At 37.9% G+C, this 144,179-nt stretch overlaps 2 protein-coding genes across 3 annotated transcripts; both read right to left on the bottom strand.

Annotated features, from left to right (window-relative positions):
- Positions 1-13,211: 13,211 nt before the first annotated feature.
- SYTL5 (synaptotagmin like 5) lies at positions 13,212-111,861 on the bottom strand. Of its 2 annotated transcripts, XM_023202656.1 has the most exons (17): positions 111,743-111,861; positions 85,267-85,476; positions 66,573-66,688; positions 65,041-65,149; positions 62,059-62,193; positions 50,210-50,351; positions 45,358-45,487; positions 43,544-43,644; positions 37,311-37,403; positions 36,651-36,716; positions 32,952-33,130; positions 31,037-31,136; positions 29,261-29,422; positions 19,524-19,632; positions 17,775-17,910; positions 14,434-14,642; positions 13,212-13,354 (listed from the first exon to the last, which is right to left on the bottom strand). In XM_023202656.1, the coding sequence occupies exons 1-17, from the start codon at positions 111,859-111,861 to the stop codon at positions 13,212-13,214; spliced, it is 2,259 nt and encodes a 752-aa protein (XP_023058424.1). The 2 variants fall into 2 exon arrangements, with proteins under 2 accessions (XP_023058424.1, XP_023058425.1); XM_023202657.1 differs by lacking the exon at positions 36,651-36,716.
- Positions 70,809-71,354, bottom strand: LOC111536316 (ankyrin repeat and death domain-containing protein 1A-like). The gene has a single exon (XM_023202658.1). The coding sequence runs from the start codon at positions 71,352-71,354 to the stop codon at positions 70,809-70,811; it is 546 nt and encodes a 181-aa protein (XP_023058426.1).
- Positions 111,862-144,179: the final 32,318 nt, after the last annotated feature.

Raw genomic sequence — 144,179 nt, forward strand, 5'->3', positions numbered from 1 at the left:
TAATACTAGTTCTGTTATACTCCCACATGAAACCTAAAACCTTAGCTGCCATCAGTTCCCTTCACATAAGAGAGCTGGGGAAGATAGAGGTTGGAAGAAACAGTTAATCAACATAAAGACATTTCAGTCCCTCTTTGGTGGCTGGTCATGGTATCTGAGTTGATAATCATTTTAAATTATCCTTTATTCTCTGCCAGCACTTCAACTAGTTGGATTTCTTTATCTGGGGGATTGTCCCAAATCTTCATTCCTGTAGAATATGATTCCTTAATGTTCCTGTTTTTATTGATTGTTGTAGTTTCCCATTGGCCAGGATTATTGATCAAAGGAGTAGTAGGAGATAACTCAGTAAATCCCCTGACCTCTAGGCATAGTTCTTGTAACCATTGTGCATGAATAAACCAATTACTTACCCAGCAGCAAATACAAATAACTCTTTCTCTACCTATAGATTCAGTGGCATGGAGAGCCTGAAATGGTTAAGAGGCATTCTCAGATTCCAATGAAATGGAGTCATGTCAGTTTCCTATGTAAGCATTCCTTCCTTAGACGGTAGAACACTTAGACTCGTGGAACCCAAGTTTATGAAGATAGGTAGGAAAAATGCCTTAAATAACCTGTTTATATAATCACAATAGGGGCCAATTCAAGCTCTAGATCTTAGTTCCTGAACCAATGCCTTTTGGCTACCAGGGAGACAACACCATATGTTGGCTGCTGGTTTAAAGCATATACTATACCATGTAAGTTAACACCCCAGCCTCACTAAATATTGTCTGTCAGCTAATTCGATAACTGAACTTTGATCAAGTCATTCCATTTTTCCATGAAACCAGCTATTTTGGGGTCATAAGGCATGTGGTAAGACTAATAAATTCCATGGCATGAGCCCACAGATGGGCTTTCTTTAGTGCAAAATGAATTTCTTGGTCAGAGGTAACATTGTGTAAGATATTCTTTGAGTCTTAAGTATAGTGGTGGAGTCACATAATAAGTAGAACAGTATATCTTTATTATCTAAAGGCTACATCATCTATCTTAATCTCTATTATAATGTACTCTAGAGAGACCCTGATTGCCATTATATACAAAGTAGCATTCTGATCCATTATAGTGACGACATTTTGCAGTTCCAGATGTGGTATCTTTACTAGAGCAAAACGGTAAAGTCGCTAGTAGCTGGTATCCAGCTATTGACTGGGGAAATGCTTTCTTTTTAATTACCATCAACAAACATAATCAGAAGCAGGGCATCTGCTGAGAGAGCACAGAAAATCTTTTCAAGGGAACATGTATCTTAAAATGACCGTCTTTATTTGTTTTGTTTTTCTTGTTTTTGTTTCTTTATTTTTGTTTTTTGTCTTGCTAAATGACCATCTTTACACATTCTAGGAAACCTACAAGAGAATCCATCTTGATTTTTGGCTACTTTCTATTTCTTCCAGTGAACAGAGGCACAGCGATTGGAAGACGTTATTTTGGTTTGTTTTTTATTCAAAGACATTAACATGTACTATGCACATATTAATGTGCCAAGTGCTGGGAATGCTTCTCAAATATGTGAGCAATACAATCTTGACATTCTATTTTGAGAGCCTGCTTCCTAAAGAACAGGCCTAATGTCAATTACTGCGTCAATTAGGGTCTCAGCAGGAAACAAATGGAACACTGAAACTGTGGCTGCAACACTGAGGAAAGATTAGTAGAGGGATTATTTATAAAGGTGCAGTCAGGGTCAAGGGAAAACAACAAGGGATGGTTATACTAACAACAACTAGGAGCCTTTACCACTAGCAGGCCTAAAGGATTGGAGGGCAGGAGTGGCTCTGTAGCTCTAGCTGCAGGAGAAGGTAACCTAACAAGAACGATAGCCCTGAGTAGAGGAATGTAGTCACTATCACTTGGTGACCCAGCAGGAGCGAGCCAGGCTGATAACTATACCAGTCTCACTTTCCTCACACCATTCAATCTCCTACTTCTGGCTTTCTTTGTCCAAACCCAACCAAAATCCAGAAGTTAAGAGAGTCACATTGAAGTAAATCATTAAGGTTCACCTCTTAGGGCATAAAACAGCGTGAAAACAGCAAAGAGAAAATATGCAGGAACAGATGTAGAATCTTAAAACATTATGATTGACAACATTCATTTCTTCCTTTGTGGTATGTAAAGTAGGGCTACCTCTTACAATCAATGGTGTCAAAGAGTAAATTAATTCTAGCGCATGTAAGTTGTCATAGGACTTTAGAGCTTGAGCAGACTTTGAATATCACTTAGTTCAAGTCTCCCATTTTACAGATGAGAAACTGAGGTTCAGTGAGAGAATCTGTCTTGCTTAAAAGCCACAGCAAGTAGCATAGCCTGGAGAAAGAGCTAGGTTTCTTAACTATCAACTCAGTGTTCTTTATAACACATCATCCTCTTTCAAGTTTGGGTTAAACAAAATGTACTTTTGAGTTAAACTTCACATTTATCACTGACTTAAGCCAACTTGGTATCCAAATGCTTTTCTCTGCAGTTTATCATCAGCAGCAACACAAATATTGAGTCTTGATTGAAAATAGAAGATACCAGCTAGAAGATGTGTGATTAGTCCTATGGAATAAAGCTTTCAGGGACTATCTCCTCAGGTTTAGGGGAGATTGTATCCAAAGTCAGTTGGTCCTCATTCTATTTAGCAGGTTATCAGAATCATCTAGAATAAAAAATATTTAGGCCTTTCATTTCAAGGACTCTGAAATAAAGTCAGATTGCCTGACTGAGGGATGTCTTTAGGATAGCGACAGTAGAACACACACACACACACACACACACACACACACACACACACACAGGATGTTAGTAATCAAGCATGTGTGTATGCCAAGAAATAAAAATCAAGGAGTAAAAGGGGCTCGAAGAAAAGACTGGCGAATGGGAGTATCTTAGGACAATGTCGGCATCAACTACAACTAACAGGCCATAGTTTCAAATGTCGGCATCAACTACAACTAACAGGCCATAGTCTCAAGTGTCAATATCAATTCTGCCATTTTCTCTACACCAATGCATTCCACAGTTCATTGTTCTTGCAAATCAACTAAGGATCTTAATAATGAGCATTGTGATTCAGTGGGTATGGGCTGGGGCCCCACATTCTGCATTGCCAACAAGCTCCCAGATTCTGGTAATGCTGTTGGTTCATGAATCCCACTTTAAGAGGCACGTCTCCAGCTCATGACAAACACAAGGTTTCTATTTGGATTGCAGTTTAGTGTAGTGCAAAGAAATTGGGCTTTGGAATCTGAACTGGGAAGTTCCATGTTGGGTGAGGCTGTATTACATACTATCTTTCAACTTGGGCAAGTTACTTAACCTCTATGAGCCTCTTAGTTCTTTTTCAAAAACAGCCTTAAATTAGGTAACAATTTGTAAAGTACTTGACACATAGTAGATGCTCGATAAATGTCATTTCTGATCCCTTCCCTTGATTTATCGAGGGGAGGGCAAAGGGAGTAATTGTGTCAGAGTTTAGACGTACAGGAAGATAAATGAGCCAAAACCGAAATGGGAAGGCAGATTCAATAGCTGAGCACCAAGAAGGGTTGTTTAACATCATTCTATTTTTAAAACAGCAACCAGGCACCAATCCAATCTGTGTGTCAATTCAGCAAATGTGCTTTCCTCCAAAGACAAATAAGTATAAAGACACGAGGAATAGGTGACATGTAACCCATCTTCAAGAACTCAGGAATAAGAAAACCAAATACCGTATGTTCTCACTTATAAATGAGAGCTAAGCATTGAGTGCACATGGACACAAAGAAAGGAACAACAGACACCAGGCCCTACTCGAGGGTGGAGGGTGGGAGAAGAGAGAGGATCGAAAACTGCCTATCAAATGCTATGCTTATTACTGGGATGACAAAATAATCTGTATACCAACCCTGTGGCATGCAATTTACGTATATAACAAACCTTCACATGTACCCCTGAATGTCAAATAAAAGTTAAAAAAAAACTCAGAAATAACTCAGAACGTGTTAGAGATATTAGGAAAGTGAATTTAAAGAAAAAAATTCCAATTTGCAGCAAGTTCAGGGTGGTACAAAGCTTTTGTCTGGGATGCATGTTACATACAGAAGCTTAGAAGTAGGCATGTTAGGTATTTAAGTATTGCTACTAATTTTGCAATTAGTAGCATGGTAAGACAAGCAATTAGTAAATGTGGCAAGACAAGCACACAGAAACAGTTATTTGTGGCCAATAATAACAAAAAAATCTAGTAGAATAAATAAATAAATAAATAAAAACAGAAAAATTAACAATTAAAAAATTGTTACTGTTTCCTCAGAGTTCTTTTGTCCTTTTCTCTATTTAAAAACAAATAAAAATACTACATTTTACACGTAAAATTTAAGAGGGTAGATTTCACGTTAAGTCTTCTTACCACAATAAAAAGAAATGAACTATCAAGTCACAACAAGAGATGGAGGAACTTTAAATGCCATATTGAAAAGTAAAAGAAGCAAATCCAAAAAGGCTACACATTGCATAATTCTAACTATATGATATTCTGAAAAAAGGCAAAACTATGGAGACAGTTAAAAGACTAGTGGTTCCCATGGTTTAAATCACAGGAGATGTTTTGGGCAGTGAAACTATTCTGTATTACACTCTAATTGTGTATACATGATATTATAAATTTGTCAAAACTAATAGAACTAAAATACAAAGAGTGAATCCTAATGTAAAGTATGGTCTTCAGTTAATAATAATGAATCAATATGGCTCATCAGTTGTAACAAATGTACCACATCAATGCAATATGTTAATAGTAGGAGAAACTCAGGGGGAAGGCAGTATATGGAAACTCTTGTACTTTCTGCTCAGCATTTCTCTAAACCTAAACTGCTCTGAGAAATTAAGTCTACTACCTAAAAGCAAACAAACAAAAGAGACCAACTTCCTCTTAGAACAAGCGTGTAGGAGAGTACATTGGCAGCGGAAGCAAGTGAATGCCATGACAAAGCAGAAATGAACATACTCACGTGTAGGTGACCCACTCTATGGCAGAGTTTGGAAATTATCCCTTATTCCTTTCAAAGAAGAGCCCCCATTCCAATGTTTAGCGACCCAGTGGTTTTAGATGTTCTTAGATATTGAAAATGCGTCTTCCTTCTCCAGCCCACTAAACCCCTGAACTTATCTTCAGGTCCCAGAGAGAAACTCTCCTCATGACTACTACGTTCAATCCAGGAAGGGAGACCTAGTGCATTCAAAGAGCTGGGCCAATACTTGGGCTGATTACGTGGTGCAGTTCTCAGATACTCTTTAAGAATTTGTACAACACATATTTTCAGGTGGACCTGCCTGGTGGAAGGGATTTGAAAGAAGTCCCCAGTGAAGGCAAATATTCCTTTTCCCAATGTCCTTCGCAATTCCTGTGCCGCCCAAGGTTACATGCACCATTCAGCAAAACAAAAGCCCCACATCTAAACAGATCTGTCTTAGGAGGCAATTTATCAGCCATAAATTGCTCTTCACGCATGAGCTCCTCACCCCATCTATCTATTCAAGCAGACATTATTTCTTCCTGCTAATACTATATTCTTCCTGAGAGGAGCTCTCCACCTCATTACATTTTCAGGGATGTTTAGCACCCTTTATAATTTGGCACCCTGGGAAGCTCCCCAGAAGCCCCCTCCTCAGCCTGGCTCTGTGCATTCAGATGTCTTGCAAGCAAGTGACTCTAACAGAACTGGGCTCTGAGGTGACAGGAAAGAGCTGAAAATGAAGAATAATATTTCCGTAAGCCCATGTGGATAAAAGCATGAAGGGCATCTCTTAAGATTCTGGTGTGCACGCCATCAGCCAGAGGGACAATGTAAGAAGATATTTAGGTATTAGGGAAGCCAAATTAATGGAGGTGGCGGGGAAGCTCAAAAGTCAAGACTAAGGAAAAGTCCAGATATCTCTTTCTTCAAATCAACTGAAAGCCAATGATCTCTCTTTAAAAATGTCCATTTATGAATAATAAATACTAAGAAAGGATGGAAACAAATATACATACCCAATCCCCAATCATTTCCACTACGGGTTCAATCTTGAATGATTGCCATGACTGCTTTGTGATGGAATGGCTTCCTTCCTTGTTTCCAAAGGAGAAAGGTTGAAAAATAAGTCTACTTATTGGGACTTACCGATTCCTGTGGATTTGCACAAATGAGCTTCAAGTTGCTACAGACAAAATGAACTATTGACTAAGTAGAAAAAATGTTTGGAAGGAGAAATCAGAATCCTTCCCCAAAGTAAATGTATCTCACAATAAAGAGGAAAAATAAAATATTTAGATTTAAATATCTATCTGGTTCTCTGCCCTCCTATAAGAAGACATTTTTCAGAAAATTCTAATTATTTAAACTTTTGCTTTAATTACTATAATGAAATATTTGATTTATGTGCTGTATTAATTTCTGTCTCCTTCAGAGAAAAAGGAAATCAGAGACACATCTTTACTTGTGCTGAAATACTTGAGAGAAAAGTATGATCTATTACCCCATATGAGTGTTTTGGCATTTATAGGCAATACTAACCATATACTCGACTTTAGTTTTCCAAGTATAAAAGAAACCTCCCCCAGAAAATTTTGATAAATTCTGGTGAACTAAATGAGGAACAATTGTTAATCTTTGAAACACTATGCATTACTCATAGCGACAATAGCAGTTTACGTTTCTAAGGAAATTGTTTTGACAGCATGGTAAATTTCCTTCTGTAGATAAAGAACATGACTCCACACAACATTATTGTGAAGCTGGCAGGTTTTATGATATCCTGACATGGGGGATAGGGAATGAGACATAGAAAGAGATGGTCATTACACTGGAAGAGAGTGTTGAAGAAAGGGGAGGAAAGATGGTTTGCTTGCAGGTTCCGTAATCTGTGGACCAAGAAACTGACCAATTTTTCTTCCCATGAAATTAAATGTTTTTTGTAATATTTATTATCTAATCCAATGAAGTATGAAATTTCAGCCTAAAACAAATATATTACCCACAAGGGGTAACCTAGCACAAAATACAGATTTTTTTTATGTTTGCTGCACCTAAACACTGAAGATCACTTAATTGTACATAGAATGCTTAAGACCTAACCCAGCATCTAGGAAAAGAGGGACATAAGAAATTATGAACCACAGAGTAATAGAACTACCTCACCAATAATGACCTTTTTAAAACAATGGATTAGAATCTGCAAAGCATATTTACATATATTACCTTGTTTGATATCTTCAGTTACTCCAAAGTAACCTATTTATTTGAATTTTACAGGCAGATAGACATGGCCTATACTGAATAATTAACTTGATTGAAGTCGCATGATTGGTAAGCACTCAATTCAAGACTTGAACTAGTATTCTCTGAGTTGAAGATTAGACTCTTTCCACCCCTTCATGGTTGCCTTGCAATTAATGATCTCTGGGTATGCAAAAGATAGACTACTTCAAGATCAAATTCAAGCAGCCATCATGATGTAGAGTTGGTTTGAAGAATAGAGTTGATATAATTTGTCCTCAAATGCAGTGTTTCTCAAACTGTGATCCATTTGTATTAGATTCACTCAAGAAGCTTGATTAAAATGATTGGGATTGCTGGAGATTTTGTTTAGTAGGCTTGGAGCAATGCTCTGGAATAAACGTATTCAGTTCATACTCCAGATGATTCAGATAGTCCTTTGGAATCCTTGATGTAGTACAATTTTCCTGGCTATTGTTCAAACCTTTCCAGATCTAATTTTTGTTGTACTTTTGCCTGTATGAACATTCCCCTCCTATTTTTCTTCAATTTCAGAGGTCATACATGACACTATTGTAAGAGTAAAACCCTTCTGGCAACTTCTAGAGACAATTTTCACTTTAATGTGAAATGTATACATGGGAGAAAAACAAACATTGATCACAGCCCAAAATGCTACTAGTTCTCACTTTCAGATGCTTCTAGGACTTGATATTTCATTACACTTTACTTCTAAAGGTGGGGTTTACTCTAACTACTTCTATGGTTTTCTCCTCCTTCACCAAAGGCAAACCTTGGAGCAGTAGGTAACGATGAGACTAATATGACTGTGAATCAGGTGGGCTCAATTCATTCGTTAATTACCTAAGTACTTAATGATTATTAGCTATACATTTGTGAACATTTCTTAAGGAAAAAGAGGCCAAGAGTATGAGGCTACTTCAAAATACATTTCTTTATGGTGTTTTCATGGCCTGGAAAATCTACATCCTGATGAGTCCAGCGACAATAACAACATAAATGAAAGGATAGCTGATTAACAGAATGAATCTACCACATCCTGGATGTGTTATTTATGTGTGCATGGATAAAATCAGGGTTTTAGACTTGTCCATGTCCCTTTTCAACTTGATTTATCTGAGGGAAAAAAGACAGTTGAGATCTTCAAAGAAGGAGTAGGACGTCCCATGCAAGGCTGTGGTCTCTTCTTCTGATAAGCTGACATGCGGGGCTGGAAGCATACTTTGTGCTTTGATCTATGCTGAGACAAGCTGGGCCCAACAGTCTAGGGTTGTAACTATAGTACTTGTTGGAAGGTTGCTTTTATAAAAATTAATTTTATTTTTAGTTGATAAATAATAATTGTATATATTTATGGAGTACAATGTGGTGTTTTGATAACACATTTACACTGTGGAATGAGTAAACCAAGCTAATTGGTATATCCATCACCTCAAATATTTATCATTTCTTTGTGGTGAGAACATTTGAAATCCTCTCTTTTAGCTTTTTTGAAATATACATTATTTTTAAGTGTAGTCATTATGCTGTGTCATTGCACAGCATGGCAACTATAGTAAGGTGGCTTTTAAAAGACCAATCAGTAAACGAAATCAGAGATTTTTCTTGATCTAATTGGGCCCCAGTTTCCTTATCTGTTAATTGGGAGTTAGAAGTGGTGGTTTCTAAAGATGCCTACGTCTAATATTCTATGGTGTTACATTAGTTTGTTTTCACTTATTCCACAAATATTTTTTGGTTACCTACTGTGAGCTAAGGACCAGGACATAGCTGTAAAAAATATAAATATTGTCTCCGCCCTTCCAAATCTTACATTGTAGGGATGTGGCAGGGAGGAAACAGACACAGATATTAAAGGACTCATTGCATTCATAATTTATTATAATTGTGATGTGTGCACTGAAGGGGAAATAGAGGCAGGCTGCTGTGACCTGGTTCAGTAGAGAGTCATCAGGGAAGGTTTCTCTGAGGAGGTAACATTATAGACCTGGATGACTAATGGGAATCAGGCTGAAGAAAAGATGGACCAAGAAGATTCCTGGCAAAGGCCATGAGGTGGGATAGAGCCTGGCACAACTGAGAAGAAGAAAAATGAATTCTGTGACTGAAGAGAAGGGGAGGGGCGGCATGGCCTGGGAGAAACTGGCAGTGACCATCTTATGCAGGGCCATGAGCAGGAATTTATATTTTATTCTCAAGACAATGGGAAGCCATGGAGGGTTTTACAGATCACTCTGGGGATGGACAGATAGCTCAATAATGGTAAGCAAGTATAGTCAAATGCGAATGGCAGAGCTGAATTTGGGTGGTGGACATAAGAGTGTTCACTATAAAGTTCTTTCAACTTTTCTGTATATTTGAACATTTTAAAATAACATGCTGAGACAAATCACTCTGGTCACAGTAAGAGGAATGGATTAAGGGAGGATAAAATTGGTGGTATAGATGGCAGTTAGGAGACTGCTGCAATAATCTTGGAGACGGGTGATGGTGGCTTGGACTAGGGTGGTGCCGTGCAGACAGTGAGAATTGGACAGGCTCTACAGATATTTAGGAGGGAGAATCAATACGATATCCTGATTGATTTTTACCTCAGGATAAGAAAGAGGCAGAAACCAAAGATCAATACCAGGTGTTTGGTTACTGTTACTGGGTGGATGATGGTACCAGGTACTGAGACAGGGCAGGCTGGTGCAGGAATACATGATGGGAGGCAGATGGTGGAATGAAGAGTACAGTTTTTAATCTGTTGAAAACATGAAGTATCCTGGTGGAGATATCATATGGGCGGTTAGATCTGGGTCTGAGGCTGACAGGAAGGATCTGGGTTAGAGATGTGAGTTGGAAGTGAAAAGCATATGAAACCTTGAGAGTACGGTACACAATAATGCCTGGAAGGCTCTATAAAGTGAGGAGAAAAGAACTGAGCACTGAGGAATCCAATTTTTAATAGTTTTGTAGAGAATGAGTAAAGACAAAGATGAAGCAGTGACTTGTGAAGCAGAAAATCAGGGTCATGTGATATTATACAAGGCCTCTATTGATGGGCTTTTGGGTTGTTTCCAATCTCTTTCAATAAACATCCTTGTATGTACTCTTTTCTCATATATGCATCTATCTCTGTAAGAAAAATACTCAGAAGTGGAATGGTTGGGTAAGATCTATAGCTCATTTTGAATTTCAAAGTGTTTATTTTTTGAAGGAAAAGATTGCTTAGAAAAGCCATTAAATATAGATAACTTGGTTAACCATATTTAACGTGGTAGTGGGTAGGACTGGTTAAATAAATTTGATACATCCCTATAATTTAATATCTTGTAGCCATAAAGAAGAATGAGACTGTAGTATTTTCTGATATGGAAGAGGAGAGAAGAAGACTTAACTTTTCACAATTTTGAACTATTTGAATTCTGTGCCATTCACATGCATTACCTATATTTAAAAATGCTATTTGTAGTTCTAGACCATACTTTTGACTTTTATTTCCAAGAGCAACACCAATAGGTTTCTGATATATTTTTGCATACTTGAGTTTTGCATTATGGGAATACCTAGTTAGATGTTGGATTTTATGAAATCATGATACAGAGAGTTGCTTTATGTGTGGCAAAGATCTGAACACATAAAGTTCATGCTCTTCTTGAGTTCAAGTTATAAATTTTAAAATGTATTATTTTTCATATTTATTATTAATGAATAAATCCACTTTGTTGTGTCTATTCCAGATATGCTTCCAGATTTCACCATCACCACCCTCTTACCTCCCCTAAAAATGTAATTGAAGACAGAATGAGTCATATCAAGTCTGAAGACATTTTATTTTTCCTATGTGGGAAGCAATGATGATCTTACACTTTTTGTTTTCTGTTTTTAAGAAGGGCAACACAGGGATATGCACAGTTTTTCTTTTAAGTACCTTGCTAAGCGACACTAGACTAATAACCATTTTCTAGAATTAGGTGACCTATTTCTGAATAAAATTGAAATTGGATTGCTTATTCCCTTACTAATAATAATACTAAATATATTCTTAAATCAGTTTTCAAAATTCAAGAGGAAATCTAGAAATACGGAACAACTAGCAGGAATAAGCCTGAAGATGATTCTAGCTCTTTTACTACTAAAACTCATTTCTAAACTTTTGAGGATTTTTTATGAATTCATATGAAAAAATGAGCTCAGAGGCTAGAATATGACTCCAGAACATACCTTGGTCAGGTATGTTCATGCTCAAGTAATCGGACTCTGCTCCAAATTTCTTGACATATGCCCTCTTATCCACCTTAATAAGCATAGCATTATGCCAAGGACTGCAGTGAAAAAAGACCACTGGCCTAAGATCGATAGCCTGGATTTAAGTCCAGATTTAGTCACAGCCTCTATATGGCCTTGGGCAAGATATCTCAGCCCTCTGAAATTCACGTTTGGAATCTGCAAAATGAGGAACTGGGCCTGAGGTTCCTTCTAGCTTTAACTTTCTTTGCATCTAAGTTTCGTGGCTCAAGCATCTGGAATTCCAAGTGAGAGAAGATATGGTAGATTGAACTGTTGGCCCCAATTCTTCATCCCTTCCTGCATCCTCACTCTTGTCATGGCTTCATTGTGGGCAGTGCATATTTCCCTGCCTCTTCATCTTGGCCATCTGACTTCCTTTGACCAATGAGATATCAGTAGACATGACACAACCAGGGGCTGAAAATGTACCTGAGCAGTGGGGCTCATCCTATTGCACTTCTGCCATCCAGATGCTCTGGCTAGCCCTTGGGCTCAAAGAGGATGAGGCATAAGAAGCCAACCTAGAACCTCAGGCCTGTAGCAGGAAGCAGAGGTGCCATAGTCAGTGTTCAGAACTATGAGAAAAAGGATTGTCATTTTAAGCCACTGACATTTGGTGTATTTTTTTCATTCAGCATTATTGTGACAATAGTTAACCACTGCAAAAGGAAATAAGAAAAACTCAGTGAAGGAGAAAACAAGGGGGCAGAGAGCAGATGGAGTCTTTGATTCTTTCCCATAACAGGGCAGAAGAGAAACAGAAGTAAAATAGCAGGTAGAGTACCTCCTTTTTCATTAAACTAGTCTCATCAATGAACACAATTGAAAAGGTACATCAATTGACCATTATTTCTCATTTCCTTTTAGTTAATGGCTTAGAACATTTTATAAAATAAATGTTTACAACAGAGCTAACTCTTAGGTCATCAGTAGGGTGACCCCACATCCCAATTTTCCCAGGTCAATTCTAATCGACATCAATCGTTCTGATGTAGTTATTTAGCTCTCTTTGTTCTCAAAAATAAACTGATTTAGATGATAAATTCTATAGTAATCATAGAAAGCCCTGTCAGTCCATCTTGAAATACTACTTGGTTAATCCACAAGTTTGCTGCAATAACAGGACAACCCCCTTGCTCAAGCAACCATCCCCACAATGCCTTCTTGAGAGCATGTGGATTCCTAGGGTGAGTAAAAGTTGGCCAGTATCATTTCTTCTAACTTTTCAAGTGATCTGCCTTCTCAGTGGTCCCCTTTCTCTTCAAAGGACTTGAGGAAATCTAAAGTAACTTATAATTAGCAAATGGATGACCCCAATCTCAACTGTAGTTTCAAATGAGCTTGTGCCATTTCTTTTATGGTATAAACCCTATAAACCTTTGCACAATTTGCTCGTTGACAGGACAGAGTAGTACATTTTCTATCATCCAATGAAGAAGGCCCTGACTGGATGAAAATATATGTTTTTTAGGCACTCAACAAGGCCCTAAATGTTCATACTACTGACATCTCTCCCTTCATGTCCCAATACTGTCAGATGAGAAATGGCAGGGAAGCAGAATCCCAGGTCTCAGTTTGCTACTGGTAGGAAAAGACAGCCAGATAGGCCCTGGTGGCCTCATTCTTGGAGAACTGGTCCCTTTAGAGTCTACACTTTCCCATGCTGGAACGAAGCATGAGTACACCCTCAAAAGGAGTTCCAGGGTTGTTGGCCATCTTCTGCCAAAGGCGCTGCTCTTCCCCCTGAGAGTCCATCCAATCCACGTTCTTCCCATGGCTCACACCTGAAGAAACGAAATGGGAACATTATATGTCACACACGAAATGTTTTTCTCTCCTGCAAGGCATCTATCAACTTCTGAGGGGGCCTTTTGACCAGAGTACCTTTTACTGGCTTGTTCTCACTTAGTATATATAGTGAGTGGTGTTAGAATTGAATCAATCATTTGCAGCCTGCACTATTCTCTAATGCCTAGGCCATGTGAGGCAAATCAGGGTGGCCCTGGTGACTCACTTGCTCCCTACTTTAGCAGAGAGCTGGTTCATCTGGACTGTGCTAACATGACAGAAGAACGGGATGAATTTGGCTCTCTTTTTCTAACAAGGACACTTTTCTGACCTGGGGAGTTTTCCTTTTAGTGGTATAGATATTCTTGGCTCCCCTTAATCTATAAATAAGTAATTATCATAGTGATAAGAACTTCCTCAACAGAAATATTTACCATGGTGTATGCAGATGGTCTCATCTATGTCTGGCTTAGGCTATGGGATAATGAGAGTTAGGGGGACTGCATGTGCTCTACTACTGCAATCCCTCTTCCAATTCACCCTGTTACAGTTGTGTCTTGTGGCACCAGTGGTGGGTTTCCTTGATCTGTTTTTAACAACATTGGTGTTATTTTTATGAAAAAATGATTTCTTTTCAATTCAACTGGTATGAATAATAGCTGCAAGTGCTGGACAGAATTGAGAAGATGATGAAGTAATGTTGGTCTTGAAAGTCGCTCTCCTCCTATTAGGAGGCTGTGCTGTCTTGGTAATCATCTTCTGAGTAAAATCTGAAGCAAGGTCCAAGAAAGTACTTAAAATTCACTTAGACTAAAGTGTAAATGTTAGTCTACGAAAGGACTGAATATAAACATTATATCTTCCAATCTTCTAGCCTAAGGATACAAAGGTACTGTAGTTATATTTGTATTTTAACAATGAACAGATCCTTAGCTAAAGGAATGAAGCATTTGTGGTAATTTCAGGATTTAGCTGAAACTACATATGTATATCCACTGCACATCACACCTGCAAGAATAGTGCCCCCAAATGGGCCCAGTCACAGACCATCCCTGTGGGTCCCCAAATCCCTCACCACTTCCAGAATTCAAACGAACTCCTCCCAGAAAAATGTTGCTGGAAAAGGCCTCCTTGTCCCAGATGGTAAGTTCTAGGCAAACATTCTTTATATCCCGGGGATGGATGCCACTGAACATGAATGTATGATTCCACTGAGGGTTAACACTCTTTTTTACTACTAGAGTTTTGTGCTTGGTGGCTTTGCTATCATCAGGGAGCAGGTAGCTGCAGGAGGAAAAACAATCAAACCATCAGTAAGATAGCAGACAGAAAATGTCAACGTGCACGCAAGTGTGAGGTGTCTATCTGATTTTCCTTTCCAGGCTTCTATATGCTTAAATCTGGATTTATATAGTGGGATGACTTATTATTTTTTGCAAGTGGGACAATAGTAAAATGCCCTCACTCTCCTTTCTAATCCTATTTTCGTGCTTCCTTCCATCTTGAAAAGAAAATACCTCCTGCAGTAGACACTATTGTATGCCCTGTTTCACATCTTTTTGGCCCTCCTTGGAGCTGACTTGCAGCCAGGATGGGAAGTTCCTGATATGCTTTCAGCTTCCTACCTCAAGTGCCTGTGTCTTTTGACACAAGGAATAAATTCCTCTAATTAAGGAATTTATCTGATGTTGTGTTAGCTGGCTCAGCTTATGTGCAGGAAACTCTGGGATTACTTGGAATTTAATGCCCCTGGGGCAACCTTTAATTGATGAGTTTGAGAAATTGGTGGATAATTCCCCAGCTTCCCTGTCCCTCGAAGTGACAATCCTAAGGTATATTCCACAGAGTTCCTCACTGCTTCCCCAATGGAATCAAGCTCCAGTTGCCCACAGTGGTAACCTGCCCATTATTACATGTTTTAATCAACTTCTCTTTCTTCCTTGTCTCATTTTCTCCACTTCCTCACTGGTGTTTCCTGAAATCTCTTCAAATAAAACACCTGTATCTTAGGTTTTCTCGACCATGGTCAAAACACTGTATGAGGCTCTAGGTATGTGATAAAAATGGCTGTTTTCCCCCTTCGGGGAGCATACTTTAGAAAAGAAGACATACGTACATATGGAATTAGTACATGGAACAAAAATGAAAAGTGCTACAAGCAAATGACTTTACAATAAAGAAGGTACATTAAGTCACTTAAGATTTCATTTCATGTACCAAGCAGAGACTGATTATCTCCTAATATCCATTCTCTCCTTGTATTCCTCTAAAAAACTCTGTGTTTTTATTTGAGCGCAGTGTTGCCCAGAATAAAGATTACATTCCCCAGCCTTCCTTGCAGCTAGAATAGCCATGTGACTGAGTTCTGGCCAATGGGATATAAGAAGTAGTGCTTATGAAACTACTTCTTACATCTGGAAAGTGTCCTGTCAGCTGGAATTTGTATGCGATAGCTGAAACATGAGCAGCTATCCTAACCCATTAGGTGGATACCATAATGAGATGGAAAAATCCTGGGTCCCTGATAATCATGATGCTTCCATACCTGCCCTGGAGACCTTACCTTCAGTCTTTGTTTACATGTAAGAGAGAAAAAAAAGCTTGTCTTATTTAAGCCACTGTTCTTTTGGCTCACAGCCAGACATATTGTTAATGGATATATTTTATATTATTAAACTTTACAGAGGGTCTACTCTTGCTCCCTCACTGTCTTTAAAAAAAACTCATGTCTTTAGAATCAGCCTAATGTTTAAGTAGTGTTATAGACAGAATTTACCGCTTTTGTTTTTCTTTCTAGAACAAAAATAGTCTTTTATTATTTCTGCTTTATAAAGTTTCCACAAGATAAAGTGAATACTGCTCCAGAAGATGTCAAGTAGCACCGCAAGGTCACAATGTGGCCACAGGTTGGGAGCCATCTCCTCATTCCACCCCAGACAGTGAGCAGCACAGGCTTAAACTGGATGGTGGGGCTAATGGCACAAATTGTAACTGCAGTATCCAAAGAAAGCATTTCTTCTATGCTCAAATCTACCGCAAGAAAGAGTGAAGGGCAGATGTGCCAGGATTCAGGCACACACACTCACCCATGGGGAGGCCCCAGAACTGCTTCTCCCCACTACTGGCTTTACCAAAGTTAGAACATGTGGCCAGGCACGGTGGCTCATGCCTGTAATCCCAGCACTTTGGGAGGCTGAGGCAGGCAGATTACTTGAGGTCAGGAGTTCGAGACCAGCCTGGCCAATGTAGTGAAACCCCACCTCTACTAAAAATACAAAAAAAAAAAAAAAAAAAAAATAGCTGGGCATGGTGGCACGCACCTGTAATCCCAGCTACTCAGGAGGCTGAGACATAAGAATCACTTGGACCTGGGAAGCGGAGGTTGCAGTGAGCTGAGATGGTGCCACTGCACTCCAGCCTGGGTGACAGAGCAAAACTCTGTCTCAAAACAAAAACAAAAACAAAAAAACAACGTAACAAAAAAACAACAAAAAGGCAAAGTTAGAACATGTGAGAGTGAACCCAAACCATTTCCTTGTAGCAAAAAATACACTTTTCTAATACAGCATGAGAAGAGGAACAATATTGTCATCTGACTCAAAGAATGAACCTCATGGTCTGGCATCATGGGAATTTGTTTTACCTTATGTGCTTTATGGAGTTCCATGAAGGCAGGGATAATATGTTATTTATTTTTGAAAGCATAGCACCTGGTGCTTAGCACATGTGCATTTTTGTGTGTGTTCGAATGAATGAAAAATAACCTTGCAGTCTTAGTTCCTCAATTTCCAAGATAAAAATATCCAATAGTCAGAAATCAAAAGCGATTTGATGTTTGAGTTGCCTAGAGTTGGGTAAGAGCATCTATTTTAAGGGCTGCATTCCCTCAAGAAGCTGCCCTTTGCTCCACAACTTGGGCACAAATGTCTGGCAGGTGGTCTTGGAGCCTCTCCAAAGCACTCGACAATGGATAAATTCAGCAAGGATGCTCTGACATCTCTACTTTTTACAATTTCCCCCAAGAAAGAAAAATATCAAGGATCTGATATTTTGGTTATCGTTGCACATTGCCAGTACAAAATGATAATAACGAACAATAAAAATACATTACACCTAGAAAATCATATTTTTTCCACTTTTTCAACAAATGAATCTTATAGAAAAAAGTTGACTGTCTTGAGAGTAAGAGTGATGGGAATTCCTGAAATATGTTGGAAAGAGAGTGACCGCTAGAATCAGCAGTTCCCTCAACATTTGTGTTGTTTTAGATGTAAGAGCCAGCATTCAAGGGTAGTTCTCACCCATACACTTCAAGTAAACAGAACACGGAAGGCTCACAGCCACCACTGGCTTGTGGATCACAGATCCTTTCATCTCTTATTAAGTATCATCCAGAAAGAGCTAAAACAAAGTTACCCCTTCACAAAGCTATCAGATGTGCCTCCTGACTTCACTGCTGTCAAATTCTTTGCCTCTTTGATGAACACTTCTAGTATTCCTCCAGAGATTACAGGTGACTCCTTCTTCTTTCCCTTTTTAAAAGTCTTATTTCCTGTGTCAGCCACCAAAATGAGGGAATGGTGGGGAGAGAGAGAAAAAAATAGATAAATCATGGGTTCCATTTCAAAATTTACAAAGATCATATACAAAGATATATTTCATTTGCTGACTGAATTGGGCCTTTACATTATTGTATATTTTTATTCATTTAAACATGTTTGCCGCCATTGGATTCCTTCCAGATAGGTCTTTCATTTGTGTTTGTTGAAACAAATGAACAAATAAGTTTAAAACTTTAAACACTCCCTTACAAAGCGTATCTTTTCACAGGGTATAAAGGCATGGAATGCCTAAGAGTTTTCCGGAGCACCATTCCTGCTCGTAGTGAGAAATAACTATGATGAAAGCAATATACACACACCACAACTCCGAAAGAGAAAATTCCATAACTCCCTTTGATAGTTTAGTCTTACAAATAGTCAGTTTTAGTCAGAGTCAGTTCTAGAGGCTACAGCCCAAGCAGTTACATTTTAGGGTGAGAGAAATCTCTTTTCCACCTCACTTTTCTATTCTATGAAATACGTTCAACATGAATGATACACACCAGTACCACAACCAGCACGTTTATTTAGTACCGTTTTAAGCACTTTACATATATGAACCTATTTATTCTTCACAACAACCCTTTGAAGTAAGGAAATTGAAGTCAGGAGATAGTGAGTTACTTGCACAAGCTCACACTGAAAAGAGTTATAGTGAATGGGAGGACACAGGAGGCTGCCTGCAAGAGTTGATGGTAAAAGAAGGGCAAGATAGTTTGGATGCGTATCCTCACCCAAATCTCATGTTGAAATGTAATCTCCACTATCGGAGGTGGGGCCTGGTGGGAGCTGATTGGATCATGGAGTGGATTTCTCATGAGTTGTTTTGCACCGTCCCCTTGGTGCTGTCCTCACGATAGTGAGTGAATTCCTGTAAGATCTGGTTGTTTAAAAGTATGTGGCACCTTCTCTCTTTCTCTTGCTCCTGCTCCTGTCATGTGAGACCCCTGCTCTACCTTCACCTTCTGCCATAATTGTAAGTTTCCTGAGGCCTCCTCAGACGCATATGCCTGTTTTATGCTTCCTACATAGTCTGCAGAACCATGAGCAAATTAAACTTCTTTTATTTATACATTACCTAGTCTTGAGTATTTCTTATAGCAATGCAATAACAGCTTAATACAAAGGGGAAGAGAGATTTATAAATTGACTCCATCTGATTTTTTCCTTTAAATCCTGTGTTCTAGAATAACTTCTTCATCAAGACTCCCTGAATAGTTGTGAATGTCATAAATCCATGGAGCAGTTTCCTATGCTTGCCTCCCAGCAGCCTGCCTTTCCCCAACCCTGGGGGAAGATCCTATATCTTTGGGACTAACAGAAAACAAATCTGACCACCAAGGCTGGTTTCTAAGTATGAATTTTGTCCTTTCCTTGTAAGAATCCTGCATTCTTCCATATACGGTATACACATCTCAACTCTCCCCAAAAGACAGTGACACCTAACCATCTATGTTTTGTTTGTGTAATATGAAAGACATAGAATGCAACCAATCCCTGATTCCCACTATCACACTTCTAGAAACAGAATGTCATTGATCAAAGTCACTGATTTTTACTCTACCTTGGAGTTGTTCTGGTGGAAGCATCAGATTCTCTTCCGGGGGAATGTAACGTAAAACCACTGTCAGCTCTCCTTTGTATTGAAGGCCAATATCAGGAGCAAACTCCACCTGGCCAAGGAGAAACAAGTAAATTGAAAGAGTATGAATGATTTGCTTAGTATTGTAGTCCACATTTGAATGTGCAATATTTACTTGGTGGCATAAATGTGACAATCCATTCTCATTTCAACTCTGTTGGCTCTCATTGGTTTAAGAGATGCCTTAGGTAAGAGAAAAGAGAAAAGAAAGGCTGGAAAACTCTATGAAGGCATTTGCATATAACCTTTAACATTTAAGTAAAAGGAATTTTAAAGAAGACATATAACTTATATTTGGCCAGTCAATAGACATTGAGCACCTGTGATGCACTGATGACTGGACCTATTACTGAGTTTACATATAGTTTGGGATGTGAAGAAGCAGGAATAAAAATGCCACTGAAAGTACCTCCAGAAATTACTTCTCCGTGTCATCTTTGATGTCTTTTAAGGCTTTCCCAAGTGATCAAGAAGGGAAAAGTAGGCAATAATGCTTGATTCACGTGGGGCTGCCAGTCATCAACTGTTAAAAGCAATATTGGTAATTCATATAATCAAAATTCAACATGGAGAAAGTGGTTCACTCAAACATTGTTGGTGGGAATGTAAAATGGTGGAGTCACTCTGGAAAACAGTTTGGCAGCTGCTCGAAAGACTAAACATGCAACTACCATCTAACCAGAAATTGCACACTTGGTCATTTATCCTGGAGAAATGAAAAAATTATATCCACACAAAACTTGTATACTAATATTTGTATCAGCTCTATCTGTAATAGTAAAAAACTGGAAACCACATAGATTTCCTTCAACAGGTGAATGGTCAAACAAACTGTGGTACATCCATACCGTGGAATACTATTCATTAATAAAAATGGAATACACTATTGATAAATGCAACAAGTTGAATCTCTAGAGAATTCTACTGAGTGAAAAAAAGCCAGTCTTAAAATGACATATACTTTATGATTTCATTTATTTAAGTAACATTCTTGAAATGACAAAATTATAGAGATGGAGAACAGATTAGTGGTTGCTAGAAGTTAGGGATGTGAGTAGTGGGAGGGAGTTAGATGTGGTTATAAAAGGTCAACCTGAGGGACACGTGGTATTAGAGCTGTTCTGTACCTTGACTGTGGTAGTAGATACACAAACCTATAAAGGTGATAAAATTGCTAGAACTAAATATACACACACGTGTGCACACACACACACACACACACAAATGAGTACAAAACTGGGAATTCTGAATAAAATTGGTGGATCATATCAATGTCAATATCTTGGTTGTGGCTGGGTGTAGTGGCTCATGCCTGCAATCCCAGCACTTTGGGAGGCCTAGGTGGGAGGATCGCTTGAGCCCAGGAGTTTGAGACCAGCCTGGGCAACACAGTGAGACCCCAAGTAGCTAAGCATGGTGTCATGCACCTGTAGTCCCAGCTACTTGGGAGGCTGAGGTGGGAGGATAGCTTGAGCCCAGAAATTTGAGATTATAATGAGCTATGATTTTGACACTGTACTCCAGCCTGGATGCCAGAGTGAGGCCCTGCCTTTAAAAATTTAAGCAAAACCTGGTTTGATATTATAGTACAGCTTTGCTATAGGTTACCATTGGGAAAAATCAAGTAATGAGTGCATGGGATCTCTCTGTATTATTTCTTATAACTGCATGTAGATTTACAATCATCTCAAAATATGAAGTTCAAATTAAAGAAAATCAATGTGCACATGCACCCAGAACCTCTGCTCTATAGGTCTCCCACTTGCCATTGAGTCAACTGAACTTTGAGTTCTTTCACAGGCAGAGCAGGAAAGGAAACTTTTGTCCAGGTTTTCCTTTAGAGATCTGACTTCTGAGTCAAGAGCAGAGAACTGCTCTCTCAGAGAGGGCAGAATGAGAGTTCAGAAACCTAGCCCACTCATAGCTAGAGACTCATAAGCCAGAGACTGTTCAAGACTTGGCATAAATAAACAAATAAATAGTAAAAAAAAAATTAAAAATTACTGAGACTATTAAAAAGAAAAGGAATCCTTGCCTGACTCTCCCTTTTCTTTCCTGCTGGTGATAGTAAAACTTACTAGTAAGGGTGGGAAAAATGCTTGAAATATTTTATTCAACCTTCTTACCCGGGGCAAAAATGAGAATATATGGTAAAATAGACTATCCATCTAATATTTATCTGATTATTTTAGACCAAGTTCCTTGTAAATGGACTCTTCTCTTTGTTTTGACAATCTCAGTAAATTTTAATTTAGGTGAATATCATAAGTAGAAAATAATAATGGATGTTATGACAGATTAAAGATGGTTACCACTTTTTTGGTACTGTCATCAATGAGAGATGGGGTATTTGTGACCTCTCCTTGGGTCTGAGTGGGCTCTGTGATTGCTTTGACTAGTATTGACTAGTATTATAGAATATGGCAGAAGTGACAATGTGCCAGTTTTGGGGTCCAGGTCTTAAGAGTGACAGCTTCTACTTTCTTTCTTGGAATGGGTATTTCTGAACGCTTCCTCTGGGAACCCATGCTAAGAGAGGCCCAAGCCACAGAGACAAGCCGCATGTAGGTGCTCCAGCTGGCAGGCCTAGCTGAGTTTCCAGCCAGCAGCCAACATCATGTGTAAGACATGGAAGTGAGCCAATTCGAACAATCAATACAGTTGAGATTTTCGATGACATCAGCCTCAGTCAACCATCTGGCTGCAGTGGCATGAAAAACCCTAAGTCAGAACTACCTAGATGAGCCTAGTTAACCCACATAATCATGAGAGAGAATACATTCTTGCTGTAAGCCACGAAGGTTTAAGGTAGTTCGGTATACAGCAATAGTTAACCAGAGCAGGCTGTGTTTGCTTTTTGAGTGAGATCTTCGGGTAGGAAAAAGTGATATGTGTAGGAATCACATACTAATATACAGTGTACTACTAGAGATCAAAAACATGCATTATTGGGATTTACCAATGTTCCATTGGTTTTTAGCTTAAAATATACTGTTGACCCCGTATAAGTATAGACCTCAAGTCTTATGAAAGGAGAACACAATAATGATGAAGCTTGTAGCATTATAATCACATATAAAAAATTAAAGTGGAGAGTCATATTGCAGCCTGCACATGTCTAATGTCTTAGGGTATTTTTGATACTTATACCTTGTCAGGAAATTCCTAAGCAACACCCTCTCCTGGCATAACACCATTGTAATTATCCAACCAACTATTACTCAGAAAAAGTTAGCAGAATCCAATCATATTCAATTCAAGTCCACCAACACATATGGAATGCTTACATTTTTATAAGGCATTTTGCTAAGTGCTGTGGGGACACATGAGACAGACCCTGCTTTCAATGAGTTTTCAGTCTATCTAGTAGACATATTTGCAGTAGCAGGATCTATTAATTCACACTTAGTTAACTGACTCATCAGTTTAATTAGTGTTCTTCATCCCTAGTGAATAGCAGAATCTTTCCTGCAAAGAACATGCATCTGCTCCCATCAGTTGAATTGTATGCACACTGAGAGTCAGCTGCCTTAGTTAGTCCCCCAAACTCTTTAGGCCAGGCATATTTGTGATTGTAATTATATAGTTTAATGTCACATAAATTTATGAGTGCAAAAGACAGCTGCTACTGTAACAATTCTGTTGAATACTTTAGAACTAAAGATTTGAAAACAAAGTTGCTATTGGATTATATGTGGGCTTGAATCTATGAAAGGTTAGAAAAAATCATAAATTTTTGAGAAGAATTTGCATTTGATTTACTTTGAATGTATTCTTATGTTCTTGTTTCATTCGAGAAAAACTCAAATTAGAATCTGCTGATGATGATGCATTAGGAGGATAATTTATGCAAGGAATATATGGCAGAATTTTACTTACTGAATGAAATTCAAACAAAATTAATTGTCTCTGTATCAGAAGACTTGCAAATGAATGTACATTTATTTGGTTTAAGTTAAAAATAAATGTTTAAGAAATGCATTGGGAAGCTATAGTAATCAAAACAGCATGGTACTGGCAAAAGAACAGATACATAACACCAATGGAACAGAATAGAGAATCCAGAAATAAATTGATGGTCAATTGATTATCAACAAAAGTGCCAAAAATACACAATGGGGAAAGGACAGTCTCTTTAGTAAACAGTGTTGAGACAACTGAACATCCACATGCAGAAGACTGAAATTGGACCCTTATCTCACACCATATACAAAAATCAACTCAAAGTGGATTAAAGACTTATGCATGAGACCTGAAACTGTAAAACCACTAGGAAAAACATAGGGGAAAAGCTCCATAACATAGGTCTGGGAAATTTTTTTTATATGACCCTTAAAGCACAAGAAACAAAAGCAAAAATAGGCAAATAGGACTGCCTCAAACTGAACTTCTGCACAGCAAAGAAAACAATCGACAGAGTGAAGAGACAATCTGCAGAATGAGAGAAAATAGTTGCAAATCATACATCTGATATAGTTTAAGTTAAATAATTTAATATCCAAAATACATAAAGAACTCAAGCAATTCAATAGTAAGAAAACAAATAATCCAATTAAATAATGGGCAAAGGATCTTAATAGATATCTCTCAAAAGAAGACATACAAATTGCCAACAGGTGTATGACAAAATGCTCAACACTGCTAATCACCAGGGAAATGCAAATTAAAATCGCAATGAGCTATTACCTTATACCTGTTAGAATGGCTACTATCAAAAAGACTAAATACAGTGAGTGTTATAGAACCACCGTATATATGATCTAGCAATCCTACTACAGGGTATATAGCCAAATAAAATGAAATAAGTATCTTAAAGAGATCTCTGCACTTTCCTGCTCATTGCAGCATGATTCACAATAGCCAACATATAGAAACAACCTAATTGTCTATCAATGGATGAAGTGATAAAGAAAATATGATATATATACACAATGAAATACTATTCAGCCTTAAAAAATAAAATCTTGTCAGTTGCATTTGCAACAACGTGGATAAATCTGGAGGACATTATGTTAATTAAAATAAGCCAGGCACAGAAAGATGAACACTGCGTGATCTCACTTATATCTAAAATAGATATAAATCTAAAATAGTGGAATCTAAAATAGTTGAATTAATAGAAGCAGAGAGTAGAGTGGTGGTTATCAGGGGCTGGGGGTGGGGAGAACTGGGGGAGATGTTGGCCAAACAAAATAAAATGTCAGCTAGATAGGAGAAATAAATTTGAGGAATCTCTTTTACAACATGGTGACCATAGTTATTAATAATAACAATGCTTTGTATTCTTGAAAATTGCTAAGAGAGTAAATTTTATGTGTTCTGACCACAAAAAAGTATGCTATGTGAAGTAATGTATATGTTAACTAGATTGATGTAGCCATTCCATAATATATGTGGTTTGTTTTTTCTAAGACCAGCCCAGAGGGCACAAAAGAACCATCGAGTAGGCAAGTGTAGGAGCAAAACTGCAAATTTATTCTTTGGTCATCTAGCTTCAGGGACCGGAGCTGGCGGGGGGGGGGGTGAAGTTTCTAATACAGTCCCGACAAGAGTGGGGGCTGAGAAAGCCCGCCCCAGGCGCATCTGCTGGGAGCGACTTTTCTAGGAGTGGAAGGGCAATAGGCGGGGCACGGGCATGTCGGGGGAGGGGGGCTGCTCCGCAGGTGCCACCAGGTAAATCTTGGTCTCCTCGGATTGACATCACCTGGTGCATGCCTGATTAATCTGCACCTTCCCGGGCGTCAGCTGCATTCTCGCACACACGGGAAGAGTTGGTGGTGAAGAAGAACCCGGAAGTGCACCATCCGGCCTCCGTTAGTCCAAACAATATGCATATTTAAAAACCACATTTTACATGATAACTATACACAATTTTTATGTGTTAATTCAAAATAATTAAAAATAAAAGAAAGGCATTGAGTATGTGTGTTTGTATGTGGGTGATTTCTGTGATGTTGTCTATTAACTGACCTACTATTGGTGGTAATTTCTAGGGGAAAAGGGTTTCTACTATACAGAAAGTTCAATGTAAGATAAATGGTGACAGTTATTCCAACACAAGTAAAAAGAAACTATTATGGGAAGGGAGAGATTAATCCAGATTGGGAAAAACAGGTAGCTCTTGCCTGGTCCTTGAAGGATGGGAGACACGATGACAGATAAAGATGGATTGGGAAGGTTAGTCCACGTTGAGAAAGCAGTATGAGCAAAATATGATGGGGTTTGTGTAGAATATGTTTAGGGACTGACAGAAAGTCACATGTGATCAGGGGAGTGTGTACAGGGAGGTAGTAGCAAGGAGGATGGAAATAAGGTGTCAACTCAGGGTTTCCCAGAAGATGCTAAGGCACTAATTTAAGTTACAGTATTTTATTAGGAAGGGTACTGGGGAAGGGGGAGTGAAAGTGAAGGAGGTTTAAGGATGTGATTTCAGGCAAAGTTCCATGGAGAGTAACTTTTGTTAAGTCCCATAGGGGTACTCTGGAGATGTGACAGATCACGCTTCAGAGCTGTTCTAATCAGATGCAAGAACGTGGGAGTATTGATGCTCCTTAATCCACCAGTCATTGATCAAGACTCTGCTCACCCCCAGGAGACTTAAATACCCAGGCTATGTTGGCTTTTCTGGCCTGCAAACCAAGCCCTCTCTAGCAGCCTGAGGGTTCTCCTCCTACAATGATTGGCAGGGGTTGGTTGGTGGGAGTGAAAGCAATGGGGAGCCCTGTTTGCAAGAAAATGGGTATGGGTAGAGAACTAACATCTTTTGCTGCTACAGTAGGCTGGGCCATTCAACAGAACACTGAGTGCCAGGGTGAGGGTTAGTATTTATTCAAGCCATATCCAAAAGCAGTAGGGAACCACTGAGACTATCTGAGCAGGGATGTGAAATAAGCAGATGACACCCACCACCTTCTGCTTTCTAAAAAAAAGAGAGGTCCACTTTCCGTCGGAGTAAGGAAGAGACTCCCAGTGCATTTACAGGTGTAACATGGAGTAAGGAATTACAGACAAAAGTCTGCCAAAAAAGAGAGAGAGCCTTTAATCTAGGTATAATTCCGAAGGAACATACATTTACTCTCTGCCTGAAGGCAGAATAAGAGAATGTTTCCTTGGAAAACCACGTAAGCTTGCTGTTGATTTTCAGATGTCCTTGGTTTATAATAGCACACTCTGGGAAGGCTTGAAAGGCAATTCATACCGATAAAACCTTCTTGTCTAACTACCTGACATGCCTTTCAGAAAGATAATGATTTATAGCTAATAAATAACCCCATGCCATGAAGTAAAATGGAAGTTATACTGTGAAACTACAGTATGTTTGGCATCTTGAGTTCTTTCTCTGCACCAGCCTCCTCACTGGCTTAGCACTGTAGGACCTAGCCCATACAAAGATAGATATTGAGGAAACTTCACTAACAGAGTCAATAAGCAATAAGGCACCATGCCTTTCTGGCACTCCTAGTGCAGAAGTATGTCAGTACTTCTGAATTATTAAGGACTATTAATTCTGATCCCCTATTACTAGGGAAATCAGTCCCTATAACTCACGTTTCACCTTCTCGACTGCATAATCTACAAGAAACGTCAAGTCTCCAAGGCTGCTCATACTACATCTGCAGCTGCTGGAGTGACAATTGCATTGAAATGACCGAGGCAGGAAACTGAAACTGAAGTGCCACTTTACATAGCTGGCTGATAACCAACCACACAGAGCCCAGCTCAGCCTGAGGATGAGCCACTAATGAAGCACAAGGCAGCATATAGAGCATGCCTTTGTGCCTGTCCTCCGCGTTTTCATTTCTATACAGAACAGAGGAAGCTTCTAACCTCTGCCATCTTCCTCTGCCCAGCTTCCTCTGTTCTGTATAGAAAAAAAGCTGAAGACTCAGACGTGCTTAGATATCATGTCTTCTGAAAAAGGCGGAGGACAGGCACAAAGGCATGCTCTCAGGTGGAGGCTGTTGCGGCGAACCTCCTAACAGACATGGTTAGGAACCTAAGAGGATCTGGCAGAGGACCCATGGTATTCCACAGTGAATGCAATCCGAACTTTTTTACCTTCAGTAAGCTCAGAAACACTCAGAGATGCTTCCCTCTTATGATAGGCTGTGAACCACTCATTGACAATGTGGAAGTGATTACTGTGGAAAATGCTGATTTCTAAGCACAAAGGATGCCTGGGAGAGATCTAGGAGAGCTTACATATCCTTCCAGCAAAGTCCTTCAACTATTTCCAGGAAATTGACTGGCAGGATGCTATTGTTCCCTCCTTTAGAACCAGGGTATATTCTGATTGTCTTAAGCCACCTAATGCATCTTACCTCCCTGGCCACAGTCATTAGCTTAGAAGAGACAAATGATAGAATTACAATTAGGAGAACCAGACCCAATGCATTGATTTGGCTGTTGGAGGAGGAGGAACTCTCTCCTCTTCTGAACAGTGTGGTGCAAAGATGAAAGGCTTTCAGCCACTGTAGTCATTAGAGAGGCATGCTTGGAGCTAGTCGGGGAGGACAACACTGCATGGAATCTGAAAATGAAGCCAATGAAGTTAAGAAGAGAGACCAAGAAATTCCAAGACCTTGATAAGATTTGAACATCTGGATCAAGCCATGCCTAATCACTGCTGGCCAATAATCTCCCTTTATTTTTTGAGCAGTATGAGCTGGAGTTTCTGTCAATTGCAATACAAGGACTCCCAAGTCATGTGTATACCATTTAACATTTACTGAGAGCTTACAATGTTCCAGATAAAATGCTGACAGCCATGTATACAATGTTTATTCAAGCCTCACCACAGACCTATAAGCTACATCCAATGATTATATTACAACTGAGGACACTAAGGCATAAAATGTTAAATAATTTGCCCAAGGTCACATGGGCAGTCATGAAGCCAGGATTGAACCAAGTAAGTTTGATTTGAGTCCACTGTCTTCATCATAATGTGTTTTTGCCTTTCTGTATATAAAGAATAATCTTTGACTGCATAAATGTGACCTTTACTCACCTCCATTTTGGCTTAAAAGGTACTGTAAATGCATAGAGACTCCAGTCACTTAAAGTGAATCCAAGGCACTGTTGGTCTAGATTAGAACATGCTATACAATATTGGCATTTAATTATCAGCTCTAAGATTTTTTTTCTGAATGTAACTCAAGGCCTGGGTCATGAATCCCAAAAGTAGGAACATAAGAAAATCAGATACTTTAGCTACTGGTTATTCCCTTGTATAAGCAAAGGCAAGATCACTCCTGCTTATGGTCTGAATTGTGGAGAATGAGAAATAAAGGTCATGTTTTGAGATTGTTCATGCGTATGAATTTGGTTTTGCCTATGTGAAAATGAAGACTCTCTAATAAGATCATATAATGTGTTGCTTTCGGTTATCCAATGAGACTGTCAAATAATACAAGTTTTTAGCAAAAAATATATATGGTTATGTGGCTTTCATTATACAGAAGACCTATATTGACAAAGAATTTCCAAAGTGGTGGATTTACAACATTTTTATAATATTATTCCAAAATTTGCTGTACAAATTTTTTGCAGATTATCACTTGAAATTTGAAAGTCTTTGAGTTCTTTAGGCCTATGACATCAATTTCGTTCATAACTTGCATCATTGCATAACTGACTAATCTAAGAGCATTTCCTACCTTGGGTTGAAGCACAAACCACTCATCAGTTGGATTTTCAAAGTTCCACGAGTCAAAAGGAATCTCTACTTCCCCAAGGAAGCTATTACGTCCAAATCGATCATAGTGCCAGACTGACAGCTGCAGCGTTCTTGTTTCCAGCTGGGTATGGCTGATGGTGTACTGCAAACATTTACAACATTACATTCCACAAGGAGAGCTCTATCCAATTCCACAACAGGTTGAAATTTACTTCCAACATCTTTCAGATCATATACATCAGTAATATGAACAAAACAAACCCAAAGAAAACTCTTTGTTTTTCTTTGTTTCTGCTACAATTGAAGTTCTATGCCATAAACTCATTTTGTGCCAGACTTAGCATTGGAAGATATTTGAGGTAGTATTTGAGGTAGAGGTAAACTCCAGATACTGTATACAAAGTATTAGGTGATGAAGCTTATCCTCTTTCCAGTTTTATTGGTTTTTCATTTTCCTTAATTATTTTTTCACACCTACTTTGTAAACTCAAGGTGTAATATATAAATTCTCCAACTTCTTTCTTATTTTATTCATATGAGAATCCCCAAATCCAGAAAAGAATTGACAACGAGAAACTCACAAACACCAAATTTTATAGAGTCCAGCCTAAGTGCAGAGGTGAAAAGGTGTACATGTATATTAAACAGAAAGAAGATGTTGCTAGGCTAGCATTTTTTTTTTTTGGTAACAACACTATCCAGGGCCACATGCTCACACACCCTCCAACCTTCTGCTTGTTCTATGCAACCACCATCTGGGACACACTTCAGACTGACTGACTCCTGATCTTGGATTAGTATCTATTCTTGTTCTTGCTGTTATTGTCATAATTAACCTTGGCTCCCTGCTTCCTAAATTTACCCTCTCCCTGTATTTGGGCTCATCTTTTCAATCCTGTTATGGCCATTGAATATACCCTCTGCCTGTATTTATTCATTTTTCAGTTTGTTTTGCCTTAATATTAGCTCCTGCTTCCACACATGCTCCCACTGACACATGCAGGCTCATGGCTTTCTGCCCTTACCAATTTCCTCCTAAAATGGACTCTGACTCCATCATTCTTGGGCACAAGCCCATAAATTTCCATAGAATTGGCAATAACTTCTTCATTCCATTCTCCCTGGATGTTTCTTACCAGGCCAGATTGGTCCATAGCAAGAGAAGGGGTTAATTATGTGAAAGCTCATTGGAAAGAGATTCCAATTTTCTGGATCATTGAGTTGGATTGGGCTATATTTTATCTAGGCCACTTTTGTTGAGATTTCTCAAATCTGGCTCTTCATTTCAACTATTCATTAACCACATACTTATATTTAGTCAAATTCTGAAATCCTAGCAACAAACAGTATAGATCTATGCTATGTTAGCAGAATAATGAATGTGTGCAAAATGACTGTTAAGTAGTGTCAAAACTGTGACAAACTTCTTTTAAGGAAGTCAGAAAAAGCACTGTTTGCCCAAGGGTAAAACCGATTTTTTTGGCAAGATGCATCAGCACAGATGCAGTTTGACTGGATCATCTCTATTCAAGGTTCAAATTCAGTAGCAGCAGAGACATAAACAGAATAAGAGTGTTTTCGTTTCCTCAAAAGATGTTAGAAAAGTCAAGGGTATTATGTTAATTTATTCAAATTCTAATTTTCTAAAACATATACAAGCCTTGACATGCAAATAAAATATTCTCTGTAGTTACTTCTAAACCATTGAAGTTGTAAACAGTATCACATGAGCTACTATGAGACCATACTTAATTACCTTTAGTGTTTCATTGAATTCTGGATTGGTGCCTGTTCTGATTTTGGTCTTACGCTTATTGTTCCGGGACTTGTCAGGAAGAAGGTATGACTTGACATAACTATAGGTAAGAAAATATAAATGTAATTATTGTGAAACATCTGTTTGCAAGAAATGTTCAAAGACTTCACTGTGAATAAAAGGGGCAAAGGGCCAGTGTGCATGAGAGGAAATACCAAAGAGAATTTTGTCTATATAAGAGGATACCTTAAAATGAGAACCCTGGGCCTTCCATAAGAGAGAAGTGGTAAAATATAATGATAAAAGAGTGTGGGTTCTGGAGTCAAGCCACCTGGTTTTGAATCACTCCATGCCTCAGAGGTTTTGGTGACCTCAAGAATTTACTAAATAACCACTCTGTGCCTCAGTTTCTTCATCTGTAAAACTGGGAAAATAACAGTGTCTAACTGATGGCCTTGTGAGGATTAAATTAGTTGACACATCCAAGGAGCTACCATATTGTACTACTCAATAAATGTAGTACATTATTAATGTTAACGGTCTCACAAACTTTTCTGGGATTAGATGCTTCTCTATTCCTAGTCTTGCCTTCTGATGTCACAAAGTGGGGTCAATGGTAATGGGTGAGTGAAAGAAAATAGTGAAAAAGACAAAATAAACAACGGCAACCTGAAGTAGTGATAGCAATTCTACCCAACACGTTAGCTTGAGCTATCTCAAGAACCTCTTGAAGCAGGGTATCACAGTAGACTCAGAAATGTACAAGATGTGTACGAGGTTGAAATGTGTAAGATGCTACCAGAGTTCTACAGAATATCTGTTGAGTTTTAGAACACCCCTTTCCAAGCTAGTCAAAATAATTACATGGGTCCTGTAGCCTTTGGAAATTTAGTTGAGGAGGCAGGTGGACCAATTTGTAGTCAGAATCCACTCATTTGTCTATCTCAGGGTATTTGGAACCAGGTTCACTGAGTTATTTATTGGACCTAGGTCATCTACTGTGCAGAAAAGGGTTAACATAGTGGGCCTGAGAATATCATTCTTCTAAATGCCTGCTTGCAAATTTGGTCCTTGGGTGGCACCTGGCAACTTGGATTTCAGGAGGATTCCCACCATTCCCAGAATGGATAAAAGTGGCTTGTTGTTCCTAAATTGTTTGTACAAAGAAAATGGCTTATGCTGAACAGGTTCTTTCCTTCTGAGAGACTGGAAATTGGTATGTGACCAGCTAAATTTCCAGCAAGCTTCCTTGGTAGAAAACATTTCACAAGTGTTGTCAGAACTCATCGCCAGAGGAATTAAATGCATCCTATGTGACTCCACTGGGAAAGGACCCTTGCAAAGCTTGAGCCTGATCTCCCCTGGACTTTGCCCCATGTGCCTCTTTGCTGATTATAACTGCGTGCAAAGTCCTGAGTCCTCCTAATGAATCACTGAACCTGGCAGTGGTCTTGAGGACCCCTTAGCTTCTCTCCAATGTGCTATGGTCCATACCTGCCCTCCCGGGCTGATCTCTAGAATCCTGAGAGCCTCATAATTGCCTTTTTGAGTTGTTTAATTGGGTAACAGCTTGGTAATTTTCTCTGGAGGATTTCCCAGAACAAAAATTGACAAGATGCTTTTGTATATCCTGGGTGTGCCAACATGTCAGCATTCTACTTCAAAGAGCTGCCTCTGTGTAAATTTCAAATATGTCAATCCGGAATTATGTTTTAAAAATCAGTTAATCAAGGACACAACCAGCATACATGTGCTTCAGAGAATATTTGGAAGTGTGGTATAGGAGGAACGTGACAATCAACTCTCTGAGAAGACTGAATCAAGAAGAATGCTAAGACTCTTTTGAAAAGGAAACACACATACAGACAAAAAAGGCAGTGATTGAAATAGTCTGGGGAACAAGCTATGTGCTTACGCATCTGTCCTCTGTTTCTTTTCATCTCCTATGGCCAGATTTCTGCAATTCTTGATGAAAATGTAGAGCCCACCAGTTTTGTAGCAGTAGCTGATATGGAGAAGGATTTCACCACTGACTTTCACGTTGCCATAGTCTCCAGTTTCACTGTAAACACTCATCATGCTGTTAAGACTGGTCTGAAATAAATAAGATGGAAGAAGGCATCTAGTGTCATTCTAATGATCTCTTTCACAGAATCAACCGACTTCATTCAATTATAGTTCCTGTTCTTTATAATGAGCATGGAAGTCTAGGGTGAGGAAAGAAAACAAGAGTCACTTGTTTGGCTGGTATTATATAAAATCCCAGCTGGAGAAAAGACAACAGAGCTAGTACCCTCAGGAGAAAAGGCAGAAAACTTGCTTAGAGGGGAAGCATTTCCTTCTTGGGTTAGAGAATACCCTTTGCTTACTCACTTCTACTAATGAATACATTAGTAGAAGTAATGGTAATTGAGGCATTTCAAATCTCACTTCTCTTCCATCCCTGCAGCTTTCTCCATTTTCACTGGTAGACTCAAGTTCAATCTACTACAAGGTGTAGAATACATTGATTGGGACAAAGAATAGCTTATCTCATATTCTATGCTACCAGGAGCCACATACTGCTTTCTTTGACACCTACATGGAGCATCCCATCAGTCTCTGGGGAGCCATAACTGCAGCTTTAACAAGGACATGCCAGAAGAACATCACATACGCACAGCTTCCGTGATTTCCCTCAACTGAGTAGCTAGCTGTGTGATTACATGAGTACTATAAGACCATGGCTTTGTAAATCTGTATAAAGTGGCAGCCCACAAAATATACCACTACACAATAAAATCACACACCAACCAATCAGGAAAAAAGTTTTTTAAAAAAGTCCAAATCTACCAGAATCAATGAGGCTTTCGACCAGACACTAATGACATGAGACAGCTTTTAATTTATAGTAGTCCCCCTTACCCACAGTTTCACTTTCCGTAGTTTCAGCTACCCATGGTCAACTGCGGTTCAAAAATATTAAATGGAAAACTCCAGAAACAAACAATTCATAAGTTTTAAATTGTATGCTGTTTTGAATATGTGAAAGGAAAATATCCTGGGCACCCAAAATCACCAAGCTAAAGGAAAAAGTCAAGCTGGGAACTGCTTAGAGCAAACCTGCCTCCCATACTATTCAAAGTCACCCCTCTGCTCACTGAGATAAATGCATATCTAAGTGCCTCCTTTGGAAAGGCTAATAAGAAACTCAAAATAATGCAACCATTTGTCTCTTATCTACCTATGATCTGGAAGTCCCCTCCCCACTTGGAGTTGTCACGCCTTTCCGGACCCAACCAGTGTTCATCTTACATATGTTGATTGATGTCTTATGTCTCCCTAAAATGTATAAAACCAAACTGTGCTCTGAACACCTTGGGCACATGTTGTCAGGACCTCCTGAGGCTGTGTCGGGGTGCTGGTCCTCAACCTTGGCAAAATAAACTTTCTAAATTAACTGAGACCTGCCTCAGATTTTCAGGGTTCACAAGCAGCATGATGAACTCTCACATCATACTGCTGCCTCCCACCCTGGATGTGAAGCCTCTCTTTGCCCAGTTGGAGCCACACTGTAGATGATACTTGCCCATTAGTCACTTAGCTGTCTCAGTTATCAGATTGACTGTCCCGCTATCACAGAGCTTGTGTTCAACTCATTCTTATTTTACTTAATAATGACTCCAAAGTGTAAGAGTAATGATGGTAGTAATTTATATACGTCAAAGAGAAGCCAAAAGTGCTTTCTTTAAGTGAAGATGTGACCTTGGTGCTTCTTGGCTAGGGTTTGGTACTATGCGAGGTTTCAGGCATCCACTGGGGTGGGTGGAATGTATCATTTGTGGATAAAGGTGACTACTGTAAATGTAATAAAATTGTGCTTTGGCACTAGAAGTGAAAACTGTGTATCTTAGTAACTGTCACAAAAGACCACCTGGAGGTATTTCATGGCTGACCCAATAGTTTCAAAACCACTTTTCTGTGAACCACTGGGAAGTCAAGACTACAGTAAGTACACAGGGACCTTAGACTGTCCTCTTTTTTGTACTTTGCTTTTGGTAAAAGCCATTATGTTCCACCAATTTCTGGGAGTAGAGACTGACCAAAGAACAGGATGTGGGTGATATGGTCACATGTCTTCTAAGCTTCTTCACGGGCAAGAGCAGACCAATAATTCCATAATTATTTGGAAATTACAGCTTAAAAAAAGTCAGTGAGTGACCTAATCTGTCTTTCTTATTCCTAAAACAAAGCAACAGAATTTTCATGTTTAGCAGGTGGCTTTGAGCAGTGCTTTTCAAACTTTAATTGCATAGAAATCACCCAGATACCTTTTTAAACTGAAAATGCTTATCTCTTCAGTCTGTGGTGAGGTCTGAGATTTGGCTGTTCTAACAAACTCTTAGGCCTGCAGTTCCCAAACTGTGTATCGAGGTACCACAGAGCACCACAGCAAACTCACAGGGGAATCACAGAAAGATTTTAAATTCTCAAGGGAAACACAAAAACTCCTATCAGACACCATGTAAGCTACTAACTAGTAATTCACAGTGTCAACATTAAAACACACTTTATTCTTTTCAATGAACTCCCAGTTGTTTGAAGCTGAGTTTTCGGCAGTTGCTGCAACAAAAAGCAAGTATTGCATAAAAATGAATATGAAATGGGAAATGAAAGTAGTGATGTCCAATCAGATTCCAAGATTTGGTAACTGTGTAGTGCTCAATAGGCACACATATCCTATTAGTGGTAAGTAATAGGTACTATTTAAGGATGAAATAAAAATACTATTTTTCTTTCCATTTACTTGTAGCATTTTTTTCAAATGGCTAGTTAGTTGTTAGAATACAGTGCTTATTAAATTGCTTGGGTCTAACTACTTAATAAATGGACTAGTCAGGTGCTACTTTTAGTGTAGGAGTGCCAGGAAAGAATTACTGAGACACTAGGGGCTTTTTGAACTGAGAAAGTTTTGGGGTATCTGTTCCAAGTGATGCAATGGGCTGGTCCATGGAGATTTGAGTAGCAAAGGTTTCAAGAATAAGCCCCAACCTCCTCATGTTACAAATGAGAAAATTCTGGCTCACAAAAATTGTTGGTAGGGCCAAGAAATAAAGCAAGATCTCCAGGTTTCTAGTCTGAGGACTACCCCACCATACCTGATTACCTCCCTATATCACTGATTTGTGTCTATACCACATCTCTGTAGCCACATTTTCAAAGAAAATCCTCGGTAAGCAGAGGGCCCCTATGGATAGAAGGAAATTTAGGAGCCCACAAATACAGAGGCTTGTGAGAAATTAAGACAGCTATGGCAATTTTACTACTAACTAAACTATATGCTCTTAACCAAGCTAAGGCTGTGATTTAAAATAGATGTTTACTTCAAAGGTTTTGTTGACAATACATCATTTTAGACCATGTGTCTTTGAGTGGTGTTTGGATTCCAATGTTTAATGAATTGGAATACTTGGGTTCTGATAACCTCATCAATCTTTTGAAAGCTAACCTCTGGTTAATTGTATATAAGTCCGAAAAAGATAAATACAGGACAAATTGCTTAATCATAGTTCCCAGGCCATGAAATTTGTGAAGTATGGTTGGAAAGAACAAAAAGGAAAGGTTGAAAACTCACAGTGTCTGAGTCAGCATCAGGCACATTTAGGTAGGTCCACTTCCTGTCAGAACCTGCTTGAGAATTCTTTAGAGAAGTCATCCAAAGATCAAAAGAAAAAGAGCGTCAGAGCAACAGAAATCAGAGAGGCCAAGAAAAAGACTTACAGACACACAGTTAGATACAAGGACACAGGGCCTTCCTCTCAGAAAAGGCCTTGAACACTAACATAAGAAAGGACTTTATTTTGTAGGCAGTGGGAAGCTATTGACGGGTTTTGAGCAGTGGACAGACCTGACTGGGCATGTGTTTTAGGAAAATGACTGGCAACAGTCTGGAGGACAGTTGGGGAGTTTAGAGAATGGTGTCAGGGAAATGTGTCAGCAGATACTTGAAAAACAATTTATAGGCTTGAGCTGACTGAGTCTGAACTAGGGAGTGAGGAGATTTTAAAACTTGGGTGAGGACTGTGGAAGAAGGAAGAAATCAGGAGCCTGAGAAAAAACTCATACCAAATTAGACTGAAAGGTACTCTGTGGGCAAAGGGCAAGCAGGATATTACAATGACTTTTAACTCATTATCACATATTGTTCTAAGAACATTTATATCTCCTTTGGAAATGCACAGAAAATCAAAAAGAGAGAAGAGAAACTTTCCGCATGTCCTAGTGAACTGCTTACAGTCGACAGGCCACTTGCCAGACTGTGGGTGTTTGTAGATAACTGCGAGGACACTAAGGCATCAATGCTTTCTTCAGACTCTTCCAAGGAGTCCTAAAAAAGAAAGGGAAAAATCAGTGGGTTGGTTTATTTGTTTTTCTAGAATGTCGTTTCACTTGAAAAACCACTTTCTTTCATAAATATTTGAGAATCAGATAAAAATATCTAGAAATCCCTCCGTTCCTAGGTTTTTCTCTTTTTCTTTTCAGTCAATCTGAATTATACCATCAGAGAAGTGGGCAGGGATAGTGGGTGGAGAGTGGGATCTCCTTTCTAATGGTGCTTACTTTATGGAAAGAACATGAAATTTGGAATCATACAGACCTGGGTTCAATTCCTACCTCTAAGGTGATTCATGTTGGGCAATGTACTTACGTTACTTTAAAATTAAAAAAACAAAATTGTGTGCATGTGCGCACACACACACACACACACACTGCCAAGGTGGTGGTAAAGTATATCTCAAAAATCTCTCCACTAGGATGAACTAGATATTGGACTCTCATCTCAAATCCCAGATTCTACTTTTCCTTTCCCGTTTCTTTTTCTCCTTCATGATAAAGTGGCTTTTTTTTTTTTTTTGCCTAGTTATTTAAGTGATATATTTTCCTAGTAAAAACACTTCAAGCAATATAAATAAATGGAAATTAAAAACTTAGGTCTCTCATTAACATATTAATGATCAAATTCCAATATTTTTTATTATATGATCACATATATATATACACACATACACATATACACATAGATAGATTATATCATGCATACTGCTTTTTATTATGGGCACTTTTTTTTTGCTTCTCCTCTCCTCCTTCCCCTCCTTTCACACCAGGCAAAATTAATATTTGGCATCCTGCTGCACATATTACATTCCATGTCTTTCTCCTTGTTTACGTGAAAAATCATATAAAAACATACACACACAAATCTAAGTATACATTCATGGGAATTTTTTTAACTGTTGTTTTACAAATCAGGATTATGATGTATACTTCTGGGCTTGCTTTAAAAAAGTGTTTATTATAAGATCCAGCATATTAAAAAGTACATAAAATGTAGATGTATAGTATAATAACAACATCAAATGATCAAGCAGAAGCTCCCTGTGTATCCTGTCCATATCACAAGCCCCTTCTCCCCCAGGGAATAATTAGTATTTTAACTCTTACGGTTAACCACATCCTTGCTTTTATTTATAGTTTAACTGCATAAGCATATACTCTGAAACAAAAAGATTTTGTTTTGCCTGTTTTTGAATTTCGTGTAAATGCATTTAAATGCTACACATTCCTTTGCATTTCGCTTTTTTTGCTTAATATTGCCTTAAAATTCATCAAAATTGTGGCATATTTTTGTAGCCCATTCATTTTCATTGTCATTTAATATTCCATTGTATGATATCCAAAACTTTATCCATTCTCTTGTTGCTGAATATTTGGGTTATTTTCAGATTTTTTTCTATCATGACCAACACTGATATGTATATTCTGTGAATATGTATCCTGGTGCATATACACACACCACAGTATACACACAACACAGTATATATATTCACACACTTGAATATATACCAGTGAGAGGAATTGTCAAGTCATGGGGTGAGCATATCTCCACATGCTTATCTACATCATTTTAAAGATAATGTCAAATTTTCAGAAGTAGTTATATCAATTTACAGTCTAATCAGTAGCGTATGAGAGTTCCTGTTGCTCCACATCCTTGCCTGCAAACAGATGGTATTGTTAGATTTTTTTCATTTTTGCCAATGCAGTAGATGTTTACAGTCTTCATGATTTTAATTTCCATTTCTCTTTTACTAAGTTGAATACTATTTTGTGATAGTCGGCCAACTGGATTTCCTGTTTTGTGAAATACTTGTTCAAAAATTGCTTATTTTTATGTTGGTTTATGGTAAGTTGTCACTTAACGTCATCCATAGGTTCTTGAAAACTGCAACTTTAAGTGAAAGGATGTGCAGCAGGTCCTCAAATAATGTCATTTCATTAAAACATTGATGAGGGGAAAAAAGGTTTTATTATAAGTTGTTTTGCTGAAAGTGGAAGTTTCCAAGAATCTGTTGATGACGTTAAATGAGAACTTATTGTAGTTGCCTTTTTCTCACTGATGATCCCACAAGATGAGTTGGAATATCCTGTAGAATAGCATCTTGTAAGAAAGGGCTGGCTTCATGGATGAATTCTTCTGAATTTTTTGAACATTTGAGGAAGAATTAATGCCAATTCCTGTCAAATTCTTCCAAAAATTGAAGAGGAGGGAACACTTCCAAACTAATTTTATGAAACCAGCACTACCCTGATAGCAAAGTCAGACAAGGATACTACAAAAAAAAAAAAAAAAAAAGGGGGACAATTGCAGGCCAATATCCCTGATAAACCACAGATGCAAAAGTCCTCATCAAAATGTTAGCAAACTGAATTCAGCAGCACATGAAGAAGCTCATTCAACCTGACTAATAAGTGGGATTTATCCTTGGAATGCAATGATGGCTTAACATAAACAAATCAATAGTTGTGATAAACTGCATTAACAGAATGAAGGATAAATCCCATATGATCATCTCAATAGATGCAGAAAAGGCACTTGACAAAATCAACATCTCTTCGTACTAAAAACTCAACAAATTAGATAAAGAAAAAATTTACCTCAACATAAAATCATACAGGGCAAGCTCTTAGCTAGCATTATACCCAACGTTGAAAAGCTAAAAACATTTCCTCTAAGATCAGAAAAAATACAGTATGCCCACTCTTACCAACTCTACTCCATATAGTGCTGGATGTCCTAGCTAGAGCAATCAAACAGGGAAAAGAAATAAAAGGCATCTAAATTGGAAAGGAAGAAGTAAAATTGTCTGTTTGCAGATGACATGATTTTATATATAGAACACCCTAAAAACTTCAGCAAAAAGCTGGCAAAACTAATAAGCTCTTTAATTCTGAAAAAAATGCATCCCTATTATTTTTTCAAATTGTCCCTTTTCTATATTTTTATGTTTTGCTCTTTCTCGGTATACAATTACCCAGTGATCATCACATAAAGTACCAGTCTTCGTATTTCTTTACTTTCTTTTTAAAAGTGGATATTAAAACATTCAAACGTTCACAAAATAGAAAGAATAGCATAATGAACCCTTATAACTGATTACCCAGTTTTAACAATGATCACTTTTCCAGCTATTTTCCTTGCTGCTTATTTTTTCTCCCACAACTTTATTGAGGTATGACTTACATACCATAAAATTTACCTATTGTATGTATGCAATTCAGTGATTTTTAGCAAATTTAGAGTTGAGCAAACATCAACATAATCCAGTTTTAGTATATCGTCAATCCAATAAGTTACCCCATGCCTGTTTGCAGTCAGTCCCTACTTCTTCAGTCCCTGGCAACCATTACACTGCTTTAATCTCCCTATCAATTTTCCTTTAATTGACATTTCATATAAATATAATTATATGATATATAGTTTCACCTGGTTTCTTTCACTTAGCATAATACTTTCAAGGTTCATCCATGTTGTAGTATGTGTCAGTACTTCATTTCTTTTTACTTCTGAATAATATATCATTGTATTCCATCTGTTCACCAGGCATTATTATTTTCACTTTTTGGTTATTACGAATAACGCTGCTATAACCACTCGTGTGTAAGTCTTTATGTGGACATATGTTTTCATTTCTCTTGGGTAGATACCTAGGATCAGAATTACTATGTCATGTAGTAAATTTATGTTTAACTTTTAAAGAAATTGCGAAACTCTTTTACGGAATGGCTGTAGGTAGCATTTTGCATTACCACTAGCAACGTAGGGGGGTTCCAATTTCTCTGCATCCTCATTGACACTTATTATTATGTCTTTTTAATCACACCCATTCAAGGGGGTGAGAAGTGGTATCTCATTGCGATTTTAATTTTTGTTTCTCTGATAACTAATGATGCTGAACATATTTTAATGCGGCTATTAGGCATTTGAAAATCTTCTTTGATTAAATGTCTATCCAAATATTTTCCCCATTATCTAATATGATTATTTGTCTTTTTGATATTGAATGTAAGGGTTTTAAGAAATATATTCTAGATACAAGTCCTTTAACAAATATATAATTTGAAAATATGTTTCCAGTCTGTGGCTTGACTTTTCATGTCTGTAATGGTGCCTTTTGAAGTGTAAACATTTTTCATTTTGATGAAATTCAATTTATCAGTTTTTTTTTTCTTGAACACATGCATCATGCTTTTGGTGCCATATCTAAGAATTACTTGCCTAACTCAAAGTCATGGAGATTTTCTCCTAGGTTTTCTTTTAGAATTTTATGGTTTCACTTCTTACATTTAGGTTTATAATCCATTTTGCGTTACTTAGTTTCTGTATGGTATATGTTAAGAGTCAAAGTTCTTTTATGTTTTGTGGTATTTGGATATCCAGTTGTCCCAGTATGATTTGTCGAAAAGGTTATTCTTTCCCCCACTGAAGTACCAAAAATCAATTGGCCATAAAGTTTTTTTTTTTTCCTGAAATCTCAATTCTATTCCATTGATTGCCAATACTTATGTTAATACTGTGTTGTACTGATAACTATAACTGTAGGGTAAGTTTTTAAATCTAGTAGTATAAATCTTCCAACTTTGCTCTTTAAAATTGATTTAGTTATTCTGGGTCCCATATATTTTCATATAAATGGTAGAATCATATTTTCTATTTCTACAAAATTATCCTGCTTGTATTTTGATGGGTTTGCATTGTCTATAAATTTATTTGGAGAGAATTTCCATCGTAAAAATATTGAATCTTCTAATCCATTAACACAGAATATGTTTCTACTAATTTAGGTCTCCTTTAATTCAGAAATATTTTTGTTAATTTCAATGCACATGTCTTAACTTTTAAAAATGAATTTATTTCTTACTTTTGAAAATTATTTTTCATGCTATTATGAATGGACTTATATTCTTAATTTCATTTTCCAATTGATTATTGCTAGTATATATAAATACAGTTGATTTTTGTGTATTGATCTTATCTCCTGCAACCTTGCTGAACTTATCAGTTCTAGTCATATTTTTGTAGATCCTTTAATATCTTCTACATACAGAATCATGTCATTTTCTTCTTTAGTATATTGATATAAATTATGCTGACAAATATATAGATTCATTCTTCCACCCATACTTAGCATAAAACTTACTTATTGCTATTTTTATTCACTGCTAGATTTTAATTGATACTATATTTAAAGTTTTGCATATATATTCATAAACTAGTTTGACTTGTAGTTTTATTTTTTAAACTAGTCTGAGTGTCAAGACTAGTCTGAGTTTTTAAACTAGTTTTTAAGCTAGTCTGAGTGTCAAGATTATACTGGCTGCATATAATGAATGTAAAGATTTTAATGGTTTTCTAAGATCAGGAATAGTTTAATAGTTTAATAATGTTGGAATTAGTAATTCTCTAAAGGTTGAACGTGAGTAAGCTTTGAAATAATTTGATCTCACTGCCTACCTCTCTTTTGGAGGTAGATTTTAAAGTATTTTCCCAGTTTTTTGTACTACAGAAAATGTTATTTCATTTTATAACTCTAAATTTCCTAGTTTGCTTTGGAAAAACTATCAATACCATTTTACATTTGTGTTCTATTTCTTCCAAGGAGTCCAAATTTTATTATAGCAATTACAGAAATCTGAATATTAGAATATTAGACTGGGAAATAACCTTTACAATGATCTAATTTAACCTTCTCATTCTAGAAATGAGTTCACTGAAACATTAATTTTCACATAATTTTGTCTTAGTTTAGAAGTGAATTTATTGGTGGTAACTTGAGATATAGCAATGTTCATGTAAATATGTAATCAGATATGTCTAATAATATTTGGCTTAGGAAAATGCTAGGATCCCTTATTTCCCAGGTTTAGATTAAGTGATAAGCCAGAAACTGAAATCCCCAACATGTGTTTTCTTAGCAATAACCTTCACTCATTAACATGATTAACCATTATGTTTTCTAAGTTATTCTTTCTGTGTTTATGTGTTGACTGTGAAGACTAACAGGAAGAGATGATTGTATATCCTCTCTTTACTCTCAACTCATCATCACCTAAAAGTGTAACCATTTGCAGCAAGATTATGCCCTTATTTCCTCCTCATCATTATATTTTCTTCCACATCCAACTTACCTTGTCTAAAGCCCCAGGGACAGACTTGCTTCTTATGCTTACAGTATCCTCTAAGTCTTCTGTAAATGACTCACTCAAATCTAACTCAGATCGACTCTGATCTGGAAGGTGGAAAGGAAAAAGAAAGATGTGAGTCATCCTATTTTGTGAGAAGATTTCATTTTTTATTGAGAGTGTTTCACCTTTATTTCAGTTCTTTTTAGTCACAGATCATAAATAGTGCCATGAAAGCAACAGTCGGAGTCAGTAACTTCATACTGTTTATGACAACATACTTCCATTTTTAATAATATTTTGGTAATTGCCTTGGACCAAATTACACTTATGTGTTCATGTTTCCTTCTATCACAGGAGGTTAAATGTTTTACTGTAAAATGCTATGTTTTAAGCTGTTTAAGGCAACTGCTTTGCTCCTAGACTTTAAAAACCTCTCTTAGAATAGGCCCTTAAATTTAGAAAAAAATAAAACCTTAACAATTCTTGCTTGCAATATTTAGAGAATTCACTGTGTTTTCAGATTTGACATAAAATTCAATGCAACTGATTCTAAACTGCCACTTTGAAGTGATATAATAAGTTCCTTTCACACAAAAAGGAGAGGCTATAGATGCAACGAGAGGAAGTTCTATTTCTTAAGGGACCAAAACATTCTTTCATCAGAAGACCATCTTGTTTTCAGTTTTGAAAATATAAGTTACAGAGCAATACACCTCTTAGTAATGCTGTAGACAGCTTACCAAGTCAGCACAGCTTATTTCCACAAAACAGTTCTATACCAAAGCACTACTGAGATTGATATAGTTAATTATAAATGAGAAAGATTGGAGAGAGTAATCAAGTACTTAAGTTTGAATTGATGAAAAAAATAATGCAGAAGTGCTTAGCACAGGCCTGACGCAGAGTATGTACTCAATTAACAGGAGTTGTTGAGTCGAAGTAGTAATGGAAGTAGACCCTATGATGTTGGTTTCTAAATTAGTTTAAAAATTTAATTAACAGGTGATCAGCTTCTTTACTCCTGAGCAAAATGTAGCAATAACCACACACATTTAGAAAACCCTTTGGGAGCTGGCTGGCTAGAACAGACACCTCAATTCAGCATACAGAATCCTGTCTTAGGCTTTATGCATATATCATCATTAGGTAACAGGTAGCTTTTTAATGTTGAAGACTTCATCATGATTTTTATTCCATGCATGGGACATAAGCTTCATAATTTTGACAAATTTCTCTAAAGAATTTTCTTAGTCATAGGTATTAACATTTCAAAATGAATAATAGCTGCTTCAGAGAACTGTTGTGGTAATGAAGTAAAATGACGTATTTGAGTGTATCATGCAAATGAAAGGGGTACTTATTAATATCTTAGTGCTGTTTGCAAATAACTTCTTATTTAAACCACAGAATGATTTTCTTTTGTCTTTATGTAGGAAACTTCTGACCACTATATCAACTGAACTACCATTTCCTTGAACTCTGAGCTAGTGTTCTTATCTGTCATATCAAATGTATCCTGGAACTGTTTATATTCCCTACATTCAAATATTGATATTCTGATGTAGCACTGAAACTCAGTGATGATGCCTGGCAAGAGTATATACTAAATAAATGGAATTTTCACAAATGTAAGGTGCCCAAAGCATTATCTGGGTCTACCTTCAAGCAGTTCTTATGGAGTGGCCTACCACCATAGGTCAAAGAAGGGATGCTTACTTTTTAAAGCTTGAGACATCCATTTAATACCATACATAGCAGTCAATTCCATTTGTTTTAGTCATTTTAGACAACAGAGTAGGCATGTTGTAAATACCCACCTGAGGAGAGAGAGGTTCCAGACACTGCTATGGAAGGTGTGCCAGAAGTGTTTCTGCAGTGACTCTTTGTGAACTCCTGAGAGGTACCTTCAATAGCAGCCAAATCTGTGGAATTTTCAAAACCATACTCCTTCCCACAAAGTAAAAATGAGAAAAACAAATTATACTGACTGTAATTTACTACAAAATTCATCTATATAAAATATACTCCAGTATAAACACCTTTATACGTATTACTATTTAGGAGGACCTAATTGACATTTGAAGGACCCTCACCAAGAGTGCATGTAACTCCAAAATTTACCATCAATAATTGCTATCCAAAATCTATTCCAAGAGGTTTGTTAATTAGTGCAAAACGTATCTGGACAATTTCTCATTCCCCAAATCAATGAGTGTTCTAATATACGATTGATAAGAAAGATTATACAGGTACCCTCAATCTTATATGAACTATGTATAATAATCTGGCAAGATTCAGGCTTAAAACTCTGTTTGGTCCTATTTTGTTCCCTCTTTCAACATACCCTTTCTTCAACCATCCCTTACCTCTTCCACTCCCATTTAACAGAACACCATGTACCTTTTCCATCTAGAAGGCTGGCTGGTCAGAATAGGGATGGTTACATCTATTTTGGAATGACTTTCATGCATGGTACTTATCAATGTTCATAAAAAGATAAAGAGAGAAAACTTCCCAAGCTCACAGGAATAGTATTATTTTGTGTGGTGTCTGCTTGTTAATAAATGCTTGTACATGTGGCGGAATTCATTCTGGGACTTGCTTTTATTGTAACACATGTTAAAGAAAATTCTGTCCCAACTTTGCCCATGACCATAGACCCAACTTTGTCTGTGACCTTTGCCCTGCCATAGACCAAGGCAGGGCTTGACTGCTGCCTCATCTGAAGCTTGCTTGAGTGTTAAAACAACAACTACAACAAATTTTGGACCTTTCCAGAACTGGGCTGAAGTTAAGTGTCCATTCAAATTACATCATGGTATGATAATGATCAAATCTAAAACAGATTTTTCACTTCTCCCTTCTATAAACAATCAAAAAGTGCCTTTTGAAACCCTAGAGGAAGAATTTCCTCCCTGTTTCCCATATCTTAGACATTCAGGAACACTTTGGTGAACTCACTACAGTGAAATGTGGCTTTCACTTCCTTACCATGCTAATTGATTCAGTTTCAATTTAGACTGTTTTTAGTATCTTATTATTCTCCAACACATAATACCTGTAGCAGGAGGTATATAGCTCCTAACTTCCTCTAATTGCCATAGACAAGCAAAGTTTATCAAGAGTGCGACAGAGGTCAATTTGATAAATTAGTTTAGGTCAATTTTCAGCACCTCTTCAAAAAGTTGTTCACACATGGAGTTCTCTAATGAAGCAAGACCAAGTTCCTTGGAGGCAACTACATTAATGGCAAGTTTTCTCACAGGTGATCTGTGAGTATCACTAGTATTGTGCAATAATAGGCCAATTAATATTGCAGTGTCATTAACAAGCAATACATACCCCAGAGGTTCAGGATGTCAAGCCTAAAATTAATAGGTTACATCATAGTAGAGGACACGTTAGAGACTTTCATGCTCTAAAAGTTTTCTGTGATGGTTAATATTAGGTATCTACTTGATTGGATTGAGGGATGCCTAGATGGCTGATAAAGTATTATTCTGGGTGCGTCTGTGAGGGTGTTGCCAGAGGAGATTGACATTGGAGTCAGTGGACTGAGAGAGGAAGACCTACTCCCAGTGTGGAGTGGGCACCATCCAATCAGCTGCCAGTGTGGCTAGAACAAAGCACATGAAATAACAGGGATAAGCAGCTTGTTTGCTGAGTCTGCTCACTCTTTCTCTTCCCAAGCTGCACCAGACACTTGGCTTCCTCTCCTCCTGTCCTTGGACATCAGACTCCAGGTTCTTCAGCCTTTAGACTCTGGGACTTACATGAGCAGCCTCCCAGGGGCTCTTGGGCTTTCAGCTTCAGACTAGGGTTACATTGTCAGCGTCCCTGGTTTTGAGGCATTTGGACTTGGATTGAGCCATCCTACTGTCTTCTCTCTTTCCACAACTTGCAGACAGCCTATCGTGGGACGTTGTCTTGTAATTGTGTGAACAAATTCTCCCTAATAAACTCACTTATATATATCTGCATATATCTTATCAGTTCTATCCCTGGGGAGATCCCTGACTAATATATTTTCTTTCATGCTAAAGCAGAAAAGAACATTGAAACAAAGAGATGCTAAGAAATGGGAGAAATTGAGAAGTCGTTACCTTGCTCATCATCTAATGCTATATACTTCCCATCTAAGGCTATATACTTCCCTTTATAATGAAAGAGCAAATGTACTTCATAAACTACTGTGCTGTCTTATTTTTATTCAATAGAAAGTACTTCTCTTTGTTTCTCTTTTTTTCTCTTAGAAAAGACCAACTTAGACCACATAGATTGCAAGAATGAGCTCAACATAGGCACTGTCTACGTATATGTACATATAGTCTACTAAATTGCAGGGAATTTCTGTTGGGGAAATCTGGGCGCTGTTAAACAAAGAAATACACAAGTAGGGGCTGTTAGTTTTGAGGGTATTAGCACATGAAAAGGGTGATTTCCCCACTAATAATCTCAAATTGTATGTAGGAAGATAAACTTTGTTGTGAGAATAAACTTGATTAACTTATTGGTCACTGGACTGATTGTCAGCTGCTACCCACTGGGACAAGGTGTTAAATTTTCAAAAAAATACTAGGTGTTAAATTTTTAAAAACATTTCTGTGTCAGTTGATAAACAGCACTACTCCCAGTCCACCCCCCACTTCCCTGTGCTCACCCTCATCCATAAGCCCAGGTCTCCCCATAATTCAGATCTAGTGCATGACATGGAAGGGTCCCCAGGATACTGTCCCAGCCTTGTGCCAGTGTCTGTTGTGATTTCTCAACGTCCCTGCCAGACTGGTCACTAAGTAGTTTGAATATCATTCCTCTTTAGATTCCAAGAGTTGAGTGTATTCATCAACTATCCATGCACCTTTCTAGCTATTGAACAGAAATGGCTTGCTGACCTTAGCATAAATATTTATGAAATTTTAAATATGCCTTTTACCTTAGCAACTACAAGTTAGACTATAAATGTTTAAATAAATCTATTATTGTTATTCAGTCCGTCTGAATGCCTTAACGGAATTTGACTACTCACCACCTCCACTATCTCTTTGTTTCAAAACCCATTCTCTCACATGGGGTATGACAATGGCTTACTGATTGCTTTTCTGGCTTTCACTGTTGTTCTCCTACAGCTGGTTCTCAGCACAACCCCCAAACCCTGCTTAAAGAGAAGGCAGATTATGTTACTCTTCTGCTCTAAAACCTCCAGTTTCCCCCATCTTAATCAGTGTGAATGTTGACTGCACACATCACTCTTCAAGGCTCTCTCCAGCCCTATGACCTCTTTGGATTCATTTCCTAGTTCACTTTGCCTCATTCACTCACCACAGCTGCATTGGCCTCCTTCCTCTTCCTTGAACATACCAGGTGTGCTCCCACCTCAGGGGCTCCACACTGGCTGTTCTTCTAGAGGCATTAAAAATATTTTAGAAACTGGCTGAGCAAGGGCACTGACCAATCAAGATGGAGGCCAGCTACAAGGAAGTGGAGCAGCCTTCCCTGCATGTACCTGCTGAATATCAGTGCTGTCTCTGCCTGGTGGAACACCGTGCCCCAGAAAACTACATTGCTAATTCTTTCACTTCCTTCAAGTCTTTGCTTGACTAGAGTCTGTTATATAGCAGGTTCTCATTAAATGTTGGTTGAGTCAAAAATTGTTTGTATTGTATGAACTCACTGCTCATAAAAAGATTTATCAAATATAGATACCAGCAATGTGGATGGAGCTTCCTGCTAAATAAAAAAATCTAGTATATGCTAATTCATTCCAAATACAACTTCCAACGGAATATTGAATAAGAGAGAACATTTTTCCCAAAATAGTTTTTTCATATTCTCTTTTAAAAGAGAAAACCAATAGAAAATATAATTGATCACACATATATATATAATGCAATTTAAGCCTTCATTATGTGTTGACCCCCTATTTTAACAGATGTATAGAAAAGAAAACTATAAAAATTTCTATTTTAAAAATTAGATAAAAGTTCTACTTTTCCAGATTTAAAACAGTTTGGAAAAATTTGTGCACTCAACCTATGAATACTTTCTCTGAAGAGTAACAGAGAGGATGAAAATCAGAGCCTTCTAAAATGTTTTATATTTATTTAAACCATATAGCAATTTAAACCTCCATCATACAAGTGCTACCTTTGAACCTGGTCTTTCCCTTCCCTTTTTCACTTTGGGTTTTCTTCCAGGAGCTAAGATGCAGGAGGTTCAGTCCTGATGAAGCTTCTACCTTTAAAGAGCATAAAGAACATGCTCTGATATATAGAGAGTTTAAACCTAGCCACGATGCAGTGGTGAGGTTGAATTTCAGAGACTCCGTGTCTGATATGGTTTGGCTCTGTGCCCCTACCCAATGTCATCTCGAACTGTAATCCCCACAATCTCCACGTATGGAGGGAGGGACCTGGTGGTGGATGACTGAGTCATTGGGGAGGCTTCCCCTGTGCTGTTCTGGTGATAGTGAGTTCTCACGAGATTTGATAGTTTTACAAGTGTTTGACAGACTCTTTCTGCCATGATTGTAAGTTTCCTGAGGCCTCTGCAGCCATGCGGAACTGTGGGTCCATTAAACCTCTTTTGTTTATAAATTACCCGATCTCTGGCGGTTCTTTATAGCAGTGCGAGAACGAACTAATACAGTGTTCATCAGGTTTGTATACTTACTCTACTGATGACTGAGGTCACACTTTGTGTGCTTGGGGCTAGAGACCTCTGAGTGACTGGGGTCACACCATTGCTCCGACTGCTTTTTGGGGTCCTAGAACCAGCTTCCTGGTCATTGAGATCTGATGAGCCAGTGCTTCCCCTAGATGAGAAAGCATATTCTGACTTTAACATAGAAGCAGAGCAGCAACCAAATACACAGGCAGAGTAAAGTTGACGAGGAAACTGCTAAGAACATATGAACCACACTGAGTTCACAAAAGTCACACTGGAACTGCTTGGAAACTATCATGTCACCTTCCTCCTCAAAGACCCTGAGGGTATCACCAGGTTTGTCCCCATTTGCCTGACTCCAGGGTCACTGTAATTAAACTTCACCCCATCTTTCAGATTTTGTTTCCTTCTGCTTACCAGCATTCTCCCAGCCAGTTTGGGTTCCTTACCATTTTCTCAACTCGCCATCTTGACTTCCACCTCCTGAGACCTTTGCTTACCTTCTCTCCACCTGTTATGCCCTCTTAACCACTCTCCGTCTATGCAAATCTTTCTCAGTCTTCAAGGGCAAATGAAGTCCAGCCTTCCCTATTAGGTCTTTCCTGTCAAGCAGAAGCCTTGTCAACCTCTGTTCCACTCAGTTCCTATTGACTTATGGTCTTTGCCTGACTACTGTATTTAGTACTTGACTGCACAATGTCTTGTTTGGCTCCCTAGTGGATCCACATATGAGAGCTTGGGTGTTTCATTAAACTATGAACTCCTTGGAACAGAGTCTATGCCATAATTATCATGTATCTCCAGCAGCTTTGTAGTGTCTTAGTACAAAGAAGCCACTCAATACATATTTAATCAAAGATTAGAAGCTATATTTCATTTCTCTGTGTTGTTTTAGTGTCTAATTCATGGTGGACATTTAATAAATATGGTACAAAAATAATGACATTTGGTAAATGAGCTTGAATCACTTTCATGTGTGCTAAAACAATTCAATTCAATCCAATAATAATAAATGAAAAAGCAGTTCCTGCCCTTGAGGTGTTCACAATTTTCTTATTAAATGAGCTTCATAACTAAACATAAATTTTGACAAATTGGAGTTTAAGAGAAGTGTTTGTTCCCATTTTATTCTTTTTCCTCAGTGGGCACAAAATACGCTAAGTGGTAAAACAGAAGTCCTTATGAGTTTTACTCTCTCAGTTACTGTCTTAATAAGTTACAAATGCACATATAATAGTACACATCTTATTGGTAAAGCATACCAGCAGTGGTTAATAGTGATGAGGACTTACAGTTGATCCAATAAGAGGAAAGACTAAGTAAAAGAGAGTAAAATTTTGTGATTAAGTAAATTGATACACTTTGGAATTCTAATTTCCTTGGTGATTTTCCTGAACCCTTCTACCTGGAGCATGACATTTCTACATTTGACAACAGTTAGCCACATTTGTACCCTTTCAAGTATTTCCACTCATCTCAGAGGTCCTAGGCATAGAGACTCTCCCGTTGATGCTGTACTGTGACCATAGGTTCTCTAGAACAATGTTAACACAAAAATATGTCTCCCTACTGTTTCAGGTAAAATCTTCTTAAAAAGAAAGGGCAGGGGTGAATCTTGCAGAAATGAGCCAAGAAGTTATGAACTAAAGGGACTCATGTGGGTATTTCTGCCTGTGTGTGTGTGGAAGGTCCTCCCAGAGCCAGGTGGTTTTAAGAAAGGCCTCATCATGGATTAGCCTTGCTGAAACCAAAAGTGCTACTTATGTAGAAGCTCTGGCAGAAGTTGATTAATTGTGGTGGTGACATTCAAGAGGTTATCCTATAACAAGGAAAAAATTCTTGTGATTGTAAGTCAGCTACTGCAAATTATCATTGCCAGCAGCATTATCTCAAAAATGACATGGACTTTCACATTTGTCCCTGACATTTACTGTGAGCTTCTCAAAAATTTTTTTTCCAGTTGATTAAACTCGGAAAAGGTTTAGTCTAATAAGGCATATTGTCATAAATATTTGGGTGCCAACTCATTTAGAAGTTATGTAAAACATGACATAAAATACATGAATCTTTGCCACTTAAATTGGAAAAGGATAAAAGCTATGTCAAGTCAAAATTAAAGTTGTGAAGTTTAAAGGTCAACTAAGAAAAAGCAATTTTTTTATTCAGCTGTCATGTTACTTAGATTTAAATAAAAAGTATGATAAATCAGTGCCAACAAACCTTCAAGCTAAAATGTGGTTAAGTAAAAACCGGCAAGAAAAAGATACATTTATCTCATTCTAAAGGCCCAAATGTGGGGATATGTCACTGTCTAGGAGTTTGGATATTCTGAGTTGCTGAAAGACACATTTTTCCAGATTAGGAAAGAGTTTCATTTACTTTACCTTATGAAATATACTTTAAAAGCCTTCTGTTTTGCTATCTCTAATTCCGTGGGTAGGGTAAACACATCCAACAGCAATAATTTCAGTATACTCTTACAATGACCCTGTATGGCAGATGCATATGAATGTTTGTTCCAAGCTAGGGAACTCAGGAGTGGCCAGCCCTGAGATTTGTTTCTTACCTATGAAAAACATCTGAGCCCCTGGCCCTTCTCATGGAACACAGGCCATACCAGGGACTGAGGCCCCGAGTTTTGGGTTAAATGAAGGTTTCCAAGTGGAGGTTGTTTAGGGGGAAGGTTTTAAGTGAAAATGCTATATAAACTACATTGTTATTTGCAAGCGGTTGTGGTTTTCCTGCCCAGCCCACCACCGCTGGACTCTCCCCTGTGTGTAAGATGCTAATAAAATCGTATGTCTCGTTTGCTGGCTCTGAGTTTTTTGAACCTGGCAGCTTCCCTATTGAAGTTAATAGGGGTTCAGCACGGCACCATGTTGCTCAAAAATCTTGATAACAGCTTCCCAGATATATCCATTTCTAGACAGAGGATCCAAGGGTAGGGGACAGAGATTATAATTTAATGAGTTGCCTTTCTGCTTTACATAAAGGTCTCCTAGGAGTTGTAGCCAGGAAATAATTTCCCAGGATCCAACCTTCCCAGGGTGACTGACAGTGTTAAGCCTGTTCCCATATGGTTAAATGTGTGCTCTCCTAAGGCAGCACGAACCTGAGAGATCCTAAAACTCACTGGGACGATGAGACTAATGTGCAACACAACACAGAGACAATGCACAATATTCTTTCTGAGGTTTATGAGCTTTCCTAACTTCTTATAGTTATTTTGGATCTACAATGAATATGCGGGAAAGACGGCCAATGGAGACTGCAATTAGAAAGTGAGATGAACCTGCTAACTGGGAAAGAGATAAATAAAAATGAATGTAGCTCAATCTTCTAGTCTTTGGTGATCCCCAAGTGCTGTGTCTTTATTAATAGTCTTATGTGAGATGAGTGGCCCTCATCCTCAGATGCACATTAGAAACTCCTGGGGAGCTATTAAAACTCCCATATCCAGACTATACTGAGGCTAGTCACATGGGACTCTCTGGGTGTGGGATCTAGGTGCTAGCATGTTTTAAAACTCCCCAGGTGATTCCAATATGTAGCCAAGGCTGAAAACCACTGTGCTAAGCTGTGGATAAAAGTCCATTGATTTCAGACATCTCTCCACCTGCATTGTTCCCTCCCCTTCTACCACTATTTTTTTTTTTTTTTTTAATTCAGCAGTACTGACATGAAAAGAGCTAAGTTGTCCTTGTGATTCAGACTGTGATACATGGAAGGACACTTTGTCTTAGTGAGTGAATATGTTGCACTAGGAATCAGCAAACTATGGCCTGTGGATATATTTGGGCCCACCAAATGTTTCTATATAGTCATGTGCTTAGAGTAGTTTTTACATTTTTAAATAGTTGAAAAAAATCAAAAGAAGAATAGTATTTTGTGACACATGAACATTATATGAAATTCAAATTTCAGAGCCCATAAATAAAATTTGATTGCAATTCAGGCAGCCCATTCATTCATGTATTGTCTATACTTCTTCCATGTTCTGACAGTAAAGTTGAGTAGTTGAGACAGAGATCATATGGCCCACAAAGTCAAAAATATTATCTGTACCTTTACAGAAAAGGTTTGTTGATCTCTGTGTGTATGCCAGTTTGGGGGAAAAACTCTAAGCATGTTTTTCCTCTGCTCTCACAGTACTACAACAATCATCAATCATCACAGAAGACTTCTGTGAACAAAGGTGTGGGGTTTTTCCCCACACACCAAGCAGCAGACACCAGCTGTGTGTCCTCTAATTATATTCTGACACTATCTATTAAAAGAGAGTGTCAGATCCCACAGGGTGAGGACTCAGTCCCCAAGACTGTCCTCCCCCAGACACCAGTCACAAGTCTGGGCATTTAGAACTTCTGACCAACTGTCTTCAATTTGGGGTTCCCATGACCCCCTCTTTGTGTTTGATTAGCTGGAGTGGCTCACAGAACTCAGGGAAACACTTACTTCGACCAGTTTATTATAAAGGATATTATAAAAGATACAGATAAAGAGATGCGTAGGGTGAGGTATGGGGATAGGACTGCAGAGCTTCCACTCCCTCCCTGTGCGTACCACCCTTCTGGCACCTCCACATTTGTGGCTATCCAGAAGTTCTCTGAACTCTGTCCTCTTGGATTTTTTCACACTTTTTAATTATTTTTTTTTATTATACTTTATGGTCTGGTCTAGGGTAGTTGTATGGAGGCTTCATTACATAGGCATGATTGACAACTGTGTAAAAATGTGATTGGACAGAAAGTGCATGATCTAAACCCAGCAAGGCCTGTCTGTTCAGGCTTTTCTTGGTTTCTCTGTGTAGCATTCCTTCCTCTAGGTTATGAGGCAGGCTTCTCCGGAATGAGGGTCTTTTGAACCACAATCAGGTTAGAGTCCTATTTTGGCAGGTGAAAGAAGGACAGTAGAAGGTCCGAGAGATTATGTTTTCTGAGGCCTAAAGTGGCCCAACAGTATAACAAGGACTATGGAAGTTAGGAGGCAGGAACTATAGATGAGAATATATATATATATAAACACCACAGTGCCTATGCACACAGACGTGCGCGCACACACACACACACACACACACAGATGAGTCTATTTAAAAACAAAACTCTTTGGAGAAGCCAATACACCTAAAAGAAGTAAATTTCAGGTATTGGGTGTTTGTGTGTTAAACTTAGGCCCAAGTGAGCCATCATAGGATCCCTTGAAAACAGAATTAGGGAAGCAGAGAGATGAGAAAGACATGGAAATTCCTCACGCAGCTTCTATAGCTGCAATGTCCCCTGAAGCCACTGGCCTTATATGGCTTACTCACACATATCTTCCTTTTCCTTTTTGGAAAGAGGACAAGAGTAGTATAATGTAGTAGGCACTCAATGATATTGTGCCAAATGAATCCTAGTGTTAATTATATAAATAGCTTTATAATTCAACTTAATAAAACAAAAGCTGCTTTGTTTGGTGGTTTTAAAACGTTTAGTGTTTCCTTAATGGATTGGTTTCCTTTAGGAAAACTCCCTCTAAAACGGAGGAGACAGTTACCATGAGGAAGGGACTCCAGCTGGGTATGAAGAAATAGATCTTAAGAACAGGTGGTACTCTCCATGTGATAATATTTTTGTTTTTTAGCATCCCATTAAAATCCTGATCTAATTTCTTATTTCTAAATAATGACCAGAAGCTGTTTTGAGGAGAGAGGCCAGCAGCCATGAAAAGCCTTGGGTCAATTAGAAGTCGGGGGCAAGAAGAAAGCCCCCGTGTGTCTTTCCCCATAGACACACAAAAAAGGAAGTGCTTAACAGAACTTCACTTTTCAGCAACTAAATGGAACAAATACTTACTCCATACATAGTAGTTCAGAATTGCCAATCGCTTGTTCTCAGTAGGATGTTATATTGCATATAAGAAGATAGGTATTAAGGCATCCAAAGACATCTATATCCTGGTCCAAATTACCTCTCCATCTCCTCATCTCTCGTACACCATACTTCAATTTTTATACTCTAGAAACTCTGAACAGTTTCTTTTCAGCACACGCAGTCTGCTTTATGTCTATTTTCCTTTGTACTTTTTATTTCCTCTGCATAGAATGCTCTTCCTATCTTTCTTTACCTGGCCGAGTCCTCCTCATTTCTTAAAAGCTGCTTAGGGATCATCTCAACGAAGCTTACCTGAATCCTTTGGAAGGATAAATGCTTATCTTTAGTTTTCCCATAACACGTAGAACATATTTTTAAAATTGTATTACTATATTGTATTTAAATTATTTGTTTAGTTATCCCAGCCTTCCTGCTAAATTGGAAGCTCATAAAAGGGTGGAACAGTATTACTAAGAACTTCCACATTTACCATCTGGCATATATAGTACTACGTCAATAATGTTGGCAGAGCTGTGTGTTGAATTCATTTGTATGAATAGAATGCATAGATGACCAAGTCATATATCTCTGCTCCTCAATGATTTGTAGAAGAAAGGCCATCTATTGTATCTTAGCTACTCTGAGAAAGGTAACATGTCACATAATACATATTTAGATAGCAGTGAGTAAAAGGGCAATTTACTAATTTGGAGGAGGGGAACGTGTTAGATTTAGTTCACAGAAATAGAGCATGCCAAGACAGTGCATCCATGGGAAACAACTGGAGAAACAGACAAAACAGCAAGGAGGAGGCTTCAGGCTTACAATCATTTGATCACAGGAATTAAGCATAGGTGTGGCTGAAATACTGAGCCTCCATACCTTCTCACATTATTCACATTATAGTGAGGAAAGTCACACGTAATATAAAGCAAACAGAAATCAGGGGCTGAACAATGGTCTGACAAACTGCATCTTTGAAGGAGGTCTGAGAGGAGTTTGGGAGGGAGGTTGCAGCAGACTCTGTCAGTGTCCCTGCCCATTTGCCCTCAGCACTCACCTCTACCCACAGAATCTTGGTTATTGGGAATACCCAGAACTCCCTGCCTGAGTAGTTTTTTGAATCATGGGAGCATGGAGCCCCTGTGAACAGGGCAAGTCAGAAGTGCCAGAGAGTTAGTGCCCTAGAAGCAGCCCTCAATAAATTTTGAACAGCTGCTGTAAAAATACTCCAGATTCCCTACCTCTTGATTGGATAACTCTGATGTATGTTCAGCACTGTTTTCTAGAATTGGCCAGTGAGATGGAGCTCTAGTTGCCCACAATAACAACTGGCTTAATTAATGATACATCCTTTTTGCCTTCTTCCCTTCCCTGGCTCATTTCCCTACTCTCCTATCTCTGTTTCCCTAGACCACATCCTGAACATATTACTTACTCTTGAATCCTTATTTCAGGATTTTCTTCCAAAGGAACCCAAATCAAGTGTATATTGGTGCATATGGTGGGCAAAGGATGAGTTTAGAAAAGGATGGCTTTGAGTTCTAAATAGAAGTTTCTAGCTAAAGTCCTTTTTTTTTTTTTTTTGCAACTTCAGACTGTGTATCTCCCACTGATATGGTCACAGTATAACAAAATACTCTGGTGAATTCATGTTTCCCCTCCTGTTTTATCATGTGTCAGTTGCTCCCTGGAATTAAAATTCACTTTTCTCGGGCCACCATGGTTTTGCAAATTGCTTTTGGCTGTTAGCATTTGCTACAGCTTGTGGGTTTGATTGCCTACCCCTCGATACCCCTAAGGAGGGCTGAGCTTACCCAAAGGAGATTAAAATGGTAAAAAAGGAATTAGCAGTGACAAAGGAGGGAAAGGCACAGGAAAGAGGTGAAAGTAATTTTCCTTTGGAGGACAATGCTCACAGCCTTTATCCTGTTGAGTCACCAAACGATCATTATAGAATAAAATGTACACACTTTCAGAGATATGCTGTACATTTGAACATTTTTTAAGCCTGGTAAGGAATGGAGTTTGCTATTAGCATTAGCAACTAGGTATGTAGTGTTTTATCTAATACACAAAACAGACCATTGCTGACTTTGTGGATGTGGTCCTGACTCAGAGTTAAACACTCCCACCTTGCTATATTCAAATTTCTAGTAAGAGGTTGCCACCTAATTGGCACCTTAATTGCAAAGATGTCAATGAAAATTACATTCAGAACAGGAGAATAATTTTATTTCTGATGAAAAAGAGGGTATCATTTAGTGATAGAATGGGTTTAATAAACTCACTTTACCAAAATAATAGATATGAGGAATGGATGATTCTTCAAATTCATGATAATACCAGAAGTGTCATATTTCCTGGACAGAGAGAGAAAGAGAGAGGGGCAGTGCTTGAAATGAGGATGAGAACTAGTTAAGGGCTGGTTTGAATGGTGTGGTCTCTGCTTTTGGTGGATCACAGCCAAAGCAAAGCCGTTTATGAAGCTTCACAGAGACTGACCATCAGTCCCAGACTCCCTGGAGACCAAGTGGGAATAACTGGATGAAACTGGTGTGCGTGGGGCAAAGGAGTGGGAGGGCAGAAAGATGAGAACCTAGTTGGTTACGAGACCGAACAAGGTCCCACCATCTGTTCACAGTCCATGTAAATATTGCCATATTCTCCAGTGACATGATAGAAAGGCTACTGAGAAACAGCATCATTCTTCCTCCATTTTTACTGAACAAAATATATTTCAGGCTCAAAGTTCTACTTTTCCTTTGTTTTTTTAAGATAACATTGTTGGTATCTCCCTCAGATTCCTTTCACCAGCTATGCATGCTCCTCCCTAGCTCCTGAGTTCTTTTCTACTAATGGATGTCACTTGCCACCTTCAGAGACATTCCCTTTAGCACTGGAGCTGGACACCAACAAATGCCCTGGAGTTTGCCTCCCCCTCACCCCTACAGAAGAGTAGTCAGATAAAATACAGAACTCACAGTTAAACTTGAATTTCAGATAAAAAATAATTTTTAAGTACAAGGATGTCCCAAATATTGCATAAAACATACTTATACTAAAAAACAGTTGTTCGTCTCAACTATATATACCTGGGCATCCTGTATCTTCATTTGCTAAGTCTAGAGACTCTATTCAAGGGAGGCCATGGTCAGTGACTGACTGGTATAGGAGTGCAATGGTCCAGCTCCTCAATGTGGAAAAAGCTCAGGGATATAGTTTATGCTCTAGAGTCTCCTACAGGATCAGGCTGAGTCCTCAGACCTCATTGGAGCTAGCACTATTGTTTAGCTTCTTCCTCTTCTCTATTCTGTCTCTCCTACTCCCTTCCTGGTTTCTCTTGGAATCACTCGATTAATAATAAATCACTTGCTTATAAATTCTTGCCTAGGCATCTGTTTCCGGGAGAGCATGACTTAAGTTAGAGATCTTGTAAATCATACCACAGTGACAGCTCATCACAACTTTGTAGGGATTAAAAATCACTACCTTGAATAATATTCTGTTTATTAACTAGAGCTTACATTTATTTTCCTAAAAATATTCTTTGTCTCATGTGTCAAGTCCCTAGCAACTGGTGAACATCCATTTGACAAGCTCTTCTGAGAGGCTGCTAGGGCTTCTTTAATCTATTCATTCTTTCCTCTGCTTTGAAACTACTGAAAAGAAATAAAGCCAACTGGACATCTGATAAAACATCATTTACACTGTTATATGATGTGAGCTTTAAAAAGGAATGCCAAAGCCCAGCTGCTCCAGGAAAAGATCAATGATCCATGAAAAAATATGCATTGTAAAGGAGAAAGGGGAATTATTAGCAAGCTGGGTCAGGCAACAGACCAAAGAGACTGGGATCTTACAGTGTCTTTAGATGATGGGAGTTAAGAAAAGATGGGCTACCTCTTGCCTCAATTTTCTAAGGACTCATTTTGAAATAATGGAACTCATCTCACTGTGGCAGTTCATTAATGAGTCATCATTGTGATAAATGCACCTTCAAGGGAAAGGACATTTTGCTATTGATCTCCCAAGCATCTTTACTCACTTTCTTAATGGGAAAACATTGTTCTTAACATGCTTAAGCCAAAGCACACCTGACTACAATGTTCTGACTATGTGTAAGCCATTTCAGGTATTTACAATTTAAGATAAATTCTACTTAGGGAATTCCTTTCAGTTTACAACAAGAACAAGATGCTCCTGGGTCAATATACCAGTATTTGGTGATGCATGTCCACATGGCTTTATAGTTTTGGTTATTTGTACCTACCAGTAGGTAAGACACAAAAAGTAAACCCAGGCAGACAAATTCCAATACGGTATAAGCACTGATACTGGAGAGCATGCCCCTTATTATTCTTGTTGAGTAACTGTAAGACATATAACTTAAAATAGCACGATCTAATTTTGTTAGGGTGGCAGCCTTTTTTTTCTTTAACAAGGAACGTTGTCTTTCGTCTTTTCGTGTATATTGTTTTTCTTAAATGCTAGCCTCAAGTGTTAGCCAAGGTGGCTCATCCATGGAGTCCCAGGAGGCTGAGCAAAAAGAACACCAAATTAGTTGCTTACTGTCTCTAAATAATTTTGACCACTACTATCTCAGAGTCAGGAGTCCAACTATGAAAAACAAAAATGAGATTTATTTATTACTATTTTTTAGAGACAAGATCTTGCTCAGTCACCCATGCTGGAGTACAGTGGCATTATCATAGCTCACTGTAACCTCAAACTCCTAGGCTCAAGCAATCTTCCTGCCTTAGCCTTCTAAAGCATTGGGATTATAGACGTAAGCCACTGTGCCCAGCCAAAATGAGATTTTTATAGAAAGTTTTTGTGGGACACAACATGAAGCTACCCCAAGGGAAGACAAATGAAACTATTTCAAGGATAAAGGCAACCATAGCTTAACAGTTTGTAATCATAAAAGGGAATATATCAGCATTCTTGAAAGTTTGGGAAATACTGAATACAGTACCAATATTTTGATAATGGGTGACAAATGACTTTATGCTTCCTTGTAATTTTTTTTCTGTATAGTTTTACATAAAGTAACGCTTGCTTAAAGGACTGTTACAGGGACAAAAGAAACAACTATGGAGAGTCACCAAGAAAAAATAACCCAATAGTCAAAATAGTGTCCCCTCTAAGGAAATTTTTTGGTCTGCATTCTAAAATGGATTACAGGGAAGAAGGCAATTCTGCTTGCATTCTTCCTAACCTAAGGAGAAAAGAAAAATCTGCCAGTTGTACTATCTGGCTTAGCCGAATTACCCCAGATCCAAGCAAATGAAAGGGAGTTAACAGTTGGACAAACCAGTGAAATATGAGGGTGGATATTTTTTTCTCATTGTTAGTTTTGATAATACACTAATCATGAAAATAGGTCTTGACTATGCTCCAATAGGACACAGAAAATCATGCTTGATATAAAATGACTATGCTCTTGGCTATCCTTTGTGTTTCTCATTATTTTTCTTGACAAGTGATAGATCTGTGGATAAGATGTTCTCACTTGGCTCCACTGACAACCTCCTCCAGTCAGAAGAGGTGGAACTCGAAAGGAAGTGAAATTTATGAAAAAGTCTCTGATGCAATTCAAATGTAAAGTTATTAATAATTTTTTAAAAGCTGCAAGGAATGTATTTGACACTCAGAGGTTTCTTTTTTTCAGAAGCTTAAATAGAAAAAGCTCAAGAATTCAATGAAAAACATTTACTTGCCCTGTACATTTCCATTTGAACTGCAGCCCCAAGCGCCAGAACATAAAGTTTCATCCCTGCAGGTGACATAAGCAATTCCAATAGCTGTAATTCTAGAAGTAGGGTGCGTGCTTTCCATATCAACTAAAACATATCTTCCTGAATTTTCATATTATGTGTTAGGAGTTCTCCAAGTGGTAATATTTCACAGACACCTAAAATCCCCCTATGAATGGGAGTATATCAACCTTATCTTCAGGTTGCTCAATCTGCTTCATTGCTCAATCTGTATGACTCTTACCTGTCTGAACCAGGAGCTGACTTTAAACTCCTAAAATGTTGACCGTCTAAGTCCAAGCTATAGCTCCGCCCACTTTCAGTTTTGGGAGTTATGATTTCTCCTCTGGTTGCTGATCTGAACTTGCTAAGAAGAAATCTGAAATTATATATATGTATTTAAAATTAGATAAGAAAGAAAGCATTTAAAAATATCATTTCAAGAATACAATTTCTAGGACTTTTAATAATAAAGGATTCTTCAATAAAGCAGCCTTAGGGCTGAGAGGATCGGGAGAGTTCCCAGTGCCTCTGCAATATAGTATCAAGGGTGATAATGGAGAAGGTTACACCATTCTCTCAAGACCATACCACTTGCTGGTCGGTCACTACTAAGCAAAAGACTGCCTACTCTGAGAACTCAGCACTGTCACCTGAGAAAGGAGATGCATTCCTTGAGCTGGGTCTGTTTGTAGGAACAGTGAGAATAGAGAGCTTGAACTCGCTTTGCTCAGAGAGGGGAACCAGGATGATTCTCTTGGACAAACTGATGTAACTACTTATTAGACTGCAGCTCCATGAGAGCAGTGACTCTGCCTTTCTTGTTCCTTGACAGATTTCCTGAGTCTAGAATGATGCCTGGTACATACTAGAATCCAACCAACTCTTGTGGAACGAGTGACTAAACTCATGTGGTGGAAAACACCTTTATTATCTTCCATGACATTTATTCTTGTGCCTCATGTTGGATAAAATCCGATTAGATTCCCATTTCACTAAATTATTTGGGATTTAAGCAAAAACAGGGTTTTAGGAACTTAAAGTCCTGATCCAGGATACCGTGTGCCCAAAACATGGGTGTTTCCAAATGTACTTTAATAACAAAATCAAAGCTGTATTCCTTTTTGTAATCGCATTGGGAGATACACTTCATTTACATTCTACAGTTTTCTAGAGAAAAAACTGGATTCCAAAGGCACTGGCACAATCTTAATAGAATCTGCCATGTTGTCTCTGTTTCAAAGACTCCTGGAATAGTGTCATTGTCAAAGCATCTGAAGCTTCAACCTACTGGAAAATTACATTTTTCTTTGGTGAGAATAGCACTTAATATAATGTCAAGGTATGCTGCTCTGAGAACCACCTCATGCATGTCCTCTACTTAAGGTATCTCCTCTGCCTGGAGTCACTCTTCCTCCGTTTTGCGATCCTGAACCCCATTTATCTCCTCCTCAAGTCTCATGTACAATTTGATGTCTTTCTGGATGGCTCCTATACTCAGCTGGCATTTGTTACCTACCCATTTATTTATATGTACTCAGTAATTTATTGCCTTAGGATATGTCTGTGGTGAACACCCTCCTCTGCTTTAGAAAGGCTTTTAGGAAGCTCACATTGCCATCTTAAATTTTCCTGCAATTCTTTTATACTTAGTAACTTTTCAGGTGTGTACCTTTTCTCCCCAACTAGCTGTTATATTCCTTGATGACTGAGAACAATCAGAACCTAAGGCTCAACCCAGTGCTATAATGGTTTGAATGATTCAGAATTTGCATAATTGATTGTGCTGGTGAGTTAGTTACTGTCTCCCATCTCCAAGTCCACTATTCTGTAACCTACTCTATGATGCCTGAGCTGGGGTCTGCAAATGACAACTCCTAGAGGCATTTGTGGGCTGTGAGTTACTTATTCAATCAAGCCATTGATTGTTTTTGATGAGTCAGGTGCCATGCTAGATACTGCAACACAGAAGCAAAGAAACCACTGGTCTACCACTAAAGGAGCTTACAATGAAGTGTGTGTATGTGTGTGTGTGTTGAGGGGGTGTCAGAGTGCAATATGATTGGTGGTGCAAAGGCACAAAGCATTGTGGGTGACCCAAAGAGTGATAAATGAACTCAAGATGGTAGGAAGGGTCAATACATAGGATACTCTAGGCTATCTTTCCAACTCATCTCTGCTCATCAATGAAAACATGGTTTGTCATGAGTGCTTGAGTTACATGAAATTTAGATTGTATTCCCACTGACAGCCCAAGATTCTAAAAGAACCCTAGACATTTTGTACAGCCAGATAAAGCTTCTAACACCAGCGCCATCTCACTTTGTATTCTATTGAGAGAATGAAACAATGTTGTCTGGAAAGGACCATAAAGTTAGCCAGGCATGGTGGCACACGACTTGTAGTACCAGCTACTTGGGAGGCCAAGGCAAGAGGATTGCTTGAGCCCAGGAGTTCAAGGCCAGCTCAGGCAACATAATAAGACCCCATCTCAGTAATAATAAAAAAACAGAAAGGACCATACAATGACTTGGTGCATATTAGAACTCTCACTACTTCAGTCACAAAAACTGGCCAATAGCTGCCTGAGAAACAAAACTGAAAAATGCAGTTTCCTTTTTGTCCTTATAGCCTATATTTTGGGATCCACTTTTCTCCCTTGAAAGAACCTTCTTGCTCCCTTATGTACCTCCCATTCCTATTCTCAGTACTTGACATCTGTATTCTGTATTCATTTACTGAACTAAGTTACTGTGATGGCCAAATGTGACTTTTTTTCTTAAGGAAGCCTGAATTTTAAATAGGGAATATGATGCTTTAAGCTCAGTTAATAAATCTTTATTTTGGATAAAATTATATATCAGCACACAGGTTGGAGGGGACAAGTGTTGACATTGTACAACAGAAACTGTTGTCACCTCTTTATAGACTGGCCCTGGCAGGAAACTTTCTACTTATAAGTAATGGAAACCATATAGTGCAAGACTGGATATGTCAAATGAAAGGAAAACTCCTGTGCTTAGGTCAGACAGGACTTTTATTTACTTGTTGAAAAGTATTAAAACTGCATTTCCTGAGGAGAATGATAAGAAAGTGTTACTTTGTTTGAGTCTCTGACCTCCTCTGGGTCACTGAAGTGACATCAAACTTGAAAAATTAAGGAGTCTTCATTTCAGAGGCGTCTGGAATAAAGATCAAAAATTCCCTCAGAAAGACCATGTCTTACCCTTTTCTCTTGGGTCCATCATGGCTGGCCTTCTTCCCAGCAACAGGTGAAGTGTCTGACTTTTCTGCATCGTGGCAGGTTTGCTCTTGGCTCTGTACTTCTTCAGCTCCTCATTAACAATCAGAAGAGAAATTTACATACAAAATAGCCAGAAATGAGAGCAAATTTATATTCTGCTTTCACTTTCCCAGATTAGCTCAAGGCAAGGAAGTCTATAATAATTGGCAATGCCATTCCCATCCCAAGTTTTTCTGTCACACAGTTATTTCTAATTTGTTGAGTGTTCTAGAGTTAACTGAAGACAAAGATCCTGGACTCATCTGTGGGAGGTTTACTGAGATAACCTTTCTAGGGATGACTGCATCAGCCTTCTGCTGATATTTTTAGAGCAGGGGAACATGGTCTCCTAAGATGTCCAAATCCCTGGAGACTGAGTTCTAGCATGAGGTTATAGAAATGATGTCCTAATTTCTGGGCATATAAGCCACACTTCCTGGGAGGGTGGGCATCTGTGCAATACATTGTGACTTTAGGAACTGCCTACATTCTGGAAGGTACTGAAGTTTGAGTGGAAGAAGAGGCCATGGCTGACTGCCTAATTTTAACTGTAGTCCACACTATCTCTCTGTAGTATCTTCTCTGTGTGACTCATGTGCAAAAGCCTTTCCTTGCTAGTGCCACACCCAGAAGTAACACTGGAATCAATTCCAAGCCTCCTTGCCATATGTGCCAGACTTAAATACAAGGGCACTTGTCTCCTCTGTGTGAAAGATGAGATAAGCCTAGAAACAGGCTGAAAGATGTTTGTTCTGCTTTTACTACACCACATATGAGAAACACGCTCCCAATCACAAGGTTTACTCCATCTTTACCTGAATTGTAGTTTGAATGCACTAAAAAGCACTGTCAAGGTAGAGTGTTATTTTCATTTGAAGCCAGTATTCATTCAGTAAGACTATGCATTTCAAGCCATTTAGCATCTCTGGCTCCTTCCCACCAAATGCCATTGACTCACCAGTCATTGTGACAACCAGAAATGTCCCCCTTGCCTTTCCAAATGCTCCCATTTTGAGGGACGGAGACAAGGTACACATTATCAATCCTTGGTTGAGAACCACTGGATTTAAAAAGTAACATTTAAAAGAAATCGGAAATAAATATTGTTGAAAAATCAAGGATTATTTTCACAATGTGAATCATTTAATTCATCTGTTTTATGTTACTTTCTTAAGTGTTCAGTAAAACATTGGATGTGCATTCAGAAAGAGAACTGTCTATGATGGAGACAAATGGTTTCTTTGAAAATCTTGGTGGGTGACATATATGGAAAATCACTGTGAATTTTGTTTTCTACTGACTTCCTCTTGTCCTATATGAATTACGTATTTAGATTTCATGCTACCAAGTTGTGAAATGACCTAAGGGATTCAGGAAACTCATTTGTGCTGATTAACTGCATAACATAGAGAAGTTATCTAGTTAGCCAAATGAAGATGAAAATAGTTGTGAAACCACATATTTGCTTTAATTACCTGGACTTCTTCTTAAAATGGACTGTCGGACAACATCAGTGCCGAGAACATTGACTTGCTTGAAACGTTTTGCCTTTTCTTCAAAAAACCACTCACCAGTTATAATCCTTAGCTGCCTACTCAAGGGAAAAGGGAAGAGCATTGAAATTCAATTATTTAGCCACATAATTAACTCTCAAAAATCCCTAATAAACTGAAAACAGCTAATTATTTACAAAGTTTATCTCAATCTCTGGAGTATTTTATGGTGATAATAATAGCCAGTATTAATTGAATATTTACTATCTGCTAGGTACTTGCTAATTGCAGTTCATACTTCATATATTTTTATCCACATAGCAACCTTATGTAAACACTATTATCCTAATTTTATAGATGAGGAAATTGGGACTTAGAGCAATAAAATAATGTGCCTCATATCACACAGCTGGTAAGTAGCAGAGCCAGGATACCATCCCAGTAAGTCTGACCTGGGGCTCAAGTTCTTAACCACTGCATTAGTGGATAAATTATCTTCAATGCAAACAACAGAGATCAAGGTTCTGAATGAAAAAGAGGTCATGATCAGATTCTGTTTTGGAAAGATTCTTTGATATAACATGTACAGTGGGTTAGACTGATGAGAGAGTAGGATAAAGAGACAGATTGGCCATTGTAATAGTCCAGGGGACAGATGATGGCACCCATGCTAGGGCAATGGTAAGACTAAGAGAGGAGTAATAAGTTCAAATGGTAAGTGATGGAATTGCTTGCCTGGATTTGGTAATAAATTCAGCGTTAAAGATGGGAAAGAAGGATCCTTGAAGAGCCACATCCATCTTTTAAGCCCTACCCGCAATGGCTACATGAAATCACCCCCATCTTCCCTCCTGAAATGCTTATAATCCTCTTCTTTGTCTGTACTTCTCCCACTACTTATAGCATCCTTCAGTATTATTTCTATCCTCTCATGTCTACTGGGCTGTAAATGCTCTGAGAACTGATTTCTGTCTGCTTCATCTTTTTTTTCCATAGTACCTACAAGAAAGTATTTCACAGACTATGATCTCAATTAATGTTTTTCAAATGAATGGCTGACTATTCTCCCATAATTTTAACACATTACCCTTCTTCCCATATCCTCATAGTTCTCATTATTATCAGTGAAATGAGGGCAGGGACCTTGGCTGTGTTGTTCACCACTTCTAGGAGAGGTAACTGGCACTCAGGAAATATTTGTGGAATGAATTAGAATACCTGGAATTCAACCTATAGTAGTTATGTTGCTATAAAAGTCATTTTCAGGCATATCACAATGATTTGAACAGCTGTAGAAGTCATTCGGTAGACTAAACATTTTTTTAATTAAAAATTAAGAAACGGCTTTAGCTGATTAGGTGAGCATTACTGTCCCAAAACCTCTATGGGGCATGTTCTGAAAATAGTAAATAGGACTATATAACTAGGGTAAAGGATTTGTGGAGAATTCTATTGAAAAGTGGAGTTAAAAGGTAGGATTTGGGGCCAAATCTTTGAATGTTGAGGTAAAGAACTGGAGTGTCATTCTAGCAGTTTTTCTAAAGTTCAGATTGAATCACATAATCTCTGGATAAATATATGAAGAGAGAAACCAGAGGTAGGCAGGCAAATTAGAAAGTTAAACAATTAAGAGGATAGAAAATGATGAAGATGCAAATCAGGGTATCATGGAGGTGAGGAGTAAAGGGAAAGACACAGACACTTGGGCCACTGAGAATGAGAATCAGTAAGAATTGGTGACATGTCTGATATGGTGGCTGAGGAAAAGCAACTGAGAGTCAAATAGACATTTCAAGTCCCAGAGTATTATACCCATTTGATTCAGCAACTTATTGGACCTGAAAATCAATAGCTAGATCCCAAATAGAAAAGTCACTCCAGAAAAATATGTCAACCTTGTTCCCCACAGCAATTATCCTGAAATCTGCTTCGGAATCTATGAGGCAAAGGTAAATTCTATATGAAACACCATTCCACTACTGAGAAAAGTAAAAATGTTGACCTTGGAGAAAGGTATTCATTGAAAGGTCAGACCATAGTTTGTCTATCATAGATTTACTCCCAAGTGGCTATATTACCTATTGAGAAGCCCAGACTATTGGATAAGCTCCATAACAGTAACTACATAAAATATGCTTATGGAATATGTTCAAATCTAAGATATAACCTACCAAAACCAAAAGCTTGAATAGGTTAAGTTATTTCTGGATACATTTCAAATGATCTATATACTTATGTATCACAATGTTGGAAATCCAGGTGACAACTGTGGTATTCTAAACTTGAAAGATGTCTCCTGTTTCTTGGCTATTCAATCAAACACTAATCCAGGTGCTGATATGATCAGACATTACAGATGGAATTAGGTAATTAGCTAACCTTAAATAGTGAGATTATCCTAGATTATCCATATGTCATGTGAGTGTATTGTGTGAGGCTGAGGGTTGGGGTATGAATGATCCCGTCACCTAGGTACTGAACATAGCATCCAATGGGTAGTTTTTCAACCCTTGCCCCCACCACCAGGAGTCTGCAGTGTCTATTGTTGCCATCTTTATCTCCATATGTACCCAGTGGTTAGCTCCTACTTATAAGTGAGGACATGCAGTATTTGGTTTTCTATTAATTAATTTCTCTGCATTAATTCGCTTAGGATAATGGCCTCCTTTCATTATTTTTTATGGCTGCATAGTATTCCATGTTGTATATGTATCACAATTTCTTGATCCAATCTGCTGTTGATGGGCACCTAGGTTAAGTCTATGTCTTTGCTTTTGTGAATAGTGTAGCTGTGAATATATAAGTACATGTGTTTTTTTTGTAGAATGACTTTTTTTCTCCTGTGGGTATATACCCAGTAATGGGATTGCTGGGTTGAATGGTGTAATAGTTTTGTTTTAGTTCTTTGAGAAATCTCCAAACTGTTTTCCACAGTGGCTGAACAAATTTACATTCCCACCAGCAATGTATAAGCATTTTCTTTTCTCCACAATCTCACCAGCATCCGTAATTTTTTGACTTTTTAATAATAACCATCTGACTCGTGTGAGATGGCATTTCACTGTGCTTCTGATTTACATTTCTCTGATGATTAGTGATGAACTTTTTTTTTTTAGCATAACATTTTAATTCTCTGTTTTTGAACTGCCTGTGTATTTTTGCTATTATTTATGTTGTATTATTTATTATTAATATTTTTGCTATACTATTGACATTTAGAACAAAGCAAGAATTCCAGAACCTGAAGCCATTCAACCAGCCAAAAAGGTTATTTGTCACTGATACAAAAATAAAAAGCAAAGCAAAAACACCAACTCACTACCTAAAGAAAGGCCACAACCCTGCTTTCCAGGTCATAGAGGAGAATTTCTACTGGCAGAACTGATGAGTACAATGGGAAGAAAGAGAAGAGGTTCATCCAGGGCCACACCCCAAGCCCCAGCTCTGTCAGGGGAAAGCTTCGTCAGTGGGTGGGAGCTCTGGAGTCAGGGGAACAGGCTTTTGAGACTCATCTTTGCCTCGTACTAGCTTGTGACCCTGCGAAAGTGCCCTCAAAGCTCCAGTTTTCTCATCTGCAAAATGGGTCGAATTTTTCTGAGGTAACAGTTATGAAGGGGCTTTGTGAACTATCAAGAGCTTAACAAATAGAAGACACTAACAGGGCCAGGTGCAATGGCTTCCGCCTATAATCCCAGCACTTTGGGAGGCTGAGGCGGGTGGATCACTTGAGGTCAGGAGTTCAAGATCAGCCTGGCCAACATGGTGAAACCCTGTCTCTACCAAAAAAATACAAAAATTAGCCGGGCGTGGTGGTACACACCTGTAATCCCAGCTACTTGGGAGGCTGAGGCAGGAAAACTGCTTGAACCCAGGAGGCGGAGGTTGCAGTGAGCCAAGATCGCACCACTGCACTCCAGCCTGGGCGACAGAGTAAGACCCATCTCAAAAGAAAAACCAAAAAAACACTAACAGGTGTTGAGGTATTGGGCCCTATTATGTCCTGGGCACTGTGTTAGATATTTAATCCTCACAATAATGTAAAAAAGTAAATGTCATCCCACTTTATAATTGGGAAACAAGGCTCAGAGAGGTTAAGTAACTTGCTCCGGGTCACAGGGCTCAGCAGTGGAGAAGCCAAGATCAGAACCTGGCCTGCTGCCTCGAAGCCTCCATTCACTCAGGGTTCAGGAATCACTGTGGCCATTACTGCCGACACGGCTATGGCTCAGCAGACAAGAGCAGACTGCAGTCTTGGGAGGGCCTGGCTACCTGGGTGAGGGCATTCACGGTGCTCCCAGCCCTGAGGAGGAGCCGCACACAGTCAGGGTGGGTCCCTCCAGCAGCCGCATGCAGGGCAGTCAGACCTTCCGCATTCTGCTCCTCCAGGTCCAGCCCAATGTCCACAAGTCGCTGCAGCACAGCCATATGGCCCCGACCAGCAGCCAGATGAAGGGCTGTCTTCCCCTCCTTGTCTTTGACACTGTGGTCACAGCCAGAGCCCACGAGGAAATCCAGAGCATCCAGCTGCCCGTGCTCAGCTGCCCTGTGAAACGCCGTCCTCCCCAGCTTGTCTACGTGGTCCAGGGCCACATCCTCCAGGTCCTCCATTATGAACGCCAGCACAGGCACGTGGCCTTTTTGGGCTGCGCAGTGCAGTAAGGTCAGGCCATCCTTGCTCTTACAGTGGATCTTGGCCCCTGAGTTTACCAGGATCTGAAGGATTCGTAAGTGGCCGAACCAGGCAGACAGGAGAAGCGCGTTCATCCCAAAGGCCGTCGGTCTCCCACGCCAGCTCCTCCTGCATCCCGCCGTGCCGCAGCGCCTGCGCGCGCTGGCGCCCGGGTGCGAGGTGTGCGTCCGCTGGGGCGGGGCCCGGAGGAACTTTTTTTTCATATGCTTGTTGGCTCCTTGTATATCTTTTTTTGAGATGGGTCTGTTCATGTCCTTTGCCTACTTTTTAATAGCATTATTTGCTCTTTGCTTGTTAACTTTATTATAGATTATGGATATTAAACATTTGTTGGATGCATAGCTTCCAAATAGTTTCTCCCATTCTGTGGGTTATCTGTTTGCTCTGTTAGTTTCTTTTGTGGTGTAAAAGCTTTTTAGATTACTTAGGTCTCATTTATCAATTTTTGTTTTTATTGTAATTACTTTTGAGGAATTAGTAATAAATTATTTGCCAAGGCCAATATTCAAAATGGTATTTCCTAGGTTTTCTTCTAGGATTTGTATAGTTTGAGGTCTTACACTTAAATATTTAATCCATCTTGAGTTAATTTTTGTATATAGTGAAAAATAGTGGTCTAGTTTCATTCTTCTTCATGTGGCTAGCCAGTTATTCCAGCACCAGTTGTTAAATAAGGAGTCTTGTTTTCATTGATCATATAAATAAAGTTTTATTGAAAGATATCCATGCTCAATTGTTTATATGCTGTCTTTGGCTGCTTTTGTGCTACAACTGCAAAGCTGAGTAGTTGCAGCGGTAGCCCACATAGCTCTCAAAGCCTAAGCTATTTACTCTCTGGTGTTTTATTTTAAAAAAAGAAGAGTTTTTAACTTCTGCAGGAGGCAAAGAGTACACAAAAAGAAGTAAGAACAAGGGGAATACTATAGTTCAGTGACTAAAAATCGCTAAATAGTGGCATGCCAAGGCCTTAGATCTTTTTTTTTTTTTTTTTTGATAGTTCTTTGGATGTGAGATGGAGTAGATAGCATACTGATAGCAGTTTCTTGTGTGACAGAAGAAAGTGGACACATCCAGTCTACACTTTCCAGGAAATAGGCCTCCATATCACTTTTACCACGTATGCTTAGAGCTGCCAACACCTAACACAAATAAGATCTTCCCAGAATTGTTAGTCATTACCTCTTGCTACCCTTGGAGAATACTAACTGTAAATCTTGTATTTGTTCAACTCAGATAATGTACTTGAGTCATTTGTCATTTCAGAGAAAATATCAGAACAGATTGTTGGGATGATGCCTTTGTCACACTCTCAGGTGTCAGGTCTTGTCAGGAGGCAGACAGAAGTCTTGGTAGAACAAAAAACTAATAGTGAGTGCATATCAGTCACCAAGTAATAGGCTAGTTACTTTATATATGGTATCTCTAATTCTCACTATAAGCCATGAAGTATCTACTACTATTACCAATTTACAGACAAGGAAACTAAAGCTCACATAGTTATAAAGGTATTATGTCTGAGACAGGATTTGTATTGAAATCCCACATGCTTTACATTTGGGAAAATTGTCTGAAGAGAACTCATACTTGCCAGCTATAACAAGGCTTTGAGGAAGGATGAAAACCTATAGAGTCCAAGGAATAACAAACATAGCATTTCATATGATTGGTTGTGATTGTGGGGGAGGGGTGTGTGTGTGCGTGCATGTTTGTGTGTTGAGGGTAGAGTGGTAAGAATACAGAAGGGGTAAAAGACAAAAGGAAATAAAAATGCCAACTACTATAAAATTTATATCCCTGTCTGTCACATCAATCTAGTATTCGAAAAACACAAGACTTGTCATAGACTTTATGCACTCTAAGTCATACTCTGAAGAATGAGCTTGATTAAAATTATGGTGGGCTATACTTATTTGTGAATAATGATTACTGACAGTTTAGGATTTGCTAGGTCCTGGTTTTCTTTAACATTAAACCTCTGGGACTTTTCAAACCTTCACTTGGAAGCTTACATGAATGTAAAGTCAAATTAAATTATTTATAGTTTTACAGGGGAAAATAGGTAATCTTATCTTAAAAAGAATAGTGACCAGAAGATTCATTTTGCTCCTTTATTTTCTATTAACTACTGGAGACATCTGCAATAAGATATGCTTATTAGACATGCTGAGATAAGATACTAGTTCCCTTCTCTTATTCATAAGGAAACTAATTCAAACTATTTATACATTTATTAATTACACAGCAATTTTTTTTTTTTTTGAGAGAGAGTCTCACTCTGTCACCCAGGCTGGAGTGCAGAGGCATACTCGCAGCTCACTGCAACCTCTACCTCCCAGGTTCAAGAGATTGTCCTGCCTCAGCCTCCCGAGTAGCTAGGACTACAGGCATGCACCATCACACCCAGCTTAATTTTTTGTACTTTTAATAGAGATGGGGTTTTACCATGTTGGCCAGGCTGGTCTCAAACTCCTGACTTCAAGTGATCCACCCACCTCGGCCTCCCAAAGTGTTAGGATAAGAGGCGTGAGCCACTGCACCCGGCCTACACAGCAAATATTTATTTCATTTCTACTATGTGTCAGACCCTGGGCTAAGGCTAAGAATACGGAGGTGAAGAAGACAAACAAGGACCTTGGCCATACAAAGATGCTGGTGTACATTTATTCCTTTTGTTCTTTCCAATCAGGAAAAGTGAAAAGAAATCCCTAGACACATTATGGTGAAACTATAGAGCACTACAAACAAAGGGAACATCTTAAAAGTAGCTAGGAAGGCAAAAGGAAACCTACAAAAGAATCGCAATTAGCATGACAGTTGATTTTTAATAGCAATGATGAAATCCAGAAACCAATGATATATCTTCAAAGTGCTGGGAGAAAATACTATCAATCTAGAATTGCATATCCACAGAAATCACTGCTCACGAATGAGGATGAAATAAAGAAATTTTCAACAAAATGAAAACAGATAATTTATCACCAATAGATTCTCACTAAAGGAGCTTTTAACTATATTTCAGGAGGAGGTAAAATAGATCTGAGGTATAAAAAAAAATGGTGAACAATGAAATTGATAAAATATATAAAAATCTAAACAAACATTGATTTATAAAGAAAAATGAGATTACCATAAATTGTTGGATTATACAATGAGAGATATCTAAAACAAAGGACAAAAATCATGTATCAGCCAGGAAGATGGTATTTAGAGTTTAAGAACACCAAGCTTCTTTCAGCTATTGATTTGCAAAGTTAAATATGTTATAATTTCCAGGGTAACCACTGAAAATGAAAAAAGCATATAATACGAATACCAGTAGAAAGAATAACATGGAATGAGAAAAATACACTTTAATGAATCTACAGATAAAATAAATAAATGCAAATATTTTAGGAATCACAATGATAATAGAAATAAAAGTAAATATTGCAGTGATCAGTGAGTACAGACTGAACTCTGTAATTTAAGAAACAATATTATGAGATTAAATGTTAAAAATTACATATAGTATATATATCATACATATGTATATATAGCACATATATAATGTATATAGCATATAAGTATAGCAAATATTAAAATAATATAACATATACTATACTTTAAAATAACATATATGCCACATAAAAAAGACTCACCTTAAACATATGGACACAGAAAGGTTTAAAGTCAAATGTTGGAAAAACATGTATGCAGCTATTAACCAAAAGAAATTTGATGTAGTTGTATTAATAACAGAAAAAATAGATTTCAAAGCAAAAACATATTTAGAGATGAAGGGAAGCATAAAGGATAACTCCAAATTAATAAGGAAAAGACCAGCATCTAAAATAAAATTGTGCAATACACATAAATACTCATATCACAGAAAAAGAACCACAAAAAGCTAATAAATATATGAAAAGTTGCTCAACCTCATACTTAAGCAGTAAAATGCAAATTGAAACTATAGGGAGATATTCCTTTATATCTATCGGTTTGAAAAAAATAAAAAATTTTCATGAAGCCAAGTGTTGGTAAGATCAGGAAGTAAAGGAAACACTTATACAATGCTAGTGGGGTTTTAATTGGTACAACCACTATAAAAAATAATTTAACATCATCTTGTCAGGCTGAAAATGCTGACACTGCTTGGTGTGCAATTTCATTCCTAGATGCACACCCTGCAATCTTCTCAAGCACTTTTGGCACAGGTTGCAGTAAGAAATACATTTTATGTCACAATTCAGAAAATAAATACACACACGTATAAGTATATACACACACACGTATGTATGTATATATATACTGACGTTTTCTACTCCACTTTTTTTTAATGCTAGTTACTACCCACCAATGGGTCATGATCCACAGATTTAAAAATCCCACCACTTGTTTTTAATGCTGGTTACTACCTACCAATAGGTCATGATCCACAGACTTAAAAATCCCACCACTGAGTGTACATACTCATACATGTTTGTCAGGCCATGTGTATAAGAATGTCATGGCAGCATTTTTTGGTAAAATTACAAACTGAAACAATCTAAATGTCTATTCACCAGAAAATAGATGCATTAAGGGAATGTAACAACAGTATAGATGAACATAATGTTATTCACACTAATATGGATGAATTTTACAAAAATGTTGCTGAGATAAAAACATCACAAAAGAATACAGGTGGTATGATTTCCATTTCCATAACATTCAAAAATGCAAAACTGGAAAATATATTACTTAGAGACACATCCAAATGGAGTAAAACCCTAAAATAAAGCAAGGGAATGAAAAATGCAAAACAAGATGTTCTAATTCTTAGACTGGGTAACGAATACACAGGGGCTATTTTTATTATTGTTTAAACCATAGGTATTATAGAGTATCTTGGATATGTACTGTATTTTTAGATTTAAAAATCTTTCTAGTTTATATAGATATTAAAGTACCATACTCACAGTGAACACCTCATTCTATACAAGCGTGGAGGCACTTGTATATAATTGATAGGTGATGCAAAAGAGCATGTCAAGGGACTCAAAATAGCTTCTTACCATTCAAAAAATCTTTGGGTAAATGTGGGACTACTCCAATATGAATCTTTCCCTTATAGCTGCACTATGAAAATGTGCTAAATTAGAGGTGATTTTGAAATGACCTATGTGGCAATTACCAATACTCACTCATCAGGCCAAAGATGACCAGATGTTTGGCCCACCTATGGACAAACAAGTTGAGACTTTTGCCCATAGTAATGAAAAGTAAATAAATAAATAAACCCCACATACCATGAGGAATCATGGAGAGTCTCAGTAAAAGGGCACTTGAAAGGATTTACTGTAGGATTTGGGTTTATGTTAGTAATTTTCAGGAGAGTTCGATGGAGCAGGGATTTTCTCTGGATTAAGAGATGTCAGAGAGTGGGGACAATTCTATCATTGGTATCTCAATAAATTTTATTTAGAAGGATGGCAGACTAATGCTAGGTTAAAGCTCTAATTGGTAAGAAAGTAGGTTATTCACATTAGTCAAGAAATGGGAATGCTTGGTAATTTGCGTTTTCAACAGTCACCTTGTTTTCATCTATGCTTAGATAAGATTATAAAGTGTTCTTGTTTTGTTTACTTTATTATTGTTGTAGAATGATCTTGTGGGATTCTGGTACCCTGAGACTGCTTGATGTCCAACAGGATAACAGTATGGCCTACTTGTAAGTGCAAGACCAGCTCTTAACATCAAGGAACTAGGTTTGTCAGTGTGAGCCCAGTTTCCAGATGTCAGGGGCTGTATTTCTCTTTCTTATAACAAAGGTGTATACATTCTCTTCTGCACTCTGTGTATGTTCCACCCATCAGTACTATCTTTTTTGAAATTTATTTTACTGATAAACACTCAATATTTTTCTTCTATTTCAGTTATGTTTTATCCATTGCAGTAATCATTACCAATTAATCAAAAATAAAAATATCAGGATCTTCCTAATTTAAAAGGACAAAGATTCTCACAAGGACATGTAGCAGTGTAATATGTTGCAACATAGCATGAACATAAGATCAGCCCATCAATGCCATATTAGAAGTATTTCATGTTTTGGCCATCACGCCTGTAATACCAGCACTTTGGAAGACTGAGGCGGGTGGATCACTTGAGGTCAGGAATTTGAGACCGGCCTGGCCAACTCAGTGAAACCCCATCTCTACTAAAAATACAACAAAATTAGCCGCGTGTGGTGGCGCATGCCTGTAGTCCCAGCCACTTGGGAGGCTGAGGCAGGAGAATCACTTGAACCCGGGAGGCAGAGGCTGTAGTGAGTCGAGATCACACCACTGCACTCCAGCTTGGGTGACAGAGCAAGACTTCATCTCGAAAAAACAAAAAAGAGAAAAGAGAAAGGAAAAAATATTTCATGTTTTGTTCCAACTCATGTTGCTTTTACCTTTTGGGCCTTTCTGAACTCAATTGGGTACTAATTAGAAAATACAATCATTGTGACTGTCTTTGTGTTGGACAGCAACTGCCTCAGCTAACATAACAATGTGGAGTTTTGTAGGTTTTATTAAGATAGAAAAATGAATTAACTGGCTGTGTCAAAGTCCCTTTTATCATGTTTTTACAGAGTTTAAAAACTAGGCTTACAGTAGCCAACTTGTTAGAATCAGAAGGGATTGGAGAAAATGTCAGGGGCTGCTCAGCCCATTATAACAGGCAACCTTCCTCTGTCAGTCCTTGCTGTAATCGTTTCAGTGCTAAAGCAATGAAAGCTCTTTACTTTTACCCAATCCAAAGTAAATGACAATAAAGGTCATTTACTTCCAACTGATTAGAGAGTGAGTCACCTTCTGATTCATCTCATCTCTTAGAGGTCAGAGTGGGAATTTCAATTTTATGGTCTATTAAACATAGAGACAGCCCAGTGGGGCTGCAGTATTCTCTCACAACAAACAAAGAGTGTTTGCTGCCAATAAAATATCATTTATGCTTCCTTTTTGAAAACCACTCCTTGAATAGCAAACAGGATACTTCCAATACTGAGAGATAGTTTAAGTCTCTAATATCACACAGACTAACAGTTGGAATACTGGAGAAGTAACATACTCTGATTTTCAGCTTTAAAAGTGAGAAGTAATTTTGATATGTCAAATTAAATACTCATCATGTAAATTTCTAGCTGTCACAGAAGGATATAACTATAAGACAGGTTGTTGTCATAGAAGGGTTAGAATCACACATTGAAAGAGCTATTTCTTCCTTAGGACATTTTAAGACATCAAGACAGAAATTTATGAATGAAATAATAAACTCATCTTCCTCCTTATACTGTGTAACCATTGAGGATAGTCCATTTTTTATTCAACTTTGTATCCTTAGTCCCTGTTATACTTAACAGGTTATCAATAAATGTGTGGGAAAGATAGATGGATGGGTTAATGAATGGATTAATTATATAGGTGGATATTTGGGTCTATTAAATTATTGTTTCACCAATAAAATTAGTGCAATTGATTCAGAAGCTCTGTATCAATGCACTAACATGTCCCAGGGAAGACACAGAAGTTTTGATTTGTTATTATTTATTCTTATACCCTCTGACAACCACTTATGTTATATCTTTATGTGACAGTTAGGAATTTACTTTGTCCAGAGGGCAAATGTATTTGGCATGGCTCATTTCTTTTCAATCCCATGCTCCTGACAGAAGAAAACCACAATTGTTCTACATGTATTCCACTTGCTTAAGCCTGAGACGCTTTAAGTAGAGGCCAACCATTTATTCATCCATTCAGTTGTTCATTTGTTTGTTTATCCATTCATCTATCCATTCATTTAACAAATATTCATTGAGTATCTACTATAGGCATTATTTTAAGCACTTGAACTACATCAGTGAACAGTACAGATAAAAACTCCTGCCCTTACATTCTAGTGGAGAAAGAAAAATAATAAGATAAATAAGTAAAATATAGAGCATGTAAGTATTAAGGGAAAAACCACAGGAAAGGGTTGTATTCATTTGGGTAAGCTAGCTTCTAAAACAATCTCTGAATCCCACTGACTTATTTTAGAAGTTAATTTCTCATTAAAGGAACCTAAAGTTAATTTGATAAAATGTAGGAGAGAGGTATGAGTGACTTAGGCCTCTAGTTACCATCCATACTAAATAGCAGATTAGTTGATGGCAAAATGTGTGAATACACGATATCCTTGGATCTTTTATTGAAAAGTATACTTCAGTAATTACTAGTGATATTTAGAAGTTAAAGATAAAATTCTTCTCCCCATACAGAAGCTTGAGATCATTTATAATTGATTGAAGAGCTTTTGAGTCACAGTCCCTGGTTACTGTTGTCTAAGTGAGTGAGGGCCTCAGGTGTAAAGAACAGGGTGAACAAACATGAGATATAAATGAAAAAAATAAATACTAAGGATCAAATAGTATTATATAAATTTAGAGAAATAGTTATTGAGAAATTCCCCCATAAATCCTCAGACTCCATAGTTGAGGACTAGCAAATCAGTGATTTGTTAAAATTCCATTTTCTTCTTCATTGCTCTAAAATGGAAAATCTCATCCTGGCAGAATCTGATGGGAAAAGAGCTGTGCGAAAAAATAAGCAAGCAAGCAAGCAAACAATCAAACAAAAAACCCCAAAACTTTTAAACTCATCCCAACTTTACTAACACACATCTGACTCTTAGCGTTCTTGTTTACACTATCCACAAAATATAAAACCAATTGCCTCTCTTATCCAATAGGCATGTTATGAGTCTCTGAAGGAGTATCCCCTATGAGTTTATGTGATCCAGAAACAGATCAGCCCTCATGGGGACCAAGGTCCCAATATTGAAATTAGTTCAATCCTTGACTTGATTAAGGTAATCTTAAATATGCAAGAGCCTTATCCTAGTTCCCTTCCAGAAGAAAAATGTACATTCTCAATAGAGGCATATTATACAGAGTCTCATTAAGTCCTACCATTTTTTCATATATTTTGATCATCAATAAAAAAACCACTAAGTTTATGGGAAGAAAGACATGGTCAAAACCACAAGAAACAATAAACAATAGAAATAGTCCCATAGGGGACTCAGATAACAGAGCTATAATTTATACATTTTAACATAACTCCAAATAATTATTTCAAAAAATTACAAGAAAAAAATGAGTAGGTCAGCAGACAGTTAGAAAACATAACAGAAGCAAAGTGAAAATTCTAAAACTGAAAAACACAGTAACTGAAGTTAAGAATTAAATGGATGTGTTTAATAGCAAATTAGACACAAAGGCAAGATTCATGAACTGAAATATAGGTCAGACAAAATATACAAACTGAGTTTAGAGATGTAAATGGATAGCAAATACAGAAAAGAGCATACAGATATCTAAAAGATGTTGAATATTACTAAGATGTATATCTTGACTACCTGGCATAGAGGAGACAGATAATGGGGGAAAAGAAATATCTAAAGAGATATTCCCTGAGAAATTTTCAAACATGACAAAAGATATTAATGTACAGGTTCAAGATGTTCTAGGAACATCAAGATAGATAAATACAAAGAAAATCAGACATAGGTTTGTTATTGTAACTGTTGAAAACACAACAGAAAAAGGGAAAATACTAAAAACGTTTTAAAAATATTACCTTCAAAGGAACAATAATATACTGATAGCTGATTTCCTAATAGAAACACTGGAAATCAGAAGCCAATAGAGTCTTCAAATTACTGAAAGTTAATAACATCCAACCTAGGATTCAATAAGCAGTGAAAACATATTTGAAAATTAAGAGTAAAATAAAGCCATGCTAAGAAAAAAATGAAGAGTACTCACCACTAGCAAAGCCACACTAAAGGAAATACTAAAGGGTACCCTTTAGGAAGAAGAAAACTTATTCTAATGGAAGCATAGAGATATAGTAAAGAATAAAGAGCAGTGGGAAGGGTAACTATGTAGTAAATCTAATATATAAGCAAATATAATCAGAACTAAAAGGATAAATAGAAAATCCACAATTATTATTGAGAGAATTTAGCATACCTTTCTCGATATCTGACTGGATATGCAGATTAAAAATCACTAAGTATATGGAGGACTTAGACAATCCAATTAACAAACATGACTGAATAGAGTTATCTAGGATACTGAAATCAGCCACTGCATAATTCCCATATTAAAATATAAAAATCAGTTTTTAATTCACAGTATGCACAAAAAATAAGTTTCAGGTGGATTATAAGTTTAAAGAAAAAAGGTAAGACAATAACAATCACAAAACATCACATAGGAGAATATTTTCATGATTTTGGTGTTAGGGAAAGTTTTCTTCAACAGGATTCAGAAAAAAACCCCTCTAGTAATTCAGGAAAAAACTAACAAATGGAACTACTAAAAAGTAGAGATTTCTTTTCATAAAATGATACCGTTAAGACAGTGGAAAGCCAAGTCAGGAGGTGAGAGAGGATATCTGCAATATGGGTAACCAACGTAGCTTGTACATAGAATATAGAAAGAGCTCCTTCAAATCAGTAAAATATTATGTTGAAATCCATATATTGTTTATTTCATCAGTGTTCATCCTCCCAGATCTGTAGAAGGAAGTTTGCTGATGACAGAAAGCACTAAGAAAACTTTATTTACGTGAGATAAAGAATTGAGAATAATTGCTGACATAAATCAAAATAACGTATCCAAAGTAAGCAATAAAAGAACTTAAATGATTCATTTCTTTAAAACTGTTTATCTAAAGCAATCTACAGATTCAATGCATTCTCTATTAAGATACCAATTACATTTTTTACAGAACTGCAAAAAGAAAATATTAAAATTTACACGGAACCACAAAAGACCCAGAATAGCCAAAGCTGTCCTGGGCAAAAAGAAAACTAGAGGAATCACGTTACCTGACTTCAAATTATACCACAGAACTATAATTTCTATGTTTTTATGCTGTAGAACATATGCAAATCAGCAATGTACTGGTATAAGAACAGATTCAAAGACCAATGGAACCAAATAGAAAACCAAGAAACATATCCATACATCTACAGTGAGCTCATTTTCGACAAAGGTGCCAGAATCATACACTGGGGAAAGGACAGTCTCTTCAATAAATGGTGCTGGGAAAACTGGATATCCACATGCAGAAGAATTAAACTAGACCCGTATCTCTCACCATATACAAAAATCAAATTGGAGTGGATTAAATGCTTAAATCTAAGATCTCAAACTATAAAACTACTATAAGAAAACTTTGCAGAAAAATCTCTAGGACATTGGTCTGGGCAAATACTTTTTGAGAAATACCCCACAAGCACAGGCAATCAAAGCAAACATGAGCAAAAAGGATCATACCAAGTTAAAAAGCCTCTGCACAGCAAAGGACGCAGTCAACAAAGTGAAGAGACAACTTGCAGAATGGGAGAAAATATTCGCAAAGTACCCATCTGACAAGGAATTAATAATCAGAATATATAAGAAGCTTGAACAACTCTACAAAAAAAAATCTAATAATCTGACTAGGAAAAAATCTAATAATCTGATTTAAATGGGCAAAAGATCTGAACAGACATTTCTCAAAAGAAGACATACAAATGGCAAACATGCATATGAAAAGGTGTTCAACAACATTGATCATCAGATAAATGCATGACAAAACTACAATGAGCTATTATCTCACTCCAGTTAGAATGGCTTTTATCCAAAAGACAGGCAATAACAAATGCTGGTGAGAATGTAGAGGAAAAGGAACTTTCATACACTGTTGGTGAAAATGTAAATTAGTACAACAACTAGGAGAACAGTTTGGAGGTTCCTCAAACTACTAAAAATAGAGCTACCACACGATCTAACAATCCCACGCCTAGGTATATACCAAAAAGAAAGGAAATCAGTATATTGAAGAGATATCTGCACTCCCATGTTTACTGCAGCACTATTCACAATAGCCAAGATTTGGAAGCAACCTAAGTGACCATCAACAGATGAATGGATGAAGAAAATGTGGTACATATACACAATGGAGTACTATTCAGCTATAAAAAGGAATGAAATCAAGTCATTTGCAACAACATGGATGAAAATAGAGGGCATTATATTAAGTGAAATAAGCTAGGCACAGAAAGACAAATTTTATATGTTCTCACTTATTTGTGGGAGCTAAAAATTAAAACGATTTAACTCTTGGACATAAAGAGTGGAAGGATGGTGACCAGAGGCTGGGAAGGGTAGTGAGGGTTGAGGGAAGTGGAGATGGCTAACAGGTATAAAAATAGTTAGACAGAATGAATACGATCTAGTATTTGATAGTATAACTGGGTTACTATCAAACCCAGGTTACTATATTGACTATAGTCAATATAGTCAATAATATTTTATAGTCAATAATATATTAGTCAATAATAATTTAATTTTACATTTAAAAATAACTAAAAGAGTATAGTTGGATTATTTGTAACACAAAGGATACATGCTTGAGGTAATAGATACTCCATTTACCCTGATATAAGTATTACATATCGCAAGCCTGTATCAAAACATCTCATGTACCCCATAAATATATATACCTGATATGTACTCACAAAAATTGAAAACTAAAGAAAAGAAAAAGTAACCCTACTTATCTCAATCCAGTATTAAAACATAGTTTGAATTGCTCTATTCAGGACCACTTTTGTGAAACAGTACAGGGAACATAACATTGGCTAAAAATGTAAGCACTGAATATAGGCATCTTCAACAGAACAGTAGTCCTCATTTAGAGAAGTTGAAAATGAAAGATCACTTCTACTACCTCACTATTTACTTTTCCTCCCAAGACAACCCCTAAACTATTATAACAGGATGAGTTAATTAGGTGAAAAACAAAACAAAAACCAATGAATTGGAGTGATGCTAGCATCCCCTACTTCATTCACAGGAAAGGTAGATCAACACTCAGCTGCCTTGAGATGAGATTATGAGGCACCTCCCAGAGCAGAGGAGACAGATACTGGGAGGGAGAAAACATACCAGTAGATTCAGGGGAAATTTCTCGAAAGGATGAGAGTAGTAGAGACTGAATCAGACTAAGACTGGTTTAATTGAACTGAGAAAAACAAGGACTCTTGGCTTTCACCCACGTTGGCAAAGTGAAATTTGTGCTCACTGCACTCCCACAGGAAAATGGGAAGATTCCCTCTCTTCGTTCTCTCTCAAGGAAAGGTAGGTTCGGAGGAAATTCGGGAACTACTCCAGCTTTGCTTGTCTACTAATGTGCAGAGCAGACTGAACATGTGAGAATCATATTGCCAGTCACCTCGAATGTCTAAGAATGTCTCAGGGGAATTATCTGTGCCTTCTGAGGAGCCACATGAAGCCAAGAGGGGTCCTGAGACAAGGATGCTCAGGGGCAGTTTTTAAATACAGAAAGAGTGGCTGGGTGCAGTGGCTCATGCCTGTAATCCTAGCACTTTGGGAGACCAGGGCTGGAGGATCCCTTGAGTCCAGGAGTGCAAGACCAGCCTGGACAACACAGCAAGACCCTGCCTCTTCAATTAGCTGCGTGTAGTGCTGCACGCCTGTAGTCTCAGCTATTCTGGAGACTGAGGTGAGAGGATCACTTGAGCCCAGGAGGTCGAGGCTTCAGTGAGCCATAATAACAGCCACTGCACTCCAGCCAGGGTGACAGAGTGAGACCCTGTCCCTAAAATAACAGTATTAATAATGATTAAAAAGAAAGATATATGGTTCAGTGAGGCTTCTAGTTTTACAATGCTTTGCAGTTTTTAAAAAAATATTCTTTCTGTATCTGCCTCTCTCTCTCTCTCACACACACACACACACACACACACACACACACACACACACCCCAGAGCCCTGCCAAGGCATTGCTAAGCCTGTGATTGGGCTGTAATTTCACCTGCACTCTCTATCCTTAAACTTAAAATACTCTTTTTCTCTCTTGCTTTCCCCACTCCAATCCCTTCAGTCATCAATCTCCACTTTCCATGAAAAGGCAAGAAACTCACGCGATTTTGTCACAGACAGTGCACTTCCAGCTGCCATCAGGGCCCGCAACTCGACACTCCCTGCATACCCTCAGTGAGCAAGCCTGACAAGGGTCTCCCCGGTCAAAGATTAGGCCCAGGTTTCTCCGACAGTGAACACAAACTCTGCTGGCCTCTTGTTGAGTTTTCCCACTTCTACGTTTTGCTTCTAAGAGTTCATTTTTCAGCTTCCTGAAAGGGAAGGGAAAAAAATCACTTAAAACAAACAAACAAACAAACAGGGGCAGAGATATCTACAATGTCTAAAACAATGTCTAAAATAGATAGAATATTTGCCTTAAACAAGACTGCTTTAAACTGGGGGCCACCAAACAATCTCACTTAGAATTTTGAAAAGGTGCCTATTTGGTGTCACTACTTTCAATTCCCATCTCTTTATTTAAGAGATATTTTCATTTGGAAGAACATTTGAATCAAGGAGTTAGAGCCAAATATTTTCAGGAAATATAATTTCTCCCTCCAGAAGCAACAATCCTTTGACATCAGTAACCGAAAAATAAAATGTTTGTGTTTTACTTTTGAATTTTGACATTCTCTACTAGCACTATTATACTATTAGTATTTATTCACATTCTACTGTAACTTCTCTAGGATATCTTTGATACCATAACACTAGAGAGCATGGCCCCAGGTTACAGGTATACATAGTTCCTGGTTCTTTACGTGCCTATATATACTACTTGAGGCAAGAGTGTGAGATCAAACTCAGCATCATTGTAGGCACAATCTTCATGCACTTAAGAAAAGTAACAAAAGCCCCCGGAGCAAGATGGCCGAATAGGAACAGCTCCAGTCTCCAGCTCCCAGCGTGAGCGACACACAGAACACGGGTGATTTCTGCATTTTCACCCGTGAGGTACCGGGTTCATCTCACTGGGGAGTGCCGGACAATCAGTGCTGGTCAGCTGCTGCAGCCTGACCAGTGAGAGCTGAAGCAGGGCGAGGCATCCTCACCTGGGAAGCACAAGGGGGAAGGGAATCCCTTTTGCTAGCCAGGGGAACTGAGACACACAACACCTGGAAAATCGGGTAACTCCCACCCCAATATTGCACTTTACCAAGGGTCTTAGTAAAGGGCACACCAGCAGATTATATCCCACACCTGGCTAGGAGGGTCCCACGCCCATGGAGCCTCCCTCATTGCTAGCACAGCAGTCTGTGATCTAACTGCAAGGCAGCAGCAAGGTCGGGGGAGGGGCGCCCGCCATTGCTGAGGCTTAAGTAGATAAACAAAGCCATCGGGAAGCTCGAACTGGGTGGAGCCCAGAGCAGCTCAAGGAGGCCTGCCTGTCTCTGTAGACTCCACCTCTGGAGACAGTGCACAGCTAAACAAAAAGTAGCAGAAAGCTCTGCAGATGCAAATGACCCTGTCTGACAGCTTTGAAGAGAGCAGTGGATCTCCCAACACGGAGGTTGAGATCTGAGAAGGGACAGACTGCCTGCTCAAGTGGGTCCCTGATGCAATAAAAAATGATAAAGGGGATATCACCACCGATCCCACAGAAATACAAACTACCACCAGAGAATACTATAAACACCTCTACACAAATCAACTAGAAAATCTAGAAGAAATGGATAATTTCCTGGACACTTACACTCTCCCAAGACTAAACCAGGAAGAAGTTGAATCCCTGAATAGACCAATAGCAGGCTCTGAAATTGAGGCAATAATTAATAGCCTACCAACCAAAAAAAGTCCAGGACCAGATGGATTCACAGCTGAATTCTACCAGAGGTACAAGGAGGAGCTGGTACCATTTCTTCTGAAACTATTCCAATCAATAGAAAAAGAGGGAATCCTCCCTAACTCATTTTATGAGGCCAACATCATCCTGATACCAAAGCCTGGCAGAGACACAACAAAAAAAGAGAATTTTAGACCAATATCCCTGATGAACATCGATGCAAAAATCCTCAATAAAATACTGGCAAACCGAATCCAGCAGCACATCAAAAAGCTTATCCACCACGATCAAGTGGGCTTCATCCCTGGGATGCAAGGCTGGTTCAACATACGCAAATCAATAAATGTAATCCAGCATATAAACAGAACCAAAGACAAAAACCACATGATTATCTCAATAGATGCAGAAAAGGCCTTTGACATTATTCAACAGCCCTTCATGCTAAAAACTCTCAGTAAATTCGGTATTGATGGAACATATCTCAAAATAATAAGAGCTATTTATGACAAAGCCACAGCCAATATCATACTGAATGGGCAAAAACTGGAAGCATTCCCTTTGAAAACTGGCACAAGACAGGGATGCCCTCTCTCACCACTCCTGTTCAACATAGTGTTGGAAGTTCTGGCTAGGGCAATCAGGCAAGAGAAAGAAATAAAGGGAATTCAGTTAGGAAAAGAAGAAGTCAAATTGTCCCTGTTTGCAGATGACATGATTGTATATTTAGAAAACCCCATCATCTCAGCCCAAAATCTCCTTAAACTGATAAGCAACTTCAGCAAAGTCTCAGGATACAAAATTAATGTGCAAAAATCAGAAGCATTCTTATACACCAGTAACAGAGAAACAGAGAGCCAAATCATGAATGAACTTCCATTCACAATTGCTTCAAAGAGAATAAAATACCTAGGAATCCAACTTACAAGGGGTGTAAAGGACCTCTTCAAGGAGAACTACAAAACATTGCTCAGTGAAATAAAAGAGGACACAAACAAATAGAAGAACATACCATGCTCATGGATAGGAAGAACCAATATTGTGAAAATGGCCATACTGCCCAAGGTTATTTATAGATTCAATGCCATCCTCATCAAGCTACCAATGACTTTCTTCACCGAATTGGAAAAAACTGTTTTAAAGTTCATATGGAACCAAAAAAGAGCCTGCATTGCCAAGACAATCCTAAGTCAAAAGAACAAAGCTGGAGGGATCACACTACCTGACTTCAAACTATACTACAAGGCTACAGTAACCAAAACAGCATGGTACTGGTACCAAAACAGAGATATAGACCAATGGAACAGAACAGAGTCCTCAAAAATAATACCACACATCTACAGCCATCTGATCTTTGACAAACCTGACAAAAACAAGAAATGGGGAAAGGATTCCCTATTTAATAAATGGTGCTGGGAAAATTGGCTAGCCATAAGTAGAAAGCTGAAACTGGATCCTTTCCTTACTCCTTATACGAAGATTAATTCAAGATGGATTAGAGACTTAAATGTTAGACCTAATACCATAAAAACCCTAGAAGAAAACCTAGGGAATACCATTCAGGACATAGGCATGGGTAAGGACTTCATGTCTAAAATACCAAAAGCAATGGCAACAAAAACCAAAATTGACAAATGGGATCTAATTAAACTAAAGAGCTTCTGCACAGCCAAAGAAACTACCATCAGAGTGAACAGGAAACTTACAGAATGGGAGAAAATTTTTGCAATCTACTCATCTGACAAAGGGCTAATATCCAGAACCTACAAAGAACTCAAACAAATTTACAAGAATAAAACAAACAACCCCATCAAAAAGTGGGGAAAGGATATGAACAGACATTTCTCAAAAGAAGACATTCATACAGCCAACAGACACATGAAAAAATGCTCGTCATCACTGGCCATCAGAGAAATGCAAATCAAAACCACAATGAGATACCATCTCACACCAGTTAGAATGGCAATCATTAAAAAGTCAGGAAACAACAGGTGTTGGAGAGGATGTGGAGAAATAGGAACACTTTTACACTGTTGGTGGGATTGTAAACTAGTTCAACCATTGTGGAAAATAGTATGGCAATTCCTCAAGGATCTAGAACTAGAAATACCATTTGACCCAGCCATCCCATTACTGGGGATATACCCAAAGGATTATAAATCATGCTGCTATAAAGACACATGCACACATATGTTTATTGTGGCATTATTCACAATAGCAAAGACTTGGAATCAACCCAAATGTCCATCAGTGACAGACTGGATTAAGAAAATGTGGCACTTATACACCATGGAATACTATGCAGTCATAAAAAAGGATGACTTTGTGTCCTTTGTAGGGACATGGATGCGGCTGGAAACCATCATTCTCAGCAAACTATCACAAGAACAGAAAACAAACACCGCATGTTCTCACTCATAGGTGGGAATTGAACAATGAGATCACTTGGACTCGGGAAGGGGAACATCATACACTGGGGCCTATTATGGGGTAGGAGGAGGGGATAGGGATGGCATTGGGAGTTATACCTGATGTAAATGATGAGTTGATGGGTGCTGACGAGTTGATGGGTGCAGCACACCAACATGGCACAAGTATACATATGTAACAAACCTGCATGGTGTGCACATGTACCCTAGAACTTAAAGTATAATAATAATAAAAAAAAGAAAAGTAACAAAGACATTGCCTATCATTTCAGATTAGATCAGGTGGATTCAGGGTGGTATGGCTGTAGACTGCCTACCATTTCACACTGAAAAGCTTCCGCTTAGCATTTGAAAGTTTCCAATAATTTCTATTAGCCTATGGGCTTTGCTGTTAGACATGCCTGTGTTTAAATCCGGATTCCATAATGAATAAGCTGTCCAGCCTCAGGCAATGATTTACCCACTCAACCCCAGTCTCTTCATTTCTAAAATGAGAGTAGTAATATTCCTTCATGATTGTTTTAAAGATTAAATGAGATGATAAATCTAAAGTTCCCAGCATGCTGCTTGGCACATTGGTTCTAAAGAAATGTTAGTTCCATGTCCCTTCTTTTACTACCTGACATGGAATTTATTTATCTATCCTTTAGAAAATTGCTATTCCAAGTGTGGTCCTTGTTCCAGCAGCATCAGCATCACCTGGGAACATTTTAGGAATACAAAATCTCAGGCACTGCCTTAGACCCTATTGGATCAGAATCTACATTTTAACAAAATTTTCAGGTAATTAGAGTTTGAGAAGCATAGCTTTGGCAGATTCAGTCTCAAATTCGGCTATATATTGGAATCACTTTGGAAAGATTTTAAAAATACTGATTCGCAAATCTCACTTCCACAGATTCTAACGTAATTAGCTTTGAATGTGGCCTCGGTAATGGGATTTTTAAAAGCTTCACTGTTTATTCCAATATATTGCCAAATTTGGGAAACACTGCTCCAGAAGACAGGTTCCTTCTCACTTAAATGCTTCACAGACATGTCATTGCTTTGTGCTGCTGAGTCAATCCCTTCTTCAACATAGAATGTCTATGTTCCAGGAAAAAAGATTGAGAATCATCTCACACGTTTTATACCATATCCTTTTACATTTGTGGTGTTAAACTTTGTCATGCCCATCTAGACTAGCATCTTCCCAAAAGCAGGAACAAAGGCCTTAGTTTTTTGTATATACTGCTCAGGATCCAATTCCATGCTAGGTTATAAAGCAGTTGAATATTTAAAGCTATTTATTATTTCTTTTGATCTTTCAAACTAGCTTCTGAGGTATTATAAGACTCATGTTAAAAATAATAAGTAGTACAGATGGAATCAGAAACCAGGTCATTTATTTCCCAGCCTGATGAGAGATTCATAAAAAGAGAATTTTCAAACTGTAGAGCAAAGTTTTTAAAATCTTTGACTTAATGTCTCATTCATTCATCCAATAAGCACTTATAGTATGCCTACACTGTGCTAGGCATTCTGGTATTGAGAAAAAAATGAGTCGAAACAAAACATCTACTAAGAATTACCATTACCCTTTATGTTACTTAAGGAGACAAATGACACACGATAACTCATGTGTTGCAACAGGCAGCCATACTAAGCACTTTTATGTCCCCACCAAGTTCGTGGTAATTTGTTACAACAGCCACAGGAAATGGATATACCCTCTATTTGGCCTCATTTCTTACTGAGTACAACATTCCTGGGCATAACACACCCAACTCCCTGGGCTTTCAGTTCTTTGACCTGGTCATCTTCTTTACCTTCCTGTCCATGTGCACCATTCACTCTCATGAAGAAACCCTGGAACTTGTTATCTCTAGAAATTATGTTATATCCAAAATCATGAATTTAAACACCGTTGAAGCCATTATTCAGTTCTAATGAGTACATCACTTTCTCATTGTCCATCAGTTCTCCTCTCAGCCTCACTTACCCTTGGAGCCAGAACAAAAGGAACCCAGCTTGGGATTGTACGTCTCCTACCCTACAAACATCCTGGAGGCAGAAGATCAGCTCTTTGAACATTCATGTGGATTAAACAGAGTGAGAAGATATCAACAGCCTTCTGTTATCAGTTTCATATGGAGAAATGGTAATGACAACAGAAAGGAGACCTCTTTGTCCCATCACCAAATATTTCAAGCAATGATGCATAGCTTTTCTCTTTCCTTTCCTTCAACATAAGCGGGCACAGATCCTTAGTAGGAGAAGAGAAAACGAAGTAAAAGAAGAGTAAAAGGAAACCTTTATTCCTTCCCTGTGGCTCACTGCAGTGGCTTGAAGTGCTGTATGAATTTGAGGCATATGGGAAGGAGATTGAAATAGATAATAATGAATAACTTAAAAATGTATAAAATAGAATATTTGCCTCAAATAAGAGTGCATTAAACTGAGACCACCGTGCAATCTCATTTAGAATTTTGAAAAGGTGCCTATTAGGTGTCTCTACTTTCAATTCCCTTCCAATCTACTCTCCATGGAATAATCAATGTCATTAGTCAATACTCTTTTAAAATATGTCTTATATCATGTGGTTCCTCTGCTTAAAACCAACCAGTAGTTTCCCTTTATATTTTTAGTAAAATTTATGCCTCTTTCCCATAGCCTGTAAAGATCTGCCTAATCTGCTCCCTCTTCCCTCTGGTCATCTCCCATCTACAGATAGGAGATAGGATTCAGCAACATAATTCAACTGAAAGTTTCATAAATATGCCAAGTTCTTTCCCACTTGAGGGCCTTTGAACATGCTATTTCCTCAGCTGGGAATGCCTTCCCTCCACACTCCATCACCGAACACAGTAGTCATTTGTCTGTTCACTAAATACTTCCCATTCTCCTTACTTCTGAAAGCAGGTTGGGGTTGCACATTTCTGCCCTCTTGGCATTAGATGTCATCATGTGACTCACACTGTCCAATGAAATGTGGCAAGTAATCCCAGGTAAAAGCTTTAAAATCAAGGGCAGGGTTCACCACACACCCTTTTCTTTGCATAGAGAATGACAATGTTCCAAATAGTGTCTGCTCTGCAAATCTGGACCCTGGTCTGAGGATGCCATGAAGTAGAGTCCCCAGACATCCTGTTATGAACATGTGGCATGAGTGAGAAATCTTTGTTGTTTTAAGCCACTAAGAGTTTGGAGCTGTTACTGCAGCATCACTTAGCCTATCTTGACTGATAAACACACAACTTAATTCTTAATCTGGCTGGCTCTCACTTATTTTTTTTTTTAATTTTAGTTTTACTGCTGCTGCCCAGGGAGGTTTTCTCTGACCACCACATCTACAGCAGCTTCACATTCTTTAATTTTCCTTGTCGCTGTGTAGATGCATTTATATTAACATATAAATTGGTGACCTATATGTAGCTGAAATTGTAAAGACTGAAAAGATTAACTATCTTGATGGTTGTTGAATGATAGAATCTTTTCATTTCTGTATTCTAGTGATATATTGAATGTTTTTTTCCATCCCATCATCAAAAATGTTCCATGTTTTAAAAAGACTTTTTGCTTTATCATCACATAGACATATTTCTTTCAAATCAGGAATTGCTTTCATTAAAATTCTTTTCACATTTGTGTGGCGTTATTCTTGTGTTATCTTGTCTGGACCAAAATGTACTGAACACCATTTTACACCAAATAAGATAGGAATTTTAGAATGGAAGCAATTAGCTGCCTTGAAGAGGAAGCCATGAATAAACAGTTTATAAAGTATCTTTAATTCCTTGATGCTTTTAAACAATCTTAGCTAGTAGAGAACATCAAGGCCTAAGGGAGATAATGAGCAAGCAAGGATTACACAGCGGCCCAGAGCACAGAGTTCTAAAGTCAGAGTGCCTGGGTTTAAGTTCTGGCTATGCCACTTATTTCCTCTGAGACCTTAAGACAATTACTTAACGTCTGTCTGTCTCAAGACTTAAGGAGACTTAACCTGTTTGTGTCTCAAAATACTTCTTCTGTAAAAGCTTCACAGTGTTGTTGTGAGCATTAAGTAAGATAATGTTTGTAAGTGTTTAGCACAGCTTGACACGTAATAATTATGGAATAGACAATTCTGGTGTGTGTTTCTCAATATCTGCTCTCTCTTTCTTCTTTATTAGTGGAACATCTAGCTATACTCGTGGCCACTCAGAATAAAAACTAAATTTCTCAGTATTTCTTGCAGTTAGGTTTTGTTATGGTACTAAACGCTGGCCAGGGGAGTGTAATCAGAAACGATATACCTCTAGGTCATGCCTTTAACAGAACAGGGAGGATCCCTTTCCCTTGACCCCTTCTCCTTTCCCAGAAGCTGGGATGAGAACGTAGGAATGAACCATCCTAGATCAAGAGCTAAACTCTCAACATGGTGGAGCAACAAAAGATAGGGAGTCCAGACCCCTACTTTAATGTAGCCCCCATAACAACACCACAAAAGCCACCAATCAACCCAGACTTTTACATTAGACAGGAATATGTTCCCATCTTAAGTCATCATTATAATGTGTCTCTGTCACCAGCAGCCAAACCTATTTCCCCAAAAATACAATAAGAACTCAGGAAATATTAGCTTGTATTCTTGCTTCCACTTGCAGAGATGTTGCTGTCAGGTTTTGCTTCAGCCTCTGATGTAATGCCTGCAAGCTAAGTACTTCTCTAGAACTAGTGTTTCATATTCCGTTAAGAGAGCAAGGCCATAGTAACTGACAAAGTCTATTGTCAACAATGAGACAAAAATCACTAAAATAACATATGCGGGCAGAATAATGTCACAGCAGCCTTTTTCTGATGCCTGCACAGCTCCTTGCACTCCCATCTTTTGTAAGATTCAGAGACAATGCCATCAACACTGTGCTATTTCATATTTGCCTGAGGAAAATCTGGGGCTGACCAGACCTTCTTTCTGTACTCTGAATATAAAAAAATTACACTTTCATTTTGACTGTAGCTTCCACATGCAGCACCTATCATTAAAACCTAAATTTCACAATTTTCACAATTAGCCACATAATAACAGGCACTTTACATGTTGATATGGTTTGGCTATGTCCCCACCCAAATCTCATCTTGAATTGTAGCTCCCGTAATTCCCAGGTGTTGTGGGACAGACCTGGTAGGAGATAATCATTTGGTGGGTCTTTCCTGTGCCATTCTCGTGATCGTGAGATCTCATGAAATCTGATGGTTTTACAAAGGGGAATTTCCCTGCACAATTTCTCTTCTGTTCTCTGCCATCATGTGACATGTGTCTTTCACCTTCCACCATGATTGTGAGGCCTCCCCAGTCAAGTGGAACTGTGAGTCCATTAAACCTCTTTCTTTTGTAAATTGCTCAGTCTCAGGTATGTCTTTATCAGCTGCATGAAAACAGACTAATACAGTAAAGTGGTACCAGTAGAATGGGACACTGCTGAAAAGATACCCAAAAATGTGGAAGCAACTTTGGAACTGGGGAACAAGGAGAGGTTGGAACAGTTTGGAGGGCTCAGAAGAAGACAGGAAAATGTGGGAAAGTTTGGAACTCCCTAGAGACCTGTTGAATGACTTTGACTAAAATGATGATAATGATATGAACAATGAAATCCAAGCCGAGGTGGCCTCAGATGGAGATGAGGAACTTGTTGGGAGCTGGAGCAAAGGTGACTCTTGTTATGTTTTAGCAAAGAGACTGGTGGCATTTTCCCCCTGCCCTAGAGATGTGTGGAATTTTGAACTTGAGAGAGATGATTTACAGTATCTGGGGGAAGAAATTTCTAAGCAGCAAAGCATTCAAGAGGTGACTTGGGTGCTGTTAAAAGCATTCAGTTTTAAAAGGGAAACAAAGCATAAAAGCCTGATGATGTGATAGAAAAGAAAATCCCATTTTCTGAGGAGAAATTCATGCCGGCTGCATAAATTTGCGTTAAGTAACAAGGAGTCAAATGTAATCACCAAGACAATGGAGGAAATGTCTCCAAGGCATGTCAAAGACCTTTGTGACAACCCCTCTCATCACAGACCTGGAAGAAAAAATGGTTTCATGGGCAGGGCCCAGGGTCTCCATGCTGTGTGCAGCCTAGTGACTTGGTGCTCTGTATCTCAGCTGCTCCAGCTGTGGCTGAAAGGGGGCAATGTAGTGCTCAGACCATGGTTTCAGAGGGTGTAAGCCCCAAGCCTTGACAACTTCCATGTGGTATTGAGCCTGCAAGTGTACAGAAATCAGGAATTGGGATTTGGGAACCTTCGCATAGATTTCAGAGGATGTATTGAAATGCCTGGATGCCTAGGCAAAAGTTTGCTGGAAGGGCAGGGCCCACATGGAGAACCTTGACTAGAGCAGTGTGGAAGGGAAATGTGGGGTTGGAGCCTCACACAGAGCCCCTACTGGGGCACCACCTAGTGAAGCTGTGAGAAGAGGGCCATTGTCCTCCAGATCCCAGAACAGTAGATACACTGACAGCTTGCGCTGTGTGCCTAGGAAACCACAGACACTCAACACCAGCCCGTGAAAGCAGCCAGAAGGGAGGCTGCACCCTGCAAAACCACAAGGGCGGAGCTGCCCAAGACCATGGGAACCCACCTCTTGCATCAGTGTGACCTGGATGTAAGACATGGAGTCAAAGGAGATAATTTTGGAGATTTAAGATTTGACTGCCCCCCTGGATTTCAGACTTGCATGGGGCCTATAGCCCCTTCATTTTGGCCAACCTCTCCCATTTGGAATGGCTGTGTTTACCCAATGCCTGTACCCCATTGTATCTAGGAAGTAACTAACTTGCTTTTGATTTTACAGGCTCATAGGTGGGAGGGACTTGCCTTGTCTCAGATGAGACTTTGGACTGCGGACTTTTGAGTTAAGGCTGAAATGAGTTAAGACTTTGGGAGACTGTTGGGAAGGCATGATTGGTTTTGAAATGTGAGGACATGAGATTTGGGAGGGGCCAGAGGCTGAATGATATGGTTTGGCTGTGTCCCCACCCAAATTTCATCTTGAATTGTAGTTCCCATAATTCCCATGTGTTGTGGGAGGGACCTGGTGGGAAATAACTGAATCATTTGGGTAGGTCTTTCCCATGCTTTTCTTATGATACTGAAAAAGTCTCATGAAATCTGATGCTTTTATAAAGGGGATTTTCCCTGCACAAGTTCTCTTCTCCTGTCTGCCACCATGTGAGACGTGCCTCTCATCTTCTGCCTTGATTGTGAGGCCTCCCCAGCCATGTGGAACTGTGAGTCCATTAAACCTCTTTCTTTTGTAAATTGCCCAGTCTCGGGTATGTCTTTATCAGCAGCATGAAAATGAATTAATACACATGTCATACCATTGCTTTGACAACAACCCATGAAAAGTACGTTTTGATTCCCATTTTATAGATAAGAAAGTGGAATCTCCGAGAGGTAACTTGTGGGTCACAGGGCTACTAAATAAGGAGGTCAGGATTCAGACCCTGAATTTTATATTCCAAAATCTGCACTCTTCCCACACATCAGTATCCTCTCACTGGCTCTCAATATATTAAAATATTTTTGCTCAGAAAGGACCCCATATTTATTAATGACTGCTGTTTCTTTCCTAGCTGTGCAAAGCCATGCTGAGCACACTCAAAGTTAAGCCTCAGTAAACACAGAGGGTTTCTTCTGCCTGCCCGGCTTCTTTCAACATATGGCATCTGCCCAAATTGGATCTTATCACAAAGTTTCTCATGACAAATATTCCCCAACAGAGCCATTCTTCAACGAGCATGACTCTATCTTAATATATTTTGTACAACTTTTGGTTAGTTTTCAAATCAAAGGCTATTAAAAAGAATCAAGACTCTCTGAGAACTGGGAAAAAGTTTTGCCTGGATAAAAAGCTGCTTAAGAGAAAGTAACAAGGAGGAGTAAAAGAACACTTGTTCAGATAAAGAAGTCTTGTGAATTGTGCCAATTTCATGTTTACAAATAGTCTCAACAAATAGTCTCAAGGAAAGAGGGCACTGTGAAATCTTCATATCTGCAGAAGACACTTCCTGGTATTAAAAAGCTTGGCTCATAGGAATACACCGGAAAATCTCACAAAACCATGTCAACTGACAGGCAATTGACCGAAAAAAACCCCAAAAAACCCAAATTCCAAAAAAACTGGAAAAAAAAAAAAAGGAGCGATAATGCTGAAAAGCAACAGTTTTAGGGAAAATAATTAAAACCATAGAAATACAAGGAAGAACTTAACCAATTCCTTATAACCCAAGAGAATCAATGACTTATTACAGATTTTCCAGAAACATTAAATGTGCTCATATATGCAAAGGGACAATGACTCAAGTATTCATTCTGAATTCTTTTTAAAAAGGACGATGGAGACAAAACAGCAAACATTATCTGTCCCTGTAAAGTCATGCAGATGGTGACCTCTGCCAAACTTTGCCTGACATCTCACCCTTGCTTAGATTCTTCTCCTTCCCTGTATTGCTTTCCCTACTAGTAGTTTATTAAATAATCATTAATTATAGTTAATAAATAAATAATTCAATTATATTGATCAATTAATTATAAATTAATATATTAATAATATAATTATATAGACATAATCAATTAATAAAATATAATTAATTAATAGTTAATATTAAATATTAAACTACTCTTTAATAAATCACTTGCACACAAATCATGAGTTCAAGGTCTACCTCTGGGGAATCCAACCTAAGACAGGGATCTTATAAATTATATGACAAAAACAGCTCGTTACAACTCTAAAGGAGTTAGGAATCACCGCAATTTGATACCTTGCTGTTTATTCACTATAGTCTTAAAATCATAGCAGAAATTTATCTCATATGTAATTAGCAAACCAATCTCCCACATGGAACTATCTTAATATAATTATTGCCTCAATTTCCTGGCCCATCAAGGAACAAGAATGTGTTTTGCTAATCTGGAACCTAAAGAATACCTTGCTTAAGTATTAAAAACATCGGAAAGTCTTGTTATCAATATGATAAATTACTCAGAAAAAAACGGAGATGGAGATAGAATCAGTACAGCAAGAAGTAGGAAAACTGCAGTTCTTTAAAAAACAACCAAGAGAAAATGCTGGGCTTCTTTTTTTTTTTGAGATGAACTCTCGCTCTGTCGCCAGGCTGGAGTGCAGTGGTGCAATCTCTGCTCACTGCAACCTCCGCCTCCCGGGTTCACGCCATTCTCCTGCTCAGCCTCCCGAGTAGCTGGGACTACAGGCGCCCGCCACCACACCCAGCTGATTTTTTTGTATTTTTAGTAGAGCTGGGGTTTCACCGTATTGACCAGGATGGTCTCGATCTCCCGACCTCGTGATCCGCCCACCTCGGCCTCCCAAAGTGCTGGGATTACAGGCGTGAGCCACTGCGCCTGGCCACAAATGCTGGGCTTCTTAAAATATTTGGTATCACAATGCAATGATAGAATTGACTTGATGGAAGAAAACTAGGCATTCATACAAAAAACTGATACTTTAAAGAGAACATGTTGCTCATGAAAAACTCTTTAAAACCGATTCTGCTGTTGAATATGGACACATACTAGAGGGTTTCCATTTTCGTTTTTGTAGATATATAACTGAAGTTTATTTCTAGAATGACTCTAAAATGAATTTGTGCAAACTAAATTATTTTAAATGTGGTGGAGAAGGGGTTATATGTTCATTAAAGGCAGTTATCAGTACTTAATTTTTCCCATTTTACCTTTTTAGGTGATACTTATGGAGATTCACGTTTTCATAGATAAAGGTTATTGCAAAACATATTTCGAGCAGTTTTCCTAGTTGTCAGTATCAGTACATGATACAAGAAATGTTGTCACCATTTATTTGAAATTTGTTGAGTATGCATATAAATGTTTCCTTTATGTGTTGTCCTTTCCTTATATGCTTCACCGAAAGCCATCACTGGCAATTAATTACAAACTTTCAGATTCTACGAAAGGAAGGTGAGATTTCTGATAAGCAATAAACAATCTGATTCACAAGATGCATGGTCTTAATTGAATCGATTTTCTCAGATTGTCAGTTTTTAAAATTAAGGAAATATTAATCAAGATATGAATCACAATATAAGAGGATTTATGAATGAGAATGTTCATGGAAATAAGAATAAATAGTTAAGAAACACCTGGCACATTCATGTTATATGGAAAATCTTATGTTATGAAATCTTATCCAGCTAATAAAAATGTTTACAAATAATTTTTAATGACATGAAAAATGTTCATGAAATAATGTAAAGCAAAAATAAAGTAAAATTTACATAGATAGTATGTATATGTAAATTTCATGCAATTTCCAACTATATGAAAATATACACACACATAAAAGTGACAGGAAGGAAATTCAACACAAATGGAGACTACCTCTGGGAAGTGGAATTCTATGTGAGACTTTAATGTTCATATTATATGGTTATCTAATTTTCTATAATAAGCCCATTGATTCTATAATGAAAATATGTATCAGAAGATATTAAATGTTTGAGTGGATGGATGTTTATGATATTTTATACAGTATGTATATGTAAATTTCAAGCAATTTCCAACTATATGAAAATTGCATATATATATGTATATATGTGTGTGTGTGTGTGTGACAGGAAGGAAAGTCAACACAAATGGAGACTATTCACCTCTGGAAAGTGGAATTCTATGTGAGACTTTAATGTTCATATTATATGGTTATCTAATTTTCTATAATAGGCCCATTGATCCTATAATGAAAATATGTATCAGAAGATATTAAATGTTTAAGCAGATTGAGGTTTATGATATTTTAAACGTTGCACACATTGATGCCCTTTGTAGATCCTAGTACAATACTGAGATTAAAAACTTTAAAAAATTGTTTGCTGTGTAAGAATTTTATTAATTTAGTTATTTGCATTAAATATTTGCATTGTGCTTAATTACTCTGCAATAAAAGAATAATTATAAAAATTATGAAATGCATGTTAGCCTAATCTCATTATAAATTTAAATTGGTTAAACCACAACTCCTATTAACATAGGAACATTCTTATAGGACTACTGTTGATATAAAATTGTCACCTGCCTGAAATCTGAAACGTTAGTGGTGACATTTTTATTAGTGAAGTTTTCACTTATATCATTTTCTTAGGAATAAAATACCTGTTTCTCCAAGGATATAGTTGATATTAGATATTCCCTTATGAACTGACTTACCTTTGAAGGGATGGGTCTTCTTTAATCCCCCTCCCAGCCCCAACGTTCAGCCATGTTCTCGGTTACATGGGCTTTATTGTTCTGTTTCTGCAATTTGCATTGAAAGGGAAGGGTAGTTTCTTGGGATGTGAGTGCCAATTAACCCCTGCTGTCTAGAGGCATGACCTCTATACCAATTCTGGCTAGAGACAATACACCAGGAAAGGAAAGGAAAGGGTAGTAAAATGGGAATATGGGGAAGAGTAAAAAATATACAGAGGATCCTTGAACAACATGGGTTTGAACTGTCCAGGTTCATGTATATGTGGATTTTAAAAAATAAACAAAGTTGGATCTCGTAACCTTGAGTTCTGCATTTGCAACCAAAGACTGAAAACACAGTATTTGCGGAATATGAAACCCGCATTTACAGTGGGCCAACTCTCCCTATACACAGATTCCACAAGGCCAACTGTAGCCTTGAGTATATGTGGCTTTTGGTATACACCAGGGCCCTGAAACCATTCCCCAGACTAAACTGAGTCTCTCTTTATATAGACTCTCTCCAAGTATAGATATATATGTAGAGAGAAAACCTATCTCTCTCTCTATTTCTATATATAGTCTAGGTATTTGAAATAACATATATCTTATAATAATATGAATATGATATAGACACATTAATAATTTGAAATAATATAGATCTCTATATAGAGACATATATAGATACAGATAATAGATATAGTCTCAGGTAACAATCTTACTTATGACTATGGTGACCTATTATTTCAAACCCCCAAGAAAATGGTCTGGAATAGCTAGAAGAGAATAATTCGAATGTTTCTAGCATAAGGAAAAGATAAATACTTAAGGTGATAGATATCACAATTACACTGATTTGATCTTTACAAATTATATAAATGTATGAAATTATAACACGTACCCTGAAAATATGTACATCTACTAAGTATCAATAAAATAAAATGTAAAAAAATATTTAAAATGGTCTGGCAAGTTTATTTACTTGGACAATCCAATGTTTAAACATGTCCCTGAATATCAGGTATTTGTGGCCCTGTGCCTATGGTGAGCCTTACAAGTAAAACTTCCTTGGAGAAAAATGCTATAGAATCAAAATTTAAGTTAATTTCCCTAAATGTAATTATATATTGAAATTGGTAAGGTCTTTGCTAGGAAAATGTCCAAGGTTTAAGGCAGATCTGGATATTTTTGTTCATTTCTCTGTGACTCATTAAGCATTTGAGTTCCATTAGGGAGCCAATATGTTCATGCTGGGAGTTTCTGTTAATCCATTAAGAAGCTTTGTGGCAATTCTATTAGGATTAAACCAAAGTGTTTACCAAACTAGAAGTCCAGTCCAGCAGTTCTCCTGGTGTTTTATGGGGACGATGAGTCTTTAGGCTTTTGAGAAGGTCAAACTAATTTTGTTCTTAGTGGTAGAGTGATAAGATTTGGAAAAACAAACAAATGATCAAACATTTGTAGTGTATTAAAAGGGTATTATTGCTTGGCGCTTAGACTCCCTGACTTCCAGGCTGAATGTATAATTCTTGAAATCACTTCAAAGTCCATTTGAACCAAATATTTAACTTATCTGCAGGATTCCAAATAAGCAATTTGAATACACGTTCCCCTCCTGTTTCTCCTTCCTTCTCTTCTCCTAGCACTGAAATGACGAAATCAGTAACATCAAGAGAAAACTATAAGGTGAATGGCAGTTACTAGGCTGGGGTCTGTGGTCTCTTGAAGATACTAAGTTCTGGCTTATTAACTGGCCCATTTCAGCTGAGCCAGCTTTACAGAAGAAATCATAATACATTTGCACTCTGGTTTTCAGTCAGCATAAGAAGTAGAATAATTTAAGGAATTCTCATCAGGTTTCAGTGTGCAAGAGCAATGGTTCAATAAAAGTCATAGTAACTTGGATAATGCCACACGACTTAGAGGTCAACACTGTCAGTAAATACCAGGCTAAGGAAATGATTTCTGTTTTATTCCATTTCTCTGATAGCTATTAGTAAGGTTGTGGGTAGACTTTCAATAGGGTCCAAATAGGTGCAGTCCTAGCATAAGCATCACAACGAAGAGGAAAGGGTAGCAGTATGGAATGAGAGAACCTCAGCTCTGTCGTTTCCCAGCTGGAAAAATTTTTAATCCCTCTACAGTTCAGGTACCATATCTGTAGTACATTATAGCACTACTCACTTAAGAGATGACATGGGGATTAAGTGAGGAAATATTTGTGAATTGGATAATACATTATCTGGTGTGAGGTAGGCATTGTATAGTTTACTATTTATTTTTTTGGGGGGGCCCTGCAAGGTCAGATAAATTTTTCAGAGGTTAAAAGTGGCCTAAGAGTTGAGTGCAGGCTCTGGAGTCGGGCTGCAGGGCTGGAAATCACAGTTCTGCCACTTATCAGCTGTGCAAACACAGACACGTTATTTAACTTTGAACTTTGGGTTCCTCATCTGTAAATGGGATACTAATAGTTCCTACCTCATTGGTAAAATGAATGTATATCCTGTCCTTTACAAAGTTGTAGAATCTTCTATTTCTTGGTATTTTCTATACCTCCGAATTTACTTTGCTGTTATTCTACTAGAGGCAAAAAAAAAAAAAAAAAAAAAAAAACCACATTTGAATTGTTTCAGGACATGAGCACTACAGATTGCGTGGGGCATAATCTGAAGGTGGTGAGACCCTGTGAAATCATTTAACCTCCCAGACAGGTGCCCATGCTCCATCTCTGACAGCCATCTCTATCCCAACTCTATATAATTTCTTGGACTACAGATATTCTGTTTCTTCCTGAGATGGCTATCAGGGCTTTCGGGTATAATAATGTAGCTATTTCCAAGGCTAGAATCTACCAAGGTGTTGTCTTAAACACCAAAGATCAGTAAACTATGGCCCCTGGATCAAATCCAGCCCCCTGCTTATTTTGGTAAATTAAGTTTTACTGGAACAAAACCACTCCCCTCTCTTTAAAAAAAACATATTGTCTATTGCTGTTTTTATACTGCAATGGCAAAGTAGTCGTAACGGAGAGCATATATCCCATAGAGCCTAAAATATTTACTATCTGGTCATTTACAGAAAACATTTGCTAACCCCTAGTCTATATCATGGATAAAGCCCAATCCACAATTGCTAACTCCTTACATTGCATCTCCGCTCATCTCCATTATTCCAACAATAAAAATAGCACTTGAACCATAGAAGGAGCTCAACAAACATTGACTAATTCTGACTTTTGAGGATCGTAGGGTGCTTTTGGCTATATATAGCAGAAAATCCAATTCAAATTGCTATAAGTAATAAGAAAACATATTTTATTGCTTAAATAACAATCTCAGAGGTGTGGCAGGTTCTAGTATATCAGTATACTAACAATAATTTTTTGCCATTCTTTTGGCTCAGCTTTGTTGACATGCTAGTTTTTGTCCTTAATGGCAACTGGGATAATATGTTTCATTGAATACATCCAGTGGGAAAGAGGACCTTTGATAAAATCTGGACCATATGTCTGAGTGGGTCATGTTTGGTCTCATGTCCACCTCCAGACCAATGATATTTTCCAGAGGAATACCAGTAGTGGTATGGTTAATTATTTAAAAATTCACTGCTATCCACACACCTACAGTGAATTCATTTTTGACAAAGGTGCCAAGAACATACATTGGAGAAAAGTCAGTCTCTTCAATAAATAGTGCTGGGAAAACTGGATATCCATATGCAGAAGAACAAAACTAGACCCCTATCTCTCACCATATAAAAAATCAAATCAGAGTGGATTAAATACTTAAATCTAAGACCTCAAACTATGAAACTACTACAAGAAAACATTGCAGAAAATTTCTAGGGCATTGGTCTGGGCAAATATTTCTTGAGAAAGGCCCCACAAGCACAGGCAACCAACACAAACATGAACAAGTAGTATCATATCAAATTAAAAAGCTTCTGCACGGCAAAGGATATAGTCAACAAAGTGAAGTGATAACTCAAAGAATAAGAGAAAATATCTACAAATTACCCTTCAGACAAGAGATTAATAACCAGAAGATACAAAGAGCTTGAACAACTCTACAGGAAAAAAAATCTAATAATCTGATCAAAAAATGGGCAAAATAATTAAATAGACATTTCTCAAAAGAAGACATACAAATGGTAAACAGACATATGAAAAGGTGCTCAACAACATTGATCATCAGATAAATGCATGAAAAAACTACAAGGAGATATCATTTCACCCGAGTTAAAAAGGCTTTTCTCCAAGACAGGCAATAAAAAATGCTGGCGAGGATGTGGAGGAAAAGGAACTCTCATACACTGTTGGTGAAAATGTAAATTAGTACAACCACTATAGACAACAGTTTGGAGGTTCCTCAAGAACCTACAAATTGATCTACCATATGATCCATCAATCCCACTCCTAGGTATATACCCAAAAGAAAGGAAGCCAGTATATTGAAGAGATATCTGCATTCCTATGCTTGTTGCAGCACTGTTCACAATAGCCAAGATTTGGAAGCAGCCATCGACAGATGAATGGATGAAGAAAGCGTGGTACATATACACGGTGGAGTACTATTCAGCCATAAAAAAGAAGGTAATCCAGTCATTTGCAACAACATGGATGGAACTGGAGATCACTATGTTAAGTGAAATAAGCCCAGTACAGAAAGACAAACTTCGCATGTTCTCACTTATTTGTGGGATTTAAAAATTAAATCAACTGAACTCCTGGACATAGATAGTAGAAGGATGGTTATCAGAGGCTGGAAAGGGTAGTGTGGGGCTGGGGTGAGGGGAAGGTGGGGGGATGGTTAATGCGTTAAAAAAAATAGAAAGTATGAATAAGACCTACTATTTGATAGCACAGTATGGTGACTATAGTCAATAATAATATATTTCAAAGTAAAGAATTTATTTGGATTATTTTTAACTCATGGGATAGACACTTGAGGAGATGGATATCCCATTCTCCATGATGTGCTTGTTTCACATTGCATGCCTGTATCAAAACATCTCATGTACCCCATAAATATATACACCTACTATGTACCCACAAATATTTAAAAAAAATTTTTTTTTTTTTGAGACAGAGTCTCGCCCTGTCGCCCAGGTTGAAGTGTAGTGGCACGATCTTGGCTCACTGCAACATCCACCTCCCAGGTTCAAGCAATTCTCCTGCTTCAGCCTCCCAGTAGGCCCTACAGGCTCATGCCACCGCGCCAGGCTAATTTTTTGTATTTTTAGTAGAGACGGGGTTTTACCGTGTTAGCCAGGATGGTCTCGATCTCCTGACCTTGTGATCTACCCTCTTCGGTCTCCCAAAGTGCTGGGATTACAGGCATGAGCCACCACGTCTGACCTAAAACATTTTTTAAAAAATAATTTTAAAAAATTGAGAAAAAAAATTTTAAAAATTCACTGCTAGAGCTGAATAAAACTTAGATTTGGATAGAAAGGAAGAAAGGAGAAATGTATGCTGTAGGGCAACCAATAGAGTTTACCACTGAGGCAAGCCCAAGATTAGGCGCCAAAGAAAATATGTGCAGATACGTTTTCATGCATGGTGGTCAAATGGAAATGATGTACCCTGAGTGAGAATAAAGCTCACAATATGTTGCTGAAATGAATATTCACTAATAAGTTGAGGATTTTAAATACAGGTCAATACCACAAAGTAGATATTTAACAGTATTTGTTTTTAGGTGTGGGAGATGAAGTAGAGTAAGAATTTGTTAATGAGATTTTTTTGGAGTAGATATTATGACCCATGTACATGTTAGTCTGAGTTCTTTCGAAGTAAGTGAAAAGCAATCTAAGGTACAAAATCAAAATAATCAACAACGATTTCCATTTTGTGCTTCCAACCTGTCAGTAATTTTATCCATTTGCAATAATTGTTGATAACTCAATTTTATTTGCAACATTTCTGCTTTTTCTTCATTGCAGTAAAACTGTCAATAAATTTGAGTGACTTGTTCTCCACAGAGAACGTTAAAAATACTCTTACCCTCTAACAGTGAAAACCTGTGTCTAGCTATCTCCTACAACTCCTTCCTGCTTAGTCTGAAGGAGAAGAATGTATATAAATATATTTGAGCCTCTTGAATGAACTTAAAATGGAATGGTAGTCGGTACATGCCTATTCCCCAGCTGATGATTTATGCCTGGAGGTAATTATCTGGCTTGCCGGGTGCCTTCTGGGTATGGCGCACCTTTACGAGTCCCCAAAGACCAGTCCCACCTTAATCAATGTCACACTTTAGTGAGTATGAGGACTGTGAAACACATTTGGGTGTCAGGCCTAAAATGTTGATTCGGTACAGTTTTTACACTTTTTCCGTCTTCTACTTTTTTATCTCAAAGGACAACCTATTCAAACAAATAAACAGACAAACAAACAATAAATCCACTGCCTCCCAAACTCCACTTTACTAACTTTTCAGATAGGTTTATTCTTTGTAATCTTTTTCAGTCTAAAAAAATATTTGGTTTCCATTTCCTTCTGAAACTGATTAGTACAGTCTGAAGGTGGCTTTGGGGCTCATGGTAAACAGCCAAAACATAGTTGACCTATATTTGCCAATGTGAAAAGTCCTTTTCACATGTCAAAGGCAAGCACAAATGTTCACCTTTTCTGTGAAACCATTGTTTCAATTTCTATCTTACTCATAATTAATTACTTCTTCCTTTAGACTCCCCCCAAAATATCAATTTGTACCTCTATAGCATGATGAAAACTATTGTAATAGCTAGCACCAAAGCTTACTGTTGTAATGAAATCTGTTACCCACCTCCTAAATTTCTTGTGTTGATGATTTTGGAGGATATCAAGGAAAAAGGACTAAGTTCTCTGGCCTGGCAAAGAAAAGAGTAAGGAATGGCCATAAGAGGTGAGATTCAAGGAGAGAGGAGAGTTCAACAACAGAAGCAGGGATACAGAGCCGGGATGAGCTATACAATTCACAAAAGTGTGGGAACGGGGGCTATAGCCAGGTTTATATAAATTCCTGAGACAGTTAAGTATTTGTGTCAACTTAACTGGATGACTAGGAGCCCAGATATTTTGTTAAACATTATTTCTGGATGTTTCTGTGAGGGTGTTTCTGTATGAGATTAATATTTGAATCAGTAGACTGAGCAAAGCAGGTTGCCCTCCCCAATACGGATGGGCCTCGTCTAATCTGCTGAAGGTCTGAATAGAGTAAAAAGTTGAGCTGAGTAAGAATGAATTTTCTCTCTCTGTCTTCAGGTTGGGACATCAGTTTTCCCTTGCTACTGACTGCCAGACATGGATTGGAACTTATTGCATCAGCTCTCCCAGTTCTCAGGCCTTTGGACTCAGACTCAAATTATACCATCAGCTCTCCTAGGTCTGAACTTCTCAGCCTCCATAATCATATAAGCCAATTCCTTATAATAAATAATTTTAACTGTCTATCTATCTACCTATCTATCTCTATCTATCTATCTATCTATCTATCTATCTATCTATCTATCTATCTATCTATCATCTATCTATTTAAAAATGCTTGCGGAATTTAATTGCCATGCAAACCTACTGGGCTAGAGTTAAGGTACCCTGAACTGATTTAGGTGGTACTTAAATTCATAATAAAAGGAGGGCTATTCTGAGGAGATAAAAGGAGAAAAGCCAACAGGAAGTTATACTATCTGACAAGATGCTTAATCTTGGGTTTCTTTCTTTAGCTTGGACTGTTTTCTTTACAAGTATATAAATCACAATGACTGTGATAAAAATTGTTGGGAAGATCATAGCTTGTAAATCAAATGAACCAAAATCCTTTACTTTAATGCTCACCTTGCAGACTTGTTATATTTCCCCTGAAACGAACTTTATTAAATAGCAATAGCTTTGGTTATACAAACTTCATAGTGTCTCAGACTGGGTTTTCCAGAAGCGAATTCTGCTATGTAGATTTGTGTGCAAGTGGCTTATGGAGTGCTCTCAGGAGAAATCTATAAGGGAGTAAGGGAGGCAGGAGAAGGTAGGGAGAGGGGCTAGGCAAGGATATGATTTTTAGGTGAAGTCCAGCCTCAGCATCATCCCACAGGAAGCTCTGGAGCTTAAGTTGCATTGCAGAGTCTGTCCTGCCTTGAGGCAAAGGATTTCTGTACCCGTCAACCATTGGCTTTGGGCTACCCAGTTTACACTCAAGTTTACCTGGCACTTGTATCTCTTTAATCCTATGGGAAACTCCAGTCACCTGAAGGTAATTTTGAACTTCAAGTCCTTAGAAGTAAAGCGCATGAAAACTAGGAGGTGAGAGGGACTCCAGGGGATCTGAGTAGAGCACTGATAGTGTCCACTGCAACTAGCAAATCAAGGGCACCACAAACCAACTATAGGGCTAATGATTATAACCAACAGGTTTTGAGTGCTTTCTGTATGCTGGCATTGCTCTAAACTGTTTATAATATTAGCTTATTTAATCCTTAGAACAATCTTATGAGCTCATTAATATTATTTCTATTGTCAAATGGGGAAACTAGATTTATCCATGGAAGCATCTTGTCTAAAATGACACAAATATTTCATGCCGAAAGTAAGATTTGAACTGTGGCTGTGTGATTCAACAGCATACACCCTCAACATCACGCCACCCACTTTGGAATGACTTTTCAATACACCAAGCTGTTAAGAGTGGTGGAGCCTGAGTCATATTACAGGAACTCAGAACAAAATGAGACAACACATCTGATGCAGTTAATGCAGATCGAACAAGGAGACAAGACATAGCTTTAGAAAATCTGTTTTCTGTAAAAGCATCTCTTGGATTTATAAACAGCCTTTCTTATGCTATTCTCAAAAAAGTTTGAAGAGCCAGGAAACCAATGACTTTATTCTTGATACTCTGTTGTATATTACACAATTTAACTGAATTTACTTATAGGAAATAAGGAAAGAAGACTAGGGAAGAAAAATGGAATGAGAAAAAGGAAGATAGGGTATAATAATAATAATAATAGTTATTATTATTATTTGTTGAGATGGAGTCTGGCTCTGTCACCGGGGCTGGAGTGCAATGGCACGATCTTGGCTCACTGCAACCTCCACCTCCTGGGTTCAAGCGATTCTCCTGCCTCAGTCTCCTGAGTAGCTGGGATTACAGGTGCACACCACTGCACCCGGCTAATTTTTGTATTTTTAGTAGAGATGGGGTTTCACCATGTTGGCCAGGCTGGTCTCAAACTCCTGACCTCAGGTGGTCCACCCTCCTCAGCCTCACAAAGCACTGAGATTACAGATGTAAACCACCATGCCCGGCCAAAAATTATTAATACAAGTTATTGATAATGACAGAAACAAATATTCTGAACAAAGTCCTATTCATTGTACTTTATTGTTTCTGGGTATCTGGTTATTAAATTGAACTTCATTGTTTCTGGGCATCTGGTTATTAAATTGTTTATTCCTATAGAAATAATTTTTTTTTGGAGACAGAGTCTCACTCTGTCACCAGGCTGGAGTGCAGTGGCGTGATCTTGGCTCACTGCAATTTCCACCTCCTGGATTCAAGTGATTCTCCTGCTTCAGCCTCCCGAGTAGCTGGGACTACAGGTGTGTGCCACCACACCCTGCTAATTTTTGTGTTTTTAGTAGAGACGAGGTTTCACCATGTTGGCTAGGATGGTCTCGATCTCCCGACCTCGTGATCTGCCCACCTTGGCCTCCCAAAGTGCTGGGATTACAGGTGTGAGCCACCACTCCCAGCCAGAAATGATTTTTAATTCCCCTTAGAATGTCATCAATTCCTAGTTAATATGTCACCCCTATAAACAACAATTCTTTTTGGCAGTGCGTTACACAAATTAGTTACTTTTCGTGACTACTAATGTCAGAAATATTATTCATGATTTCTTTAAAATCATTAACTACATGTTGTTGCCAACTGAATTCTATGCATAGAAAAAGTGCAATAATTTTCATCAAAACTTTTGTTTCTTCAAGATTAGTTGAATATCTTGGAAAAGTGGAAATGAAGCTTCTGGGCTCTTAACTGTGAAATAAACATAAATCAAGAATATTTAAATGTATTTCCATTTCTAAAGATCCTAGTGGCTTTAGGCACATTAAAGATTTTTTTAACATGTGAAGATAATCATATGACAAGTTTTCTCCTCAGGTAAAATAAACATAAGCTTCTGATTGCAACTTGGGGAGCCATACAAGACACAAAACCTACACATTGTATGGTTGGCAGTGACTGAGGAGGGAACTCTATTTCTGCTCCTTTTTTCCTGGGGTGAGGTGTAATGACCAAATATATTTTAAAACAAAGACAGTACAGGCAGCAGCCAATCACAGTGGATCTTGCACATGATCAGAACAATGATGTGACCAATTAGAGCAGACGACACAACCAATCAGAATTGATGCTGGCTGAAATATTAGGTGAAGTCATACCCAGCAAACCAGCTAAATATGAGCTCTGCCTACAGTGGATATGAAACTCAGCTGTGCCCATATTATTCAACTTTCTTCACAAGAAACTTGTTTTTAAAAATTCAGTGGTTTCTGGGGTATGATGGGAACTTTTTACTCTCCAGGTCCCTTTCTTCTCCCAGCTGTGATGGAGGCAAATCCCCAGTAAGACTGATCTGACAAAGGCATTACAAATAAATAATAGCTAACATTTATTGAACACTTAGGTGACAGGCACTACATATGTACAAACTTCCTTAATCTTTACAACAACCCTATGAGGTGGGTACTATTATTATCTTTGTTTTACCGATGAGGAAACCAAGGCATAGGGAAGTTGAGTAGCTTGCTCAAAGTCACACGACTAATACTTGCCAGGGCTGATACTTAAACTTGGGTAGTCCTTCCTTTTAACTAAAAATTATGACTTTATTAGCAAATTAAGTTGTTCTCATCAACACCATTTTATTAGCTAAATTCCATTTTCATGTCTGGCTAAATGGTGAAACGCCAAAGTTTTCTGATATTTGGGCTACTGCTGAGAACTCATGAAGTCCCTAACTGACGTCTGTCTCCAGTGTGGTTGCACTTGGCCCATTTCTGATCTAAATTGCTTCAAACAAACAGAAAGCAGTCAAGGAGGACTGAAAAAATAAAAAGAATACTACCTTATTCTCTTGTCCTCCACTTTTTTCAAATATTCATCTCTCTTTAGGACGCCCAGGATCATTTCCTTCTCATGATCTAATAAAAATGACAGATTGATGAACTCTGAGTTCTTAGACATGGTATTTCAGCAGCAGCTCTCTGAGTAGCAGTGGTTGAATCTTCAAGAAGGTAAATTGATATCTACAACTAAGGTTCCCCCAGCCAACTCAGAGTCACTCAGTTGTTTGGTGTAAAGTGTGTTTGTGTGTTTTTTACAAGGTCTCTGCAGAATTGCTGATGGTAGTTAAGTATTCTTTCAGGCTATATGTAGGACAGCCTCCACTGGGATTACACTCCAAGAAAGTCATTATAGTTTTAACTGTAAAATGTCTCCAAAGCCTTTGCTGTGGTGTACAGTCAGGCAGCAGCTGAATTTAACTAACGATGCTGAACTTCAATTCTTCAGAACAGGAATCAGATCCGCTGCGACAGAATCAGAAAACGCTAAGAAGGTGGAGAAAAAAAAGAGGAGAGAAAAGTTTAATTAGGCTATTTTTCCCATAGCACTTGTAAAACTGCCTAATTTTGAAATTTTGTTGTATCTAACTCAAAAAACTATTTTTTAAAACAGTAAACATGCATTTATTAAATTCTTATTTAGTGTTTTTTTAACCAGGAAATGTTATTTGTATTTAGTTGATTCCTGGTTCTCTATGCAAATTCAGTTTTCTCCGTTATAATTAGCTTCCTCCGCCAGCTGCATCACATTGTCACTCTTGCAGCTGACTGATGGGTGAATTGGGTCACACTTTGGGACACTAAGTGCACAATCTGGACTGCCTATAACAGGTCAGGGCCTTTAAGTGGCTCCCTCCTTTCTTCCTTCCTTTCCAAAACTAGGCCCACAGCATAGAAAGCCCTGCTGTTGAAACAAATATGAACCTCTGCTACATGCATCAACCTAAATAGATCTCACAAACACAGCTGAATAAAAAAATTAAGTTACAGGCTGGGTGTGGTGGCTTATGTCTGCAATCCCAACATTTTGGAAGGCCAAGGTGGGAGGATCTCTTGAGGCCAGGAGTTTGAGATCAGCCTGGGCAACATAGTGAGACCCATGTCTCTACAAAACATTTAAAAATTAGCTGGACATGGTGGCAGACACCTGTAGTCCCAGGTACTTGCAAGGCTAAGGCAGGAGGATCACTTGAGCCCAGGACTGTAGTGAGCTTGAGATTGCGCCATTGCGCTATAGCCTGGGCAAAAGAGTGAGACCCTGTCTCTTAAAAATAAAAATATTACGTTATGGAAGAATTCATGAAAAAATGATAGCATACACACACACACACACACACACACACACACGAAGTGTATAACTTGCAAATATATACATATATATAAAATTTAGAAACACATACATTCATAGTATAAATATAGGCAAATAAGGAAATTCAAGATCATGATTACCTCTGGGGGACACAGGTATTCAATTACAGAGGAGAACACAGGAGCTTCAATGCACTGGGTAATGTTTTACTCCCAAAATGAGTGCTTATATCTCCTGATGTACATGGTTGTTTGTGAATTACTCTAGGTACATATTATATATTGTAAAATAGATGTTTTACAACTACCCCTTTGTCAACATAAGAAATTCACCAGGCCCTGACTCTCATCCTAACTCTTGAGCACATTCTTTCATGGGTTTGTTACCTGGATTCTCTCTCTAAAGCTGCTTAAGAATGATGACTTCTTGTGTAATCAACCTGATTTTTGTGATTGGGTATCATCCCATGATACTGTCCCTTAGCTTCCCCCCAGAGCTATGACCTACAGTCTACCTGCAAGTTACACTTGGTTTGCTTGCCTCTAGTAAGGCTTCCAGGAATAACTAGATACATACTCAAAGGGTACTTTGGGGCTTCCCAGTAACCATAAGGTCAGGCTGATCCCCAAATCTCAGGAGATCTGAAAGGAGAGGATTTTGTCTAGATCCTCCTCAACTTCCACAAATCCCCATGTGTTTGTTCTATACAGTGTACATCAAACCAGAACTTTGCTGAAATGACTCAGAACTGAACTGCTTCCTACAGACCTAGAGCCAACCCCCTCTTAAGAAGCTGCTCAGGTCGGTGCGTATTCTTTGAATTTGCTCTAGGTCTTCCCTCCATCTTGAAAGCTCTAGAGGCAACAGGGCCCAGAGCGCTCCAAGGTTGAAAAGAACAGGAAGCAATTAGGTTAGGACCAACCGGGCTTTTCAGAAAGGTTAATTGTTTGTTTTTTTGCATCACTGTCAACTGCAGTCTCCGCAGAGAAAGAACACAGTTGTTTTTTTTTCCACCCCTTGTGTATCTCATCTGGTTTTGTGATGAAATGGGAAAAAAAAATGAAAACTCAGTGAATGACTATGTTATCATTACAGCCAGCATTCATTGAAGACATATTTTGTGTTTAAAATGTCAGACTTAGACTGTACTCTGTGAATATTTTATAGAATCGTATTCAGAAATTATTCAAGGGGTTAGTAGCTATAAAAATGTTTGACCTGAAGCTTATAGGTATCCCTGCCTTGGGCTATAAATACAAATCTTCTCTCTAAAAATCCAAGAGTCTGGCCTGTGAGGAGAATGAAGGGAGGGAAGTAACACCATGGGTAGCATATGAAGGTGACAGAGAAGATGAGAGATCAAGTTAAGAACATAAGAGAAATAAAATTGCCCTGTGAGAGTTTAATTAACAAAATTAGTCCTAAATGAATTTTTATTCTTCTGTACCTGGACCAACAGACTAATATTATATGAACTGGTGTGTAAGTGGGTGGCTAAGGAGATCAGAAGTAGCCAAAACTCTATGAAGTTTTGATTAATCGGAAAAAGGAATTGTGAGGCTAGTCTTAAGCTGTAGTAAAATCTGTACTTTGTGCTATAAATTTGTCTTTCTGTGTTGTTCTATAATGGAGAAGGGTACCTTAGGGTAGAACACAGGCTTAGGACTCCTGTAAGCACACTGTTCAAGCCAGCCCAGCAAACTGGTCAGTTAAAACTTTGCTGCAGGTCCCTAAAAAAAGCAAAAACAAAAACAAAAAACTGGATAACGTTTCCCTCTCATCTTATTTTATTTCCTTGGGAGCTTGACTTTTTAACTATGTAGCAGTACTTTCTCTTGGTCTCCACCTTCCAGAGAACAGAAACTTTGGAATTCATGTCATGGTTAGCACTAAAAATTATCTTGAGAAGTTAAAAGCCTTTGCAAGCTCAAAATTGGCTGCTCTAGGCTCCTTCTGGGAAGGGCAATGGAAGCTGCCCAATGCTGTAGCTCAGCATCAGAGGCTTCACTATTTTACAATGGTGGCCCAGGTTCAATTCCAGGATTAGGGAATGAGTCTTTTCCAGTTTGATATCTGTGTGACCTTTGCCATTTGTAGATTCTCTTCCCTTCCATGATGAACAACTTCCGGCTTCACTTCTTGAATTTTTCCTTTCTTTGAGCACCTAGGAGGTTTCCTTTGGTAAAGCTCAGAAGGCAGGAACATTGGCCATTTGGCCTGGCTAAAGTTCAGGAATACGAGATTTAAAAGGACTTTTTAAAAAGAGTGCTATGGTTAAAAGTTAGCTTATTTTTAAGTGAATATTCAAGCTCTAACAGCATGAGACTCCTTGGGAAAAACAGAGGAGGCACCACAGACTGGGTTTTCGGAAAAACCCGTTTTCCTCATGAAACCCCAGGAATTGGAAGTGGATAGATTCCTTTAAAATCTAAGGTTCTATTCTGTTTTGCATTGCATTATCTAATGTTTTTTACTTTTGGGGGGTCAGAAATTGCTTAGTATTATGAGATAACTTTGGTGTGTAATAACTAGGTAGGAAATATACTTTTGGGGAAGGCTAATGGCAGTTATTGGGGAATATGTGGCTTTTTGCATGCTTAGATCAGAGAAGCGTGCTGTTGGCAACCTAGAAGGTTAAAAAAAAAGTCCCCACCCACCACTGAGAGATAAGACTCCCATGGAGATGGGCTGATTCCCTCTTTTTGGGATCCAGGATCTGGCATAAAAATGGGATCCTTAATTTTGTATATCTGTTTTGCCTTCCAGCTGTGCCTGCAAGTTAAGCCCTAGAAACTGCATGCCTTAAAGAGAAACTTAGAAACTGGCAAATGAAAAGTCTTATAATTACTGAATCTTTTTCTGTATGTATATTTACGTGTTGTGTGTGTGTGTGTGTGTGTGTGTGTGTGTGTGATACGTTTAAAATCTTTAATGAGTTTAAAAATAAGAGCTTAAATGAAATATTTTGTCAGAAAAGTAAAAAGTGTAATGCCTTTTAGTACATGTGACTTAAGTAACCTTTGGAAAATAAGCAGAGTTTTAAAGATTATTGATAAAATAAAGACATTTGGTCTAAATTGTACAGGTCAGATATTAAGTTTACTAAATGCTTTAAGGTCATAAATTGCTTCTTTGACTTTTGAAAATTGTTCAATTTACCTACTTTAGAGCATTAGATTCTAGATAAGACCTGGGGACATGTGGTGTTAGCCATGCCCCCTACCTATGCTTAAAAAAGTCACATCTCATCTGTTGTCCTAGGCTCCACACCTAGTACATAATTAAAATCGCTTACTAACCAGGTTTTCCACCAAAAGTAAAAATTGCTAAAAGCTAACATTGTAATATGTTATTGAGACAACTGAAGAAACAGTTTTACATGCAAAGTGTGTAAAGAAACTGAAATGCATTTTTGGTAAAATATTATAAGAAGTCATAGGAATATGGATTTTTTTGCCTAAGAGTTTAAAGGATTGTTTGAAATTCGACGCTCAAACACTTGAAGATTTGAGTGAGCTATGAAAGGCTTGTGACAAATTAATCTCATGAAAGAAATTCTGTGTGTGAACATATTGGCCAAAGTTAAAGGGGTATTATTCAGTTTTTCCATGAATTGGACATTGGGATATAAGCACAAAAGGTTTTTCTTAGAGCACTAATCTACTTTTTAACATAAATTTGTAAAGGGTTATAAAAAGGATAAGAATCTTACCTTATGGTCAAACATTAAAATTGGGTCGATATATCTATAAAGTTTTATTAAGGATAGGGTTTAACATTAATAGTACACTAATATAAAAATGACATTTGGCTTATTTGGTATAAAAATCATACAGGAAACATTGTCAACATTGCCACCGAGGTAATCAAATTTATTTGTCAATCATGTTTTTTGACTGTGGATGCCCTGAGAAATTTTTGTCATCCACCAACAGTTGTCTTATTTTAATCCTATTTAAAAGGTGGTTTATAGTCAGCTAAAGGACTCTGACAGGTGTTCTTGAATGCAGGTTTCTGATAACTTTGGGGATTATGACATTAGAATAAATAAAAAAACTTTCAGGACTCTCATGAAAAGCTGAAATGTTAATAAATATCAAGCAGGACAGGAGTTAACTGCATGGATTGAACTAATAGAAGACCAAAGTGATCTTTTTGACTTTTTGCTTAAAACATTGCTGATCCTTTGTTTTGTTTTTCAGAGTCAAGACAACTTTTCTTTTGAGCTATTTACAGCTTTTAACAGTCCAGTAAAGTATACTCTTGTGAACAAAATTTGGGGCATATTTGTTTCTCTCTCTGCCTGACTTCTACAGAATTGGAACCTATTTGTGAGTATTTTTAACTTATGGCAATATAGTTATTTGCATAAGCACAATAAGAATCTGTTTTCTTTTGCAACAGGACACAATTGGAGAAACCGGTTATTTTACCAAGGCTTTGACTGGAATGGTGCATTTTCCTTTAAGGATTCAAACTTGACTTGCAGAGCTAATAAAAGCCCCTTGGGAAAACTGGCCTTATACCTTCTCTACACATTCCCTGTACAGGGTTTCTGACTTGTGGTAAGTAAAGAATGTCACTTTCTAATAGGTCCAAGAGCTGCAAGTTATCTTGGGACCTCAAGAGGAGAAGAATTGGCTGGGCGCAGTGGCTCACGCCTGTAATCCCAGCATTTTGGGAGGCTGAGGTGGGCAGATCACGAGGTCAGGAGTTCGAGATCAGCCTGGTGAACATAGTGAAACCCCCATCTCTACTAAAAATACAAAAAATTAGCAAGGCATAGTGGCAAACACCTGTAATTCCAGATACTCAGGAAGGTGAGGCAGGAGAATCTCTTGAACTCAAGAGGCGGAGGTTGCAGTGAGCCAAGATCACACCATTGCACTCCAGCCTGGGCGACAAAGTGAAACTCCATTTCAAAAAAAAAAAAAAAGAAGAATTTATTCATAGGTATTTGAGGATATAAACCCATGACTGGACTTGGCTTTTAAAAAAGGTATTATTTGAGATTTCTCATGGAACAGAGTTCCATCAAAGCCAATTTAAAAAGCCTATGTGAAAAATAATTATTGTTGCTGCACTTTATACAAATAATCAGGATCAGTATAAGACTAAGGATTATTTTGCAATCAAATCGGTCTTATCATGATTTGCCTTTAATACAAATGGAAAACTGGAGAGAGAAAAATTATGTTTCCAGAAGTATGGTACTCCTGTTATTAAACTCTAGTTCTCATCGGTTGTTTTTTTTTTGTTTTGTTTTTGTTGTCGTTTTTTTCCTGCAATTTAGACTGACCCTGCTTATTCCTGTGAACCAATTCATGATGTCTGACTGCATCTCAAAAGAAACAAAAGGGATGTCTAATGTAAAAATACGGTTCAATATTCTAATTCTGGGCACATATTGAAATTGGCTAGTGACTCCATATCAGCTTGTTTCCAACAGTTGCCCAGTTCATGGAAAGCCTTCTAATTTAGTTTACTTGGGATAATTTTGCTTATCTTGCTTTACTGTTGTGGAATATATTGCTGTTGTACTCTTTGTGTAATAATGCAAAATAAGTTTACTGAAAATTTTCTTAAATTGAATACCTACTAATCTTCCAGATATCACATTTTGTCAGAACTCAAGAGTTATGAATGGCCCTCACGATACTGACACTTTCTGACTGAGCTCCTCTCTACCTTGAATACAAGAGACCCTAATAGTTAGGCAGGAATATCATCACCCCTGTTCAGCATGAAGAAGTTACAGAAGATGGATCGTCATTCCTCTGCAACCCTTAGGATTAAGGATTCTCTTGTAAAAGGGAAGGGGAAAATGTAAGAGGTGTTTGAATCAGAGCAACGCCATCTTAAATAGGAGCTGGGTAAAGTGAGGCTGAAACCTACTGGGCTGCATTCCCAGATGGTTAAGTATTCTAAGTCACAGGATGAGACAGGAGGTCAGCACAAGATACAGGTCATAAAGACCTCGTTGATAAAACTGTTTGCAGTAAAGAAGCTGCAAAACCAAGATTGTGACAAGAGTGACCTCTGGTCATCCTCACTGCTACACTCCCACCAGTGCCATGACAGTTTACAGATGCCATGGCAACATCAGGAAGTTACCCTGTATGTTCTAAAAAGGGGAGGCATGAATAATCCACCCCTTGTTTAGCATATAATCCAGAAATAAGCATTAAAATGGACAACCAAGAGCCTTTGGGGCTGCTCAGCCTGTGGAGTAGCCGTTCTTTTATTCCTTTACTTTCTTAATAAACTTGCTTTCGCTGTACTCCATGGACTCACCTCCAATTCTTTCTTGTGTGAGATCCAAGAACCCTCTCTTGGGATCTGGATCAGGACCCCTTTCCAGTAACAGTTGGCTAAGGAGATCAGAAGTAGGCAAAACTCTATCAAGAAAATCAGGATGTTTTCTCCAGAAGGCAGCACTGGACTATGATTATAAATTTAGTAAGATAGAATGCAGTTGATGATAACACAGTCCTTCCAGAGAAATACAGGGTGAAGAAAAGGAGACAGAGAACGAAGGCATAGACAAGGAAGATTTAAGGAGCTAGGTGATGACGTGCCCATCCAGACTCCAACTAGAGAAAGGGAATGAAAATGAAAATAATTGTTTGCTCCCTGTAGCGCATGTTCCACACCAGGTGATGGAGCCTCATTCTGGGAAATTTTCATGCCATGAATCACTCAAATCATACAGCTAATTCCCCTTGCTCAATCTCACTTCCTCCCAGACACTTTTGATTATAAGTTGGCTTCCCATAGAGCTCTCCCTTCAGGAGTGAATGTTCTGGTCCTGTTTATGGAGTTCTCCATGTTTGGTTTAGTTTGAACCCATGTCAGATCTGTTTGTTGTGTGCTAACCAATCAAATTTTTCAGCCTTTGCACTGAAGACCAGCATCTGGGCTGCAATGACTTCACCTGAGGATATATCATCATTGCATATCTCTTTTCAGCTATCTCATACCTCACCTGGAAAATCCCTTATCCATTACACATTTTAATCAAGTAGAGAAAAAAATGAGTAATGGATCCTCATTCTTTTAGTTAAATGTGGCTAGTAAACACTAGTCAGATTAGGAGAGTGAAATTCCTTTTTCTTTTATTCTTCAATTCCTAACTTAAACAGATCTCTCTCTTTAAATGTAGATGTAGATTTTTCCCTCTGTGGCCAGTAACCTTGTTGAACTACGCTAAGCTATTTAAAAAGGTGACAAGATGCTTTGTACATCATTCTGTTGCCTTTCAGCATAGATAACTTTGGACAAGTCATTAACTTCTGATTATCAAAAAGATGTGATAATCAAATATTCTCATAGTATCACAAAGGGACATAAGTTTTAAAAGCATCTGTTTTGAGTAACACACACTTAAAAATAATAGGGGCCGATATTTGAATCAAAGGAAAGGGTATGTCTGAATATATCTCATTACTGTGTACTTGAAATGCAGCTTTAAATATAGAATGTTTCTGAGAGTGCTCTTAGGATGAAATTAATAGAAATAAAGTTAATTTCCTGCTTGCCTGTCACCATGTGACAACACAAATTAGATGAATTTTCAGCACACTTACAGACATGTTTAGGATGCTTAGAATACAAGCTAAATCACATATGCAAAATTCCCTTGAGGATGCTTTTCAAATAGAGGAGCAGTCACCCTGCAAGGCAGCTGTGATTGGATTACCACAAGCACAACAGTTCACATGACTGTCAAAAGGTGAGAACTGCCATGCTGTGGATAGAGATAAAAGTAGTACTTTTACAACAAACCCCAAACTAAATGATTCAAGGATAGATGCTAGGAAATTGAAGGCATTTCTTTGCAACAGAGCCATTTTTTCCCACACGGGCAATTCTGTGTTCACAATGATATTGATTATCCAAATAACAATAGAGAGGCTAACGGTGCCATCAACTTCATACCAATGCTTCAAGAGCAGTATCCTCAGAATGCTCCAAATAATAACCACTAACACTTATTCAGCTAATCCTTATGACTTCCTAATGAAACAAATTGTTATTATTCCTATTTTATAGATGAGCAAACTGAGGCACAGAGATGTTAAGTAACTTGCCCAAGTCAACTGGTAAGTAATTCAGAACAGTTTGATTTCAGGGACCCTGCTTGTAACCACTATATTTGAGGCCACACATTGCCTTCATGGAATAACAGTATCTCGTGAGATGTTATCAGATATTCTGTGGAATTGTTAACAGTGCTGTATTAGTCCATTTTCATACTGCTATGAAGAAATACCTGAGACTGGGTAATTTACTTAAAAATAAAAAGAGCCTTAATGGACTCACATTTCCATATGGCTGGGGAGGTCTCACAATCATGGTGGAAGACAAAGCAGGAGCAAAGGCACATCTTACATGGTGGCAGGCAAAAGAGTGAGTGCAGGGGAACTGCCCTTTATTAAACCATCAGATCTTGTGAGACTTATTCACTGTCACGAGAACAGCATGGGAAAACCCGTCTCCATGATTCAATTACCTCCCACCAGGTCCCTCTCACAACATGTGGGGATTATGGGAGCTACAATTCAAGAGATTTGGGTGGGGACACAGCCAAACCATATCAAATGATGTCATTCAACAAAAATTTTGGATACATAGAGTTAAACCAAGTTAAATATATTTTTTTTCTACAGAACTTCTCAGAGTCTTTAATGTCCATGTGAATTTTCACAGAACTCTCAGTTTGGAAAAAGGTATTAGGTTGGCGCAAAAGTAATTGCAGTTTTTACCATTAAAAATAATGGCAAAGACTGCAATTACTTTTGCGCCAACCTAATATTTAAGATCATTGGTTATTTTCTTGGCATTGTGTATTTTGATATTTTTAAAGAGAAGACTACTTCTACCTTTAAAAATGCTGGCAAAGAGAAAACCTTAATAAAAATTTCAAAAGAGAAAGATTTGGAAAATAAGTTATAAGATACACTTGCTTTATAGTGTAATTATCAATAGTAGAAATTTTGCAATAGTCTAAAGTTAGAAGCTGTTAGATTCTGTTAGAGTTAGAAGCTCTAGAAGCTGGAAAAGACAACAATACAGATGTTCAATTTTAAAATGAGGCATTTAATATACATGGACATGGAAAATATCTAAGTTATATTGTGAGCTGAAAATAGACAAGATAATTACACTTTTTAATGCAAATTCTTTTAGAACAATGCAGTAGATATATGCATGTATATAATAAATGTAAATGCATAATAAAAGGCACAGAATAATACATATTGATAGTGAATCAGGTTGCATATGAAGATGAGAGTTGGATTGTTAGGGGTCAGAGAAGGGATGAACAGGGACTTATTTCCATATTGTTTATTATTTTGGATGTATTCATATAACCATATATTATTTTATGTCTTCAAAAAATTTTCAAGAACCAGTAAGGTGTGGTGACTGACTAGAGTAAGAAGCCAAAGAAAGAAAGAGGCCAAAAATAACGTTAAGAATTGAATCCTAGAAGAATACAGGTGACATTGCTAGGAACATGGAAGCTGAAAAATGTGCTGGCTTTTGTGGGAAATAATGGATTTGGGTTTCAGATATGCTGTGAATTGGGTGACACCACCATGGTTCATCAGCATCATAGTTTTGTGCCTCCAATCTGGCTCTTCTATGTGCAATTCCAAAATACAAATTGATAATTGTTGCTCTTATACTGAATACCCTTTGATATCTTCCCTTTGCTTTTTAAGAGTTCAAGTTGCTTAATATGGTTTACAAAACCCTTCATGATTTGGCCCTTGCTTACTTCTCTCTCACGTATGTATCCTCTAATCACACTCAAAATTTCATTTCTCTAAAAAAGCCGTAATCTTCCTCACCTCCAGATCCTCCTATTTGTAAGACTCTGCCTGGAATACTTTCCCCATTTCTCCATCTCCTAATTCCTAAGTATCCCCAGGCATCTGCTTAAATGGCTGACTCCTAGTTTAGCTTAGCTATCTATGATAAACTGAAAAACGGCTCCCAGAGAAGTCCACGTCCTTATCCACAGAACCTGTGAATATGTTACCTTAGATGGCAAAATTTTGCAGATGTGATTACGCGAAAGATCTTGAGATGAAGAGATTAGTCTGGATTACATGGGTGATCCCAATGTAATCACAGTGGTCCTTATAAGAGGGAGGTAGTAGAGGTAAAGTCAGAAAAGCAGGTGTGATGACACAAGCAGAGGCTAAGGTGATAGGCTTTGAAGTTGGAGGAATAGCCACAAGCCAAGGAATGCAGATGGCCTCTAGAAGCTGGAAAAGACAAGGAAAAAGATTCTCCTGCAGGCTCCAGAAGAAATGCAACCCTGCTAACACCATGATTTTAGTCTCTCAAGACTCATTTTGGACTTTTAATCTTCAGAACACTAAGATAATACATGTGTGTTGTTTTAAGACAATATGTTTGTGGTGATTGGTCACAGCAGCAATTGGAAACTCATAGTATCTATCCAATACATTTTCATACTTCTCTTACAGTAACACTGTATCAGTTGGGATAGGCTAATACAGCATTATTCAAAGTGTGGGTTGCAGACCAGTGCAGATCTGTAAACTTATGGGTTTGCAATTATATAAGTAAAGAAATTGAGAATAAGCATTTAGAAATGTTTATAGCAATTTGACAGAGTAATTTTAAATCTGTTGAATCTAATGAAAATTTATACTTGAATGTTTATGTATTTCCTGTCTCATTTATCTGCTAATTTATTTAAGTTGTATTTTACAAGAATACTATTCTATCCAGGTTGAAAATAAAAGTAACAACCCGATCCTTCATCACAGATATTTTGAGCAATACTGGGGTAGACTATGTTGTGACACAAATAGCTTGCAAATTGCAACAGCTTGTAACAGCACAGGTTTATTTCATATTTCTTGGTCATGCTATATATCCCTCAAGAATCCAGGCTGTTTAGGTAGTTACCATCTTGAACACTGCCAGTTGCCACACCAGAGGGAAAAAAGAGTTCTGAAAGGTCTCATTCTAGGAGTTAAATGTCCTGGCCTGGAAGTGAAAAGCATTATTTCTACTTACTACTTACAACTCCTTAAACAGAACTGGTGGTCACTTAGCCCTACCCAGTTACAAGGCGGCCAGTAAATGGTATCCTACCATCTGCCTACAAGAGGAAGAAATCATAAATATTTGGTGAACAATGCTAGGGACTATGCCAACCACTCAACATGTGGATTTAAAATGCTGATTTTAACCAACATGCATTGGTTTTCCCTGCTAATGTCTAAGTTCTGTGGGATATCTCGTTTTGTCTTGATCAGCCCTGTATTCCTAACACCTCACAGCTCCTGGCACCATAGTAGGTATTTGAAAATATTGCCAAATGAATAAATTAATGAATTAAATGCAAAATACAACATTTGAGAAGTGATGCCTAAAATGGAAATTGGAATAGAGCCCCTCACCACAGGACCTGACAAGCAAAATTAAAGACTCCTCAAAGGGCTTCTGCAATACTTGCATACATCTCTTTGTTTGCAGTAGAGATTCATAAATATTGTTGGCAACAGTTGATCCCTTAGATCATCAATGACAACTATAGGCTCTTTACCTCAAAAATATACCCATACATTCTAACGACAAAGGGAGGTAATTTCAGGGGTTTATAAACTGGTCACCCAAGGGCTTATGGTCCACAGGGTAAGCACTGCTAATACAACATCTTCAGAATAAAAGACTGACTTTGTGGACCCTCCCAGAGTTGGTGTTGGAGAAAGTGTGGGGTAAGGGAAAGGGTGTGGGCTTTGGAAACTAATGGAATTAAAATTCTACTCCCTGAGAGAATAACATAGACGTGCTACTTTGTCTTTGCATCTCAGTTTATCCATCCGTTAAATGGGCATATTAATATCTACTTCCTGGGTTTGAAGTGAATATTAAAATGAGTTAATGTATAAAAAGTGTCTAGCACAATGCCTGGCACATAACAGATGCTCAGAAAATTTAGACCCCTCCATCCTTTCTATTCTTACCGAAGTTAAGCAATAGGTCATTAAAATGCATCAGTCCAATACAAACCTCCATTCTCTTTGATTCACAAAATACCCAGAGGTCTCTGGCTTCCTAGACTTTCTATTAATAATTTATAAATCTTAGCAATTTCTTAGAAACATCATAATTTTTAATTAATACAATTATTAATAATACTAATATTCTTTTTATATGTGATGGCATGCTTGAAGGTTCACAATACAAAGGCAGTGAAAAGGAAACTCAGGATATAAAATTACTTATGCAGTATGGTCCCAATTATATTAAAAGAAATATATATATATATATATATACACACACACACACACACACATATGTATTATAGAAGAAAAAATGAGAAAAATAAGCCAAAATATTAAGTCTCTTTCTGGATAGTTATATTATAAGTGTATTGTAATATCTTCTTTATAATTTTATGTATTTATATGTTTTAACAATGAATACATGTTACATATAAAATCTGTTTAAAAACACAGCAAATGGCATTTCTGTCAAAAATATCTTATGGCCATATTACCTCTGCTTCATATGTCATGATACACAATGCATATATCCACTGATTATCAATAATTATCATGCTAGACTACTGAACAGGAAAAGAACAGTATGAGTGCCATATAGCTTTGAAGTTAATAAATCTAGTTCTTAAAGTAATGTTTAATTCACAAAGACATGTTCAGTCTGAAGAAAATATAAAACCAAAGAACAGATAGAATGAGTTATAGAGCACATAAATGTTCATGCAGTAAACATGTATAAAACCATGTGTCAGAAACTCTATTGGGCCAGGCACAGTGGCTCAGGTCTGTAATCCCAGCTCTTTGGGAGGCCAAAGCAGGTGGATCACCTGAGTTTAGGAGGAGTTTGAAACCAGCCTGGGCAACATAGTGAGATCTCATCTCTGCTATAAATACAAAAGTTAGTTGGGCATGGTGGCACGCACCTGTAGTCCCAGCTACTTGGGAGGCTGAGTAGCTACTTGATCCTGGGAGGTGGAGGGTGCAGTGAGCCATGATCACACCACTGCACTCCAGCCCAGGCAACAGAGTGAGACTTTGTCTCAAACAAACAAACAAAAAACAGAAAAAGAAACTGTGCTGGATCTAGGGGACACATTCATGAAGAATGCATAGGTTCTGTTTTCAAGGGGCTTCTCTATTTTCTATTATTTTCTAGTGGAGACAAACATAAACATAAAATCACAGTTTCATAAATCCCAATTTTGGCTTCGAGAACATAAAGGAAAAAACAACTAGGAAAAAAAAAGTGGTCATTCTAGGTTGTAAAGACAGCAAATGTGAAAAAGTCATAAGAACACAAAACTAGTCCAGAAGAAATAGTGACTAACTCCAGGTCTGGGGTCTGGGTTAATATTGGAAAGCTAAGAGAAAGGGGGATGTCAGAGTGGGAGGAATTTGGCATCCAAAGAATATGGACTTTATCCAGTGTTTTACAAACTGTATCTTCAGGAATGTTTTCTTAGGAAACACAGCGAAAGAGGCTGAGTGGCCAAGCCTGTGGCGCCGACGCCTGCTTCAAACAGAGCAGCTCCGTTTTCATCTGTTCTATAAGTTGGATTTCCTGGTAGGATTTTACTTGAAGAAAGAATTCCATGACCTTAGGAAGCCTGAAAACTGTTCTCATGCCATCAAGCTGTTGAATGCTTTAAAGCCAAGGAACAGCACAATCATATTTGAATTTTAGATTTGTTTTTTGAAAGACCAGCACTCAGTGACTGGATGAAAGAGAGGGGAAAGGTCAGGTAGACAAAATGAGGAGGCTCCTGCAGGAGTGCCAGGGAGAGATTAGGAACTAAAGCTGTGGTAGTGGGAAGGGAAATAAGACTCATTTTTGAGATGTTTTAGAATAATCTCAATAAGATCCAGTGACCTCCTAGATGTGGGTGGTATGGAAGAGAAAAGAGAGCGACTCTGAGGTTTCCACCATGGGGAACTGCAAAGTTTCTTAAACTTTAGTCTGCATAAGAATACCTAAGTGGATTGTTAAAAATAGTTTTCTGGGTGTCTATCTCCAGAGAGCCTGATTCAGTAACACTGGGGTAAAGCCTAGAAATGTTGATGATAATACTGTTCACAGTGATGGAGAGTACAAGACAAAAAAAGCTGAAAGAGAAAAAAAATAATTGCAATTTAGATATGTTGAGGTCCAGGTACTTATGATGCAACAACAAAGACCTGTCCAGAAGGGCGTTTAGAATAGGAAACTTCCAATAAACTGTTTATAGTTTATCAGATGTCTATACTAGAGGTATTTAATTGGGAATCATTGGTGCCTAGATGGTGGATCGTGGCTGATGCCATGCAAGCGAGATTTCCAGGAAGAGAAGCGAAAGCGGCAAAAGATAGAATCATGAGAAGGAACAATATTTAAAGAATGGACAGAGTGTGGCAAGCCAGGACTCACTAACACAGGCCTCTATAACAACTGTTTCAGCACTGACTGAGTGGTGAAGTTAAATATTAAAAGCTGATAGAGCCAGTGCCCTTACACAAAGGCTGGAAGGTAATAAAAGCCCACCAAGAGTGTTGCCCAGGCCTTTCCTGGGCCTTGAAGCATGGCAAGATAACGAAGGAATTCTTAACAGGACCCCTTTAAGATTAAACGAACTTTATTGGCGGTCTGAAGAAATTCCCCAGACCTCCACAAACAAGTTTATTGGGGGTCTGAAGGAACACCCCAGATCTCCATGATTTAGCAGGAGACAAGATAAGGGTAATCACCCCTGGCACCTGGACCCATTTAGATTAAGTAAATTTACTGAGGCTCCAGAGGAAGGTCTTCAGGACTCAGATCTTAGTTATAGATTAGAAGAAGTAAATCACTTCTATTTTCACTTCTTCTTAGATTAGTAAATCACTTCTTCTAATCTAAGTTTTTTTGACTTTGTAATTTTGAGTTGTTCTGGAGATATTTTTCAGCTGTACTCGGTTATGGAAATAAACTTCCTTCTTTCCCAGCTTATCTGAATCTCGTTATTGGACCATGAGAATAAGCAACCTGGTCTTCGGTTTGGTCCAGGAACAAGAGGAATAAATGAGATAATGAAAGAGACTGAAGAGGGATGATCAACAGAATGGGAGGAGCAGTTAGTTAAGTCTAATGAACTGGAAGTCAAGTATATCACACAGAGTCAATGATATAGGTCATTTCTAAGTTCAGATTTCAACTAAATCAAGTAAACTGTTAACACCTCCAGCTGCAAGAAGTGTCACACTAAATCCAGAATCTCTGAAAACTGCACCATATCAATACATTCAGCCTATCCAGTGTTATATAACATCTTCCTTGGCCTAACGTTCTAGGTTTCTAATGATATAAATTAGTAAATCCTGGAATTATTTTGGTGTATAATCTAATTCCATCCAGGTCAGACTTTGTACTTGTTCCCCTGGAGCATGCTGAAAGCTGACCACAGTTGCGGGCCTTGTAGCAATGGGGATTGGTTGGAAGAAGGAAGTGGGTTTTGAGAATGGGTAACCTCTCGCGTCAAAAAACGACAACAAAAAAATTGGCTGAAAAATTAACCATTAGGAGATCTAAATTTGTATAGACTAAGACATAAGGAAAAAATAGTTCAAGATGGATGTCTGAGAGGATGCTCTGCAATAGAGGCTTATGGTGCAGGAGACCACCTGAAACCTGGAGAATTTTGAAGTCATGCATATTCAGGCATTAACATAGCATAGATCATTTTTATAGGATTCAAAGTGAGTTAGTTTTGGAAAATAAGCATATTTTCCAAAGGCATATGAAGGCATATGAAATGCATGGTCAGACGGCTCTTGAAAGTTCAGTGCTCTGAACAAACACCTTAATGTAAGTAGCTTGAAGGTGAGTGTAAGAAGATACAATATTCTACCTGTAAGTTTGGTGAACCACCATCCAATCTCAATTAACCAAGCTCTCTATATGGATTGCAGATTACTCTTAGGGAATCTTGCTTCCAAGATCATAGAGACATGACCTAACTGAAAAGGCACGAAGGTCTTTTGTGGACAGTCACCCATGCTATCACCTAGGAGAGTAGTTTGAAGCTCTAGGGAGATGTATTTTTAAACTAAACATGAAGTTGACCCTCATCTGCCCAGATCTCTCCTCTAGAGGAGGAGTTATACATAAACATAGCCAGCTTGCTGCCCCTTATACTTGGTTAGGATTCCTATAAGTCTGATTGATAATATGTCTGCTACATGTAGCAAGGAGCTGTGGAGAGTAAGATGAACAACATTTCTGCTCCTTAAAGGTGGCTTTCCCCCATGGTCTATATTAGAGGTTGGCAAACTTCTATTAAGGAACAATGAGTAAATATTTTAGATGTTTTGTGCCAAGAGCCGAAACCATAGCTTTTTTGTGGATAATTATGCATCAATCAAGAAAATAAATGTCTACCAATATTTTACCGATGACATTAAAAATATAACAATAATAATTGAGTACAGTTATTTCGTAGAATAACTCTACTAAAGAGAAGAATGGAATTTTGTGGCACATAACATCTAAGTTAAAGTGAGCATTAAAATTAATGATAGTAGGTCTAGTTCATTCCAGACCTACTGAATTTGAATCTAAATTTTAACAAGGTCCCCCAGTGATTTGTACCTTAAAGTTCAAGGTCATTCTGGTTTAGAGTTTCTTAATACTTTTTTGGCTTATATTTTTATCACTTTAGAGAAGATAGTGAAAGCTGTGGATCCTAGAAAAAGTTCACAAATCATTTGAAGTTCATTCAGGACTCCTACAAGGTCTGTGGCTTTGAGGTTAAGACCCCAAGGATTCTGTTGACACGCCCGCCCAGGACGAAAGTGTTCTGAAATTAGATTGTGGTGATGGTTAAACGCACTATGAATAGACTAGAAAAAAAAAAAAAACCTTGAATTGTACACTTCAAATGGGTGAATTGTATAGTATGTACATTATATCTCATAAAAGCTGCTTTTCAAAAAAATAGAATCTCTGAGTTTGTGTTCTTTGGGTTTTTTTTTTTTAACGTCCTATGGCGTTCCAATGGACACCTCAAGTGGAGAATTGCAAAGAGTCAGGTTTTGGATTCAGGAAGCTCTGAGTTCAAATCCCAACTTTGGCACTTACTATGTTACAGAAACTAAGTTACTTAACCTCTCTGAACCTCAGTTTCTTTTCATACAGGGTGGAGATAATAATAGTACTAACTTCACGGCGTTTTGAGGAGGATCAAAAGGAACTTCTAATGCAAAATTCCTGGAAGATTCCTTGTCATGTGCACTTTTTTCATGTGAAATGGTGGGATTCCTCAGATATCAAATGCAAAACCAAAAAATAATTATATGCTTCGCATTATTCAAGTCATAATTAATCACACATGTCATATTATCCATGTTGTACTATATTTTCCACTTAAATGTATATTTTCTGTTCCATTGTTATACTTGTCTTAATGCTTTTTCCTTATGCGTCATGGTAATAATGGTAGTGAACACTCAGTACTTATATGCAAGTTTCAGGCCCTGTTACGAATTCTTGGTTTATATATATGAACAGTTCAATCTTTACATTGTGAAAGGAAAATAAATCTCTGGACCCCAAAATCCCTAAGCCAAAGGGAAAAGTCAAGCTAGGAACTTCATTGGGCAAACTCACCTCCCATTCTATTCCTAAATAAGATACCTACAAAGATAAAAAAGCTACATACCTTCCTCACAATTTTCTCACAGGGAAATTTCTTGTGGACAAAGGACAGAGAGAACTCAAAGTTATCCCTCTGTCACAGGAGACAAATGAGTATCTGATTGCTTCCTTTGCCCTATTTTTTCACTAAGGCAGACCAAGGCATAAGTGACTATTCCTGTAAATTGTGCTTATCAAAATCTCAAAAGAATGCAACCATTTGTCTCTTCTCTACCTATGACCTGGAAGCCCCCTCCCTACTTAGAGTTGTCCCGCCTTTCTTGACTGAACCAGTGTTCATCTTACCTATACTGATTGATGTCTCTTGCCTCCCCAAAATGTGTAAACCCAAGCTGTGTCCCAATCACCTTGGGCACATGTCATCAGGACCTCCTGAGGCTGTGTCACGGGCGCATCCATAACCTTGGCAAAATAAACTTTGTAAATCGATTGAGACCTGTCTCAGATACCTTTTGGTTTACAACATCAATCATTTGATTTACCTACTTTCACTATTCCCATATTACAGGTAGGAAAACCAAGGCAGAGGTAGGTTAAATACAATTAAGGTACTCCAAACCTTCCTGTGTTTGGAGTTCTAACTCTGTAACAGTCAACAAAAGTAATTAGACGGCAGCTGTGAGTAGTTCAAAGCAAGTTAAATTCTTCCTTCTTGAACATGGCTAATGCAAACAGGACATCCCAATCTATATTTTTTCCATATTACTGTCTGGACTTCCTTGTAGTTAAGATCAATAGTATTCTCCCTGTGCTGGTCTCTCAATTAGTGGGAAGTGATTCTTCATCACAAAATGTTTTTTTAGTAATATGTAGTTCTAGTCAAAATATGCAACTTAAAAATTACACATTTGTTTGTGGCCACAGACATCTTTGGATATACCATTATCTGTTGAAAGTTGGAAAAAATGCCTATTTTGCAATAGGCTCTTACTACTTTGTTTGAAAATTGATCTTTGATATAATGTCACTTGATTTAATGAAATCAATTTCAAAAATTTTAATCATATACTGATTTTAATGTAAGTTCACACAAGGGACTGAAGACTATTGTTGTACATAAATAGCTCTTAGGGGGATATATTAATGGATTTGTCTATACTCTGCTGCTTGTATTAAGTAAACCTGTTTGATATGATCACTCTTGTTCTCTGTTTACCAAGTGGGCTGTTGCTGAACTTTCGTTTTTATAATCCAGATAAAAGTATATTTGAAGTTTATATTTGAACCTAGAACATCATTATCTGATGGCTACTTTCCAAGTTTGATTTCTCTATTGCACATCCCCACCTCCCACCCCAACTCAACTATATTTTCTGGAAAAGTCTACCACTTCCATTCTTAGTAAACATTGTCAATGTTAAATGGTTGTTTAAATTATATTATTTGGTCTTGAGGATTTTACTTGCTTTACAATGATATGTATCTTATAGTTGTTTTGTATTCATTTTCTTGGTTTCCCTCCAAGTCCTGATATTCTCTCGGAAATATTTTTTGACTGCACAACACCAAAACAAAAATGTTACTGAAGTCTATTTACATGAACCAGACGTGTTCTTACTCACTTAAATGAATCAGACATGTTCTTATTGTAGGAACAGAGTGTTTCCTGGCATTCTGTTAGAAAGATTAAATCAAATTAGCCTGGATAAGTCAACTGTTACAAAAATTGGAAACTCCTAAATTAAACTTTAACAAGAGTTACAAGTGGCACTGGGCCTTCTTGGAAATGAAAAAAGTTATTAAGTGTTCGGTGAAGGTAAATTTGATTTTAATATTCTTATTCAGTGAAGAAGAAAATGAACTAAAAGCCTATTAAGTTATTTTTGTAGCTAACGCTTAGAGAAAAGTAAAAAAAAAAAAAAAAAAAAATCCCACTAAACTATGGAGAGCGAACATTTAAATGAACAAGAAGTTGTTAAAATAGGAAACAGAAAACAAACATAGCAACTCCAAAAATTGAGCCTGAACTTTTGAAATAGTTAGCAAAGACAAAGATGGAAACTCACACATACCCTAGAAAATATCCCCACGGGTAGCAGCAGCAGTTAAGTACATGGGTACAACATCAGTTAAGTACAGGGCAAAGCAGTATAATATACTCTCTAGGAAACAGAGGGCATCAGTATTTCAGACCTTTGTTTGATGTTCAGATATAGAATAATGGGTGAGAAAAACCAGACCCTTCTTGCACAGCATTACTGGACACTGGATTACTTAGTGTAAATCTTATGTAAGTAATTTTTATCAATTATGAAAAATATCAAACATTTATTACCACTTGTCAAGGAAAACTGGAGATGCAACATGTAACAGCAGTCTAAGACTCTTAACTAGATTCTAAAACACAGAGTTGCTGATATGATAGCACTCAGTGGTTGAGAAAATTGGCTCTGGTGCTGGGCTGCTTGGGTTTGAAATCTGGTCCAATTACCAATTAACCTCTGTGATCCTCAGTTTATTCTTATGTAAATGGTAGTGGCGATGATGTTGATGATGATGATGTTTATCTCATGAGGTTCTTGTGAAGATTAAATGGGTTAAAAAATTTAAGGCACTTAGAACAACCCTTAGAATATTCTAAGTGGTATTATTATTATTTTTCTGTCTGACATGAGACAATCAAACAAACTAATCTCCAAGTGTGTTAGTAAAGATACACACTCTGGGCAATAATCCAGAGGAATGACATTTCTAAGGGCCCTTGTCCTCTGAAATGCAATATGCGTATGCTTGTTAAAGAGAGGGATTTCTAGAATATAGAGGACAGTTGAGTCAGCTTTCTCAACATTTGGACATTTAATTGGATACTGACATTTTGATTCCATGATATAGTGACATATTTCTTTTTTTTTTTTTTTTTTGAGACGGAGTCTTGCTCTGTCGCCCAGGCTGGAGTGCAATGGCCGGATCTCAGCTCACTGCAAGCTCTGCCTCCCGGGTTTATGCCATTCTCCTGCCTCAGCCTCCCAAGTAGCTGGGACTACAGGGGCCCGCCACCTCACCCGGCTAGTTTTTTGTATTTTTTAGTAGAGACGAGGTTTCACCGGGTTAGCCGGATGGTCTCGATCTCCTGACCTCGTGATCCACCCGTCTCGGCCTCCCAAAGTGCTGGGATTACAGGCTTGAGCCACCGCGCCCGGCCGATATACTGACATATTTCACAACACAAAAGGGCAACAAAAAGAAAATGTGTCTGAAAGACTGTTATCCCCATTTCTGTGCCCCAAATGGTCGCTCAGAACGATCATACCTCCATCATTTGCTCAGTTCTGTCCCAAATGGCAAGATCTATCTTTTATTTTTTTTAATCTGAATCATGTGGGATTCATCTAGGTACATGTGTCCAGTCTGTAGCTCTGTGCTTGCATCCTTGCTGTACCTAATGCTCATCTGGTGGCTCAGTTCTAATACCTGGCTTTCACCTCATAACCACACTTAGCCTCATAGGCCCCCACCACCTCTTCCACATTTGCAGAGCACTTACTATGAGCTAGGCACTATTTTAAGTATTTTACATTTAGTAACCCTTCTAATCCTGCATCACTACTATCAGTAGAAACTATTGTTATCTCCAGTTGACAGTGAGGAAACTCAGGAACAGGAAAGCTAACTAAGTTTTCTCAATTTGATGCAGCTGGTAAGTAGCAGAGCTGAGATTCAAACTCAAGTCATCTGACCGCAGAGTCAACACTCTTGTCTCCAGGACAATATTACTTCAATAGTTAAGCCCTGGGGCTCTGGTCTCTGCTCCTGAGTTATTCTTCCAGCAGCAAATCTTACTTTAATATCTATATAGTGCTTCATAGTTCAAAATGATTTCATCTCCATTACCATATTTGTTCCTGTGGCCACTATATGAGATAGGATGAGTCTGAGGAAACTGTGGTTCACAGGAGTACACAGGGGACAGTGAATGGTAGAATCAAAACTTAAACCTGGCTCTTTGGCTACATTCTTTTTACCACCCCCATGATTCTGGGGCTTAGAAAACGAACTTATCCATGAGGTGTGGACTTTCTGATGGAGATGGGGCCTGACCAAAACCTTGAATTGTAGGTAGCTCTTAGACTGAGGGAAAAAAGGATGAGAAAATAGAGAATAAAAGAAAAAAATAATAGAAAAAGGAGATGAGAGAGGATGGCTTCTAGATACATTATAATTAAATAAATGAATGGACTTGGTAGTGGTTCGGATATCGAGAGCAAAGGAAAAGTTAGAAGCAAAATTGACTCCGAGGTTTCAAATGTGAGAAACCAGGAGACCATTAATGCCATTCACAGAAACAAATGAAAAGAAAGGGGAAGTGGTTTGACATAAAGCTGTGAGTTTGGCTATAATCATGATGAATATCGAGTGATCCTTGGACATACAAGTGGGAAAATGTATAGCAGATGGAAAAGGTAAGATATGGAAATGGATGTCTTAGAGGTATCCACTTAGAGGTGATATTTAAAACTAAGGGTTGATAAGAAGTTACAGAGAAAGGAAAAATGTAATAGGTTATAGGCTAAATAAATGCTAAACCTTTGAGGGAAACCCAAACTTAAGGAAGAGAAAATGAAAAATAGACAAGAGGTGAAGTGGTAGAAAAGTAGTTGAATAAATAGTATAGAGTCATGGACAACAAGGAAAGAGAAAATTTAAGAACTAGGAATTGATCATGTGTGTCCCATACAGTCAAGGGAATTAATAAAATGAGAATTTGGAAAAGTATTCCTTATAGCCCTTATCACACTTGTAATGAAGTATTTGGGTGAGTTAACCTCCTTCCTAACTAGACTGGAGGTACATAAAGGCAGACTTAAGTGTTCCCTGCTGTAACTTCAGTGCTCAGCAATGCCTGATGCATATGTGTCACTAAATAAATATTTATTGCATGGATGAATGAATAAATAAATAAATAAATGTACTTGGATTTCCTAGCAGCACTACAGGTGACCCTTGGAAGTACAGTGTCAATAAAGTGATCAAGATTATTTTATGTCATAGGGGAATTTGAAAGATTTTAAAAGAGAAAGTGAGGCAGTAGGGTATGTTTTATTAATCACTTCTTAGAGAAATGATTTTGTTAACAGGAGAGACAGACCAGATCAAGTGAATTTTCTATCCTAGTACACTACATATTTATTATATTTTGTTCCTCTAAGAGCTCCTCCCTATTTTAGATAATCTTCCAGAACTTAAGGTAGCCACAGCAGTTGCTAACTCAAGTGATAGAAGCACCATCTGCTTTTTGCTTTTGATTTTTTTCAGTAAAATCAAAAGTCCATGGGCTAAGCATATAAGATGCAGAGAAACAGAGGTAAAAGGAAATGATGATACTCCCCACAGAAAGAGATAACCAGAAATGGAACCAGGTTGGAGAGAAGTTCTGTGAAATCATGGAAAATGTGTGAATGTATATAGAGGAGTGAGAGAGAAAGAGGATGAGAGAGCACAGACAAGTAAGATATGAATGTACAAAAGCATATTTACAAGTAGATTATAAGTAGAATGTATTAAAGATGATTAGCTAAGTGCTTATGCAGGCCGGCAAAATAGTCATAAGATATATCATCATATAATAGAGCTTAAGTAAAATGAAATGCTCATTTTACATATTAAAGCTGCATTTCCTTTTCCTTCCCTTAACATAATAAATAATAATATAGAAGTAATTTCAACAAAAATACTAAATGTGCCTCCAAAAGAAAAGAGGTAGAAACTCAATAATTGTATTCACCAAACCTATCAGAAGACTTTAATGAATCTGAAAAAATAGAAGGATAACATAGCTAATACCCAAACTTAAAATAGCAAAGAATTTCAGGAAATCATAAATACATAGAAAAAGCATGATTCAACAACTAAAAGACCCGTAAGACATTTTCTCAGATATTAGTTCCCCACATGTAAATATGCATGTATATGTGGGTATGTACATATATATACTGAGGGATGCAATTTAAGGATTTCACTAGAGTCAAATAAAATGGCTTCATGCATTTAAGACCTAGGGTATGAATTGTAACACTTTTGTGTGTAAGCTGTTGTCCAAATAACATATAAACAACTTATTATAAAATGAAAAAATTAAATACTTAATTCCTGTGTGTAAAATACTTTTTAAGGAGGCTACTACTTAAGTAGTACTTCTAAATGCATTATTACATGTAAACAATATTTTATACTATTTTGAATGCTATAAATATATAACTCCTATCTTCTCCAGGCATATGCTTTTCTCCAAGCATACACATATACTTGGAGCAAACAGAAGTTATATATTAATAGTTGTAAAATTACATTTTTCATTTAAATGAGGAAGATAGTATTGGTAATTAAAACAATCTATATTAAGGATAAATTTTTTAAAACCTGATGCATCTTTTCAGAGTACATTAGTGTTCACAGTTAATATCTCATTTCTGTAAGCTGTTGCAATATCATATTCATGTTGAAATTATTCCAGGGTTTTCAGACTTTATTAATCCTTCTACTGAATTTATATCCATACTGGATATCTGTCCTTATCAAAAACAGAACTGAATGTAAAAACAATTAAATAATTCCAAATGAAACATCTAAGTTTTCTAATAAATGAAAGAAATTCAGAGCAAGAGGATCATCTATGTTATATAGAGATGTGAGAGGTTTATATAGACAGGTGTAAGAGATTTATAGCAAAATGATGCAACACTTCTGCTGTGAATTTGACTTTTTTATGTCACTAGAAGGCATATTTGTTCCTGGAGGCACTCACTCTTCAGTAGAACCTAGTGCAGTGCTTCACTTTGTAGATAGAATCAAGTGTTAATAACAAAAGGATACTTATGTTTCCCTCCTCAATCCATTAAACTCATAGCGACCAGTGGCCAAAATGTCCCTTCTGTACATATTTCCCCCTTTTTTATTGTAAAATCCAATATCAAATGGTGGAAGGAGCTGTTTTCTTCCTGACCAGCAAATCCCAGTATTCCCCCACCACACACAAAATACAGAAATCAAGAAATCAGATATCACATTGGAGATCCCTAAACACATTAGTCTTACCTTAATCTGAAGGTTAGACTGTTTTTGTGGGCTTATTTTTCTCTCAGACACACAAACTGTAGAATGCTGGACTACTTGACCCTTGTGAACTACTTGGAGCAAGAACTTGAAAAACCAGCCTCTCATATTCCCACAATCTGTTTACACATTGAACACACCCAGTAGCACAGAGTAATGCTTATCTGTTGCAGACAGCTATTCCAAGAAGAAGGGAGTATCTCTAAAGCTGAGCTTTCAAAAAGGAATGTCTCTGTTGATCAGCAGGGGAAAGGTAACAGGTTTCATCTAAAGCACATTAAAAAAATTTTTTGACATGAAGTATTTTTTACACCAGTGTTTTAAAAGTGATTCACTCTTTTAATATTCTTCTACCCCTGAAAAACTCTGTTCTCAAAAAACCTGGGAAAAATGTAATAATAACAATGAATACATGTGTGCCAGGTACTGTTGTAAGTGCTTTACATATATCATCTCCAATAATTCTCCAAATGTATTAGGTATGTACTATTATCATCCCCATATTACAATTGAACAAGCTAAGTAGTCTGCCAACAGTCACCCAGTTAGTAAGTGCTGGAGTCAAACGTTAAATCCAGGCACTCAATAACCATAGTCCAGGTATCTAATCATAGCACTGTACTATGTATGTATGACTTTTAGAAGACAAATGTGTAACAGTATGTGAATTCTCAGATGAACATTAGAGAATGAGTGAGGTTTTCTCAGTGCTTGTATGATACTGAAGCTTTAGTTGAAGTAATTGAAATTTTTGTTAAGATTACTGCCCCCAAGATGATTACCCATTTATGTTACCATAGCCAGGTCCCTTTTAGCTGCAGTGGGGAATCACAAAGGTGGTGTCTTGGAGAATCAAAAACATGAGTCTAGCTTGAAGTACCAAGAGAGTTATTACTTTCTTATGTTAAAAAACTCATACCAGAGAAGTCAATACAATACCTTTAAAAAGCTTTAGAGATACATGTTTTGTTCTGTTTTTTTCAGATTGAATGATTACTTTTGATCTGTCTTCAAGCTCACTTGACTCTAGTTATCTCCAAACTAATGTGAGCCCATCTAGTGTGTTATTAACTTCAGTTACTATAATTTTTTAAGTTCTAAAATTTCCATGTGGTTATTTTCATAGTTTCCATTTATCTGCTGAAATTCACTATCTGTACATTCATAAAGATCATATTTTCCTTTCATTCTTTGAAACTATTTTCTGTTTGTTCTTTGAACACATAATAATTGATTTAGTCTTTTTCTATAAAGTTTAACAACTGGACATTTTTGAGTCTGTTTTTATTGATTTCTTTTTACGATGGTAGGTGATATTTTCCTGTTTCTTTGCATGTTGAATTTTTTATTGTATATTGGACAATGGGGATCATATAGTGTAAAGACTGAGTTCTGCTATCTCCCTCTGAGGAGTATTAATATTTGTTCTATTAATATTTGGCATTTCCATAGAATTGGCTTGGTTTTGCTAATGTAGTTTTGCAGAAAGCCTAAGGTCCTTTCCAAGCCTGATGAATTTGGGGAGAGCAACCTACAAATTCTATCTCCCCTGCAGATCTTGTAAGGGCTGACATTGAGGATTTTTTATTTGTAATTTTTATGGAAAAATAAAAGGTGTATATATTTATGGGTTACAGAGATATTATGATACAGGCTTGCAATTTATAAAGATCACATCAGGGTAAATGGAGTATCCATAGCCTCAAGCAATTATCCTTTGTGTTACAAACAATACAATTGTACTCTCTTCATTATTTTAAAATGCACAATTAAATTATTCTTTTTTTTACTATAGTCACCCTGTTTAACTAAGAAATACTATGTCTTATTCATTCTTTCTATTTTTGTACCCATTAATCCTCCCTACTTCCCCCCAGCACCTCACTACCCTTCCCAGCCTCTGGTAACCATCTTTTTACTCTCTATCTCCATGAGTTCAATTACTTTAGTTTTCAGCTCTCACAAGTAAGTGAGAATATGCAGTTATTTTTCCTGTGTCTGGCTTATTTGACTTAACATTAATGACCTTCAGTTCCATCCGTGTTGTTGCAAACAACAGAATCTCATTCTTCTTTATAGATGGTAGCACTCCATTGTGTATATGTACCACAGTTTCTTTATCCATTCATCTGTTGATGGACATTTATATTGCTTCCAAATTTTGTCTGTTGTAAAGAGTGCTGCAGTAAACATGGGAATGCAGATATCTCTTGAATATACTGATTTCCTTTCTTTGGGTATATTCTTAGGAGTGGGATTGCTGGATCATATGGTAGCTCTATTTTGAATTTTTTGAGGAACCTCCAGACTGTTCTCCATGCAATTGTACTATTTAAATCTAAGACCTCAAACTATGAAACAACAAAAAGAAAACATTGGGAAATCTCTCTAGGACATTTGACTGGGCAAGGATTTATTGAGTAATACCCCACAAGCACAAGCAACCAAAGCAAACAGGGACAAATGGGATCACATCAAGTTAAAAAGCTCCTGCATAGCAAAGGAAACAATCTACAAAGTGAAGAGCCAACCTACAGAGCAGGAGATAATATTTGCAAACTACCAATCTGACAAGGGATTAATAACCAGAATAGTATACAAGGAGCTCAAATAACTCTATAGGGAAAAATCTAATGATCTGATTTAAAAACTGGCAGGGGATCTCAATAGACATTTCTCAAAAGAAGACATACAAATGGCAAAAAGGCATATGGAAAGTTGCTAAACATCAGTGATTATCAGAGAAATGCAAATCAAAACTACAATGAGATGTCATCTTAAAATGGCTTATACCCAAAATGTTAAAGTTAAATGGCTTATACTTAAAATAAAAGCAATGACAAATGCTGATGAGTATTTGGAGAAAAGGGAACACTTGTACACTGTTGGTGTGACTATAAATTAGTACAACCACTCTAGAGAATAGTTTGAAGGTTCCTCTGAAAACTCAAAATAGAGCTATTATATGATCCAACAATCCCACTGCTGGGTGTATAACTAAAACAAAGGAAATCAGTATATCAAGAGATATCTGCACTCCCATGTTTATTGCAGCACCATTTACAACACACAAAATTTGAAAACAACCTATATGTCCATCAACAGATGGATAAAGAAAATGTGGTACATATACACAATGGAGTACTACCAAGCCATAAAGAAGAATGAGATCCTATCATTTGCAACAACATGGAAGGAACTGGAGGGCATTGTGTTAAGTGAAATAGGCCATTCACAGAAAGACAAATTTCACATGTTCTCACTTATTTGTGGGAACTAAATATTGAAATATTTGAAGTCATGGGGACAGAGAGTAGAAGGATGTTTACCAGAGGCTAGGAAGGGTAGTAGGGTGCTGGAGGGGAAGTTGGGAGGGTTAATGGGTGCAAAAAATAGAAAGAATAAATAAGACATTCATTCTTTCTATTTTTTCTATGCTAGTATTTGCTAGCACAATAGAGTGACTACAGTCAAAAATAATTTAATTGTACATTTTTAAAAAACTATGACAATATAACTGGATTGTTTGTAACACAAGGGATAAATGCTTGAAGTCATGGATACCCCATTTACCCTGATGTGATGATTACGTATTGAAGACCTATATCAAAATATCTCATGTTGATACGGGAGGAGGGCAGGGAAGTGCTGGGTAGGGGAGGGTGTGGTCTCTGGCTAGGGCTCCACCCCCGGGCCTGTGACCAAGAACCTAGGCATTTTTTCCTACCCAAATGTTGCATTTCCCAAGACCACATTGGCCCACCACACCCCCATCCTGTGCTTATAAAAGCCCCAAGACCTTTGCAGGCAGAGACACAAGCAGCTGGATGTCAAGAGGAGCACGCTGGCAGAGCACACCGACAGGCACTGGCAGATGCTGGCCGGTTGGCAGGTCAGTGACCAGCAGAACAATGCGGAGTTTGGCTGGGGTGGTAGGAGGAGAGCCCGGCCACTGAGTGGGTCTGGCTCCAGGGGAAAACCACCTTCCCACTCCATCCCCCTTCTGGCTTCCCTATCTGCTGAGAGCTACTTCCCCTCAATAAAACCTTGCACTCATTCTCCAAACCCATGTGTAATCCAATCCTTCCAGTACACCAGGGCAAGAAACCCCAGGATACAGAAAGACCTCTGTCCTTGCGATAAGGCAGTGGGTCTAATTGAGCTGACTAACACAAGCTACCTACAGACGGCTAAACTGAAAGAGCTTACTGTAACACATGCCCACTGAGGCTTCATCTGTAAACAGTCACCTTTAGACACTGCCGTGGGGTCAGAGCCCCACAACCTATCCATCTGTATGCTCCCCTTAGGTGTTTGAGCAGCAGGGCAATAAAGAAGTGAGCCACACTCCCATTACATGCCTGTGAGGGGGACAAGGGAACTTTTTCCATTTCTATGTAACCCATAAATATATACACCTACTAGGTACCTACAACATTTTTTAAAAAATTGACTTGTTGGGCATGGGCTCATCATATCACCCCATAACCACATTTAAGACAATGTCTGTGGACAGAGTCAGAATTTCCAGGACACCTTAACTGAGAAGTATTTGTGTTCACAACATGGTTACACAATGTCCAGTGGAACAAGACCTAGGTTTGCAAAGTCTAAGGACCTGTATTATAAAATCAGCCATTTTCTCCCAACCTGTCTGGGCTTCCCCAAATAAAACACAAGTGAAAGTTCTCGAGAGTGAGTTGTTAAGTGAGAGTATTGTCAAGACTCACTATCAAGAGTGAGACCTCACAAGTTCTTGTGAGTGCTTTCCTAGAAATCCAAGAGACCCCCCAACATCTTGACATTGAACACATGAGCTTCTTTTTCCCAGAAGAGAACATTAAACACCTTCTGTCTTGAGGACTATTTCTAAGGATAAAGGAGAGGAAAGAGCTTTAACAACAGGTAGGATGAACAACTCCCACCCCTGCTTCAACCTTGAAAGAGCTGATTATCAGCTTTGGGCCACAGTGGCCTCAGCTGTAAAATGGAGACCTTAGAAAAAAGTCTGGTCCCTTTTTACCCATTTTCAGTAGATTCTTTCTTAGGAAAAGAGCATAGTCTGGTAACTATATACCTCGAGAAGACCTTTGAAATAATTTTTTCAACCTCATTTTACAGCCACAGAAGCTGATGGTCCCCCAAGTAAATTCTACTGAGGGGACCAGAAGCCAGCTCTTCTGCCCCTCCTTTCCCTATTTTCCTCTTTCTTGTCATGAAGACTCCCCTTCACAGTTGAGTTGGTGAATTATTTTCATCCTACATTTCAGAATGCAAATAACTCCCCACCACCGTGTATAACCTGCCTCCCTGATGCTAACTGGTTTCCTTTACAAGAGTTTGCTTTAATAAGTTAGAGATATTTCCCCGTAGTTATTCTAGAACATTAAGACGAACCAATCTTTTACTCTCATAAAGTCCTTTGGAAGACACACGTTAAGAAAATGCCAAATGCAGATTCTATTTATTGCCCTTCATTACATTTAAATCATACAATACAATAAATTCACTATTTCAGTGTTATACACACTGTGATTTCAGGAACAGTGTATGGCTACAAACTTTTTTATTACTGATTGACTGCAACAGCTACAGGAATTGAATACCACCATCAGGATCCTTTATAGAAATTTGTCTTTGCCACACATTTAAGTGAGTGAAGTCATCTTATTGGACAGAGTGTATACCAGTCTGAGTGTTGTTAAACTCCAGTGATGATTCAATGGTGAGCCATACACTAGTCATGCACAATAGGACCACATATCATCTCTAAATTAAACAGAACATGAAAAAGAGAAAATAGTGGCTTTACACCATAAATAGTCTGAGGAGTGCTGCACTGCACTATACTAATTCGGGAAGGAACCCTTCTGAACATTAGAGTTGGAGATTTAAATTACAGTGAGAATAATGAACTCATCTGTAGGAGCCAGGCAGGTACTTTAGGGAATGGGATGAGACAGTAATCGGATACAACAGGGAAGAGTAAGTGTTATGGGATCTTTAGGGTGTCATTTTTCTGGCCAGAAATCTCTGTGGCAGGTGGCACCTTTGTCTGAGTTTTGCTCGGTCCTGCTGGGCTCATTTTGCCCACTCAGCCTGGCAGGCTGTGCTTGGCTTATGTTACCAGCCTGAGTCCCACACCTGCCAAGGGAGAGTAAGGTATGAAACGGCAAGGGGTGTGTGAGCAAGCATGGGGTTCAGCCACTGCACACGGTCAGACATGCCAGCTGCTGCAACAGGGCAGGCAGGCAGCTCCAGATGCCAGAACAGCTGCTGGCTCTCTGTGAGGCTGCCACTGGACCAGAAGCATGACAAGCAGCTTCCACAGCTGGCACCGGGAAACATGGTGGCACCCGGAA

This window comes from Piliocolobus tephrosceles, chromosome 12 (assembly GCF_002776525.5).
Source record: "Piliocolobus tephrosceles isolate RC106 chromosome 12, ASM277652v3, whole genome shotgun sequence".
Taxonomy (NCBI): Eukaryota; Metazoa; Chordata; class Mammalia; order Primates; family Cercopithecidae; genus Piliocolobus; species Piliocolobus tephrosceles.

Coding starts and splice junctions, on each gene's coding strand:
- LOC111536316 (XM_023202658.1), bottom strand. CDS start 71,354: ATGAACGCGCTTCTCCTGTCTGCCTGGTTCGGCCACTTACGAATCCTT.
- SYTL5 (XM_023202656.1), bottom strand. CDS start 111,861: ATGTCTAAGAACTCAGAGTTCATCAATCTGTCATTTTTATTAGATCAT. Junction 66,689..85,266: donor ACTGTCTGTGACAAAATCGC/GTGAGTTTCTTG, acceptor TCCCTTGAGTAG/GCAGCTAAGGATTATAACTG. Junction 33,131..36,650: donor CTGATGCTGACTCAGACACT/GTGAGTTTTCAA, acceptor TATTTATTTCAG/ACCAGTCTTAACAGCATGAT.